The sequence below is a fragment of the Sminthopsis crassicaudata genome, chromosome 4 (assembly GCF_048593235.1).
Source record: "Sminthopsis crassicaudata isolate SCR6 chromosome 4, ASM4859323v1, whole genome shotgun sequence".
NCBI classification, from domain to species: Eukaryota; Metazoa; Chordata; class Mammalia; order Dasyuromorphia; family Dasyuridae; genus Sminthopsis; species Sminthopsis crassicaudata.
In genome coordinates, this window is record NC_133620.1 from 23,119,424 (window position 1) to 23,263,602 (window position 144,179).

Here is a 144,179-nt window from a genome sequence, read left to right on the forward strand (position 1 = left end):
CAGGACCAGGAGATCATTGTATACTTCAACAAAAATGCTGTATGATGATAAATTCTGATGGACGTGGCTCTCTTTAACATTGAAAGGATCCAAACCAGTTCCATTTGTTTAATACTGAAGAGAATCAGCTGCACCGAGAGAGAGAACTATGGGAAATGAGTGTAGATCACAACATAGCATTTCCATTCTTTCTGTTATTGTTTGATTGCATTTTTGTTTTCCTTCTCAGGTTTTTTTTTTTTTTTTTTTTTTTTACCTTCTTCCTAGATCCTATTTCTCTTGGGCAGCAAGATAACTACATAAATATATATATATGTATATACACATATACATATATATATTTATATAAATATACAGTACATATATTGTATTTAACATGTATTTTAACGTATTTAACATATACTGGACTACTTGCCATCTAGGGGAGAGGATGGGGGGAAAGAGGGGAAAATGGGAACAGAAGGTTTTATAAGAGTCAGTATTGAAAAATTACCCATGTATATGTGTTGTAAATAAAAAGTTATAATAATAAAAAATAGCTTATTATTTTAAAATACATGCAAAACTAGTTTTCAGCATGTCTTTTCATATAAAGCTTTTTATTTTTAAATATGCATATTTTCAACATTCACACTTGCAAAACCTTGTGTTCCAAATTTTCTTTTTCCCTTATTCCCTTCCCTTAGACATCAAATAATCCAATGTATGCTAAACATATGGAATCCATCTATACATATTCCCACATTTATCATACTGCACAAGAAAAATCAGATCAAAAAGGGAAAAATGCTAATCATCATTTTTTTTTGCAGAACAGTAATATTCTATTATTTTCATATACTGTAATTTATTCAGTCATTCACTAATTAATGGATATCCACTTACTTTCCAGTTCCTTTCCACTACAAAAAGGGCTGCCACAAACGTTTTTGCACATATGGGTCCTTTTCCCTATTTTATGGATCAAATGGTTTACACACTTTTGAAGCTCTTTGGACATAGGTAGCTTCTCTGTTAACAGCAACAACTGGCACCAAATGGATTCTGCAACTTATTTCATTTGCTTGTGCAAAGTCTGATGGTTCTTCTGGCCTTTTGAGGTTCACAAGGTCATAATCTGACTAATTCCATGAATATTTCATAACCTAAAATTGAGGAAGAACAAAAACAAACCAAATCCATTTACCAAGTGCTCATGGAAACATGATAACAGTGGGAAAATGGAGTTTTTTGCTGTTCCCCTCTGAGAAACTTATAATAGTGTTACCTTACTCACAGCTAGGGAAGAAAAGAGAGTGAAAAGTTTTCTGGCTCAGCACCTCTTAAGGAACCAATTCTTTCCCCTCTCCTGGCAAATTAGGAGGCTTTTCATCCCCACATAGAACCAATTACTCATTGCCTCCCAAAGTTCATGGACTGGAACTGGGCAGGGAATATCTGTGTGTGTTCTGTAGGATCCATCGGGAAGGCTGTTACATCCTGCAGCCTTGACTTCATTGTGTGACCAGAGCAGGTGATAACAATAAGTTTAGGAGGAGGGGTAGAGGAGACCTATGGGAAGATGGCTGGCTGGATGGGATGTCAGATATAATGTGGAATAAGCCTCTTCTCTCCTCAGAACCATCGAGGACTTGCTAATTAATTTATAGAATAAGGGAATGGGCCCACAAAGAGGGAAACCTTCTGGGTCAGATAGGGCCTGTACGGTTCTTTGGATATTTATTAGGAAAGACCATGGAGGTAGTAAATGGGAAGTGATGCTTCAGCCATACCTTATATAGGACAATAGAGAGACAAGCGGGGAAGAGGGAGCAGGGACAGAGAATGAGGTGGTAGAGGAAGGCAGGCAACTGGGGAAGAAAATGGGGAGGAAGTGCAGACGGGAGCTGGGTACGCTCGGCTTGGACCTCCAGGGGAGGGAAGAGTGCTGGAGGTGGGCAGAAGGAGGGGGGCTCTTATTTTTGGAGGGAAAAGGAAATTCTTCAAAGCGCCACAGGGATGCTGGGAAGATGGCGGAGTAGGTCTCTCCAGATCCCCCCACAAATAGAACAGATTTGTGCCTCAGGGAGGACGTGGGCGGTGAAAATCACAGAAGACTGGGGCAGATACAGCCCAGGTTCTAGGCTGGGGACTAACCAGTCTGAAGTGGAAACCAGGCCAGCTCCATAGAAACACCCGGGGGAGGGGGAACCCTGGGGCGCTGGGGCCTCCGCAAGAACTGCAGAGACTTTCACCTCAGGGGTCTGAGTCCGGGAACACTGAGGGAATCCCGACTAACTGGGAATACCGGGCCCAACCCTGCTGCCAAGATGCTGCCCTGGGCGAGAAGGAGCCAGCACACTGGGAGGGCACAGCCAGCGGGCACTTGCTGGAGCAGGGAGCTCTTGGTTTGGGGTTCCTAGGATCAGAGATGCTTATGATGAGGTTTAGAATGAAATTAGGGTTAATTGAGGTCTAGTGGCAGGTTTGGGGTACAGGGAGTCAAATAGAGCTCCCCTGCAACCCCTTTGGATTCAGCACAAGGATACAGAGTTAAATGAGTTCTAGTGGCTGCACAAGAGTCCCTTGTAAAGGAATTTACATACCTGAAAACCTAGATTGATAAAAGAGGTTTATTATGGAGTTTGGAAGTAAAGTTAAAATCTAGTTAGTAAAAGGTGACGGTAGAGATAAGAGGGCACCTGAAATAGGATCCAGTGGACAGAGATTCTTGGCACCCAGGCCATGTTAGGAACCTCTGCAAAGAGAGAGCTCCAGTTTGGCTCTTTTATAGCTAAAGGGGCTTGTGGGTGATGTCCCAAGTTGGCTCAGATCCTGTGGGGCTGGACAGGCCCAGATCGCCTATTGGAATTCAAAAGGATGCTTTTGACAGGATTTGTGAATCAAAGGTCCTAGCTTCTTGAATTGATAATGCATGTGCTAGGAGGGGCTGGGAATCAGAAAGGAATAAATCAATCTGAAAGGACTAGTTTCTTAAAGGGACCACAACCCACATCACTTACACTAATATTATTATTATTAAAAAAATGAACTAGCCAAGAAGAAAGAACCCCATCAATGACACATATTATGGGAACAAAAAAGAATGAGGTGCATCTTCAGAGGAGGACACCGAAGTAAAAAAAGCTTCTACCCCAAAGAGTAAAATGAAATGGCTCCTTGCCCAGAAAGAATTCATAGAATTTAAAAAAGAATTTAAAAATAAAATAGGAGACACTGAGGAAAAACTAAAAAAATAAAAACCATCCAAGAAAAATGATTATGAAAAAAAGGAAAGGAGATATAGAATCTCAAAGGCAAAAATAACTTTGAAAATTAGAATTGGGCAAGGGAAAGTCAGTGAAGCTATGAAAGATCAAAAAATCACAAAACAGATTATAAAGAATGAAAAAATAGAACAGAATGTGAAATATCTTGTAAGAAAAACAACAGATCTGAAAGAAAAAAAAACAAACCGATTTGGAGAACAGATCAAGCAGAGAAACTATAAAAATAATTGAACTGCCTGAAAACTGCGACCAAAAAAAGAACCTTGACACAATAATGCATAAAATGATCCAAGAAAATTGTCCTAGAGTGATAGGATATGAAGGAAAAGTAGAAATAGAAAAAAATCCTCAATGAGATCCCATGTGGAATACACATTGGAACATTATTGCCAAATTATGAAACCCTCAGTTCAAACAGAAAAATGTTCAAAAAACAAGAAAAAAAAAAAACCCCAAACAATTCAAATATGCTGGAGCTACAACTAGAATTGTGCAGGACTTATCAGCAGCCACAATAAAAGACTATAGGTCCTGGAATCATCATAATTGGCAATCAAAAGAATTAGGGCTATTGCCAAAAAATCATATCCAGCAAAATTATCTATAATACTGAATGAAAAAAAAAAAAGGACATTTAGCACACTTGCAGATTTTCAGGACTTTCTATCAACTAAACCTGAACTTAATAGAAAATTTAACATAAAAGAGCCAATATCAAATAAAAATATATTTCCAGGAACTCAACATGGACAAATTGTTTATGGGTTTTTGTTTTTTTTTTTTTATGTTGTTGTTTTTTTAACATGGGAAATGAATACCATATGTTTAAGATCAACAATAGGGCAACTCAAAAGAAAGATTGGGACAGAGTTCTAGGTAAAAATAGTATTTCTGTCATATACACAAGGTGCAGAGAAAGAATAGACACAGAGGTATTAGAGGGGGGAGGAGAGCTCATTGTCCTGAAAACCTATTCACATCAGGAATGGGCTAAAGAGGCAATACTACATATATACATGAAGGGTACAGCACGCTCCAAAATCTGTTTAAAAAAAAAAAAAGGAGGGCTGGGCAAACTAGGAAGCAAAGGGTGTGGGGAAAAAGACAAGGGAGGGATCCATGGATGGAGGAAGGTTAAGTAATAGCAAGGAAGTTGAGAGCAGAATTAGGGCAGAGTAGGGATAGGAAAGATGCGTGAGCACGTGCGCGCGCACTTGTGTGTGTGTGTGTGTATGTGGATGTATTTGTCTACACATGTATACATAAATATATCTTTTTTTAAACTATAGCTTGCTTGAACTGGGGGAAGGGATGGAAAGGGGAAAAAAGAATAAAGTAAAAAAGGTGAGCAGCAGAAATAAAGAACATTTTACAAGGAAGTAAAGAAAAGATGAATACTCATGAATGTAATTTCTTCTACTACCATATATACTTTCTTGATCTGGTAATTTATTGTTACATATTTTGAATTCTCCCTGATGTTCTGCTAGTCACATGACAATGTTCTCAATTGTTTCATTTTTTTCCTAGTATATTTATTTTTAATCCACATTACTTTATGAATCATGTTGGGAGAGAAAAATCAGAGCAAAAGAGAAAAACCACAGGAGAGAAAAAAACAAAAACAAAAACAGAAAAAAAGAAGTAAACACAGCATGTGTTGATTTACATTCAGTCTCCTTAGTCCTTTTTCTGAATACAGATGGCATTTTGTGTCAAAGTCTATTGGGATTGCTTTGGAGTTTTTCATTTTGTTTTGTATTCATTTTCCCTTTTTTCTTATTCTGTTTTAAAAAATAAATTAACCCCCCCCCCCCAAAGGAACTGCCTTGTGATTAGTTTATTTACATAGCCACAAAATCTCAAAGTTAACAACACCTGGTATTCTGTTGGATGTCTGGAGCTTTTATGAAGGTTACAGATCAGGGCAGTTAACAGGGCTTCCCTTGAGTTAACATATAATCCCCAGCTGTGGTTTTTTAGTTAATTTACGAGAGTTTACAGAGAACCATTTTGTTCCCTTAATCTATAGAACAGTCTGTAAGTGACTTCTAGGTTCTCCTTTGCTATCTTATTTCCTTCTATTGTTACTTTATTTGCTGTACAACTAGAAGGGGTGGAGATGGTCAAGCAGACCAGAACAAGATACAATTTTAACACAGTCCCATAGGGAACTAGTTGAGTTTCCACAACTCACCCATCAAAATTTGAAAATTAGAATTCGGCAAGGGGAAGAAAGTGAAGCTCTATGAAAGACCAAGAAATAACAAAACAAATTGTAAAGAATGAAAAAAACAAAAAAAAAACCAACAGGATGTGTTCAGTCCAAAGGAATAAATCCTCTTAGAAGAGAAGTTGTAATGTATTGGTCAACCTGCCATCTGGGGGAGGGGGTGAGGGGAAGGAGGGGAAAAGTTGGAACAAAAGGTTTTGCAATTGTCAGTGCTGAAAAATTACCCACGCATGTATCTTGTAAATAAAAAGATATAATAAAAAAAAGAAGAGAAGTTGTAACTCTCAGGATTTCCCCGCTAACTCAGAGAAAACTTAAATACATATTCTTTTAAAATAAATATTAACCAAAGAAATGAATGTTAATGATGAAATGAATGGCAATGGCATACACCCTTGGAGAAAATGCTTTCTTGAAATTACCTCCTCTCCTTTTCAATTTAATGTAGATCATGAACAAAGAGGACACCATCTCTTCATTTGGTTAAGAAAAAAATATTCCTATTATTGGTGTGAACACCCATAAACCCCCTCAAAATGGACTAGCTAATGGTTGTGCTAAAGGTGAAGGAGAAAGCCTAGATCTCTACTGCTAAGTATCTGAGGAGCTTTCACCCGGCAGAGACACTAAGTTTACTCTGGCTAGAGAGTCCAGAACTCAAAGTAATGGGTGGAGTTTACCAAGAGGCAAGATTAGGCTTGATATCAAGAAATTCCTTCTTACCTTGGGAGCGATTCAGAGATGGAACCCACCCTCGGCCTTGGGAGGTTCCCCCTCTTTGGAGCCTCAAAACAAGCTCCATAATCACTCATGGGATTCGTTGTAGCGGAAATCCTTTGCCCCTCAGGAGTTGGGCTAGAGTTCCTGGCCAGCTTAAAATCCTTTGATTCCTATTGGTCCCACTGTATGTTTTCCTTAAAGATAAGGTCACTTGGATAGTAATAAATAAATAAATGAAAACAAAGTGATTGTAAAAAAAAAAAAAAAAAAAAAATTAAGTTCCTACGGAAAAAAATAACAACATTAGTTACAGGTCACACTCAGGTCCAGGAACATGCTATATTTGGAGGGAAAGTGCAACCAGGATGCAGATGGCAGATGTAGTGGGCATTGTGCTCTCGACCTGAAGGAAAAACCAAGATCAGAATCCTTGTCCTCTTGGGGCTGCAATCCGATACTTGCAGTAAGAAAGGTCTGTCTCATTCTTGGAAGGCTGAAATGTTGGGTCATGATAATAAATCTAGGTTGAGTTGGGAAGCCCTTTCACATCCAGGATCTCATTTGGGCCTCGTGGAACTGTTGTTGGGCAGGGTTTAGAGTCCTTATTTCAAAGAGTTGAGCTCAAGATCAGGACTAGGGTCCCTTAATATATCAGCCCACCTTTGGTTTAATCAAGGAACGAGGTCTTGTTTATTTGGAGTCACCATCAGGTGAAATCTCTCAACCTTGATCTCTCAACTCCACGTTGGTAGGATTGAAATACTCACATGCATTCCAAGTAGGAGCAGGGAGTGCTGAGCTTTCTCTCCCTGCCCGGGCAGTACTTGGATTTGTACTTTCCCCTAAATGGCTCTTAAAGTAGCCCCAGGTAACTAGAATCCCCAGGAGGAATTGGATTGGACTGAGAACTGGGGAGGGTCTCCAACAGTCTCTTGATCCTTTAGGTCAAGAAAATTGTTGTGAAGATAAAATAACCAGATTTGTAAAGTGTTTTGCAAATCTTAAATTGGCTTGTAAATACTGGCCATCAGGTGAAAGATGTTATCACCTCACAAGAAGCCAACCTGTACTACTGTGGAACTGGAGAAACCTAACAAGGTACAAGGGGAAGTGCTGTTTCTTATAGTCCCGGGTGTCTGGGTTGGAGAGGCCAAGGCTAGTGGAAACTAGTATTTATAAGGGAAAACTCTAAACAGAGCTGCTTATCTTAAACAATTATCTTTTGGTTTTGTATCATTTTAATTTCCTTCTCCTGTCCTAGACGGCTATTCCTAGTTTTTTTGGGGGGGGAAATGTAAGAAATTGCTGCACACCGTGGATGAAGATTCCATCACCTAAAAGAGTAGGAAGAGAACTGGGCTTTGTGCTAAAAAAATACGTGGACAAAGATAAGACTTGGATATCGTTGGAGAGAAAATGCTGTGTATGGGTTGGAACAATCTGAACTCATTGCCCACAATATAACGCGGAGCCTTGTTTATGAGGGAATAGGTTAATGTTTTAAGAGGAAACAAAAGATATTTTGCTTGTTAAAAACTAGAGAAACATTAAGAGAGAAGAAAGATGATTTATTTCCCGGAGAGATCTCACCAAACTGAGACTTCCAGAGAGCTTTGGAAGCATGAGGCAGGTCAACTCACTCACAATAACTGACGAGAGGGTAAAATTAAGAAAAATGAGACTCGTACTAGAAGATTGAGGGATGGTGGGAAAGGGATTACTGGGTGGCTGGGAGAAATTTGGGAAGCGCTGATTTTTTTAAAGTAAAAGGTGAATTCCAAGAGTCAGAAAGGCTTTCACTTACAGCAGCTGCTCAGGGGCAGAGAAGGGGGCAGGAGGAAGCCGCAGGAGAGGGATCTGTGGGTAGTGTATTGCTCTTCAGCATCAAGCTAAGAGATGGAGAAAGGGAGCCGCTTCTCCCGAGGATCCCTTTCCCTCCGCTGCCAGGTCTGTTTGAGAAAGCAGGCTGGTCCCTGGCTGAGGGAGGAATCCTGGTCAGCGGCTTAAATGGCACACTGTCCGTGCTCTAGAGGCTGCAGCTGTCGCCTTCCGAGGACTGCCATTCACTCCGAAGCCCTGTGGAGAGGGTCAGGAAGCTGAAGGAGCCTGTAAATGCAGTTGGAGGAGGGAGGAGAGGATTTTCCCCGGGAAAGGGGCTCCCTGGGTCCAGGTGTACATGGCAGCCCGCAGTCCAGAGTCGTCATTTCTTCCTTCTGACCCGGTTCCCATAAGAGCGCGCCCCCTCACCCAGGAGTAGTGAAGATCCGCGGCTTTACACAGGAGATTGCATCGCGAGAGAGCGCTGAGAAGGGGAGGGGGGCCTCTAATGGATTCTTGCTCTCCGAGAGATTGGAATGGAAGGTTTGATTCCCCGAAATCTCCTGATTTCTAGGAAACAGAAAATCGGGCCTTCAGGCTTCATCAAGCAGACAGTGGTCCAGCTAATAGACTAAATACCGATAAATGTCACCGGCTCAGTAAACATGGCTAGAGCTGGCCAAGGCTCAAGTAAACATGGGCCTGCACCCGTACAGGTCATAGGGGAAACACAGAAATAGTGAAGTTAATTCAGAAAAAGGATTCACACAGTCCTGCAAGTCCCACCTTCTCCGGCTCTCTTCCACACAACCACATTTATTACTATTGCTGGGAGAAAGTGAGTTTCTATGATTACTGTGACATATTTTGATTATTCATTAATCGACATTTAACATTTTACTGTCTGATTTTTCTTTTGCCTTATCAAGTCAGTGGTGACATGTGCCATCTCTGGGTACTGTCCGCGGCTGATTGCACAGACAGAAGGTGGGGGCCGCCCCAGGGCTCCGGGCTGATCCTTCGGAAGCTGGCTGGGGAGCACAGCCGCCGGCGCCCTCACTCTGTCATTGCTTGCTTTTTATTCTTTTTCACTTTTCCCTTTTTGATCTGCAAGAGGACTGTACCAGTGTGGATGCAGATATTAGACATGGAGAACTCCTCGCCATCTAGAGGAGAGGTGGGGGGAAGGAGGGGAAAACTGGAACAAGGGGATTCAATGTAGGAAATGTCGAAAAATTATCCGCGCACATGGTAGATTTAAACATTAGAGAGAAGCCCCGCCCTGGGGTGCATTTCTGGGGACTGAATCTGAAGGCGCGGCAGCGCCCGGGGGCGGGGGGCTCTCGCGCCGGCTCCGCCGGGGCAGCCGCTCGGTGCTTCCCTGCCGGGTGGGCGGGGCCGCGCGTGCACGAGTCGCTGCCTCGGGCCCCTCGGGTCTCGCTCCCTCACAGGGCCGCCGCGGCCTCTCCTGGCTCCGGGGCCGCGGGAACCCCCCCACCCCGCCCCGCTGAGCGGCTCCGACCTGTCCGGTCCGCCGGGGCACTGTCTCCCCCGAGCTCCCGGGCAGCGCGGCTGCCTCCCCCGCCGGGCGGAAGGGACCGGACGGACGCCGCGCCCGCAGGCAAGGACGCTTCCCGAGGGCGGGCTCTCGGTCTTCCCGTCGGAGAAATGGAAATAACGAGTTCCTCCCCAGCTGTCCCGAGGAGAGGCCGCCCGCTGCGGGGCTCCGCCCTCGGACGGACGCTCCGCCCTGGCCGAGTCTTCTCCCCTGGCACCGAATTTTCACTCCCTTCGCGCCCTGCGCCGCCTCCCAGGCTCGGCCCTTGTGGCCCGCGCTCTCTCCTCACTCGGCGGTCTTATTGATCCTCCCTGAGACTGCCCCGGCTCCCTGCGTCCAGCCCTGACCTCTCAAACCGGGGTCTCTGCTCAGTCCTTCCCCTCCTCCGAGCTCCGCTTGGACTGGGCAGCCGTTCCTAGTGGTTCCCAAGCCTCCTCTGCTCCCGCATCCCACGCTGACTTTGCTCATTTTTACCTCCCCCCCACCCCGTGTCCTGTCCTCTCCACCAGCCGGGACTGCAGCTACCCCTCCCCCCAGCTGGCTGTCACAACCCTCCCCCCCCACTTCGGTGCCTCCTGCTGGCAGCGGGATGAAATGGAAAATCCGGCTGGTTTTTAAAACCCGACTTCTCCACGATGCCCCCTGACAAAAGGCCCGAGCCTTCGGGTTCCCTCCCCTCCCCCACGCCAGCGTCGCTCGCGGGTTCAGTCGCAGATGGTGAAACGAGTACTTGAGGTAGGGGACCTCCGCCACCTGCTGGCCATCTGAGGGAAGTGCAGGCAGGGCCCTGGGCGGAGGCGGCCCTGAGAATTCCCCCAGAGCCCACCTGGCCCCCCCCCCCCCCCCCCCAGCCAGAATCCCTCGCGTGGTGTTACAGAAATCTTCAGAACAGTGTCGAGTTCTAGAGCCGGGAGGAACCTCAGAGATCCTGCAGGTCAAGCATCGCTGTATATTCTATTACATATACAATTATATATAATACCGGGCCTCTTTTAGCAGCCTGGCATTAGAACCCAAGTGTGTAAGAGGACAGGAACAAATAACGATGAATGTTGGAGGGGATGTGGGAAAACTGGGACACTGATGCATTGGTGGTGGAGTTGTGAAAGAATCCAGCCATTCTGGAGAGCAATCTGGAATTATGCCCAAAAAGTTATCAAACTGTGCATACCCTTTGACCCAGCATTGCTGCTATTGGGCTTATATCCCAAAGAGATACTAAAGAAGGGAAAGGGACCTGTATGTGCCAAAATGTTTGTGGCAGCCCTTTTTGTAGTGGCTAGAAACTGGAAGATGAATGGATGTCCATCAATTGGAGAATGGTTGGGTAAATTATGGTATATGAAGGTTATGGAATATTATTGCTCTGTAAGAAATGACCAGCAGGAGGAATACAGAGAGGCCTGGAGAGACTTACATGAACTGATGCTGAGGGAAATGAGCAGAACCAGAAGATCTCTGTACACTTCAACAACAATACTGTATGAGGATGTATTCTGATGGAAGTGGAAATCTTCAACATAGAGAAGAGCTAATCCAATTCCAATTGATCAATGATGGACAGAAACAACTACACCCAGAGAAGGAACACTGGGAAGTGAATGTAAACTGTTAGCACTACTGTCTATCTGCCCAGGTTACTTACACCTTCAGAATCTAATACTTAACGTGCAACAAGAAAATGGGATTTACACACATATATTGTATCTAGGTTATACTGTACACATTAAATCTGTATGGGATTGCCTGTCATCTAGGGGAGGGAGTAGAGAGAGGGAGGGGAAAATCTGGAAAAATGAATACAAGGGATAATGTTATAAAAAAATTACTCATGCATATGTACTGTCAAAAAAAATTATAATTTTAAAAATTATTAAAAAAAAAAAAAAAAAAGAACCCAAGTGTGCAAACATAGATGAACGAAAAAGCATTTATTAAGTGCTGACTGTATACAAAGCAGGGTGCCCGGCACCGGTCCCTGCTCTCCTGAAGCTCATGTTCTAATGTGGGAAACCACACAGGCTTCAGGTGCAAGTCAGAAGGGAAGGCCCCATAAAAGGCCATGGGGAAGCAGGCGGTATTTGCACTTGGACAATACCAAGGACCCAGAGAATTGTTTTTTTTTTTTTTCAGGGCTTCTGAGGGTGCAGGGTAGGGGATGCGGCCCCCCAGAAGGGACTGCTGGCTCTTGTGTACTCAGGAGTGGCTTCCCTGGATGATGGTGGGAAGCAGGGTCATTCCCAGGATTCTCGGATCCCCAGGCATCAAGGAAGCTTATCAAGTTTGTGGCCGACACAGAGTAACTGGGGATAGCTGGCATGTTGAATGGTGCAATCCAGATGCCTCGCAAATTTGTGACAGGTTAAAATGTAGAGCCAATGTTGTAGATTAAATTAAATTGGAGGGGGCTGTTAGGGGGTGCAGTGGGTAGAGCAGCATCCCTGAAGTCAGGAGGACCTGCCCTCAGACACTTAACACTTCCTGGACTCTGGACAAGTCACTTAACCCCAATTTGCCTCAGAGGAAAAAAAATAAGATTAAGTTGGATTAAAAGTAAAAAGTTTTATATGGCTTCAAAAATGAATTTCCTAATTATGAGAAGAGGAAAGGTATGACTAACTCCGTAAGGAGGATCTGGGTGGTGGGCAAATGGCAAACTCAAAATGAATTAAAAACATGAAGTGGGCAGTCAAAAAAGCAAATTCAATTTTAGGCAGCACTGATCGCTGTGCAATCACTGATCATGGAGAGCTCAAGAGCAGAAGCGTGACTGTCCCGTTGTCAACCAAGCATTTCACTGGGCACTGGGGATAAGACAAGATGAACCAGTTCGTGCCTTGGCAGAAGCTGTGTTTACTTAGGGCGGACACGGCCAGACCGCTGGGACAGAGTAGTTCAGTGGGGAGCACACACACACAAGGGAAATGGACCCGCTGGACAGAATCCAGAGGCTCGGAACATGAACTCATGGCAGAAATGAATCAATGGAAAGATCAAGGGAGCCAACCCCGGAAACTCTCAGGAGAGACTCACCAACTATGTTCTAGAATCTGAAGGGCTGTCTCCTTAAAAGGGGATTAAACTTATTGGGACGATCCCAGGGGAGAATCAGGAACCGCAAGGGGATTTTATTTATTTATTCTGATATTGGGAACTTTCTGAGCAAAGTTGTCCAGAAACAAAATGGGTGCAAGAAAAGTATCCAGTGACTCTTGCACTAACGGGGCCGCTCCCTGGACGTACTGCAGAGGGGCTCTCTCTTAGATCCAAGGGGACTGTCTTTGATTCTGTCTTTGAGGCCAAAGGAGCAAGGAGAGGGTCTCCTCTTCACAAGGACAAGATCGACTTCATCCCCAAGAGCAGAACAAAAGATGGGAAACCAAAAAAATCTGGCACGGAGTAGAAGGGACCAGGAGAGGAGTGTCCCTGCATTTCTCAGCTGAGAGAGCAGGGAGAGGGTCCTATTGGGCCTAATAATTGAGGGAAGGGTCTGAACAGCTGGTAGGGGGCTGGGATAGAAAGGAGGGAAGAATGGGACTCCCATCTACAATAGGAGATGGAAATGGGTTTCTGTAGCTGACTCTACAGCTTGAGCCACTGAAGGCAGCAGAGTAGGGGACAGTGTGTAAGTCAGGAATGAAACCAGGGAAAAGAAACAGGCATTTAGAAAAAGGTAATTGTCCGTCAATAAATACTTATTGAGGCCTACTATGTGCTAAGTGCTTGACAATTTCATTCTCACAATCTTGGGATGTAGGTCCTGTTATTATGCCCATTTTATAGCTGAGGAAACTGAGGCAAATGGAAGTTGTGACTGGCCCAGGGTCACACAGCTAGTGTCCAGGATCAGAATCTGTGGAGGAGAGGACTTACCAAACTTTGTACACACAAGAGACAGGAAAGACTGGGGGTCTACGAGGGAAGACACTGACATTAAGAGGGACTGGGAAAAGCTTCCTTTAGAATGGAGGACCTTAGTTGGGGGTTAAATGAAAACGGGAAAGCCAGCTGAAGAAATGGAGGATAGAAAATGGGGAGCCTCCCTCGCCCCAATCCTGAGATCGGCAGGGAGGCCTAGTGTTTAGGATAATGGCAGTTGGGTAATTTTGAATGAGGAGGAAATGGAGGGTTTGACCAGCTCCTCGTGAAGCTGGGGTCAATGGAGAGGAGGAAACCAAAACCAGCGTCCTCGGACACATCTCCAACAGCCATAGAACATGAGGACACCAGAGCTCTCCTAATGGTAGAGAGGGGCTGAGGGGACTTCTGTCTGGCCGCTCTCTGGGGGCACAGTGTGGTCACCTTCAGGCCAGGAGGAGATGGCCGTCCGACCACCATCATGGCGCCAGCTGGTCTCTGTGTAACCTTACTCATTTCTTTGTTAAAAGTCAAGTTTCTAAGATGACAGGAAAAATTAATGATGAATGTTGGAGGGGATGAGGGAAAACTGGGACACTGATGCATTGTTGGTGGAGTTGTGAAAGAATCCAGCCATTCTGGAGAGCAATCTGGAATTATGCCCCAAAAGTTATCAAACTGTGCATACCCTTTGACCCAGCCATACTACTACTGGGCTTATACCCCAAGGAACTACTAAAGAAGGGAAAGGGACCTGTATGTGCCAAAATGTTTGTGGCAGCCCTTTTCATAGTGGCTAGAAACTGGAAGATGAATGGATGTCCATCAGTTGGAGAATGTTGGGTAAATTATGGTATATGAAGGTTATGGAATATTATTGCTCTGTAAGAAATGACCAACAGGAGGAATACAGAGAGGCTTGGAGAGACTTACATCAACTGATGCTGAGTGAAATGAGCAGAACCAGAAGATCTCTGTACACTTCAACAATGATACTGTATGAGGATGTATTCTGATGGAAGTGGATATCTTCAACATAGAGAAGAGCTAACCCAATTCCAATTGATCAATGATGGACAGAATCAGCTACACCTGGAGAAGGAACACTGGGAAATGAGTGTAAACTGTATGCATTCTTGTTTTTCTTCCCAGGTTATTTTTACTTTTCTGAATCCAATTCTCCCTGTGCAACAAGAGAACTGTTCGGTTCTGCACACATATATTGTATCTAGGATATACTATAACATATTTAATATGTGTGGGAATGCCTGCCATCTAGGGGAGGGGGTGGAGGGAAGGAAGGGAAAAGTTGGAAGAGAAGTGAGTGCAAGGGATAGTGTTGTAAAAAATTACCCAGGCATATGTTCTGTCAATAAAAAGTTACTATAATAAAAAAAAAAATTGAAACAAATAAACAAAAAAAGTCAAGTTTCTATTGGTGAAGAGGAGGGAGAAAGTAACAGAAGATCAACACATCTGTAAAGCTTTTGAATCAAAAAGTCCTCACGTCCCTAAGGATGAGGGCAGGAGGGGAGAAGACTGCCATCAACCTGGCTGATGCCGGCGGGTGGCGGCACCAAGGATCTGGATGGAGCAGTCCGGGTCTGGGGGAGTAGATGACTGTGGTCACTGAGGTATGGGAGCAAGGTGAGGTCTGGGGATGGAAGAAGGGAGTGAGGCAGGCCCGAGGTATTGGGGTGCTTGGGCCAGCCCCAGAGAGGTTGGCAAGGGGGCAATGGGATACCCATTTATTAAGCACCCTGTATAGAACCCTATTGGGGAAGACAGTTTGCAATGTCTTCATGGTCCTCCCGTCCTCTAAGGGGCAAGGGATGGCACTGGAAGGAGAGGCTAAGAAGAGGGCAGCAAATTGTCCCAGATCCCAAGGGAGTTTCCTGTGAACAAGTGGTACGGTGTAGGAGAGAAGAAAAAGCCCAAATGGACCGTCCAGAACCGTGTGATCTTGGGCTTGCCTGCTCTGGGCCTGTTTCCTCCCCTACAAAGCAGGGAGGCTCACCCCTATGGTTTTTACCTGAAGTAATTACTCCCACAACCATCATTTAACCAGGTTTCAAAGGAAATTTCAATCATCAAAGACCACAAGACACCTGTTACACAAAATTTATAACATTTATTTAGGCCAAAACCCAAACCCTCCTTTGTTCTCCACAACCCCCTCCCCCACACCCATGCACACAAGTAACGGACTGGTTGGAAATGCGGCACAGTGCAGGCCCCCTATCCCCGCTTATCAGACCCCGGCGGGAACAGTGGGCCACGTAACAGAGAACCTTTGGGGGGAAAAGGTACCGACAGCATGATTTCTGATGGATTTGGAGCCAAGCAGGGCCGGAAACCAAAGCAAAAGGAAAACGGATGATGAAATCGGAGAGCCCGGGCCCCGCACGCCTGGAAACGTGGGAGGCAGCTCGGAGCCACATCCCGGCCAATGGGCACACCTGCCTCTCTATGCTTCTGAAGTCTCCACCTTGCAATCACTTTACTGATTTCCTGGCTAATCTGAATGTCCCCCCAAAGGAGCTGAAGTAGAATTCTGCAATCACCCCTCCCAGTCACCCTGCCACCTCCGGCTGGGGTGCTGAGACCTTGGCAGCCCCTCAGGCAAAAGTGGCCCATCTGGAACCTTAGCCCCCGGAGGATACGGGCAGCACCTGTGCTTTACTGACCACAAAATACCGCGATCAGCATCAAGGCCACTCAATGAACGCTCTCCCTCTGATTCAGACACAGCACACACATCACCCTCCGAAGGCGGGGCCTGCTCCACTCCCCCAGGAGACAACCCAAAGTCCGGCCCAGAAGCCCAAACATTCAGCACTACACACTCTGCTCCCTGACACCACAGTCTGCCCAGTGACACCCAAGAGACTGCGAGCGGGGACGCAGACATTCGTAAGCCTGAGCAGGAGGCAGGGGAGGCTGGGCCCGGAGCCGAGTCCGAAGCCGGGCCCCCTCACCAGCGGCCGAGAGACGGCGCAGGCTCCAGCCGGAGCCATTGTGGGCCCGAGGCCTTGACGTAGCCAAGGCTGACCGGTGCTATTAGCCTCAAGCCAAAAGCCGCAAAACATCCATCAAAGCTCTCCAGCTTCTCTGGTGGCTCTGTTCAAACTGGGAAGGGAAAGGAGGAAGAGAGAAGCGAGGAGCCACATCCACAGGGGGCACCGGGCATGGAAGTAGGCTTTCCCCACAGCCACATCCATGGAAAATGGGGCCCGTGAAGCCCCACTGCGTGTCTGAGGGGGGTCTCGGTCAGGAGCAGGAAGGGAAGAGCCTAGATTGCAATGCCATTGTCACAGCAAGTCAACCATCCCCCAGTCTGTGGACGAAGACTGCCCTGTGACGCCTCCTTGTCCCTTTCCTCAGCACATGATAGGAGCTTTCAGGGGCTGTACTCCTGAAACACCTCAAGGGAAAAAATCAGGACGGGCTAAAAACCATCTTGCAATGGGTTAGCCTAGGTCGTAAAGACACGGGCCCCAGACCATCCCTTAACAGCAGCAATTTTCCTCAAGTCCACTCTCTGGGGATCCCTGCAAACTCCTCACATGATCACGGCCTGCCATTATCTGGGCATCCACACCCCACGGGGACAATGGGTGAGTTGGTAACTGGCCCGCTAGGACCACTTTGAGCCACAAGTCCTACATTCTTAAATTAAGAAACTCCAAACACCCACAAATAACAAGCCAATTCCCACAGATAGGAACCACCGACAGCTTGGCCGGAGAAGCCAAAAGAAGCCTTTTCAACACCTTCCAGTTCTTGCTCATTGCACAAACCCAGGGTGCTATCATGTAGTGTCAGTCGGTCAAAGACCAGTGGGGAAAGCGAGAGGACACTAATGGTCCTGGACAACTTTCAGGCCTGACCAGGTATGGCTCTCGTACCTGTCCCGGTGCGCACTCACCTCTGGGAAGAGGCTCCTCTTCCTCGCAGAACGCTTGCAGACTGGGGAGTGCATTCACCCCCGCCTACTTCACTTACGCTTGATGAAGTACCCCTGACCATAGGAGAGGTAACTGTCACCTGCTGGTGCTCTACTATTCAAAGGTGCAAGGTCTGGGCCCGCCCCACGGGGCCGGCCGGTCACTCCCGTCCCCATTTACATCCATCACAGCACAGCTGCCTCTGGTGCCTCCCTGCGCCATCACCCCTCGGGAAGAAAGGCACTAGCATTTTAAAAACAACCCTGGCTGGGGAGCTCCTCCTCCACTGGTTCTGCCCGTGGCTGATGGGGGCGAGAGGGCGGGGTTAAAGTTAAATTAAACTTTAAAAATTCAAGTTAAAAGAAACAGCTGCCTGGTTCCCACCGGAGGGCTCATCTGGCCCGTACCGAAACAGCTGGAAAAAACCCTTTCCATCTTCCAGCCATTTTTACTGATTTTGGGAAGCGGCTCCTTCCCCTAAGCCTGACCTTTCCCCGGGAGCAGCACAAAAGCTGTCATCCTGTATGGGGCACAACAGAGGGGGAAGCCAATTTCTCCCAGCCCTCTGCCCCCCCCCCAGATGTTCAGGCTGCAGGATGGCAGCTTCAGGGCTGGGAACAACTGTCCCTGATCTCCAGTTGGGCTCTGTCAGCCAAATGGAAGTTTTTTCCTGCCAATGTGTCACATAGTTAGTGATGATTTAAAAGCAAGTTAAAAGAACCACACCCAGAAGGGAAAAGTGAAATTAAATTCAGTTTTATATGAATGTGACATCAGGTTCCCCCCCCCCTAAAAAAAAAAGAGAATCTACTAAGTCCCCTGGAAGTGGATTTCACCTGCGACAAAGGGCCAAGTCCACAAGACTTCCTTACCCTCCGGGACTCGAAGAAATCCATTCCCCAGGAAGTGACTGATTTTCTTCCTTTTAACCGAGCTCCATTTTCATTCTGACCAAGCAGATTCCAAAATTAAAGTCGAATTATTCTCAGTCGTGTGAAATGAGACCAAACAAAGATGTTAACTGCATGCTAGTAAGATAGTCACGTTAAAAAGAAGACATCTTTAGGACCTGTGCAGCCTTACAAAGGCCCCCTCCCTGACGGGAACACATCCGTCCAGTATTGTTTCCAACATGGGTCGCTGCAGGGAAATGGCGGTCCTGTTACAAAGCAAAGGCGGACGCCATCTTTCTCCCCGATTGGGACTCTGCCCCACCGGGAACAGCAGCCCCTGAAGAGGTGGCTGGCTCTCGGCAGGGCCCAGCTCCCTTCCGGCTGTCACTCCCTCCTCTGGCAGTGAGACCGGCACGGGGCGCCAGCGTGAGAAAAGGGAGGACCAAGGGCTTCGTGCCGCAGTCCCCATCGCTGCCAGCGCTTCTCCCGGCAGGCGGCAGAGCATGGGGCGCCGCCACGGGCTCCCTGGACAGAGACAGACATGAAACGGAGGAGAAATGAGGGGTGACCCCCCGGAGCCCACAGACCGAGCCACACCTCCATGGCGGCGACCAACAAGTGAGGGGGATCTTGGGACATTTCACAAGAAACAAGTCAGAAGGATCTGAGGAGGGAAGGGGAGGGGGGTACCAAGAACTTTTACAAGAAAACGGCCGAGCAGCCGAGGGAGAGCGCACGTGCTTGGGGCCGTGTGCCCGCCCCTCTTCTGCCTCTCCCCCACAGCCGGGCCGCCTGCCCCTTCTCTGGCGGCGCGGACACGGATGTGCGGCCTGCTGCCACTCCCCCGAAGGGCACCCGCAGGCTGAAGCTGGGCCGGGCAGAACAAGCCAACGCATGTGGTGCCGAGCCCCAGCCGCTCCCCTGAACGTGGACCGGTCTCTGCAGCGGGCTCGCGGCCCGGAGTTTCTCACGATGATGCACAATCTCACAAGCACAGGTATATTCACACACCAAAAGAATTATGTGGAAAGGTCTCCGAGAGGCGTCTGGGAGGCTGCGAGGGCCCTTCTCCTTGTGCCTCTCGTTTCTGCAAAAATCACAATGGGGATCAGAGACTTGCTTGAATGGGCACCACTGTCCACGTCCACTAATAAATAACCCTACGGCGTGAAGTCCCAAGGCTCCTCGCTTCAGCGGGCCTGCTGACCAAAGCCCAGAGGAGGAGCCCAGCCACAGAGCCGGGGCCGGCCGGGGCCCCACGAGCTGTGGCTCCTAATGGAGCTTGGCCTGGGACTGCTTCTTCCCCGGTGGGGGCCGCCCGTGACGGACAATATGTTTTTCCAAGCTATCCAGGATGGCGATGGCGATCTGCTGGACATGGGGGTCAGTCTGGTCCTGCTCCTTGATGTTGTACAGATGCTGCAGCCCGCCTTCCTCGATGAGCATGCTGCAGTAACGGGCAGCTGGAAGAGCAGAAGAGCAGGCCTTAGGCCTCCCACCCTGGAGCTGCTGCCCGCCACCTGCGCCGCCCCTCCCATGCCCATTGAGGGAGCCCCGGCCACGGATGCCACTGTGACCCCAGCTCTTCGGACCCCCTTTTACAGGCTCAGCAACACCAAGGGACTTGCTAGGGCTAGAGGTTAAATCTGAACCCAGAGCTCCTTGGCTCTAGGTCATGGGCAACCAGGCAAGCACAGTCCCCCTGATGCCCCCAGGCAATGCCTGCTTGGTGTCAGGTGCCAGGCACACACAAAAACGTAAAACGGGCCACACTCCTGAGGCAGAGGATGGAGCATCAGCCCCGGAGTCACAAGTCACTCAAGCCTGACTGCCCGCCCTGACCTCTCCCACTCCCTAAAAAGTTCATACAGGAAGGGGAGGGGAGAACCCATACACATAAGTTATAGCCTCTCCTCCCGCCTCCAAGGAATAGCTCATAGGCCACCTTCACCCAGGAGACCTTCCCCTGACCAGCCCCTTTATAATTCACCGTGGCATTAATGAAGCACCTGTTCCGCGCTGGGCCCCGTGCCAGGTAGGGCCGGTACGTACACAAGTCAAAAGGAGAGACAAGATCTCGTGTCTGAACCGTTTATCTCTCATCCCTCACAGCGCTGAGCGCGGCTCATACAGACAATGGGCTTTTACCAAAGTCTGTCCGACAATGCTGAATGTCACATGGAACCCTGTCCCAATGGCACAAGCAGGGACAAGAGACAGAGACTGTGAGGGAGCCACTGACTACTTAGAGCAAGCACCTCCCCAGCAACTGAGAGTGGGCCCGGGAGGGCCTGAGCTGCCTTAGGAGATGAGAACAGCAGAAGGAAATCTAGGAATCGAGAGAAGGAGGAACTGTGGATGGAGAAGACAACTACCATAATGTATTTAAAGGGCTGCAATACAGAAATGGACTTGTTTTCCTCCTGACTCAGAAAGCGAGAAGCGGGAGTAATGAATGAGAGGTACAAAAGGACAAATTTAGCTCAAAGTAAATAAAAGCTTCTTAACAATGAGAGCTCTTGCAGTGTGGGATGGGTGGCTCGCCCTCCTCAGAGCCCTTCCAACAAAGGCCGGAGGGTCATTCTTTGGTGGTTTACAAAGGGGACAACAATTTTGCAGGTAAGAGTCAGACCAGATGGTCAGCAAGGACTCTCCCCATTCTGCTAGCCTATGATGTGAGATGCATGTGGGGTTGTACTCCAGAAAAGACCCCAACGAAAGCCTCATGACCAGGGTTACCCTGCGGAGGGGAATGGCCCTCTGGCCAGCAAGCCAGGGAGGAAGCCCCAGCAGAGAGACGAGCTTACAAGGGCAGAACCACATCCACTAAGGCAAACACGCCTTTTTTCCAAGCTAACAGAAATAGGTTGGTGATCAAACAAAGGGAAGACCGATTCTGCCACCCACTGCCATCATTTCTTTCCCGGTACATACGGTTCTTGCTGCAGACGTGCTGCATGGCCCACACCGCCCACAGCTGCACGCCAGGGGTCGTAAAGCAGCCAAGCAATGGGAAAAACGGATTGAAAGACCTGAAAGTTAACAAGAAGAGAGGTCACCATTTTCCAGGACGGGTCTTCTAAATGTAGGCATTCTATTTTAAGTTGAGGGGAACAGTGGGGAGAGAGGGATCAGAGGGAGAGCTCAGAAACAGAAAAAAGGGACAAAACCAAGGGAGAAAAAAAAAAACAAATGTAAGTGAGAGGAAGAGAAAGTTGAAGTTTCAGGTTTTTAGTGTTCCAAGATTTATAAAAGGCTTCTTTTCGATATACCTGCTGTCTGAGAGAAAGGCCACTAAGTGCACTGCAAATATGACATAATGAACATCCATGATGGATGAAGATACTTCTAATTTGTTAATGCTCAAACAAAAATAATTTCTTTTGAGTTCTGACTCTTGCTTCTGGTTGAATTTGTGCTTATTTAAAACATTCTGTTCATTCAAACTCCTTGGAAAACCACTCTGGGCCTTGGAATCCAAGTTACCTGGGACCTGACCAGATTAGTTTGTCCTTTCAAGGGCCAAGACCCAAAAAGAACATGATTTTTTTTTTATGAAGAGAGATCATGCCAGAGGCTGGGCCCCTTGTTTTCTACTAATGCTAACAGACCAGTGGGAAGTAACATGTCAGCAAGCTATCACCTTTAAAATGCCCCATAACCTTTAACCCAGTGCTCCCCACAATAAAGTCCTCACACACCCCAAAGTCTTGATAGATTTTTTGTGGTAGAAAAAATCCCACAGTTCTACACTATGTGGAACCAAAATAGATGGACTGGAATAGGACAAATTCAGAGAAAGAAGCAGAATTTTTAAAATGTAAACAATGAATATAATAGAAATGGAAAGAAGAGCAACCCCAAAACACATGTTGCAAAATGATCCAGAATCTGACTCTGAGAAGATTTTGCCCCCATTTCTCTGCAGAGGTAGGGAACACTACAACATTGTCTGGTTGGTTTTTACTGATTTTTAAAATCTTTCCTTCCTCCAATTTATTTTTTTTTTAGGTGCTGAGGCAATTTGAGTTAAGTGACTTGCCCAGGGTCACACAGCCAGGAAGTGTGAAGTGTCTGAGGCCAGATTTGAACGTAGGTCCTCCTGACTCAGGGCTGGTGCTCTATCCACTGCGCCCCCTAGCTGCCTCCCTTTGTCATAGAGAAGATTTAAGGGGAAATTTAAGTGACATTAAAAACAAAAGATAAATATGAAATATATTCTTAAAAAACCCCAAGAAGCTAGCTTTTTTGTGGCCAATAAGGTTAGTCAGCTAAAGCAGGAGGACAAGGGCAGATGGGGACAGGGACTTTACACTAAGGCTTTGGGACATAGCCACAAACTCCTAGGCCTTTTTTATATCCATAGAATCTACAGAATTATTTCTTTGCAACAACTGTGTGAAGCAAATATGCTAGTGTTGCTAACCCCATTTTATAGATGAGGAAACTAAGGCTCCTAAAAGAAAAGTAATCTAAGTGTCCCGACTCCAATCCAATGTGACTTCTTGAGCAGCACACCTAGCTGCCTAGTTTGCTCCTTCCATTTCCCAAATTGTCCAGACTGTAAACCCACAAAGGGCTCGTAGGGAATAATCACAGGTCGTTCATCTCCTCTAGGAAGCACCTTTGGCGTCCAGGGGCAGGGCTGTGATTAAGCTTAAGAGTTTCTGCAATTTGAGTGATTGTGGATAACCACATAGAGAACCAGGCCACGTGGCCGGCACCTTACAAAATGGCACTGGCTGGGCTGGGAAGCCTCTGAGTGTGGCTTATGGGTCCGTGGCCTAAGGGCAGGGGAAGCTCCCAATGCCGGAGACCAATCACAAACACGAGCTGCTACCTTGTGACTGATCAGCACGACCTTACTACCCAGACAGACATGCTTCATCTGGTATCCTCCAAGCTTCCATCTCCTCTAAGCTAAAGGGATGGTGACGGGAATGCAGAGAGCAGAACACATTTAAACGGAGTTATTTTTCTTTCAAAGTAGGAAGGGAAATCAGGGGGTGAAAAACGGTCCACTTTTGGCAAAAATGGCCCTGTCCCAACTAGTTAAGCAATAGCTTTCTGCTCCAGAGGCTGGATCACCTTATTACAGATTTTTTAACAAAGTATTATTTTTGTTTTCAGATTCAAGCTCTTCCCATCCTTCCACTCTTTTCCCTCCAATAGAAAAATCTAGGACCGCCCTACTTCTCCACCATCTCCATATTCCTCTCCTCCGAGGACTATCCTTGAGTTAGATGGGGGAGTCTTTGTTCCCCTGAATCAGACTCAGATAGACCGGGCTGTGGGGGTCTCTGAAGCTCACTGAGCCCAGTGCTGACAAAAAGTACCTCCTTGATAAACACTATTTGATCACAGGCAAATCCGTCTGCTTCTCTGAGACTTAGTTTCCCCATAGAAAGCAGCACCTACCCATAGAGTGGTTGTGAGGGTCCAAGGCCATGACCTTTCCCTTCTGGACCCTCCCTCCCAGACCTTCCTCTGGTCACCCCTTCCAGGGTTGCCGGTTATAGACAGGTGCCTGACTTCAACCTCCCAAGTCCTCTGGGGCTCATGGCACCGGACGCCCAGTAAATACTTCACGGGCATGTCAGTTACCTGTACGCCACCATCTCGCAGTCCGGTGTCGGCCATTTCAAAATGGCTGAATGCTGTAAGACACAAAGACAGAGCACACCTGAGCATGCCAGTGACTGCCGCAGGGCAGAGAGGTTCAGAGCGGGCACTGGCTGCTGCCCAGTGTGCCATGGCACCTACCAGGTCATCGAGGAGGGCGTTCCTCTGTGTGCGGCTCAGTGTCCAGGCCTGTTCCCCTCGGGATATCAGGTGAGCGATGATTCCCGCTGCAAAGTAGCTGACTTCCACCTCCACGCTGTGCAGGAGTTTGCTGATGTGGTCTATGAAGTCCTTCCACATCAGCTCAGAGTGCAACTCTTTGACTTCTGCAATGTTGTTCTGGAGGGAAGCGAGGCACAAGAAAACTCTTGATGAGTAAGGATATACTGGGTTTTAACCAAATCGCTAGAGAACTTGGGTTTTCCTCAGTCCAAACATTAGCATCCTTTCTGACCCCTCTCCTGCTTTTTAGGGGGCCTCTGTTGGTCAGTTCTGGTCTTCAGGACCCCGTGGACCTTGGCAAAGACACAGGAGCAGTCTGCCATTTGCCCCTCCAGTGGATGAAGACTTGCCCAGAGTGTGTGTCTGAGGCTGGATTGGAAGTGGGTCCAACCACTGCACCCCCTTGCCTCCCCGGGAAACTCTGCTGTGGGGTGCTTTCTGCTGACCCCCCACTTCTCAGTCTCCTTTACTGGGTTCCTAATTAAGCCATGCCCACTGAAGTGGAGCGATCCCCAAGGCTCTTCCCGAGCTCTCGCTTCTCCCTGCAGCTCCCACGGCTCCGGCGCTCATGGAGAGAGAGTGCCCACACCCAGGAATCTGATCACAAACTGTCCCTTCACACTGGGTGTTCTGCTGGCATCTCACAAAATTCATCATCTCCCTCCACTGAGCCCCCACATCCCTTGTGGCCACTCGTCTTCGGGGCTCTCAGGTTTTATCATTAGCATAGTGCCCCACTCTAGCCAGCCAAGCAGCCATCAGATATTGTTTATTCCTTGGACACTTGCCCCTCTCTCTCTGTACAAAGCTACCACATTAATTCTAGGCCCTTCACCTCTCACCTCAGCCTCCTGGTCCCTCTCCTCGACAATCCATTCCTTCTCCATAACAGTGCCCCACATCCTAATTCAATCTCTGCCTCTTGTCTCCCCCTTTTCAGCCAAGTAAAGCTCCTCTCAAACCCTGAAAGCTCTTCCCACTCTGCTCCTGCCTTTCCTTTCTCACTGCACTGGACAGTCACTAGTCACCTTCCATCTTGTTTACTTCCTATCCTTTAGGCAAGGTTCCACCTCCACAGCTTCAAGGATAGAATGCCTTTCCTGCTCACCTCTGCCTCTTCAAATCCCAATTCAAGACTCAGGTTAAACATCCTCTTCTGCAGGAAGCCTTTCCTACCCGTCTTGCTACACTACACGCTCCCCAAAGTTCCCTTCTTCTTATTCTACAGGTAACCTCCATGCCCCCACTGAGATGCATGCTGTCTCCCTCCCTGGAATATGAGCTCCCAGGGGCAGGGGGCTGCGTTTGCTTTTCCTTTGTTTCTCCAGGCTCAGGGAAAGCCTGTTGATTGTGTGGTAGGCAATCTGTGAGGCTGGGCATGTGAAGCTGAAAAAGATAATACACGCCCTCAAGTGACAGTATAGGAAGCGAAGAGGCACATGACATTTTTATGTCAATAATTTTATTTTTTCAGTGAACAAAAATCTTATTTTCTCTCTGTCCTACTCTCCTCTCATTGGAAAACAAAATAACACCCAAGTAAGAGAATGCACAGTCAACCAAAACACATTTCCACACTGGCAAGTCCAAAGCATCTTAGTTCCACTTGTACCTGAATTCATCACCTCTCAGTCAGAAGGTACTATGGAAGCATTTTCATCATGGGTTCTCTCAATCGCAATTGGTCATTGTGTTGAACAGAGCTCTTAAGTCTTTCGTTTTGCTTTTGTGTCAATTTTGCCAAGCAGAGGGGCATGAAGCGGCATCCCAGAGTTGCTTTAATTTACATTTCTTTAATTATTAGTGATAGTGGAGCATTTTTTCATATGGTGGGGCAACTGACATGTATGGAGGTGAGAAAAATAAAGAGCAGATTGTAAACAGAGAAATTCAAATGAGGTGCTCCAGAAAGATTTAAGGCCCTCTATCACTAACTACATTGTACTTAACACGCAAGTTTATTCTGCATATACTTACATATATGTACATGTTTCCTCTGATAAATAATAGCAGAAGCTGACATTTTTGTTTGTTTGCTAGTGCTTTGCTTCAAGCAGACAATGAAGAAATGTTTGTTGACTAACTGATTGATGGAAAGATCACAATTAGCTGAAGTAATGAGGGAAGGCTTCTCTTAGGAGGCAGCACCTGAACAGGTTCCTGAAGGAAGAAAAAGATTATTTCCTTGTTCAGGGTCAATGGGCTTTTGTTCCCTGCTTCTAGCCAAATGTTCACCTTATTGCCCCAAGTTCTTTACCTTCTTGGATGCCTAAATAATGGAAGGAGCTCGAATTTACAAAATACTTTGTAAAACAAAAACATTCAGGAGAGTTCCTATGATGGAGTCCACTATTAGCACTAGCATTTTATAGATCTGGGCCTGACCTTGGCCGTGACTATAGCTACACCACGTTGGACTGGCTTCCTCAGTACAGTAGGACAAAAAGTTTGTCCAAATTGACAAGCTACTGCTGTAAAAGAACTTAATGAATTCTGTGAAGATCCTCAGAGGGACCCGGCAGTTGGAGGGGATAGTTACTGACTCCTCCACAAGACGTGCTGACTCCATAAAGTTGAAAGAACAATGAGAAGACCAGTATCCGAGAAGCTGCTAACCATCTCTAAGAGGGAAAAAACCCCTTTTCACAGGGAACACAACGCCAAGATGATGGCACAGAAGCCTGAAAAGATCTTTTTACTGAGGAAATTCTTCTGTCCATTTTAAGGCTCTACTCTATCCAAATCACTGCCAAAACAAGTGTCAAACAAAGGGCATAGAAGTATAGTCCTCATTAATGGGATGATGAACTTGATAAACATATTGCTATACTGAGAAAAAAAAAAAAACTGATACTAGAACTACACATTTTACTAAATGGAGAGAGAATACAGTGAAACGATATTGTTTCAGGTCTCATGGAACAAAAGATTAGGAAATTTATCCAAGAGATGAAGATAAACAGGTTTCAATGGCCAAGGAACATACTTAATTTAAACTTCATTAAAAATATATAGGTTGCCCAATTAAATACAAAATCAAAAATTTTGAAAATCAAAGAAGAGATTAAAGAAATTGAAAATTTTAATAAATAATAAATAAAAAACTAATAAAGTTGAGTTGGTTTTATGAAAGAATAAAACCAATAAAATAGATAAACCTTCAGTTAATTTGATTAGAAAAAGACAAGAAGTTATCAGTAACAAAAAAAAAATATTTAAACCCAATACTATATAAAATATTTGGAAAAATAGGTGAAGAAATCCTACCGAATTCCTTTTATGGTGCTGATGCCTAAATCATGGAAGAGCCAAAACAGAGAAAGAAATTTATAGACCAATTTCCCTAATGAAAATTGATACAAAAATCTTAAATAAAATATTAGAAAAGAGATTACAGTAATTTATCACTAGATAATACACTAGGATACGAGGAATGCAAGGCTCTCCAACACAAGGAAAACTATCAGCAACATCGATTATGTCAAAAACTAACAGAAATCAAATAATTATTTCAATAGATGGAGAAAAAGCATTTGACAAAATACAACACCTATTCCTAATTAAAATACGAGCATAGGAATAAATGGAATTATCCTGAAAATGAGAAGTAGCATGTATCTAAAACCATTAGCAAGCATTATATGTAATGGGAATAAGCAAGAAACATTGCCAATAAATTCAGGGGTGAAACAAGGATGCCCATTATCGCCACTATCATTCAATAGTGTACTAGAAGTGTTAGCTTTAACAATAAGAGAGGGAAAAGAAATTGAAGGAATTAAAGTAGGCAATGAGGAAACAAAACTATCACTCTTTGGATGATATTTTGACATATTCACAGAATCCTATTGATTCTGATAATTGATACAATTAACAATTTTAGCAAAGTGGCAGGATAAAAAATAAAGCCACATAAATTGATGGCATTTCTTTGCCAACAAAGCACAGCAACAAGAGATAAAAAGACGAATACTATTTAAAATAACTGTAGACAACATAAAATATTTGGGAGTCTACCTGTTAAGACAAACCCAGAAACTATATGAACACAATCACAAAATAAATAAATAAATAAATAAATGATCAAATAAATAAATAAATAAATAAAATCAGATCTAAACAACTGGAATAATACCAATTGCTCATGGGTGGGCTAAGCTAATGTAATAAAAATGACAATTCTACCTAAATTAATATATTTATTCAGGGCTATACTAATCAAACTGGCAAAAAATCACTTTATAGAGCTAGAAAAAATAATAACAAAAGACCAAGAATATCAAGGGAATTGATGGAAAAAAATATACAAAGGAAGGTAGCTTAGCTGTACCAGACCTACAATTATAAAGTAGTAGTTATCAAAAACATTTGGTAGTGGCTCACTTTCATCCTTTCCTTTCCTTTCCCTTTCCTTTTCTTTTTCCCTTTCAATTTCCCTTTTCCCTTTCCTTTCCCCTCTCTCCCTTCCTTTCTTCTCTTTTTAAAAAGCTTTTTACTTTTAAAACATAATGCATGAATAATTTTTAACATTCACCTCCACAAAACCCTGTGTTCCAAATGTGTTCCCTTCTTTCCCTTCACCCCCCCACATGGCAAGTAATCCCATACATGCTAAACAAGCGCAATTCTTCTACATGTATTTCCACAACTATCGTGCTGCACAAGAAAAATCAGATCAAAAAGGAAAATAAATGAGATAGGGGCAGTCACTTAGTCCTGACATATGTAGATATGTTATAATGAAGGTTAGATATAGAAAAAAAATATTCAAAGTAATAAAATGTGGTTTCATGAAGAATATATGTTAAGTTTTTATAAACTCAGTGCTAAATTATGTGAAACAAATGACTGCACCAAAAGGGCACAATTACATTTTTATAAAGATATAAAAAGGTAAGGTAAAAGGTTAGGGCCCGTTAGTCATTGCCATTATATTCATCCTCATTCCCACCTGCATCACGCCATCAGTGTGGGTAATTTTAGATCATATTCATTCATCCCATCTACCTACCCATCCATCCATCATCCACTCATTCATAACTTCCCTGTTCTGTGAGATTTTTGTTCCCTCCCTATGCAAAAGGAGCCAGCCTGTACTCTGTGCACTCCCACTTGATTTGGTCCCTATGACAACTTGAAATTTAATTTCCTGATCATCCAGCTCTACAATAAAAGTGCTGGGGAAGGTAGAAAGCTCATTTAAGACAGCCCCTCTAGCATTTGTCATTTTCCTTACCTCCAGGGAGCTCACGGTCTAGGCAAGGACATTAGTCACTAGCAACTAAAACATATACCAGGGTGTAAGCCGATCAGAACAAAACAAAATGTTAGGTAAAGTTCATTGTGATTTAAGCCCAGAGTGAAGAGGGAGATGGGGCTGCCCTCCATGCTGTGAGGGCCCTAAATACCAATGCAAACTCTACTTAGTGACAAGGGAGTTACATCCAATTTGGGGGTAGATGGGAGTTCTCTGAATGACTGGATCTGACATAAAGAAAGTGAATAAAGAACCGACAGGGAGAGTGGGGGTGGCAGCCCACTGAGCAGATTATGCTGCACGTGAGCACAAAGAAGGATTCAGAAGGAAGGGTATGAAGGGATGATCCAAAGGGTCTGACCACTGACGGTTAAAGGGAGGAAAAGAAAAGGAAGGATCAGAGATATCACCAGGATTTCAAATGTGGGAGCCTGAACAAGTTTAGTAGCAAACAAACCTTAAAAGACACTTTAATAGGGAACCACCCCTCTTTCTTGATGTTTGTCAAGTTTCCATTCACAATGGCTTTCCTACCGGGTCACCACTGAACCAGTGGGAGCTACAGCACTCACTGAAGAGAAGGTTGGGGTTCCCCTCCACACATTAAAGGGTTGAATTTAATTCAGTCAGGTCTTCTCCCATCACTAAGCCATACTCAGGCTTGTGGACAACCTGGATGCCCTAGCTATCGTGACTGCCTTCCAAAGCTGCAAGATGAAAGGATCAAGGCTGGCCCAAAGAAGGGATGTAAGAATGTACTTTTCCTCACTTCTTTGTAGAGGTGGGGGATTACAGGTCGTGTTTTGCACTCAGAGTCAGAATTTTATAAGGGGGAGATGTCTCTGACAGGGGGAAGGAGATGATCCTACTGAGGAGTGTAGGTGCTAAAAAGACAAAAGAAGTAATATGCTATTTTACAAGATAAAGAAGTGGTCATTGGGGCCCTTCCTTTGAGCACACTAGATGACAAAGGGGGAGAGGAACATGCATCACACCTTACCAAAAGGCCAAGGACCTTCTGCTGAATGGAGGACTCTGTCGGGAAGGACTGTTGAGAGAGAAAGAGAGAGCACGGTCAGCCACTCCTCCTCTGCCAGCAGATGGCACAAAGACTCAACAGCCCAGCTGGGCTCACCTCCAGCACCCGCATGAAGAGCTCGAGTCCTTGGTTCTCTATGAAGTGCTTGCAAGTGGTTGGGGACTCATCCGTGAGGTTCCAAAGGGCGCTCAGGGTGAACTTGAGGGTCGTGTCCACAGAGTTCTGGCTGGTTTTCTGCTTCACTATCTGGAGAAGTTGCTGGAAGGAAAAGAGGGGAGTTAAGTCCAAAGGCCCCTGGAAGTCCACGAGTCCTCACAAACTTAAAGCAGCCGGATGGTTTGGTCAGGAGTGCCTTAGGTTCAGAGCCAGGAAGACCTGAGCCCCAGCCTCTCAGTGTCCCCTAATGAGAGAGCTTCGAGGCTGTTTCCCAGCAATCTGTGCTTACTCTTCATTTTGGAAATTGGCTGGAAAGAACCAAGAAGCAGCTAGGTAAGTGTCTGGAATAGCAAAGGGCCTGGACTGTGCTCTCTGAGGCAGGCTGGGGGGACGGGATGGCTTTCCTGACGGCTCTGAGGGGCAGATCAGATTTATGCTGCTCGATCTCAGAAGGCCAAGTGAGCAGCAAAAGGCAGATTTTGGGTTGGTGGAAGGAAAACGCCCTCATCTAGAGCTACTACAAGTAAAACAGGTTGCCTTAACAGAGTGGAAGGAAAACTTTACTCTGCACTTCTGGCAGAAGCAGATGCCCGTCAGAAATAAAATGATTCATTAAATTCTAAGCATTTCTGTTTAGAGAGAGAAATCCAAAGGGACAGCAACCCATTTTGCTTTTGAAAATCTTTCTGATCCAGATCACTGTGTACCAAATTTCACAATCAAAATTAAAATTTGTGTAACCATTTTTGTGTCAGCATCCAGAACAACAGTAACTAACCTGGAAAATCCTTTCCCTAAAGCTATTCAACTGAATTAATTCTGACGGGGATGGAGTTTCCAACCCCACTCACAAGAGAGGAGTGATACTGGAGGGCCCAGATCCAGAGGATTTTAAAGGAGGTCCCTTAGAGGTCATAGGGCAAACCTCTCGTTTCACAAATGGGGTTCCTGTGGTCCCGAGGCGAAGGGACTGATCTAAGTGGCAGATGCAGGATCCGCACTCAGGGCTCAGAGTGGGAGTTACCCTTTCTTAGATTACTTACTGGTCTATGAAAGAATGAGGTAGTTTCTCTCCCAGTATTCACAAGGAACATTGGATTTGCTCTGACTTTTCCAAGACTCATTTAGGGAGGGCTTACCTTCTGTAAGGAGCCCAGGGGATATGGAGATAAAACAGCTCTGACACTCGAGGTCATAACAAAACAACACTGGGCAAATCAGGCGTGAGCAAAAATGAGTGTGCTAGGATGTGGACGGGGGTATGGGCAAGGAGCGATCAAGAGGAAAGGGGATGTGGTGGCATGGAGCGAGGGGCAGAGTCGGGGCAGCGCTCCTGCAGCTGGCTGGGCTCCTTGGGCTGTCCGGGACTGGCCTGATCAGCCCTGGTGGGGCAGGGGTGACTCTTCTGGCAGCAGTGTGAAGGAGGCACCAGAGGGGAGAACAGTAGGGATGTCAAAGTGAGAGGGTCTAAGGGCTGATGAGGGAGCACAGCACCAACCTACCCTGACAATGAAGAGCTCGGCTCCTAGCTGGGCAGTCTGTTCTGTTGAAAGCTGCAAAGAAACAATCTCAGGTAAATGTCAAGAATTCTCGTCAGGAGCCCAGGACCACTGGATGAATGGGACAATCCCTGGAATACCCCGACTTGCGGCCCATTCCCAATAGAATGCTGCCGTAGGGGGGACTTGACCCAGTGAAGAGGCCATTCCACCAGTCTGGCTTTGGGGGAGAGCCCGAGCCCACCAGCCAGTGACCAGCCTGGCTCGGCAGGTACCTTTGCAGCGAGGATGGAGATGATCGCTACGGCCATTCTCTGCATGTTCTGGTCTTCGTGGTTGCAGAGCCACTGCATGACAAGCTTGGCAGCTTCGAATCTGCAAGGAGACAGGGGGTTACCACAGATGACCCCCAAATCTGCAGCTAGCAAGATGGGGGATTTCCTGCCAACCAGAGGGCCTGAATTCAAGTCTTGTCTCCACTACCTCAGGTATATGGGATTGTGGGTAAGTCACTTTACTTCTCAAGGCCTTGATTTCCTCCTCTGTTAAATGGGGCTAGTATACCAGCCCCATCTGCCACCCCACGCTAATGAGATCATGGATAGGAGAGTCCTTGGAAAGCTGGATAGGCGACACCAGCGCATGGAATTATGAAAAACCAAGGAGTGACTGAGAGGTGGGTAAAAGGGAATCTCTGTGTCACCCATGGTCCAGAATGCTGAGGGAAGAGCTCTGGTCAATACCCTGACTCTGGTGACTTTGGAAACAATTGCTTCACTTCTCAAAGGCAGTAAAATGAGGACATTTCCTGTGTCACTGGCCTGACAGGACTGCTACAGACTTTCAGTTGCACAGCCAGACACCTGGGCCTAGTTACTCCTATTAAACACTTGATCTGTAGCAATTTATGCTCACCTTTTCAGCTACAGTGGCCTCTGAGGACAGACTGTGACACAGCTGAGGGCAGAGCCACGGTTTTGGAATCAGAATGCTCCCAAAGGGGTTTTTTATCTCTGAGATAATGGAGGATGCGCTCTGCCTCCCTATCTCCCCCCACAGCCCAGATCGTGATACATTCACTGTACAGAACCAACGACCGCCTCTGGGCACAAACCCAGTGCTGCCCCAGGCCCTGGGCCGACACTTACTGCCAGGATCACACTTGCCTGTTAAATGGAACATCCTGAAGGATCCGGTCACTGCATAGTGAAAGAAGGCAATTTTTCTGAAGCTGTCAAGCCAAAGGGAAAAAAAATCTGCATAAAATAACTTTTAAAAATGATTTACAACAAACATGTCCCAAGGAGGTCACCCTTCTCTAGGAAGTCTTCCCAACACATTTTTATCCCTTCCCAAACCTTCTTTCCTCTCACCTGTTTGGTATAAAAGCCCTTGAGCCCTGCCTTGTGGGTCTGACCTGAGGAATCAATGCTCTTATTCCTGATTGCCCAGAGAAGCTAATTTATATACACCCATCAACCAGCATTAACTAAGTCCACTTGGAGGAACAATATATGGCAGATGAGTAAAGACAGAGTAAGACCAAATAAGTGAAGGGCAGGGCGGGCTCCTGGAGGAGGGCTGATTCTTGAATGAAATCAAGGCTCCAAAGAGATAGAGGGAGTATTTTCTGGGCACAAGATCAGGGATGTCACACACGGAGCATTATGAGAAGGCCAATGTGAGAGATTGGGAGGGGGGGGCAGTGTCCAATGGGTATGGAAAGGTAGAAAGGAGTCTATAGTTGTTGGGAAGCATGGGAAGCTGTAGGACTTTACTGAGCAAGCTGGCTCACTTTGGAGGTGGAGCTGTGGTATCTGTGACCGCCCGAGGGAAGGGTAGGAGGGCCTGAAGTCTGGCAGTAGCCGGATGAGCCAAGAGCAGGGCGGGAAACTGTAAGACTAAGCAATCAAGGAGGAGCACAGGTACATTCTGCCCTGGCAGAGACAGCCCGGCCCTCCAGGCCCTGCCCTCTCTTCCCAGTCTCGTCTTGTACAGTTCCCCTGCTACTCTGACAGGTGCCAGGCACTGAATGCCCCCAAGGGCAGGAACCCCCACTAGGGTACGAGCCTAGAGCATGGGAGGTAAGAAGGAAGTTTGGGGGCAGGAGACTCTATGGGAAAGATGGGAACTGCTGAGCTTAAGATGGGGGCAGGAATGGTGATTTGAAAATCATTAACAAGAAGATGGTGATTCAACCCAATTCTGAGAACTGATGAGGTCCCCAAGTGCTATAGAGGGAGGGAGAGGAAGGATGGTGAAAGTCTGGAAACTGTGCTAGACACCGAGTCCCGGCTGCGGGAGAAATGAGGGAAAGTGGAAAAGCTCCCGGGGGTACCCCCAAAGCAGGAGCTGCCTGCCTTTCAGCTAAGGGAGCTTGGGGGTCCTGCCGAACTGATAAGGCGCCTCTCAAAAGGGAGGGGATCCTGCAGTATAGGCCTGCCCCCAGGCTTGGAAGGCAATCTGACTTCCAAGGGAGCCCAAGAGAGTGTGCTCTGAGAGACCCCGAAGGATGTGGGTCATAGAGTGGATCTGTGCAATGCTTTCTGTCTCCCTCACCTGAGAGCTCAGACAGGTGGCAGAAAGGGGCAAAAGGGAGGGAAGATTTCATAGACAAAGCAAGGCATATCCTTACAACAGAGCAGTGAGTGTCCAGTTCTGTCTGTGTGCCTCAAACATGGTCATTTAGGGAGTGGGTAAGCCACAAAATGTCATCTTATAGGAGACTAGCATTCAGCAAGCTGAAAAAAAGGTGCTTCCTGGCTTCAGTAATTTCTTGGAGGGAAATTTCTTGCTCAAAGGAGAGAAGTAGCACAAGCCAGAAAACGAGCCAACTAATCTTCAGGATCATCCACAAAGAGGTGTGGGGATCCAGCAGGAGCAGCAGAGAATGTAGAGTTCCTACTGGAATATTCACAAAGATGTGCTGGAACCCTCGCTCTGCTATTTATGACCTGAATGACCTTGCTGTTGCAGGGCCTGGAGCTTAGTAGGTGCCTAATCAATGCTGGTCTGCTGGAAGAGCTTGGAGAAGTCATTTATCCTATTTGGGCTTTAAAGAAAATGGGGATGGAATGGGCGCCTTGGCAATCAGCAGGATAAGCACTTCAGGGGATACTTCCTGCCCCGTAGTAAAGGTGTGGCTAGAGCCAGTCTGTCATGTTGGTCACTCTGATGGCACAAAGGCACAAAGTCCTAGGAGGAAGGTGAAGCTCGAGGTCCCAAAGGAAAGCCACGGTGACATCTGACTCCCTATGCTGATTAGAGCAGAAAGTCAGGTCTGGGGAAAGGAAGGGCCACCAGGAGGGCTGTGCCTGAGCTGACTCTGGGGAGTCTGGCTAAAATATACAAATGACAGACAGGGTTTTTTTAAGGGAGAATTAATACCATCTAAAAAAATCCAGTGAAAGCCCACAGGCTCGGAGTCTTGCAAATATAATCAATAATTTTTTTTTTTTTAGTTTTCAAAAGCTTTTTATTTTCCAAATACATAAAGATAGCTTTCAACATTTATTTTCGTAAGACTGTGTTTCTGAATTTTTTCTCTCCCTCTTAACTCACCCGTCCCCAAGACAGTAAGCAATCTAATATAAGTTAAATGTGTGCAACTTAAGAATACTTGGTGAGAGGCTTGGTGAGGAAGGCCATGTAGTAGAAAAACAGTGGACTTAAGTTGAGGAGATATCTAGGATCAAATCGCATCTCCCAGATTTCTGGGCTGTGTGATTAAAGGCAGGTAACTTAACCTTTCTGAACTCATTTCCTAATTAAAAAAAAAAATCAAGTTGAAATTATGTGGGTACCTCAACAGTTCTGATGTGCAGAATAGCAAGTACAAAAGAAGAGGAAGGAGAGGCCTATAACTACGAGATCGTATAGTCCATGGCCATACTTCCACACAAAGGCCCAAAGGATGGCAAGAGGATAAACACTAATGACCCCAATGGAAGGGTGGGTTTGGTGGGACTGGTGGCTGGCACTTGTCTCCCAAAGGTAAAAGATTCATTCAGAATAGACAGAGAGAACAAAAGAGTAAAAAAATGGAATAGGGAGAAGAGAAAAGTTCTATGCTTGGGCTGAAACCACTTCGAATTCAAAAAGAAGACAATGCTTTAATTTGGCAAGGATTCAGCGCCCATTATGTGCCAGATGCTGGGGAAGAGGGATCAGCTACTAGTCTTCTAGTTTTACTGGCACAGAAAACTCCCAGGTAAACCTCCCTCTCAATGTGGGCCAGCACCATCGCTGTCTCTTTTCATCTTGTCAAGGGCACTGAGTGGCTAAGTGACTTGTCCAGAATCCCAGAGCCCGTGGGTATCAGAGGGAGACCTCAGAACACTACCCCTCTGGCTTACTGGACACTGCATCACATGGTAGACTGGAAGTATCTATAGTTGCCATCGGCCACCCGCCCCAAAGCCCAGGCTGCATGTGGGGCCTATGCCATTTACCTGCTGGTGATTAGGAAAGTGCTCCATGGCTTTGAGCAGCAGGTGAGTCACGTCGGCCAGGAGTCGCACAGGCATCCCCACGGCTAAGTCCTGCTTGGTCAAGTTAAACACACACGCACTCGCTGCCAGCTGGACTGGCAAGTTCATGGGGTGGTTCCTCATTCCGATGACCACCAGCTGAAATAAAGAAGCCCTCCTTGGAATTCAGGCCTGTTGGGAACAGTGGCCTCCAGAGCATCAGGGAAGGCACCAGCTGTGACTGCTTCAATCCATCCCCTCAGGTTGACTGGGTGCTGGGTCTGATCCCAGAGGCCCTTTCAACACTCCCACTGACCATTCAAGGAAGCTGCTGCTGCTAAAAAGATCAGTCTTAAGGTCTAAGGTTGGAGGTTTAATCCACCAGCTCATTCCAGATCCCCTTCCCATATCTTGAGCAATACAGAAGTGGACCTGGAGGCAGAAGGCCAAGGTGAGGTCCTGGCCTTGCCTTTCTCATCTAGAAAATGGTCATGAGATGAAGTCATCTCCCCTGGCACTTTAACTTTACCTTCAATATCTCGGGCTTTGTTTTTTCCATGACATGGGTCAGGCTGAAGAGGTGAAAGAGGGCTTCCCGGACAAAGAAGGCCCTCTCACTGTATCGTTTCAATGCTTCCGAAATCTGAGTCTCGTTGGCTTCTCCAGAGACCTGTAAAACAAGGTCATTTTTGTTTAAAAAACAAAACTATGCCAGGCTAGAACATCACGCACCCATTACAGGAAATTCCCAACCCACACTCATTCAATGCCCGGTCTCTTGAAGGTATACAGCCCTCTCCTAACTGGCCCCGTGTCTGGAAACTGCTCCACAATCTCCAAGACCACAAGGTTTTCTAACTCATAAAACTGTCCACGTTGACACATCTACGGAGATGAATGAAAGACACAGAGAAAAGTAAGCAGAAACAGAACAACAGTTTACACAATGAACAAAATGCTGGGAAAACAACTCTGCTTTGTGACTAGTCATGGAAGGTTGGGCACATCATGTTCCTTCTCTGTTCCTCAGCTTGCTCATCTGTAAGAAGAAAAGGCGGGAAAATGTGACTGCTGTTGGGCCTTCTAGGTACAACTTCCTGGAAGAACTGGGATCCTAGCAGCTGCTCAAAGATCAGAAGGAGGAGAGCAGGGCCAGATGAGGTGAGGAAAGGCTCGAAAAAAATGAGAACTTGTATGAAATAATGCCGAATAAAACAAGCAGAACCAAGAGGACATTGTACAGTAACAGCAATCTTGCTCGAAAGAGGGTTCTAAAAGTAACTGTGAATGGCTAAACTATTTTGAGTAATATAAGTAAATCAACTACTAAGCACCTATGAAGGAAGGTGCTTTCTATCTCCAGAGATAAAACTGATACATGGAAGTTGGTATTGTATGGTTTCATAAATACATTAAAATCAAATGTTGGTCTCTTGTAATGCAGGTTTGGAAGGGACAGAGGCAACTTAGACCTCAAAATGTAACAAATAAATGAAAAACTGAGTAAACCGCTCTGGCAGGACTAGGGCTGAGAAAGAGTCCATGTAAATTTTCCCATATATCCTTCCTTTTCTCTTGTTCCAGAGAGCCATCTTATATTATAAAGAATTTTTTTTAAGAAAAAGGGGAAAAGAAAAATAATAAGCACAACTGTTAAATACATTGAAAAAAGCCTGAAAATCTAGGCAGTGTCGCATGCTGTGGAGAATGCGGGGGGCCGACTTGTTCTTTGTAACTTGCAACATTCACTTAAGCTCATTTTGTGCTTGCTGCTCTCTCCATTCTGTGTTCTCACCACCATTTTCTGCTATTCTCTTGGTTCTTCACATTCTATTAGTCCACATAAGCCTTTCCAGGACTCTTTATTACATTCCTTGATTTCTACAGCTCAGAGATTCTCCATTAGCTCAGTCAGCACACCTTGTTCATCCATTCCTCAGCAATGAGCATCTGCTTTTGTTACCAGTTCTTTACTATCACAAAAGTGCTGCCATAAATATTTGGGTTAATATGGGGCTTTTTTTTTTTTTTGTTATAAGGGAAGGGGAGCATTATGAGGAGCATTTTAACAGTGTTTTTTATTTTATTTTATTTTTCTTTTTTAAAAATTAATTTTATAATTATAATATTTTTTTTGAAAGTACATATGCATAGGTAATTTTTTTTTAACAACATTATCCCTTGTACTCCCTTCTGTTCTGAATTTTTCCCCTCCTTCCCTCCACCCCCTCCCCTAGATGGCAGGCATTCCCATACATATTAAATATCTTATAGTATATCCTAGGTACAATATATATGTGCAGAACTGAATTTTGTTGTTGTTACTGCAAAGGAAGAATTGGATTCAGAAGGTAAAAATAACCTGGGGAGAAAAACAAAAATAATGCTAACAGTTTACACTCATTTCCCAGTGTTCCTTTTCTGGATGTAGCTGATTCTGTCCATCATTGATCAATTGGAATTGGATTAGCTCTTCTCTATGTTGAAGATATCCACTTCCATCAGAATACATCTTCATACAGTATTGTTGTTGAAGTGTATGATGATCTCCTGGTTCTGCTCGTTTCACTCAGGATCAGTTCATGTAAGTCTCTCCAGGTTTTTCTGAAATCATCCTGCTAGTTATTTCTTACAGAACAATAATATTCCATAACATTCATATGCCATAATTTATCCAGCCATTCTCCAATTGATGGGCATCCATTCAACTTCCAGTTTCTAGCCACTACAAAAAGAGCTGCCACAAACATTTTGGAACATACAGGTCCCTTTCCTTCTTTAGTATTTCCTTGGGATATAAGCCCGGTAGTGGATCAAAGGGTATGCACAGTTTGATAACTTTTTGGGCATAATTCCAGATTGCTCTCCAGAATGGCTGGATTCTTTCACAACTCCACCAGCAATGTATCAGTGTCCCAGTTTTTCCACATCCCCTCCAACATTCATCATTATCTTTTCCTGTCATCTTAGCCAATCTGACAGGTGTGTAGTGGTATCTCAGAGTTGTCTTAATTTGCATTTCTCTGATCAATAGTGATTTGGAATACTTTCATATGAGTGGAAATAGTTTCAATTTCATCATCTGAAAATTGTCTGTTCATATCCTTTGATCATTTATCAACTGGAGAATGGCTTGATTTCTTATAAATTAGAGTCAATTCTCTGTTTATTTTGGAGATGAGGCCTTTATCAGAACCTTTAACTATAAAAATGTTTTCCCAATTTGTTACTTCCCTTCTAATCTTATTTGCATTAGTTTTGTTTGTACAAAAGCTTCTTAATTTGGTGTAATCAAAATTTTCTATTTTGTGATCAATAATGATCTCTAGTTCTCCTCTGATCATAAATTCCTTCCTCCTTCACAGGTCTGAGAGGTAGACTATTCTCTATTCCTCTAATCTATTTATTATCTCACTCTTTATGCCTAAATCATGGACCCATTTTGATCTCATCTTAGTATGTGGTGTTAAATGTGGGTCCATGCCTACTTTCTGCCATACTAATTTCCAGTTTTCCCAGCAGTTTTTGTCAAATAATGAATTCTTATCCCAAAAGTTGAGATCTTTGGGTTTGTCAAACACTAGATTGCTATTTTTATTCACTATCTTGCCCTGTGAACCTAACCTATTCCACTGACCAACTAGTCTATTTCTTAGTCAATACCAAATGGTTTTGGTGACTGCTGCTTTATAATATAGTTCTAGATCAGGTACAGCTGGGTCACCTTCATTTGATTTTTTTTTTCATTATTTCCCTTGGAATTCTCTATCTTTTGTTCTTCCATATGAATTTTGTTGTTTTTTTTCCTAGGTCATTAAAATAGTTTCTTGGGAGTCTGAATGGTATAGCACTAAATAAATAGATTAGTTTAGGGATTATTGTCATCTTGATTATATTCCCTCAGCCTATCCAAGAGCACTTAATGTCTTTCTAATTATTCAAATCTGACTTTATTTTTGTGGTAAGTGTTTTGTAATTTTGCTCATATAAATCCTGACTTTCCTTTGGTATATATATTCCCAAATATTTTATACTATCGACCGTTATTTTGAATGGAATTTCTCTTTGTATCTCTTGCTGTTGGATTGTGTTAATAATGTATAAAAATGCAGAGGATTTATGTGTTTAAAAATTTATTTATTTTTAATATATATTGTTTTATGAATTATGTTGGAAAAGAAAAATTAGAGCAAATGGGAAAAACCATGGAAGAGATTAAAAAAACTAAACAAAACAGAAAAAAGGCTCACTTTACATTCAGCCTCCTTAGTTCTTTTTCTGCATGCAAATGGTGTTTTCTGTCCAAAGTCTTCTGGGATTGTTTTGGATCACCGTATCACTGAGAAGAACCAAGCCTTTCCACAGCTGATCACTACACATTCTTGCTGTTATTGTGTATAGTGTATTCCTGGTTCTGCTTGCTTTGCTTAGTATCAGTTCATGTCAATTTTCCCAAGTGAGGCCTTTCTTCCTAGCCGATGTTGTCGGATGTTCTTAGGACATATGCCTCCCAGTGGGTCCCTGGGCCCAAGGGCAGAGACTTTATCTGCATAACTCTATACTGTTTTCCAAAATGTTCAAACCGATAGACAGCTCCAGAAGCAACTCCTCCAACATTTAACTGGTTCCAACTTTGGTCATCACTGCCAATCTCCAGCGTGCTGGGTAAAGCATCTGCTGTTTCAAAACTATTGTTTTGACTTTGCATTTGTTATTAGCCGTGAGGTGGAAACCTCTTTCACGTACTTGTTAGCGGTCCGCAATTTTTTGAGAATCATTTGTTCCTGTTTTTTGACCAATTTATCTTTTGGTCTCATCCATCTGTTACTTGAATGTGTGTGTGTGTGTGTGTGTGTGTGTGTGTGTGTGTGTGTGTGTGTGTATGTGTGTGTGTATGTGTGTGTGTGTGAAATGAGCTCCATCTTAAAAGAGGAATGACTTTGGGAGGTTGGGGTAAGGAAGAAGTGCATTCCAGGCCTAAGGGATCATCAGAGGAAGCACCTGCTCTGGAGAAGGTGGAGGATGTGGGATCAAGAGCCCATGTAGAGGGAAGGGTCACCCTTGTCAGAGAGTGGGATGTGAAGTCACAGGCTTTCAGATAAAGAAGGAGCCCTGCTTTCTCAGTGAAGTCAAAGGCAAGGCCCACAGATGAGAGAGAAGGGGTGTGGGAAACTTTTGGGGAGAAGAGGTGGGGATAGTGAGAAAGGGAATCCATCAGGGATGGACAGCATGGCTGTGGAGCGCCCTGCAGCTGTTGGGTAACATAAATGGCGACCCATCCACTCAGTGGGGATACAGGACTGAAAAGCAGGGGAAAGAGGGCAGAGCTAAAACTGGCAATTGCTTGGGGTTAAGATTGGAGAGAGGAAGTCCGAGATCAGAGCAGGGTAAGGGCTGAAAAAGGGCTGAGGGATGGAGGGTTATCGGGATGAGACGGGGGAAGGGATAGAGGGGGAAGCTATAGGAAAGTTAATGTCTGGGACTGGGCTGCAGCCCTGTGGAAGAGAGCATCAGAGAAGTGGTCAAACTGCCAGCCAGGTGGCACTGGGGAGAATTACCCGGAGGCAGACCATCTACAGAGGAGGAGGAAGAATAGAAATTACCCCAGTGGGAGAGACCAGAGCTTGAGTGCTAAATGCAGGACGTGTGGGGCAGAGAAGGGCCATGGTGGCCACAAGAAGAGCACGGCAGTTAGGGGGAGGCCTTCTGAGAGAGCTCAGGCGGGCGGCCTTGCAGGCCCAGTGCAGCTGGGGCCACGGTATGTCCAGAACAAAGTACTAACCTCTGGGGAAGTTTGGGGGTGACCAGGAGTGCTACTCTCAGAGCCAGAAGAGGGATAGGGAAGGAAGGCTCCAAGGCCCCAAAGGCCTGTCCTTCTTGGCTGACCTCATGGTGCCTCATGGCCAAAGCGCCCTGCCCGTGGCAGAGAGGGATCAAATTCTGGTTCTGAATCTTACTCACTGCATGACATGGAGTCCTCCTGTCCCTTCTCAGGCTCTCAGTTTTCTTTCTGTAAAATGGGCATTTGGGTCAGCTTCATGACAGGGAACAGACCCAGAGTACCAAGGCCCTGAGAGATGGTCTCCCTGAGAGATGGTCTCGCTCACCCTTCCTGAAGGCTCTGTAACTTCCCAGTGCCATACAAAGCCTGTTTGTGTTATCATTGCTACTATTATCCATGGACTGGCCCAATGGACACCAGAGAGCTCTGCTGGTTCTGATAAAGCTCCCAGTGAGACAGTCAGTCAGTCAGGTAAATGATGAGGCAAGCAGCCAAAAAAAAATCTCTGGCCTGGAAGGGATTTCTGCCGCACCAAGTCTGGCCTGAACCAGAAAGTAAACCTCATCACTGTGACCCCAACAGTCTGTGATGCCGACAAAGAAAGCGCCCTGACAATGACGCAAGGGGAGGGGAAGGGCTTATCAGGGAGGCTCTCACAGAACTCTGTCAACTGGGGGACATGATGACAGTGAGAGCTTTCTCTTGAAAAAGGCCATTTCCCTATTTCTAGCCATATGAAAAGATGCTCCAAGTCATTATTAATCAGAGAAATGCAAATTAAGACAACTCTGCGATATCACTACACTCCTGTCAGATTGGCTAGAATGACAGGGAAAGATAATGGGGAATGTTGGAGGGGATGTGAGAAAACAGGGACACTGATACATTGTTGGTAGAACTGTCAATACATCCAGCCATTCTGGAGAGCGATTTGGAACTGTGCTCAAAAAGTTATCAAACTGTGCATACCCTTTGATCCAGCATTGCTGCTACTGGGCTTCTATCCCAAAGAGATTTTAAAGAAGGGAAAGGGACCTGTATGTGAAAGAATATTTGTGGCAGCCCTTTTTGTAGTGGCCAGAAACTGGAAACTGAGTGGATGCCCATCAATTGGAGAATGGCTGGATAAATTATGATACATGAATATTATGGAATATTATTGTTCTGTAAGAAGTGACCAGTAGGAGGATTTCAGAAAGGCCTGGAGAGATTTACATGAAGTGATGATGAGTGAAATGAGCAGAACTAAGAGATCATTATATACTTCAACAATAATACTATATGATGACCAATTCTGATGAACCTGACCCTCTTCAACAATGAGATGAACCAAATCAGTTCCAATAGAGCAGTAATGAACTGAACCAGCTACACCCAGTGAAAGAACTCTGGGAGTTGACTATGAACCACTACCTAGAATTCCCAATCCCTCTATTTTTGTCCGCCTACATCTTTTATTTCCTTCACAGGCTAACTGTACACTATTTCAAAGTCCGATTCTTTTTGTACAGCAAAATAACTGTTTGAACATGTATACATATATTTAACTTATACTTTAACATATTTAACATGTATGAGTCAACCTGCTATCTGGGGGAGGAAGTGGAGGGAAGGAGGGGAAAAGAAAAGTTGGAACAAAAGGTTTGGCAATTGTCAGTGCTAAAAAATTACCCATGAATATATCTGGTAAATAAAAAGAAAAAAAGAAAAAAAAGGAAGGTCATTTCTCCCAGTCACCCTGGGAAGCAGATTTAAGAATCTGGCCTTTCCCATTGAAGGTACCACCATGCCTCCCCATGGCACAGAAATGAGCTAGGCTCTGGCGGGCTGCATCTCAGGCAGTCTCTGCCAAGTTTGCAAGGTTCCAAGCATAGGACGGCGACTAGTGACTGTCCTGGGGCCCATAAAGTCTGGAGACAGAACCAGGAAAGGAGCCACCAGCAGACAAGGATGGGTTTTGGCCAGCACAATTCATACAATTATCTCCTAAGGGGTAGGGAGATTGTGATCTAGTCTGGTAGAAGGGAAACCCCCACTGAGGAAATCCTCTGAAAGACAGAACTCCCTTTCCTTGTTTTGTTCAACAAGCCAATAAGCAGTGGGAAGGAGGCTGGGCTTAGATGTGAGTGCCCATTGCTGACTGGTGGCCCCGACTGCGCAGGGTCTCAGATTTGCTTGATCCTGAATGTCTATCTAAAACAAAGGTGAATGAATGAAATGGGATTTGTTACTGAATGACTGCTAGCACTAATCTTGGATCACAGCTGGCGCTGCTTATATTTTAAAAAGCAACAGGCCTTATTTCCAAAGAGCATCTATTAATAGGGGAAGCCAATACATACAGGGAAGTAGGCAGCTGTGAGGAAGTCTGAGGTCTCGGCTAGCCAGCAGAGAGTGGGATAAATGGACCGGTCTACTTAACTGGGTTTGGCCTAACAGAAGCTCTAGGGCCTGGATCCTGAAACCCTGGTGTGGACATCCAGTTCTCCGGTCAGGAACGGAGGGTTCTAATCCAAGTAGGAAAGGCAGGTGAGCAGTGTTCAGGCTTTCCTCTCTCAAAGCCTTTTCCAATGCTCCATCCATCCATCCTGCTCTCTTTCTGCAGCTCACTGACCCTTCCCTCTCCCAGCTGGTCTCTAAATGTGAATCTCACCCTTCCTGAAGAACTCTGTAACTTCCAGGTGTACTCCTGCAGTTCTCAACTGCTTCCTTTCTTCTTGCTCCCCAAATGAGAAATAGAAACATGACATCATTCCGAAATATCCTGGTACTCTACCTGAAGATACAAGCTTCCATTTCCTATTCATCTGTGACAGGCAATCTCACTTCCATCACATCAAGATGTCAAAGGCCTTAAAAGACATATAGGAAAACACAGACCACAAAGATCTCTAGGGAAGCCATTATCTATTAGTTCTAGAAGGTTTATGAATTTCCTCTACAAAATACAGATTCACATGCAAAAATGGAGGAACTCTTCCTGACTGCCATGTCACATATTCAGTCAATTACACTGCCTACATGTATCACAGACTGATTAAAACGCTTTTCTGGTTCCTCAAACTACCCCAAGGCCTCAGGACTCCATTAGTCTAATTCCTTTCCATGGTCATGGGTTACTCCATCTATTTTCATGGTCCCATGACCAATCTCCCAGCAATAAAGACCCCAACAATGAACTAGAATGGCTTCTGGAAGACAATCACTTTCTGGCTTCCTTACACCCCTTACATCTCCCTGCTTGGAAGAGCTCTGAAGGCACAACTTTGGGGATCGCAGGATCACCTCCATATCATATCAGGGAGGCATTGGTGGAAGTCTTTGAAATATAAACAACACAATTCAATCTATTATTAATTTTGGTTATTATGATGCTAAATTACAAGTTTAAGTGCATTTAGTTTTGCAGACAATTTAGGAGAAGTCTATGTACCCAGGGAGTGTATAATATTAAGAAAAAACATTTTGAACAAGAATATCTACTGTTTCTTTTCTTTATCAGAGGACTCTCTTTGGAGTCTCGCTATTCAATGACAGCATCACTTTTCTTTTGGCTCACAGGACCACTGATCAGACATTCTGGAATGGTTCCTAAACAGAGAATCTGGGGAGGGGAAGCCCATTCCAGAAGAATCAAAAATGTTAAGAACTGGAATGTGAACATTTGGGGAACTGAACTTGACAATATGGAAACCTGAAATGGGTGAAACCAGTATTGATATGAGTGAGGATTCTAGGGGGTTCCTTGGTTGTTTTAGGAAAAGAAACCAGTGGGAGAAGGGAATGTAAAAGTCCCAATTCTAGCACAAAGAACTTACGTAAAACAAATTGTAACAACAACCAAGAAGTGAAAACTGCTTTTTTTGTGTGTTAAAATTATTCAAAAAAAATTTTTTTTGTATGACTAAGAAATGAATCATCAGAAAAAGAAATTTGAGATAATACATCCTTGGGGCAGCTAGGTGGCGCAGTGGATAGAGCACCAGCCTTGAATTCGGGAGGACCTGAGTTCAAATGTGGTCTCAGATACTTAACACTTCCTAGCTGTGTGACCCTGGGCAAGTCACTTAACCCCAGCCTCAGGAAAAAAAAAAAAAGAGAGAGAGATAATACATCCTTAAAAACACAAGAATTCAAAGCATGGGACAGATGGCTTTCTTCTTGGAGCCAAAGATCTTACCTTGTTTACTTTTTTCTATACCAGCCTTAATACATGTTATATAAAAAAAAAAAAAAAAAGAGAGAGATAATACATCCTTAAAAACACAAGAATTCAAAGCATGGGACAGATGGCTTTCTTCTTGGAGCCAAAGATCTTACCTTGTTTACTTTTTTCTATACCAGCCTTAATACATGTTATATAAAGTAGGTGCTTATTTAATGTCTGATGGGAAAAAAAACTGAGAAAGAATGCTATAAAATTACATTGACCAACCATGCTTCCTTACCTTCTTTGCCAAGGTGAAGGATTATGGGTATAGACAGGATGCACTAAAAATCACTTATTTCCAGAGGTATGAAATATGTGCTAGTAGTAAACATTGCAGTTTTCTTGATCTGGGATCAAGATTTTCAACTATGGGGCAGCTAGGTGGCGCAGTGGATAGAGCACCAGCCTTGAATTCAGGAGGACCTGAGTTCAAATCTAGTCTCAGACACTTAACACTTCCTGGCTGTGTGACCCTGGGCAAGTCACTTAACCCCAGCCTCAGGGGGGGGGGGAAAAAAAAAAAAAAAGATTTTCAACTATGAACAGTTTTGATCCAATGCTTTTCACGAAAGGATGATGGAAAACATGCTTTTCAGCTTTAGAAGGTCACTTTTAAATAATACTGGGTTCTGTGGGTTCAAACAGGAATCACTCAAATTCTAATATCTTCATTTTATGGATGAGATGCAGATCAATGAAGTGATTTGCCCAACGTCATCCGAAGTAGCAGAACTGATCACTCAGTCATCAACATGCCTAAAACCTTGGCCCTTCTGAATCTGAGCACTTGTTTACTGATCTGTATCATTTATTTTTCAATATTTACTAGATTACATAAGGTCATATGTGAAGCACTAGAGAGTAACATTTTATTTTCCCCACGAGATCATCAGCTCTTCAAAGGCAAGAATTTAATCTTATAGGAAAATATCCCAAGATCATTAAAAAGAGCTCTGGACTTGGAGCCAGGGAGGAACTGAATTCAAATCCTGCTTCCAGTGCTTATCAGTCTGTAACCATAAGCAACTTATTTGACTCTTCTATACATATCTCACTTTCTTTGTCTAAAAAATGGGCACACACTACTTATATTACTTACATTGGTGAGTTGTTGTGAAGATCAAATGAGAATCTAAGAAGTGCTTTAGAAGCTTTAAAGCTCTCTATAAATGCTAGATATTAGTATTTTAATTCTTTTGTATCCTCACAAGTACTCAATAAACTAAAAAGTGTTTTCCTGGCTCCTTCCAAAAAATGGGATTTATAAATGGTTTGTGGCAGAAAGGCTGGTCATAGCTGCCAAACCTTGTGGTATACAGTAGAAGGAACACTGGCTCTGTAACCATAAGTCTCATTCAAGGTTGGCTTTGTTATGCACTAGGATCACAACACGGATCTGGAAGGGCTTTATAGAGCAGGTGGGCAAATCCCCAGACTGAAATTCAAAATGCCGAAAGAGCTTTCAAAGTCATGGAGCAGCAAGGCATTAACCGCAGGGTCTCTGCTAGCAATTCAGTGCAAATCTTCCTGCTACATCAGGAAGCTGATTGCCCATATCACATGGAACAAGAGGAAATATTCTGACCAGAGGAAACCTATAAGCGTCCCTCTGTGGGCATGATGAGGCTCTGGTGTCAGCAGCAACCACAAAGCCTCTCCAGCCCTCAGGTCAGGGCTCTCTCCACACGCCATGGCTGGGCCATATCTGCTGGCAGAGACAATCCATGCCATAGGCTACTTTCACAATCTGCTTCCCTGGCCACTACTCCCCTAAATGGAGTGGTTTCCCCTATGGATATGTAAGCTTGAGGAACTTCTACTTTTGTGCTGCCCTCCCTGGCACTGAGCAGAGGGCCTGACACATTTCCTGGCGCTTCAGTTTCCTTAACTGTTAAAGGAGACAATAATTTCTGTAATATCTTCCTTGTAGGGTTTTGAAGAAAGCAGACTAAAAATGAAAATAACATATGATCTGAATATTACTTCCAAGGCTAGCCCCTCATCTTCTCAGAACTGGCACTTCTACCACTATGGTACTAGGACTTTTGTAAAGCGGAAAGACTTTTGTAAAATGTGCTAACCTTCAAATGACCTTCACCGGTAAGGAACTCCGAGTAGCCGGCGTCAGTGGCCAACAAGCCTACGAACTGCATGGTAGGCCGCTGCTGGATGAAGGCTTCCACGGCTTTGTCGGTCACATGCTTCCTCCCGGAAATGTCCAGAGACACGAGGTTGGGCAGAATATCCTTCTGCTCCAGAAGGCGGAGAGCTATGTCAGAGGTGAACTGCTTATCATCCGAAATGTCCAGGTGGTTCAGGTGCTTGAGCTCTCTGATCACGTCCAGGATCTGGGTGGTGGTCATCTTCAAGCACTTTAGGTGGTGCATGGTCAGGGATTTGAGCCTGTCTTTACAGGTGAGCAGCGCCGTGATGTCCGTCACGGACGTGTTGGAGATGTCCAGGCTCTCCAGCCTCGGCAGGGAGGCCACGTCAGCCAAGTCCTCGTTGTAGAAGAGGACGTTGGTAATGCTCAGAGCCCGAAGGCCGGACAGCTGGCTGAAGCACCGTTCGTAAGGATCTTCCAGGGAAAGAGTGAGCGAGTTCAGCACCAGGCACTGCAGATTCTGCTGAATCCATTTGTTACTGCCCAGCCCACTGATGATGTCCGTGATGGTGATGTCAGCATTCACACCCGTGGCATCAAGTTCGACCAGCTTATGGTGGCAAAAGGCTTTCCGAAAAGCCACAGCGGAGATCTTGGCCTTGCGGATGCACGCTCGCTTCAAGCGCATTTGGTTGCCTCGGAAAATTCCCACGGTTCCATCATTTAGCAGGCCTAGGAAAAAAGAAAAGTGTTCAGAAGATTTCATCCTACTTCAGAAGGCAAACTCTCCGGGTAATTATTAAGTCACAGACTTAACAAAAACACACTTAAGGATCCACAGGTTAAAAATAGGGGCTTGGAGATGCATGTAAAAAACTAAAATTCCTCAGGAATCACGCAAAAGATTACTCCAGAAGTTGCTTAGAAATTGGTAAACATGCCTGGAATTAAATTAAGAGGAGGCCACATGCAGCTCTTTTCGTAGTGGCTAGAAACTAGAAGATGAATGGATGTCCATCAATTGGAGAATGGTTGGGTAAATTATGGTATATGAAGATTATGGAATATTATTGCTCTGTAAGAAATAACCAACAGGATGAAATACAGAGAGGCCTGGAGAGACTTACATCAACTGATGCTGAGTGAAACGAGCAGAACCAGAAGATCACTGTACACTTCAATACTGTATGAGGATGTATTCTGATGGAAGTGGATATCTTCAACATAAAGAAGATCCAACTCACTTCCAGTTGATCAATGATGGACAGAAACAACTACACCCAGAGAAGGAACACTGGGAATTGAATGTAATTCAATGTAAAAATTGAATGCACTATTGTCTATCTACCTAGGTTACTTACACCTTCGGAATCCAATACTTAACGTGCAACAAGAAAATTGGATTTACACACATATATTGTATTTAGGTTATACTGTAGCACATTTGATATGTATGGGATTGCCTGTCATCTAGGGGAGGGAGTAGAGGGAGGGAGGGGATAATTTGGAAAAATGAATACAAGGGATAATGTTATAAATTACTCATTCATATATACTGTCGAAAAAAATTTATAATTAAAAAAAAAAAAAAAAAAAAGGAGGCCACATGTGCGGCTATCTGACACTTATGGAGAAGCGGAAACACCAGGGAAAGAGAAATCATTAGAAGTTATCGATATTAGGAGACACCAAGAAGGGGAAAGGAGGAGGGGTATATCACGTAAATGCCAACCACTCCCTCCTTGCTCCTAGTCTCCACCCACTGACACTGTGCTCATGAGACCCAGATCAAATAGGACCGAATCCCAGGTCTTTCATTTATTAGCAGCCTGACTTGGGCCATCAGTTTATCTTGCAATTTATCCACTTCCTCATCTAGAAAATGGGCACAATAATATTTGCACTGCCCATCCCACCACTGGGTTACTTTGTAAACTGTGATTCAGTCATTTCCAGTCATGTCTAACTCTCGATAATGTCATTTGGGATGTGATTTGCCATTTCCTTCTCCATCCACTTTACAGATGAGGAAACTGAGGCAAACAGGGTTAAGTGGCTTTCCCAGGGCCACACTAAGTGTTTGAGGCCATATTTGAATTCAGGAAGATGAGTCTTCCTGGCTCTGGGACTGGCACTCTATCCACTGCACCATCTAGCTGTACCTTGCAAACTCTATGGCATCCTAGAAATATGACCTACTGCAATACATATAAATAACAGTAACAGGAAGCCTTTACACAGCACTTTCTATGAGTAAAGCACCGTGGCTAAGTTTTTTACAAACATTATCTGACTCTGATCCTCACAACAACCCTGGGAGGCAGGTACTGTTACCCCCAATTTACCACTGAGCAGTTAAGTGACTTGAGCAGGGTCACACAGTCATGAGGGATCTGAGACTCAGGTCTTCCTGACCCCAGCCCAGATATATTGGCATATTGGTTCACCTCACACAGCCTGGCCCACATACCTGCCATGGGCCTCCTCTTCCTCCCTCTCTGCCTCCCAAATTAGCATGCTGTTTCTCATCTCCAAAGAATGTAAGCTCCTTGGAAGAGATCGTTTTTTATTTTTGTCTTTACATCCTGAGTACAGTCCCTTGCCAAAGTAGATGCTGAGTGCTCAATAAGAAACTGCTAAATGGAACTTCTGAATCTTGCTGTCCAATACATTCCCCTGCCTTCCCTAGCCTTATGTTATCAGTAGATTTCACAATCATGCTACCTCCACCTTAATACTGAATAACACAGAATGAGACCCAGTGCTTAGAGGACCTCCTTCCAAGATGACATCAACTCATTAAAATCACTCTAGGGCCACAGTCATCCAATGAGTTCTGAATTCGTTTTTCAGCCCAATTTTTTCCATTAAAGAGACAAAAGACTCGGTCAGATGCTTGTAAAATATAAGACTATGTATGTCTACTGCATACCAATCCAGTTACACCGTCAAAAGAAGAAATGAAATTTGTCTGACATGACCTATTGCTTTAAAAAATTTTTTCAATAGTATTTTCTTTATTCAAATATATGCAAAGATATTTTTTTTCTCCAAAGATAGTTTTTAACATTCATTTTTTTGGGGAGGGGGAGTAATTATCAATTTATATATTTTTGGTAATAGCTCCCCATTTCCAAAATACATGCAAAAAAAGCCCTCAACATTCATCCCTGAAAAACTTCAAATCTCCTTCTTTTTCTTCTTCCTACTCCCCTCCCCCAGACAGCAAGCAATCCAATATGTTAACATTCATTGTTGCAAGACTTTGTGTTCCACATTTTTCTCCCCCCCCCCCCTTCCCTTTCCTCTCCCCTCCCTAAGACAACAAGTAATCTGATATAGGTTAAATATAACATGACCCATGTCTTCTTGATGAAGCCCTAATGGCCTTTATTGATCACTGCTCCCTTCCTTAGGGCTCACAAACAGTCCCTTCTGCACAAGAGCTTCTCTAATGCCTCACGTCTGATGTGGCGTTAACTGTAGAATCTTAAGGGCAGAACCAGCAAAGTGTCACCTCCGGCAGGAGCCATCAGACTTATGAAGCTTTGAGTACTCAAAAGAAGGTCCAATTCTACCTCGTAGTTCCCCCCTCTAGAAGTTACAGGAAAACAAGAAGCAAGAGCTGGCCAGGACCAGAAGGGTCAGTCTGGCCTAGGCCCATGCCCTTCATACCACTGAGTTCCCCAAACCAATCTCTGAAATGGAGTTTAAATTTTTTCCTTTTCCTTTTACTAACAATTGGAGGATCTGGGTTTTTCCTGGGGCAGCAATGGCATTCCCAGCTGCCACTATTTCTCCAAGATTGCTGACTGCAGCTTGACAAGGCCATCCACCAGTTCTTTCAAAATGTCAGCATGTGTTCTGTCTCGGCTCGGAGACCAACTTGCTGGGAGCAGTTAGACATTAGATCTAACTTAGGACTTAGAAGTGATTTGGGGGAAAGTCTGACTTCATAGTTTTAGTTTTAAAGATCAAAAGCAGGAGTTGGTTTTCTTCTAATCGTGTTCATTTTCCTCCTACTTTCCAAACATGGTATTTTGCACCAGACTTTTAGACATATTTCAAACCATGTGCAATGAAGAAGTTATTCCTGTCAAGGGAGCGGTAGTCAAACCAAAATTGGCAAGAGCCCTAGTCAATTTATGACTCAAATCACAAACTCTTGAGCTACAAAGCCGATTTGGGTCTTAACAGCTATGCAGTACAACCCAAACATGAACAGGAATTGTTCAAGAACAATTCACTCAGCCTCCCTCCTGAAGACCTCCAAGGAAGATGCCATTCCACTTGGGGGCTGCTCTCATTGTAAACAAGTTTCTCCTTACACATCAAGCAGAAATTGGCTTTCTAATTAATCCCAATTCTCACCTCTAAAGCCATATAGACAAAAATCCTTCACCCAAAAGCCAGCCCTTCACATTCCATACCCACCCCATTTTCTCTTCTCCAGAGTGAGCATCCCAAAGTCTCCACCCAACACTTATCTGACATGATGGTCAAGGTTTCTCCCCTCCCCAAGGCATGCGCCAATCTGTCAGCATCCTTCTAGTATCCAAACTGAATCCAGTATTATTATGGCCAGATAACACCCCAGACTATGCAGAAAGTGCTAGAAATGGCTCTTACTATGGGAATTCTTGAGCCCCCCGGATCACAGGCTCATAAGCTTAAAGGAAGGGGTCCCTCAGAAGATGTCTAGTCTAACCCCCCCCCCCCCCATACTTTACAGATGAGGAAACAGACATATGGAGGTTGTCCTGCCCAGAGCCACAGGTAGTAATGGACAGAAACAACCCAAGCCTCCTGACTCAAAATCTTACGCCCTTTCTATGCCACCATACTCACCGCCTTCTCCAATATTCCACCCAAACACACCAGTAGCTCTGACTGTGAGCCACAGAATTTCCCTGTGGCAACTTTAACTAGGAGCTGTGTGGGTGCGTTCGCCGCTTGTCTTACCGTGAAAAGCCATCGTCTGGAGAAGCCGATCGGCCACTTCTTGGGGGAACATGCCCGGTTCCTGCAGACACAGAGTTCCATCTTGTCTTTCCGAACAGAACTTCTCTAAGTGAGTGGTCAGGAAATTCAAGCAAATATCCAGTAAGGAAAAAGGAGATGCTTCCTCCTGTATATTCCATGAAAAACAAAAAATACAAACAAACAAGCAAAAATCAGCATCTGCATATATGTACAGTCCCACCTACACACATTCTGGGTAACTAAAGGAGAATGGAATCCAAGTAAAATAACCAAGACTGAACACTAACTTCCATTCATAACACAAGAAGGAGTAGTTGGAAATTTTAATTTCAAGAGAATCTTAACTTAGAAGAGCTGGAAGGGGGGGGTCTTAGAAATCACAGTTAGTGAAAAAGAACCTTAGAGAGAACCTAGTGTCATTTCAAAAACTGTTTTCAGCAAACCCTGATGCTCAACGACAGCAAAATGTTCCTTCTAAAAGATTCAGCATAACATGATGGTAATCTCAGACAATCCTGATACGAAAATAAGTTTACATTTTATTCTATTCTGCCCCATCTTTGTTCTATTCCATGCTTCCCAACATTCTGCACCAAGTTTTATGGGTCCCAGTTCTAAACATTTTATATTCAAATTCAACTAAGGGATGCTGAGTCCAGTCCCCTCATAGTTCATAATGGGGAGGGCCAGCGCTCTGTCTGTGGCCAAAGAGCCATCAGGACAGATCTAGGAAGCTCATCTCCATGCTCTCTGTTTCCATGGCATCTATGCTGGCTCTCTTCAATAAGATCAGCTCAGAACTGCTGACCCAACTTCAGACACACACGAGCTCTTGACTTGTCTCCCCATTGTTCGGTTTGACTTGAGATCCTAATAGTTTCCATTTCTGCAGCACTTTCAGGTAAAACAAAATGTTTCCCAATGAAGAAAGGTAACAGCATTGGTACCCAGCTTTGGTAGGAGAGGAGAGGCCCTTAGAGACAGGCTGAGGCTTCTTCCTGGAATGGAAGAGTCCTTGGACTCTTCCAGGCCAAGCCAGAAGCTCCCAGCTTTAGCTAGTCCCACTAAAGGCTTAAGGATGGGCTGTTTTAGCCGGAGGTTCCCAAGGACCAAACTGCCAACATTCCTCACCAGCCCAGTCACAGAAAGAAGAAATTTCTCAATCCCAGGAAGACAACCTATTAAAGTACAGCAGAATAATAATCTGAAGTCATGGACCCTGGAGGTACTGAAGCAAAATATTCTATTGTGGAGGAAAGGAAGACTCAGAAAAAGGAAGTGGCAAGCAGGCCTCCTGCCCCTCCTCAATCCAAGGCTCTTCAGCTAAACCATGAGGCCATGCTCCTGTCAGATGGCAAACCTAGGGGGACAGGGGGACAGACCAAGGTTTTGGTCAACCTTGGTAGCACTGTTAGTTGGCAGGCTCTGATTTAAATGACCCTACTTAGGAAAACAAAATTCTCCCCCCGCCAAGTCTCTGAAGCCAGGGGATCTCATCCCCAATTGTCAGTGCTCTTTCCCTACTCAAATGGCCATTGAAAGGCTTACCAATGTGTGTACCCATCTTCTAATGAAATGCATGGAAAACTAAAAATTTTTCAATAACAAATCCTTCCTAAGCCATGCACTGCCTCCTACACACCTGATTAATGAACTTTCACAGACATTTATCAATTCTTTTTTCTTTCTCCCCAACTATGCAGTAAATTCAGGTTTTATATTTACAAATATAAGCTTTGAGGTTGCAATTGTCTTTGTACCTATCTCCCTATAGTGCCAAAACTATAGTACCTTGCAAGAGGAAGCATTCAATAAGTATTGATTACATTTGAGTTTAAAACTTTTAAAATCTCCTAAAATGCACATTATCTGATTCCCAGTAAATGTTTCTTCTCCTTAAAATCACATCATGGAAAAAATAATAATAAAATAAAATCACACTGTGGAACTTTGCACCCACTTTGCATTTACTTCTCTGTGCTGATCCATATTATATTCCCTGAGTAGACTAACAAATCCTTGAGATAGGGAACTGCTTTGTCTTTGTATTTCTAGTCCTTGGCACACAGTTAGCACTTAATAAATGTTTGTGAAACTAAATTTTTCCTACATGACAATGCCTGACCAGTCTTGATCCTAGAAGACAGATGCCAAAACACACTTGTTCCTCTGGGTAAAGAGATGGAGGATTATGGGTACAGAATGCTTTACACACTGCCAAAAGACGTTTGGGTTCTGCTGAATCATTTTCTTTTCTTATATATGATAGTTCTGGTGGGGGAAGGTCTACCTTAGGGAAATGACTACCAAAAAACAAAACAAAACACCAAACACTATTAATAAAACTTTAAAAAACTAAATAAGCCATATATATATATATATATATATATATATGTATATATATATATTTATATAAACCCACTCTCAATAAAACTTCTAAAAACTAAATAAGCCACATATATATGTGTGTGTGTGTATGTATGTATTGCCTCTCATGTTTTCAAGACCTTTCAATAAATAAAGGAACTCCTATAGAACAGAATCTGATCTTTTATGTGGAATATAACATTTGACCTCCATAGGACAGGTATTCAAATAGTTCTGCTTGGCCCCAGGACAGAACAAGGGTGGAAGAAGAATTGCTTCCTAGCAATCAGAATTTTCCAAAAAGGGAGAGAGTGTAAGAGAGGGAAGGGGGATGGAAAAGAGAGAGAGAAGGAAAAGGAAGAATAGAGATAGAAATAGAGTCAGCCCTTCTTTAAACAAAAGCTGGATGTTGTACTTCCTTCACCTTTGTCTGGGAACAGTTTTTTATTTTTTAAAATAGTGTCTTATTTTTTCAATTCCAGGCAAAGATAGTTTTCAACATTCATCTTGGCAAAGCCTTGTGTTCCAAATTTTTCTCCCTCTCCCTTCCCAAGACAGCAAGCTATCCTATATAGGTTAAACATTTGCAATTCTTCTAAACATATTTCCATATTTGTCATGCTGTGCAAAAAAATCAGATCAAGAGAAAATACAAGGAACAAAAAAACCTAGCAAATGTTCAACAACAAAAAAGTGAACATACTATGCTTTGATCCACATTCAGTATCCATAATTCTCTTTTTGCAGATGACATTTTTGGAACTGCCCTGAATTACCTCATTGTTGAAAAGAGCCATGTCCAAGGGAGTGAGGGGAAGGAAGGGGAAATTTGGAACACAAGTTTTTGGGAGGATCAATGTTTAAAAATTATCCATACATATGTTTTGAAAATAAAAAACTTTCATTAAAAAAAAAAGAGCCACGTCCATCAGAATTGATCATCACATAGTCTTGCTGTTACTGTGTATAATGTTCTCATGATTCTGCTCACTCCATTCAGCATCTGTTCATATAAATCTCCATCTTCTAGTAATTTAGATTACATCAGACTATGCTCTGGCCCAGGGTATTCTCTATTCTTGTACTTTGTACACAAAAACAAAGCACCTATGGAAGAATAAAGCTGAAAAAGCTTCCCTTGTCTTGTCCCTTTCACTGTAGGATTATTACAAAGTTCAAAGGCTAATGGTCTGTAGAATGAACAAATAAGCTTTTCTTCAATTACTAAGCCTTCAGCCAACCTAAGATGCAGATGTTTTCCCCCCGACTGAAGGCATTAAATACTTTTTCTGGATGTGTGCTCCTTGAAATGTCATTTGTTTTACATATTAACCCAGGAGAGTTGGAAACTGATCATGATATTGCAAAGGCCTGAACAGAAGTCTATTCCCAACTCGGACCGCTGTCCCATGACAATCATTTATCTATCTAGACATACATTAGAATGTATTTGTTACCTAAGTGCCATATTCCAAAAAATTTACTATGGTTTGCTATAAAAATTTCTTTTAAAATCAGTTCACAGAATTCTTCCTATGTTTCTCTGAATTGTTTACATTTTTTTGATAGTACTATTCTATCATTCCTTTCATGTTCTATATTTGATATACTCGATGGATGGGCACCTGCACTGTTTACAATTCTGGCTATGAATATTTTGCCTTTTATGGGGCTTTTTTTCCCACTAACTATATTTTTTTTTTTTTTTTTGAAGATTTTTTTTTTTTTTTTTTTAATTTTTTATTTTATTTTATAATTATAACATTTTTTGACAGTACATATGCATGGGTAATTTTTTACAACATTATCCCTTGCACTTACTTCTATTCAGATTTTTTCCCTTCCTCCCCCAACCCCCTCCCCCTGATGGCAAGCAGTCTTATATATGTTAAATATATTACAGTATAATTTAGATACAATATATGTGTGTAGAACCGAATTTTTTGTTGCACAGGAAGAATTGGATTCAGAAGGTAAAAATAACAGTTTACATTCATTTCCCAGTCCTTTTCTGGATGTAGCTGGTTCTGTCCATCATTAATCAATTGGAATTGGATTAGCTCTTCTCTATGTTGAAGAAATCCACTTCCATCAGCATACATCCTCGTACAGTATCATTGTTGAAGTGTATAATGATCTTCTGGTTCTGCTCGTTTCACTCAGCATCAGTTGATGTAAGTCTCTCCAAGCCTCTCTGTATTTCTCCTGTTGGTCATTTCTTATAGAACAGTAATATTCCATAACATTCATATACCATAGTTTACCCAACCATTCTCCAATTGATGGACATCCATTCATCTTCCAGCTTCTAGCCACTATGAAAAGGGCTGCCACAAACATTTTGGCACATACAGGACCCTTTCCCTTCTCTAGTAGTTCCTTGGGGTATAAGCCCAGTAGTAGTATGGCTGGGTCAAAGGGTATGCACATTTTGATAACTTTTTGGGCATAATTCCAGATTGCTCTCCAGAATGGTTGGATTCTTTCACAACTCCACCAACAATGCATCAGTGTCCCAGTTTTCCCACAGCCCCTCCAACATTCATCGTTATTTGTTCCTGTCATTTTAGCCAATCTGACAGGTGTGTAATGATACCTCAGAGTTGTCTTAATTTGCATTTCTCTGATCAATAGTGATTTGGAACACTCTTTCATATGAGTGGAAATAGTTTTAATTTCATCATCTGAAAATTGTCTGTTCATATCCTTTGACCATTTATCAATTGGAGAATGGCTTGATTTCTTATAAATTAAAGTCAATTCTCTGTATATTTTGGAGATGAGGCCTTTATCAGAACCTTTAACTGTAAAAATTTTTTCCCAATTTGTTACTTCCCTTCTAATCTTGTTTGCATTAGTTTTGTTTGTGCAGAAACTTTTTAATTTGGTGTAATCAAAATGTTCTATTTTGTGATCAATAATGGTCTCTAGTTCTCCCTTGGACACAAACTCCTTCCTCCTCCACAAGTCTGAGAGGTAAACCATCCCATGTTCCTCCAATTTATTTATGATTTCGTTCTTTATGCCTAAATCTTGGACCCATTTTGATCTAATCTTAGTATGTGGTGTTAAATGTGGGTCCATGCCTAGTTTCTGCCATACTAATTTCCAGTTTTCCCAGCAGTTTTTGTCAAATAATGAATTCTTATCCCAAAATTGGGGATCTTTGGGTTTGTCAAAGATTAGATTGCTATTTTTATTCACTATCTTGTCCTGTGAACCTAACCTATGCCACTGATCAACTAGTCTATTTCTTAGCCAATACCAAATGGTTTTGGTGACTGTTGCTTTATAATATAGCTTTAAATCAGGTACACTTAGACCACCTTCCTCTGACTTTTTTTTCATTAGTTCCCTTGCAATTCTCGACCTTTTATTCTTCCATATGAATTTTGTTGTTATTTTTTCTAGGTCATTAAAATAGTTTCTTGGGAGTCTGATTGGTATAGCACTAAATAAATAGATTAGTTTGGGGAGTATTGTCATCTTTATTATATTCGCTCGGCCTATCCAAGAACATTGAATGTCTTTCCAATTATTTAAATCTGACTTTATTTTTGTGGCAAGTGTTTTGTAATTTTGCTCATATAATTCCTGACTCTCCTTTGGTAGATATATTCCCAAATATTTGATACTATCGACTGTTATTTTGAATGGAATTTCTCTTTGTATCTCTTGCTGTTGGATTGTGTTGGTAATGTATAAAAATCCTGAGGATTTATGTGGATTTATTTTGTATCCTGCGACTTTGCTAAAATTCTGAATTATTTCTAATAGCTTTTTAGCAGAGTCTTTTGGGTTCTCTAAGTATACCATCATGTCATCTGCAAAAAGTGACAATTTGATTTCTTCATTTCCTACTCTAATTCCTTGGATCTCTTTCTCGGCTCTTATTGCCAAGGCTAGAGTTTCTAGTACTATATTGAATAGTAATGGTGATAGTGGGCAACCTTGTTTCACTCCTGATCTTACAGGGAAAGGTTCTAGTTTATCACCATTACATATGATGTTTACTGAAGGTTTTAAATATATGCTCCTTATTATTTTAAGGAATAGTCCATTTATTCCTATACTCTCAAGCGTTTTTAGTAGGAATGGATGTTGGATTTTATCAAATGCCTTTTCTGCATCTATTGAGATGATCATATGGTTTTTATTAATTTGATTATTAATATGGTCAATTATACTAATAGTTTTCCTAATATTAAACCATCCCTGCATTCCTGGTATAAATCCCACTTGGTCATAGTGTATTATCCTGGGGATGATTTTCTGAAGTCTATTTGCTAATATCTTATTTAAGATTTTAGCATCAATATTCATTAAGGAAATTGGTCTATAGTTTTCTTTCTCAGTTTTCGATCTACCTGGTTTAGGTATCAGTACCATGTCTGTGTCATAGAAGGAATTTGGTAGGACTCCTTCAATCCCTATTTTTTCAAATAGTTTACATAGCATTGGAGTTAGTTGTTCTTTAAATGTTTGGTAGAATTCACCTGTAAATCCATCTGGTCCTGGGGACTTTTTCTTAGGAAGTTGGTTAATAGCTTGGTCTATTTCTTTTTCTGAGATGGGACTATTTAGACTACTTACTTCTTCCTCTGTTAATCTGGGCAAGCTATATTTTTGAAGGTATTCTTCCATTTCATTTAAGTTATCGAATTTATCGGCATAAAGTTGAGCAAAGTAGCTCCTAACTATTGTTCTAATTTCCTCTTCATTAGTGGTGAGTTCACCCTTTTCATTTTCAAGACTATCAATTTGCTTTTTCTCTTTCCTTTTTTTAATCAGGTTTACTAAGGGTTTGTCTATTTTGTTGGTTTTTTCATAAAACCAACTCTTAGTTTTATTAATTAATTCAATAGTTTTTTTACTTTCAATTTTATTAATCTCACCTTTTATTTTTTGAATTTCAAGTTTTGTGTTTGTCTGGGGGTTTTTAATTTGTTCCTTTTCTAGCAATTTTAGTTGTAAACCCAATTCGTTGGCCCTCTCTTTCTCTATTTTATGCAGGTAGGCCTGTAGAGATATAAAACTTCCCCTAATTACTGCTTTGGCTGTATCCCACACATTTTGGTATGATGTCTCATTATTGTCATTTTCTTGGGTGAAGTTATTAATTATGTCTATGATTTGCTGTTTTACCCAATCATTCTTTAGTATAAGATTATTTAGTTTCCAATTATTTTTTGGTCTATTTTCCCCTGGCTTTTTATTAAATGTTATTTTGATTGCATTATGGTCTGAAAAGGATGCATTTACTATTTCTGCCTTACTGCATTTGATTTTGAGGTTTTTATGCCCTAGTATATGATCAATTTTTGTATAGGTTCCATGAACTGCTGAGAAGAAAGTATATTCCTTTCTGTCTCCATTTAGCTTTCGCCAAAGATCTATCATATCAAACTTTTCTAGTATTCTATTTACCTCTTTGACTTCTTTCTTATTTATTTTGTGGTTTGATTTATCTAATTCTGAGAGTGCAAGGTTGAGATCTCCCGCTATTATAGTTTTGCTATCTATTTCCTCTTGCAGCTCTCTTAATTTCTCTTTTAAGAATTTAGATGCTGCACCACTTGGTGCATACATGTTTAATATTGATACTGCTTCACTATTGATGCTTCCCTTTAGCAGGATATAATGCCCTTCCTTATCTCTTTTAATTAGATCAATTTTTGTTTTTGCTTGATCTGAGATGAGGATGGCTACTCCTGCTTTTTTGGTTTTGCCTGAAGCATAATAGATTCTGCTCCACCCTTTTACTTTTAGTTTGAATGTCTCATCCTGTTTCAGGTGTGTTTCCTGTAAACAACATATAGTAGGATTCTGACTTTTAATCCAGTCTGCTAACTGCTTCCTCTTTATGAGGCAGTTTGCCCCATTCACATTTATGATTAGAAGGACTAATTCTATATTGCTTGCCATCCTATTAACCCCTGCTTATGCTTTTCCCCTTTCCTTCCCTTTTACCCTCCTATCCAGTATTAAACTGGTAAACACCACTTGCTTTTTACAGCCCTCCCTTTTTAGAATCCCTCCCCCACCTTAAAGATCCTCCCCTTATTTTACCCCTTTTCCTCGAAATTACTGTATTCCCTTCCCCTTAGCTTACTCCTTCCCTTTCACTTTTCAATGAAGTGGAAGAAGTTTCACCATAAATCGAATATGTCTATTGATACACGCTATGTTCATCTCCCTCCTTTCTTTCTCTCAGATATAATAGGTTACCTTTGCCTCTTCATGAGATGTAGTACCACCACTTTGTACTTTTTTATGATATAATCTCCTTTCCACCTCTATTTTCTAAGACAAATTGTACATATGTTCTTTACATATTTTTTTGACAAAAGTATAGTTCTCAAGATTTCTTTTTACCTTTTTTAGAAGTCTCTTGAGTTCTGTATTTGAAGATCAAACCTCTTATGTAGGTCTGGTTTTTTCATCAAAAATAGATGGAATTCATTTATTTCGTTAAATGTCCATCTTCTTCCCTGGAAAACGATGCTCATTCTTGCTGGGTAAGTTATTCTTGGCTGCATACCAAGTTCCTTAGCCTTTCGGAATATCATGTTCCAGGCCCTGCGTTCTTTTAATGTGGACGCTGCTAGATCCTGTGTTATCCTTATTGTGGATCCTCCATATCTGAATTGTTTTTTTCTAGCAGCTTCCAATATCTTTTCCTTTGTCTGATGGTTCTTGAACTTGGCCACTATATTTCTTGGCGTTTTGATTTTAGGGTCCCTTTCAGTAGGTGATCGATGAATTTTCTCAATGTCTATTTTACCCTCTGTTTCCAAAACGTCTGGGCAGTTCTCTTTGATAATTTCCTCGAAAATGGTGTCCAAGCTCTTTTTTTCCTCCCATTTTTCAGGGAGTCCGATTATTCTCAAATTGTCTCTCCTGGATCTGTTTTCCAGGTCTGTTGTCTTTCTGGTAAGGTACTTGACAGTCTTTTCAATTGTTTCATTTCTCTGGTTTTGCTTGACTCCCTCTTGGTTTCTCCTTGAGTCATTCATTTCTACTTGTTCCAGTCTAATTTTCAATGATGTATTTTCTTCACTCACTTTTTTTATATCTCTTTGTAATTGTCCAATTGAGTTTTTATCTTCTATGGAATTTTTTTCCATTTTATCCATTTTATTTATTAGAGAGCTGATTTCTTTTTCCAGCTCACTAATCCTGTTTTCCTTGGAGTTGTTTACCTTTTCCAGCTCACTAATCCTGTTTTCCTTGGAGTTGTTTACCTTTTCCAGCTCACTAATCCTGTTTTCCTTGGAGTTGTTTACCTTTTCCAGCTCACTAATCTTGTTTCTCAATGATTTGATTTCTTTATCCATTCTGTCTTTGAATGCATGGGATGACTTCTCCAGGCTCTCTTGCCAAGCTTCCCTTTCCTTTTCCCATTTCTCTTCCAGCTCTCTTGTGAGAGCCTTTTTTATTTCCTCTATGAGGTTCTTTTGTATTGAGGAGCAGCTTATATCCCTCCCAGGGGATACATCTGGGGACATTCTGTTCCTAGTCTCCTCAGCATTTGAAGTCTGCTCCCTCTCCACACAGAAGCTGTCAATGGTTAGAGCCCTTTTGAATTTTTTATTCATTTTGTCAGAATCAAAGAAAACAAACTGACAAGAGAAGCAATTGGTCTGTTTTGCGGGGGATAGGGCTGGATGTTATTAATGGGCTTCCTCTACAGACTGGGGATAGGGCAGCAGAGAGCCACTAACAGAACAGCAATGACTGTACTGAGTCTGCGCTCTGAGGCTCCGAGAACGCACCGAGTCAGTCCAGGTGGGGGTTGGGGGTGGCCGGGCTCTGAGAGACGCTGGCTTTCTGGGGTTTTAATCTTCACCTCCGGTGTTTACACCCTCTCCGCGGCTCCTGGCTTGCTGCCAAGACGGAGCATCCACACTGGGGCAAAAGCCCTTTCGCAGAAACTGCAGAGATCACACCCCTCCCCCTCCGGTCTGAGCTGTGTGAGCTGCCTGTCTTGCTCTGGCTGTCTGCCCTCAGTCTGCGCCCAGTCTGATTGACCCTCCCCCGAACAAACACAGACCTTTTCTGGTGACTTTCAAGGATGTCTTCTCTTGGTGATAATTTGTGGATTTCTTTCTGGGTCAAGCATTAAGTCAGAGGCTTGTCATGAAGTAAGTTCTGAGAGAAAGCGAGGAGCTCAAGCAGCTGTCTGCCTCCACGCCGCCATCTTAGCCGGAAGTCCCCACTAACTATATTTTAATGGATGGTTTTAATGGATGGATGGCCAATAATTACAATGTGAGTGCCTACTTTTGCTCAAGACAAAATGTGAGCATCCTGAGGTGCCTTTATTTAAAAACGAATATCTGGCTTCATGAGGCTACAATTCTAAGGGCAGGGAGAAAAAAATAGAGCAGATAGACAAAGAAGGGACAAGGATTCTTGAGCTTAGACTTGACGAAAGACTAACAGAGTAAGGAAAGTGAGAGCATTCCTGATATGGTATAAAAGAAAGCCTGTGCATACAGATATGGGATGTAGAAGATTCATGTAGAACAATACATAGGCCAGTTTGGACTGAAAATTTGGACCAGGACAAGAAGGGAAAGAAAATCAAGAAGGAGAGAAAGAAGTCCAAGTTAGGAGTGAGCAAAAGTGAGAAAAAAAAGAAAAGAAAGGCTGGAATCCAATTACAGATTTCTTGAAAGTCAGGTGACATTTGGGTTAATTAGAAATCACAATGACAGGTTCAGAAACTCACTAATAGTGTTTTAGTCTTAAAAAAAAAGAAAGAACTCTAGGTTTCTGAATAGGGAGTTACTTGTACATTAGGATGATTATTTATGCAGCAGAAGATGGACTTTACAGAAGCAGAAAGACCAGTTAAAGACAGCTCAGACCATCGGATATGAAGTCAGACACCCTGCCCTTTACTTCCCATGGAATAAATCCCTAAGCCCTTTAAGATTTCAAGGAGAACAGAGTATATTAAATGAACTTATGATTTCCTTCAGAGATACTATGAAACAAGTAGATAATCACAACAGTCAAGCACCCAAAATAGAAGGGTAATCATATATATGGGCAAGACCTGGGGTGGGCAAGACTTAGCAACTGCCCGGATGGAGAGAGGGGCTATAAGTAAGAAAATAGAGCCAATCTAAAGTGATTCTGCCTAACTGGGAAAATGGATACCATCAATAGGAATAAGGAAGCCAGAAGAAGGGGAAAATTTAGACCAACATGACAAATTCCATTTTGGATGTACTGAATTTAAAGCATTAGGGAACACTGAGCAGAAATTGAGGCTCAGGGGAGAAGTGGAGGCTAGACATAGATTTGAGTCATAGGCATAGAGATAATCATGGAAATTGAGAAAGTAGCTTGAGAGAGGGCCAAGGACAGAGCCTTGGGGAACCAAAACTTAGCAAAACAGAACAGAATGATGAGAACCAACAGAGCAGAGACCCCAACCAGCCAGCTGCCAAGATTTGTCAACTCCACCTCTCCACAACTGCTTTCCAGCCGGCCCTCATCACCTCTGGCTCAAGTCTCCTCCCAATCCAGTGCATCTTCTACACGGCTGCCAAAATTATTTTCCTTCAATGTAGGTCTGACCATATCACTCCCTTGGTCAAGAAGCCGGCAATGGCTCCCCAAAATAGCAACTTCTCTATCTGGCATATGTTTGCATAATCTGGCTCTGCCTTTCCTTTTCAAACTGCCTTCAACTGGAGTCTAAAATCAGGAAGATTTAAGTTCAATTCTGACCTCAGATACATACTAGCTATGTGATCCCAGGCAGATCACTTAACTTAATGTCTGCCTCAGTTTCTTAACTGTAAAATGGGAACAATAGCACATACCTACTCCAGGGTTGTGAAAAATCAATGTGATAATTATTTTTTTTTAACAATGCTTTAACAATAAATGTCAAGTAAAAGCTTTTTTTTTTTTTTAATAAGATGGATGCTATACTTAATCAAAAACAGTTACATTCCCACAATTTGAAATGTTTTCATAATGTTTGCAACATAGCAGCAACATTTTGAACACTTTAATGCATAGAAATCCATCGACAATTACCAAGCTGTTATTCTTACTGACCTTTTCCTTCTCCACAAACACTTCTCAAAACTCATTGTCTTTGGAGACCCTTTCAAGCCACTAGCTAATGCCTCTTTCCCAAACTTTCCCCTTAGTCCTTGTGTATATCTCTATTCTATTATCCAGTCCCAATTAATTTAGCTGATGGGGAGGGTCATTTGGGACCTTACCGAGAGTTCATCTCATCCATCTTGTTCCTTTTACAGATGAGGAAACTGAGTCCCAAAGAGTCTTAAAAGACTTTGTCGGGAGCAGCTAGGTAGCGCAGTGGATAGAGCACCAGCCTTGAATTCAGGAGGACCTGAGTTCAAATCTTGTCTCAGACACTTAACACTTCCTAGCTGTGTGACCCTGGGCAAGTCACTTAACCCCAGCCTCAGGGGGGAAAAAAAAAGACAAGAACACACAGATTGCAAACAATGGAGTTGGGATTCAAATTCAAGTCTTTTCTTTCAAACCAATTCTCTTTACATATGTGATAATTATTTGTAAAGCGTTTAGCACAGTGCCTAGGCACATAGTAGGTACTACATAAGTGCTATTCCTTCCTCATTCTCTTCCTTTCTTGTATTTTCAGTCCCAACTGGCCTGTTTACTGTTCTATATGAATTTTCTACATCCCACATCTGTGCTTTTGCATAGACTTTCTTTTATACATCAGGAATGGTTTCACTTTTCTTACTTTAGTTAGTATTCCTTGCTTCCCTTCAAGTCTAAGCTCAAGAATCCTTTCCCTTCCTAATTCCCTCACTTGCTAGTGCTCCTCCAAAAAATTCAGTATAATTATTTTGTATGGCTCCTGTGTTTACAAACATGTGCACAAGCTGTCGTCAAGGCTATCTCGCACAATGATTAACTGAAAAAACAAGGAACCAAGCAGGAGAAAAACCAGAGAAATTGACATTTCAGAAGTGAAAGGAAGAGAGTAAAAATGAGAGAGATGATGTTGCTGAAAGTTCAAGGAGATAAGATTCTCAAAATCCTGACGTCAAGTCCAATGTCTCCTCTTTTACACTACTCACTATGAGGGGTTTCTTTTCTTTGAAAAGGCCAAAATTGGGGAGCCAAGATAGCAGGGAGAAGATAGGAAGTTGCCTGAGTTCCCCCCAATTTCCCTCAGAAACAACATTAAATCCAGCCTCTAAACAGATTCTGGAGCAACAGAACTTATAAAAAGTTAAGAGTTTTCTACCTTAAGATAGAAACTTAAAAGTTCTTCAGGTCTATTTTACTTTAATAAAAGGGGAATGCAGCCCAGCACAGATCAACAACTAAGACCACTGAATCCTGCCTCAGCAAGCCAGTGGCACAGCAAGCCAATGGTAGAACCTCCAGTCCCAGAAACCAGGAAATAACAAGCCAAACTACCCTAGGGCAGTGAGCAACTCACCAGCACCGGAGGTCCCAGGGCTGAAAGCCAGTGGCCAGGCCCCTGATCCTCAGCACACAAAACCTGGCATAGTGCTCCTGTGTAATTTGGGCAGAGCTCAAATGAAAAACCATGAAACAGACAAAAAAAAAAAAAAAAAAAAAAAAAAAAAGGTAAAAAAAAACACCATAGAAAGTTACTATGAAGACAAAAGGCTTACATGGAAATCTCAAAATTGGATATGAATTGGTCTCAAAATCAAAAAGCCTTTTTGGAAGAACTCAAAAAGAATTTTAAAGTCAAATAAGAGAGGTAAAAGAAAAACTAGGAAGAGAAATGAGATATTTGCAAGAAAGAATCAACAGCTTGGAAAAGGAAAAACAAAACTTGAAGAAAACAATTCCTTAAAAAATGGATTTGGCCAAATGGAAAAGGAGTTACAAAAGCTAACTGAAGAAAAATCATTCCTTAAAAATTAAAACTGGTCCAATAGACTTGGGGTAGAAAATATCATCCACACTCAGGGAGGACTATTGTCAGAATGTAGATTGGAGCATAGTATTTTCACCTTTTTAAATTTGCTTTTTCTTTCTCGTATTTTTTTCCTTTTTCGTTTGATTTTTCTTGCACAACATGACAAATGTGAAAATGTTTAAAAGGACTGCACATGTTTAATCTATATTGGATTACTTGCTGTCGTGGAGAGTTGGAGGATAAAGGAGGGAGGGAGAAAAATTTGGAACACAAAGTCCAAAAATGAATGTTGAAAACTATCTTTATATGTATTTGGAAAAATAAAATACTAATTAGAAATAAAATAAAGACAAAAAAAATTAGAATCAAACAAAGTAGAGGCTAATGTTAAGAATCTGTCAAAATTAAAAGAAGGAAATGCAAAAATTTTTATTGGAAAAACAACCAACCTGGAAAATAGATCCAGAAAGTTATAGGAGAAGGAAGGAAGGAAGGAAGGAAGGAAGGAAAGGAAGGAAGGAAGGAAGGAAGGAAAGGAAGGAAAGGAAGGAAAGGAAGGAAAGGAAGGAAAGGAAGGAAAGGAAGGAAAGGAAGGAAAGGAAGGAAAGGAAGGAAAGGAAGGAAAGGAAGGAAAGGAAGGAAAGGAAGGAAAGGAAGGAAAGGAAGGAAAGGAAGGAAAGGAAGGAAGGAAGGAAGGAAGGAAGGAAGGAAGGAAGGAAGGAAGGAAGGAAGGAAGGAAGGAAGGAAGGAAGGAAGGAAGGAAGGAAGGAAGGAAGGAAGGAAGGAAGGAAGGAAGGAAGGAAGGAAGGAAGGAAGGAAGGAAGGAAGGAAGGAAGGAAGGAAGGAAGGAAGGAAGGAAGGAAGGAAGGAAGGAAGGAAGGAAGGAAGGAAGGAAGGAAGGAAGGAAGGAAGGAAGGAAGGAAGGAAGGAAGGAAGGAAGGAAGGAAGGAAGGAAGGAAAGATAGCCCGTATAGCTTATTTCAAGAAATTATCAAAGAAAACTGCCTTGATATCCTAGAACTAGAGTAAAATAGTCATTGAAAGAATCCTCCAATTATTTCCTAAAAGAGATCCCAAAATGAAAACTCCATGGAATATTGCAGCCAAATTCCAGAATTATCAGATCAAGGGCAAAATTCTGCAAGCAGTGAAAAAGAAGCAATTCAAACATCCAAAGAGCCGGTCAGAATTACACAGGATTTAGCAGCTTCTACATCAAAGGAATAGAGGACCTGGGGAAGATGATAACTGCAATTCCTGAGAACTGTATCTTTATTAGGGCAGTTAGAAAAGGTGTTCAGAGTATGTGGGTATAAACTTTGAAATGACGATATAAAGGGGAAATTAAGAGGTGGAAAGAGGAAAATGAAGCAAATTACAACCCATGAAAAAACACAAGACCTATTACACAGGGAAAGAAGGGAGTTGGGGATGAGCATAGTTCAAACGTTATTCTCACTGGATTTTGCTGAGAGAATAACAAACATAGACATTTATCTTACCTAATAGAGAATGAAAGAAAAGAAGGGGAAAGAAGAAACGGATGGATAAAAGGAGAGAAGAAGTAGTGAAAGGGGGTGGGGGAGTTTGTGATAAAAGGGAGGGTAAATTAAGGAAGGTGGTGGTCAGAAGCAAAACTCTGGTTAGGAGGAACTGGGTGAAAAGAGAAAAGTGTAAACAGGGCAAAAAAATAGGATGGAAGAAGATACAATTGGTAAAATCATAACATGTTGAATAAGATGAATTCTCCCATAAAATGGAAGCAGATAAAATAGATTAAAAACCAGAAAAAACCAAATCTGTCTTCTTTCTTTGCTCTTTCCAGTCTCCTCCAGAAAACTGCCCCCCCCCTCTCAACTTCAGTGGAGATCTCCCTCTTTACTGATTCCTTCTTTGTTACCTTCACATGTGCCCTAGTCTCCTCATCTGAAAATAAGCCTTTACTTGCCTCTTCTGTATCTTCAAGCTACTGTCCTTTCACAGGAGGTCAAATATTTAATGGCTCCTCCTCAGCTGCCTCTGACAGATTTTCCACCTTGTTATGCCCATTAATGGGAAGTATCTATCTCACAACTCCAAGCCCTCTTCTCTTTACACTCTGAGAAAGAATATGTTCAAATATCATCTTTATGCAGAGGACTACCACACATACATGAAACAAGCATCCATCCAGTCTTATTCTCAACATCCTTTAGCCTCAAGCACAAAACAACTACTGGCCACAGATATATCTTGGAAGAATTTCAAACTCAAACTCATTCTCTTTCCCCCAAAATCCATCGTCCTCTTGTGTTCTTCCCTATTTGTCACCCAAGTTTGTGACCCAGTCTGATTCTCTCTCTACAACTTTCCCTCTTTCCACTCACCTGGGAGCCACCAATGTTCGATAATGATCATGGCAAGTGCTCTGCTCTCAGATCCTCTAGCTTTCTTTAAAACTCAGCTCAAACATCTCTTACATAAGATCCTTACTTGTCTCTAACATAAAACCTATTCTGATAAAATCATCTTGTGTATACTTATGTATGTACATAGTATCACAAGATTAAAGAATTAGAATCCAATCCTTTCATTTTATAACTGAGGACAGACCGTAAATTCATTGCACTCAAGGATTCTTATTTTTTTCTGTATCTCTGAGGCCTGAAAAGAAGTCACTTAATTTGGCAGTTAAGGTGATACAAATGATTAAAAAACTCCTGGAAACTTCAAATTCTTTGATAATCAAAAACATGCAAATTTATCTGTAAGGCCATAGACAAAAAGGCACACTGCTAGTGGTGCTATGAATTGGTGTAATCTTTTTGAAGAATAATGTGGCAAGATAAGGGAAAAGGAAGCATTTCTCTAACACCTACTATGTCTTAGGTATTGTATTAAGCTCTTGACAAATATTCTTTCATTTAATATACACTCAACTATAATGTTGCTCATATCCTTTGACCTAGTGATCCTGATATTAGGACTTAAAGGGACTTTAATTACTTAAAGGGAAAAAATAAGATATCACTGTACAAAACCACAGTGTTCTTAGCACTAGAAACAACTTCAGTTAGTCTCAGTAAAGCTGAATAAACAGTGAGTAGGCAGTGTAGATTACTTTTTGAACGGCTATGTGCCTAAACAGGTAGAACTCCATGTGGAGAGAGTTAGGTAATAATCTGGCCAACAACACAAGCTAGCTTTGTGACCCTGAGGCAAAATCCTTAAATTCTATAGGAGCCTCAAACTCCTCTAGCTATAAAAGAGGAAAAGTTTGTAGGGTGACTAGAGGGCAGAATGAAATAATGTGTATAAAACACTCAATAAATGAGCTATCCCTTTTTTTCTAAATTAATCTGAATAAGGAAAAATATAGGTCAACAGTTTGGCATAATGGTGGAGAAGGGACAGCAGGTAAGAATGGGAGGGAAGAATCTAAGCCCATTTATAGAAAAAGAGCCATTACATACTAAAAACTGAAGAGAAAGGGTGCGGGAAGAATGACTGATGGTGCAAATTTCTGAGGAATAGAAAGGGCCTTTGGAAATGTTGAGGTGGACAATCTAGTTTTGGCAAGGAAGAGGACATCGCCCGCCTCGTACCTCGGTATCTTCTGAGACTGAAGCAGCAGCAGCAGCATCACAGTTGTGTGCTAAGCACTAAGAAAGATAAGACATGTTTAGAAAGGATTTTCCACATGTGCTCTCATTTGTCCCTCACAACAATCCTTTGAGATAGAAAAGGATGAAAAAGGATTTAAGGGAGAAGACTAAACATCAGAGTAAAGTTGATGTGATGTCAACTGCTGACAGAAACTCAGAGGATAAGTTTGAGTCTAGAGATGGGATTTAGAAAAATGAGAAGTTGGGGAAAGCAGGAGAGTCAACCAGAGACTAATAAAGGATATGGAAAAATGAATACATTGGATCAGCCATCCAGCAGCAAAAAGGAGAACTCAAATGACCACTATCACAATAGGTACCATGAGGCTGACAGACTCCTGGATAATTTCTACAAAGGATCCATATTTTAAATAAACAGCATTTTATAGTTACCTATTTTGACTGCCAAATTATTTTAAGTCGAACATAATCCTAATTAATCAGTCTATCATTTTAAAAAGGAAAAGGAAAGGAAACAGAGTGAGCTGGGGGAGAATAATTAGAGGCCTGACCTGTGAGGAGCCCTTCACCTCCAACACAAGCCAAGACCTTCTGAGGGGCCTCAGTAAAGTTCTATCTCTAGGGGGGCCTTCTAGCTCTGACAACCTGTGAATCTTGCCCTTTAATGGGTCCCATAAATGGTCAGTGGTCAGACAGCATTTCTAAGAGCATTCTCCTACTTCTCACCCATAGCCTAAGTCAATTTCCCCAGCTATAAAATGGGCAAAAGACCACTTGTACTATGCAATTTGTAAACCTGAGAATAGTACAAAAAAGTGAATTATAATTTCTGCTTAACTTTTATCTCCCCTAAAAGAATATAAATGTAAAGTATTATACTTGGAAACAGGGAGAAAAAAAATTCAATATAAGATGGGTATGCAACGATCAGATATCAATTTGTCTGAAGATGACCTAGGGGGTCTTACTAAATTACAATTTCAAGATGAATCAAGAGGGCAATGTGACAGTCAAAAAATCTGATGGACTGTTTATATTAAGGACATAACTTCTAGGAAGAACATAATGATAGTCCCTGTAATCAGACTCCATGCAGATTATTGTGTTCAAGTCTGGACGTTCCATTTTCACAAAGACCTCAACAAACCAGAAAATGTCCATTTGGAGAGCAATCAAGCTAATAAAGGGCCTTATGTTTGTTAGATGAGGAGCAACTTAACATTTAAGTAAGGTAACCCAGGAAGACGGGTGGAGTTGGGGGGCGGGGCTGGAGATAAGATGAGTGTTATCTTCAAGTAGGGATTCTCAGGTGGGAAAGAGATTCAATTTGTTGGATGTGGCCAAAAAAGGCAGGAGCAGGAGTGATGGGGTGATTCATTCAGATTTTGACTGGAAATCGGGAGAGTTGCCCAAGTGTTATGGAGGGCCTGCCTCAGGAGATGATGGTTTCCCTATTTGGAAATATTCAAAGCAGAGCCTCAATGAGTACTTGGCAGGTAGCTTATATCGGGGATTCCTTTGGTATAGGATAGCCACTGAGGTCCCTTCCAAAACTCCATTTCTGGTTTTCCGTGATGCTTTGCAAGGTATTCAATCTTTGTCCAGCACAGGCCCTTGCATAAGGGAGGTGTTCTCCAGAAGTCCTTCCACAGACTACTAGTTTGCTAGTCTAATAAGTCTTTCAATGGCCTTTCCCTTCTTCCACAAATAATCTTAAACTCTGTCCCCCAAACTAAGCTATGCTTATTTTTCAGTCACTCCTGGTCCCTCCCCTGTGTTTTATCTCTCTTTAATTGTCTCTTAAGGGTAGCTTCACCATGTCCTCAGTCTGGGTCACTTCTCCAAGGAACGAGGCGGGGCAGAGAAGCTGTCAGGGATGTGGTAAAAGCAATTTATATTTCAGGTAAGGGATGTACCAAATGAGCTTAATAACGGAAGCATTTTATCAAATGTTAAGTATTAATATATGTGAACTCTTATTGTAAAAGGGAACCTGGGAGATGAAGATGCCAACTGGAGATGTTGCTCAGTTATGATAATCTTTTCCTGCTAAGGATCTACTTAAGTTTTCACTGGAAATAATTACTCTCTCATATTTTATAAGGAAACTGAGATTTAGAGGCAGGGATTCCTAAAGGAGGTTGGGGGGAGGGGTTGTGCGCAGCAGCAAGCCACTTAAGGAGAAACAGTAATAGTAGTCGTTATAGTAATAGCTTACCTTTCCATAACTCTGTAAAGTATACACAGTATTTGGCAACAATCCTGAGGCAAGTGGTATTATCTCTATTTTACAGATGATTACAGCTCAGGCCCAGATGGGGTAGAAACAGAGCTTAGGGTTTCCCTAGAGCAGCCTCCCTCAATCCTGATTTCAAATAGTTTTCTTTCCATTATACGCCTGATCTTTTCCCTTCTTTCAAAGAAACATTTTCCCAGCATCTAAAACCTGGTCTTCTCAGTCTCTATAAATCATGAGACACTAAGCTTTGGAAACCACCTTATGAGTCCATCTACTTTAACCCTTTCATTCCACAGATGGGGGAAATGACTCGCCCAATTCCACACAGCTTCACTGGAGTCCAGGCCCCACCATAATTGTTAAACATCAGAGTGTCTCGGAGGAAATCTCACAGGTAAGTAGCATGTAACACATTAAGCATTTATAACATGCATGTCAATGTATGTCTAGAGCCATTCAACTGGAAGCTCCTTGAGAACGGGGCCTTGTCTTTCACAGTTCTGATGCCCCAGAGCGTACACAGTACCTGGACACAGTAGGCATGTTAAAAGTGTTTGCTGACTATATTACTTTCACATGAGCCCTGTGCCTCAGAGGTCATTTCGATGCTTCATGCCAAAAACATTGCTATTTCTGGCTCAGAGGGGAAGACACTTTTTGCCACAGAGCACTGGGGACATTATGTGATTCCAGTTGCTGTGTAGCTCAAGCTAGATCGCTGCCAACAGCCAGGTGCACGAATCCAGGGAAAAGGACATTTCTAGGGAGACCTCAGACACAGCCTTGATACCCTCACTCAGATCATCCTGCAGGAACACCCCTGGGAAAAGCTCTGGAGATAAAAATGTACCCTCCTCCCCTTGTCTGTGTGAAGGTGACCTGCACTGTGTGGGTGAGAGCACTGGGGGGGAAGGAGGGAGGAATTGGATTCCCAATCTGGCCAGAATACTTAGTGGCTGTGTCTCAGGATCTCAGATTCTTCTTCTGTAAATGGGGACGGATGATATTCCCACTAACTCACAGGGATATTGTGAAGAATGACTTGTAACCCTTCCGATGCTACAGAACAGAAAGCTAGGAATAGGGAGATTAGATTACTAGGGTATTAAAAGAGGCAGCTTGAGGCTTGTTTCAGAAAGGCGTGGAGAGACTTCCATAAACTGATGCTGAATAAAAGGAGCAGAACCGAGAGAACATTGTTCATAGCAACAAGAAGACTGTGTGACGATCAACTCTGATAAATGTTGTTCTTTTCAACATTGAGATGATTTGAGGCAATTCCAATGGTCTTGTAATGGAAAGAGCCATCTTCATCCAAAGAGAGAATTGTAGGGACTGAGGGTGGATCACAACATAATATTTTCACCTTTGTTGTTGTTGGTTTGCTGAGTTTTTTTTTTTTTTCCTTTCTCATTCTCCCCTCCCCCTTTTGATCTGATTTTTCTTGTATAATTTTTCTTATACATGTGGAAATATGTCTAGAAGAATTGCACATATATAACCTATATTGGATTACTTGATGTCTAGGGAAGGGGGCAAGTGGGAAATGTGGAGGGAGAAAAATTTGGAACACAGAGTGGATGTTGAAAATTATCTTTGCAAGTATTTGGGGAAAAAAAAAATATATATATATTTAAATGAAGTTAACTCTATACTAAAAAAAAAAAGGGGGGGGCGGGGAGGGAGGGTTAGTAACTTGGAGTCTGGAATACTTGGATTCAGACCTCATCTGTCCCATTTGATCCATCTGATTCTGGGTAAATCTTTTATCCCTTTGGCAACCCAGGTATCTCTTAAATTGACCAAATGATGTTTTGCTATGATTTGATAGAAGGGTCCTCCTCCCAAGCTCCCTACCCCAACAAAATCACAGATAGACTATTTCTATTTTTTTTTTTAAAGGCTGGGCCAGATGGGATAAAGAACCCCCCAAGTTTCACCACATGGGGTTAGAAAACAGGGTTACCAAGATAGAAGCTGACTGACTACCGTGTTCAAGGAGATGCCAAGTGACAATTTTTGCTAGGAAAAAAAAAGACCTCCTTAGGGACAAAGATCTTCCATACAGAGGAAAGGAGGCTTTGGTTTCAAGTGAAAGCATTGTGAAGAATTCTGAGGCCCTCTGCACTTCTAAAGCCATTAATCCTAATGGACATTACATCTTTTAAAACCTGCCAAGGATCGAGTTCATTTTCTCTCTGGAAGCTGCTTTGTGACCTGTGTATATTTATAGTGCCTACACTCTCAAAGCAGGCAGGCTCTCAAATGTTAGAATCTACAAGGGTTGGAAAACCTAGGCTACTCATTTTAATTAATTATCCAGAAAAGAGTTGGTTTGTGGATAAGCCGATATTTTTATTATTTGTAAAAAATAAGTTGCTTATGAGCAATATGATGATACATCAGACCTAAAGAATAACTGAGTCCATCTCTTCTACTGCTCTAATTTATCTCTACTTAGAAAGAGGCAGCTTGATATTTATCAAGTGCTCAGTCTATATATAAGCTCTAAAGTCTAGACCTTTGACCCTTTTATTATATATTTCAAAGGTCAAGTAGAAAAAAAACCACCTTCTCTTTTAATCTGAGAATTGAGACCTCAGTTTGGTGGGGTGAAAAGGGATAGGTGTTGTCTTCTCCCTTACAATGATCCTAGCCAAGTCACTTTCAAGGCTCTGGTTTATTCCTTAGTAAAATGAGGCCCCCCGACTGGGCCCTCAGATGCCTGCTAAAGATCCTCAGGAGAAGCCCCAGAACTGCAGGCCTAGCCATTGCCAGACTCATCTATTACTAGCATTACATAGAACAGGCTTTTTAGACAGTGGCAGGAACATTCGCCAAACCCCAGGAACCTCTGTTCTCCTTTCTGGAAATCCACGTGTGTACTGAAAAAGTTTATTGGTTCAAATAAGTCACATCTGAAAACAAGAATAAGGATAAATGATCAGTTTTTAAGGTCCTTGTTTGAAAAACCTTCCTGGATATCCAACAGTTTGGTTGTAAGGAGAGGTCTCTCACAAAACCCAATTTATCACAGAAGGCCCAAATTCCTCAAATTAGATCAATCAACATAAATGCTAACATTTATTTAGCCACTTAAAGGTTGCAAAATTACTTTACATTATTTTTTTGGATCTTTGCAATAATCCTCTTTGTTGGAGGTATTATTATACCCAGTTCACAGGTAGGAAATTGTGGCTGAGAGGTTAAGTGACTTACCCAGCATCTCTGAGCAAATGTCTGAGGCAGACATTTTGAACTCTTCTCTTTTGACTCAAAGTCCAGCTCCCCATCCTCTATGCCACGTGGCTACCTTTCCCTACCAATCAGCCAACATTGTCTTTAATCAACTCCAATGACTAGGAGACTGGTCGTAGACATCTGACTCATTACAGTCTCTCTGTACCAAGATTTCCTAAAACCTTCTGTGTCATGGACACTCTGATAGAGCATAGAATCATGTTTTTAAATGCATAACATAAAATTATTACCAGGAGCAATTAGATGGTACCCTGGAATCAAGAGGATCTGAGTTCAAATACAGGCTTAGATACTTGACACTTAACTAGCTGTGTGATCTTGGATAAGCTACTTAACCCAGATTGCCTTGCCAAAAAAGAAAGAAAAGCAATTCTATTGAAATACATTTACCAAAAAAACCAAACAAAGCCCACAAATTCGTGGTCCCAGTTTAAGAGCTCCTGCTTCACAAGTAGTTACCAAAAATTACTGATGATTAGAATTAAATATAAACAATTTAGCTAATAATTGGTAGTTTGAGTCTTGTTGTTGAAAACTCACTGGCTAGGCTTGTTGGATCTTTGAGTTCACCCAGTTTATACTTTTGCAGTTTAAAAGCACTAGCTTTTAAAGAAACAATGATTTAGTTACCCCAGAGAGAAGCCAACTCCAGATCAGTCATTACAATATTTGAGAATGCAGAGTAACAGAAATGCAGAAACAGAAAGTTAGGCCTTTCTTGTAATGGACTCTTTTGTTTGTGGTTTGTTTTTGCTAAGGCAACTGGAGTTAAGTGACTTGCTCAGGATCACATAACTAGGAAATATTAAGTGTCTGGACTCACATTTGAACTCAGGTCCTCCTGACTTTCAAGGCTGGTGCTCTATTCAGTGCACCACCTAGCTGCTCCGTAATGGACCCTTTACAGATGAAAAATCCGAAGGGGAAATGTTTTGTCTAAAGTCAGGCAATTAGTGTGTCACCTGGGGTCTATGCTTTTTCAATCTATTCTCTTAACCAGATAAATCTATGCTATAAGCACATATTTGTTATGTAATAAAATTAGTTAAAATACTTGAGACACTTTATTGCCTATTAAAGCTTGCTTTTAGGTCTCCGGGGTGACCCCAAACTCTCACAGCCATTAGGAAATTTTAAATTTATTCCAATTAGTCAAGGTTCATTTTGTTTTAAATGCAGTCAAATAAAAAATAACGATAAAGCATCTTTGATTATTGCTCATACTAACATTCACATTCTAGATGAAAGAAACGAACACTTCTAATTTTGCTGGTACCTTTACTGGGAATTTAAATATGTCAGTCACACAGATAATTTTTGCTGATTGTTTCTAAAAGATTGCCACCTCCCCCATGATGACTGATAAAATTTGCTCTCCTGAGTGATTAGCACACAAAATGGAAAGCAGCAAGCCCTAAGAATGAAAGGCTAAAAAAGAAACAGGATGGGGCAATCTGGGCAGAGTGTTCCCAAACCCATCTGGAGGAAACAACAGAGGCACACAGAGAATGTTTCTACTTTCAGCCTATGCCTTTTGCTTATTGTGCTTTTCTTGCTCAAAGCATAGTCCATAACTGAGCCTACTTGAGAATCAGCCTGGGGGAGGAATGGAAAAGAAGAGAAGGAGGAAGAAGGAGAGTGGAGGTGGAGTGTGAAAGAAAGGAAGGAGTCAGGGAAGAAAGGAGGAAGAGGTCTCATTTAGAGCTCACAGCCCCTGGATCCAAATCTTTGCTTAGAAGCCAACAACAGACTCTACAATAGAGGGCAAGTCATATCACCTCTCCCTCCCCATGTCCATTGCATCATTAATAAAAAGAGACTCCCTGTCCTCCGTACCTCAAAGGGAAGCCCAGAGGTCCAAATGAGATTATAAAACACTGTAGAAATGTAAATAGATATTATTACTCAATTTCCACTTCTCAGCCCATCAAGCCTATGTTAACTCGAGTTATGGCCTTTTCGAGAGACAAAGATTGCCCAAAGTCAAAGCTCAGCTTCCTCTGGCCTCTCTATGGACCCCAGAGGATTCAATTAAGTAATCTCCAAGGTCCGTTCTGGCTCTGAAAAAAAAAAAGCCTATGATTTAGAACTGGCCATTATTTCATCATGTATTAAAGCATCTATCTGTGTATGGATCTTAGCAGATTATAAGACCTTTGAGGGCAGGAGCTAGGTCATTCTTATTAAGATAAGTACTAACCACAAGCACACTATTAGAAATCGTGTTTAAAATTTGCTGCTGAATTATTAGAAAGTCAAAACAAGCTGGTCCCCATGAAGGAAATGGGGATGAGAAATTTTGCTACTTAAACTTAAGAATACAGTTAGTTATAAGTGTCAGGTTATTTGTCCTGATCAAGCCCAAGTTATTCATGTGATATAATCAAATGATCAGCTGAACTAGGAAATGTCAGTCACACTTCAAAGAGCTGAGGAAGAATGGCAGCCCCAAGGGGAGGGCACAAAAACCAAGCTGTCATCCATCACTTGGTAGAAGGAAATACAATTAGTTGGCATTTTTTGTTAGGCTAAGAGTTGTACTGATCTAGATTTTGGAGTCTTAATATCTAAGTTTCAGCAACAACAAACATTTATTGAGCAACTGTGGGCCCTGTCACAGAAACGAAGGCATTGGGGTAAGTGTAGTATCTTGCTACTGCCAAATTTCAATTGTCCAAGAACTAATAAAATAAGTGTTGAAAAGTGCTACACAAATGGTAAAGGGTAATAAATTATTTATTAATTCCATAAGCATATACAAGTAATATTAATAGTACCTGACATTTTGGTGCCACCCAGTTTCCAAAGCTCTTTCACATGCATTCTTTCCTCGAGTCTCACAGGAATCCTGGGCAAAAGACTTGTCCAAGATTTTAGAGCAGGATGGGATCTTGGTACTTATCTGGTCTAAAGCTATTTTAGAGATGAAAAAACTGAGGTCTCTACAGGGGCAAAGTGACTTGTCCAAAAACAAAGAGTCAATCAGTGGCAAAGATTCACTCTTAGGCCTTCTGACTCTTAGTCCACTGCTTTCTAGAACCCTTTATGTACTAGGTTCTGAGACAGCGAAAGATGTAAAATCTACAAACAAGAGTAGTAAAACTACTCATTTTAAGCTAATAGTTTCAACTTTATCCCCCATTAGCCTTAACTAAACCAGAAAATGAGGGAGCTATTATTTTGTCTGGGTGAAAGTTGCTTGCAAGCCATTTTTAAATCTCAACCTTAGAGAGACATTATCTGAGGTTCAAAGATCTGAACAAACATCACAAATGGGACTTGAATCTAGGGCTGTCTGGCTCAAATCCAGCACTCAATCTGCTCCATCAAGCTCTTGACTAAGTGCTTAATCTTTAAAAGGAAATTAATAATAGCTGACATTTCTAGATACTATTTTAAGGTTTACAAAGTAAAATACAACATTAATATTCTATTTGAAGAAAAACTCAATCAATAAATCTATTGCATTTCATCTTCTCTGCCCACTCTAAGGTAAATAGCAACTCAATGACCAAGGCTCATGAGGAAAAATTTTTATTCCTGGATTTTCCACCATCTAGATATCATAATTAGTCCCCTGAAAGATCAGGAATTGATCATGTCTGCTATATCAGCACTGAACGACTTACAACGGGGCTTTTAAAGTAACAGTAGCTTGCTGCAAGAACTTCATAAACCTCCTCAAAATACAATCTTCTACCACTATCAAAAGTGGTCCATCAGCTATGGAGGGCAGCTAGGTGGCTTAGTGACTACAGAATTGGGTCTGGGGTCAGGAAGAATCATCTTTCTGGATCCAAATCTAGCCTTATATGCTTAATGGCTGTGTGACTTATGGGCAAGTCACTTCATCCTGTTTGCCTTAGTTTCCTCATTTGTAAAATGAGCAGAAGGAAACAGCAAGCCACTCCAATATCTTTGCCAAGAAAACCCCAAATGAGGTCATAGAAAGACACAGGAGAAAATGACAACAACAACAATTGGCCACAGAAGTGAGCACACAAGTGGGGTTCTTTTCAATTACACGACTTCAGTTCCCTAAAGATTAGATTTGAAAAGTTCAGAAGCAAATAGATTAGAGTTGGGTGAGATTCTCAGAGGCTCTCTCCCAAATTAGGTAGCAATTAATCAAAAGCTGCTCCAGCTGGGACTGGCGGTGACAGCTCGCCGACTCTGGGTCATGAATCTGCTGTTTGGCAATAGTACAATTTCCAAATTCTGGCCCCAAGTAAAATAGCTGATAGGAAAGCAGGTTTCATGGACACTCAAATAATTCATTTTAAGGTAATAAATGGGGCCAGTGAAAAGCCAGACATAAGAATATTACTGGCACTTTAGGTTGGAAGGGAACCTCAGAGTCACATGACATACTTTCATTTAGGGGCAGTGCACAGAAATTGACTTGACTCTGGTCACAAGTATGGGCAGAACTTAAGATGGTAATTCTGTCTGTAACTGCAGGACACATTGTCCTTCCACTCTATGGGAAGATACTGTCTTCCTTTGGTCACTAGCTGCTCACTGAACACCTTAAAGGTATTAGGCAAGATCCACGACCGGAAGAACCTGCCATTGTTCCCTTCTAAATGTTTCCTACCCTCTGCTTCTGTTAATAGAAACACTGGGCACTGATGTTCTATTCTGTTTCAAAGGATACAATATAAGGATCAAAGAATGTCTCTAGGAAAAAATTCAGTAAACACCTTACAATGTAATTCGCTTAAGACAGTTTGTTATTTCTTTGACAAGAAGCTGACATCCATCTCCAATTTCCATTCTATTTAAGGCTGTCTTAAGAAGCTTGGAGAATGCCTATACTTTATACCTGCTTCACACCCCAGTTCTTTTTACAGAAATGCCAACTCCATGACAGCAAGGTTTGTTTCATCATCCCCTTCCCAGAGGAGGCACATAGTAGGTGCTTAATAAATACTTGCCTGATCAAATGAATAATTACAAAGGCCATGCAATTGGGGAAGCTTATAAAGGAAAGAGATATAAACTACAGTCCAAAAACACCCCCCATTTCCTAAAGCCAGAGCACTCGGCTGGAAGGGACCTTAGGAACCCCTGAATCCAATCCTCCCATCCCTTTTTACAGATGACCCCAACCTCAGGCACAGTTAGTGTGTGGTCAGGATAATCTTGCTCCTCCACCATTAGATTGGAGACAAGGTTGGAATTCCACATGAACCTCCCAGGAGAACACGATTAACAAGTTAGTTTTGCCTAAGATGTTTCTGTCCAAATGGGGAAGGGATTTTGGCTAGCTCTAGTCTGCCTCAAACAGCCTGTGGGTGACAATCCACTAGGCAAAGAAGCACTTATTTAGGGCTATTCCCAAGCTAAGGTGTCGATGCGTTCTAAAATAGGGCTGGGCACCTTGCAAATGTCAAGCAACCTCTGACTTAAGTTAAACAGGGTAACTAGAATAATTAACCCATGAACAGGTTTCTAGCATAAGCAGACCTGGGAGAACTTCACAAATACAGTTGCAACAGAAACCTATTCTTTCTTCCCAAATGTCCTCAAGATTCTTACTCTGAACTCTGGCCTGACCATCTTTCTTCTTTCCAACTTGACCAGTGCAAGAGCCGGCAGTGACACCTCCCAGCTCCGACTTTTCCGTACTTTGTGAGGCTTTGCCCTTCCGAACACTCCCCCACACACCAGTTCCCAGTTGTCCCCTCTAATGCTCTGGACACCGATGGATTTCTGAACTAAACAAAAACTATGTCCTAAAAGCAAACAGTTAGTTCTAAGGGAATAAAGGTAAAGCTGAAATTGACCTCTTCTTGTAAACAGGCTGTTTTTAGGGTCCCCAAGGAGGCCGTCTCCACACTAAATAATGCTCAGAAAGAATCCAAAAGCTTCTGGAAGGTGACTGAGGGCAGCCCAGACAACAAGCTTTAAAGGGAGGCCTTTGAATCCAGGTCTGTCTGGCTCACGTCCAGCAAGACCCCCTCCTGAGCCGGACCATTCCCATGCTGCCCCATGAAACCGGGCACAGGCTTCTCTGCTGCGACCTCGAACGTGTAAAAGAGAAAGGTGCTTTCCACTAACAAGGTCCCCCATGGAGGTGCTACCTCAGGCCGGCGTAAAGCCGGGTGACCACCGCCTCAGTGACCTCCCTTAGTTTCCTTATTTGTAAATGGGACCAGGGAGTCAGTCTAAGATGGCCTCTGAGATCCTAGGAAATTGAAGTGGGGGAGGGGGCTGGGATGGAGAACCCAGAAGAAAAAAAGGAAATGGAGAAGGGGGAGGGGGAGTCAAAGTGGCCTAAAGACTGGGAGTCGGGCCGTCCTGCGGCCCCCTCCTCACCTTCCCTTCTCTGAATGCCCCCCTCTCTCCCAAGGCTCTTCCGGATTTTCCCCAGGTAGCCCGTAGTGTCCTCCCCTCTTCGGCACGCGCTTAAGGGACCCCGGCCCGGGTAGACGGAACCTTAAAGCCGACGGGTGCGACCCCAGCATTTTACAGAAGAGGGAGCCGAGGCCCAGACAGGCGCCGGGTCTAGTCCAAGGTCATCGGGGTGTGCGGGGAGGGGCAGGGCCGAGGTGGAACCAGCCCCTTTCCAGAGCCCTCCCAGGTCTCCCCGTACACCTGATGCCGCCGCTTTTTGTCCTTGGACGCCCCCCGCCCCGGGCGTCCGGCTCCAGCCCAGCCTCGGAAAGACGTTCCAGAGACGCGGGCAGCCCGGGGGGAGAGCACGGAGAGGGGGTGCAGCGGAGAAGAGGGGGAGCCCGGGGAAAGCATGCGGCAGGTGGGGGCGAGAGGGGGCAAGGAGCGGCAGGAGGGGGAGAAGGGGCAAACCAAGGAGAAGGGCGGAGGCCGGGGGAGAGGGGGATGTCTAAGAGGAGGGGGCAACGAGGGCGATGGGGGAGGGGGGGAACGGGACATGGGGGGGCACTAGGCAGGGGGAGGGGGAATTACGGGGAAGGGGACTTCTTCGAGGGAGAGAGGGACATCTCCCGGGAAAGGGGCGGGAGGGGGCACAAGGGGCCTGGCGGGAGCAGGACGAAGGAGGAAAACATGTTGGGGTTCGGCTAGCCCGGCCCGCCCGCCGGGTCCCCGCCGCTCCGCCCCCGCCGCCCCCCGCTTCGGCCCGAGCTCCTCACCATGGCTGCGCCGGCCTCGCCTCTCCCTGCGCCTCGCCCTTAAGTCCCACGCTGGCCCCGCGGGAGGCTCCGGGCGGCGGCGGCTCCGCGGGGAGGCGGCCCCGGCCCCGGCCCCGGCCCGGCCTCCTCAGCCTCCGGTGCTTCTGCAGCTTCGCCGGAACCTGGAAGTGAACCCACTGCCGCCGCCGCCGCCACTGCGCAGACTCCAGAGGGACAGTCCGCCCCAGCGCCGCCCTTAAAGGGGCCGCGCCCCCAGCTAAGCTGTCAATCACCTGGCCACGCTGAATTGGCGTCCACTATCCCTGACTACATCGACTCTTAGCGAGCCGGCCTCTCCTCCGGGGGTTTACGGTCTAAGGCGCCTGCGCCCTGCGAAGTCCCCGCCGGGATCTCCGCTCCCCCCCCCCACTCCTCAGCCCCCCAAGCGCGGCCGGCAGGAGCCCCAGATCTCTCCGTTCTCCCCCACACGCAGCCTAATTCCCAAGCGTTCCGCCCGGTCCCTGGTCTGCTGCCCCGCCCCCCCCTGCCGCGGCTCCCGGGGAAGCTCCGAGTCACGACGTCCGTCCCCCGGCTGCCCTTCCTGCTCAGCGGCTCATCCTCCGAGCCCTCCTGACTCAGGGGTTTCTCGTGGCTCCCCGCCTGCTTTAAGGGCTCCTGGGCCCCAGAAACTCTCTGGAGAAGAGGGACCCCAAGTCCCGCAAGGTTTTTTATTTGTGGGAGTTTTCCGCCGGGAGAGCTTCCAAGTCCTTTGGGGCTGTCAATCAAATAAATCGGAGCCAGGCCCGAGCCCCGATCCCCGAGGCTCCGTAGACTTCCTCTTACCGGCCGGGGTCAGGCCTTTAACCCTAACCACTGCACCACCCAGCAGGAGGGTCACCGCGCGTTCTCGGGAGGGAGCGCTCCGAATTTTTCAGCCGGAAGGAACATCGGCGCCCCGGGAAACGTAAAGGGCGCTCCACGAGCGCTAGCTGACCAGAGTGGATGAGCCGTCAGTCATTCGCTCGTTCCTGAAGACTGTCAGAGGAGAGCACTCGCTGGCCCAATGGTCCCGAGGCGGGCGGACTCCTGCATTCTCGGCCTGGTTGTGCCGCATCTGCTAAATCCCGCTCAGTTCTACGGTTCCACTGAGGAAAGGGAGAGCTGACCGCTGGGGCCGCCGGGTAGTTTGGTGCCCAGAGTGGGAGGGGGCCCTCGAGGTCAGGAACCCCGCATCCAGACGTTCACCAAGCGGTGTGGTCCTGTCCGAGTCATTTGACCCCTCTCTGCCTCATCTCTAAAGTGGGGAGATAATAACCTCCGGGGTGGCTGTGCGGGTCTAATGAGATAATGTGATTAAAAGCACTTTGCAATTCTTAAATTGCTATTGGAATGCAGCTGTTATTGTTGCTTGGAAGTTGTCCGGAAGAAGAAAGCAGCCGGGCGGATGTTCTGCTGGAAGGCCCAGAACGCACGTGGCGGCAGCTTTCGGTGAGCGTGGGGGACTCCAAGATTTCCACTCTGACGGCCCTTCCCAGCGCGAGGGTCTATGATCCCGGGTCCCTTAATGTGTATGTGTGGGGCTGGTATGGGGGAGTAGGAACGGAAACTCGACTTTCAGCACTTCAGTTCTATCCAGCACAGGGGAAATTTTCTCCACCTGGACATCCGCCATTCATCTGCCCCACGCCCTGCCGGGAGACTCGCTGACCCTTTGACACCACTCTGATGATGATGGCTAATGATTGATGAGGGTTGATTCAGGACCAGTTCCAAAACCCTGAGCTCAGTAGGACCAGGGAAGGGTAAGAATTTCATTTGTTGCCTCACATCAAGCCCATGACCAAAACAAACTGAAAGTCCCTGCCCTCCTCTTTCTCTTGGAAAGGGAAACTAGGGAAGAGGGGTATTGTAGTTCCTGAAAGATGATCTGGAGGTTTCAGTGGGCCACAACCTTTTAATTGAGCAGGGTGATGGGGCGGACAAAAGAACTCAAATATGATGTTGAGCTAATTATGAGAAGCCGGGAGGTAAAGAGGGAGATTCTAGGGAGGCTGTTGTACCCTATCCTGGTTAGAACTCAGCAAGGGTGTTATATTCAGTTCTGGATAATCAGTTCTGGGAAAAATATTAACAAGTTGGAAGGTTCTCCAAGTGTGAGACCAGGATGGAGAAGAACTCCAAGCCCAGCCAATGTTCTAGCCACCTCCAGGCTTAGCTGCCTCCAGCCCTAAGGGGGAGTGAAAAGCTGTGAAAAGCCGCTTAAGTCCTGGATCCAGTTTGAATGTTTCTTTCTGTGATATATATATATATATATAAATATATATATCACCTGTATCTTGTCAAAGCAGGTGTTTACTAATTGTGGGGTTGCTTTTCTGTACAGATTCCTATACCTTATGAATGGAGCTAATTAACAGGATAAGCATTTCCTTTGGTTTTGTTGGGTTTCTGCACAAAATAAGCCTTATAGAGAGGTGAGAGGTGGGTGGCAAAGTTTAAAGAGTCAGGAAGACATGAGTTCAAATGCCACAAGTCACTTCACCCTGTATGCCTCAGTTTTTTCATCTGTAAAATGAGCTGGAGAAGGAAATGGTCAACCGCTCCAGTGTCTGCCAAGAATATCCCAAATGGGGTCAAGAAAAGTCAGACATAAATGAAATGAGTAAACAGCAGCAATAGTAAAATCTAACTTAGTTGTGCCCAGATCTCTCCTCTCTCTGTCTCTCCCTCTCCCTCTCCCTTTTTTTCCTTCCCTGCTTCCCTTTCTTCCTCCCTCCTCCTCTTCCTCTCTCCCCCTCTCCCTCCCTCCCTTCTCTCTCTCTAACTCACTTTTCCTTTTCTTCTTTCTTTCTCTTTCCCCCTTTCCCTTTTTCTCTAGCTCCTCTTTTTTCTCTTGTCTCTTTTTTCTCTCCTCTCCTCCCCCTCCTCTCTTCATATCCTTTATATTTCAAGTTTAAAAGTCTATTGACTAGTGACTGTTTATTGAGGTTTTCTGTCAGGCAACATAATACATATGAAGATCATTTAATTAAACAAGAGGGCCAGTGAGCTCCCATTTTATTTTTACTGGAAAAGATGGACTTTAGGTTAATAGAGAAGCAAGGTTTGTTGGTAATGCAGAGCCAGATCACTGGGTTCGTAAATATATTAGAGTGCATATCTCTTTGGCTCTCTAAGGAAGAAAAATTAGAGCCAAATAGTTAGAAAATAGTGGGAAAGCAATTAATTGAATATTATGAAGCTATAGGTCCTGATTCAATTCCTGAGGAAACATTTCATATGCAATATAATACAATTAGCTTTAAAGAATCCCACAAGTTCTAAAACAGAACAAAAAAAATTAATTAACCTGATTACTCTGCTAAAATCTTTGAAAGGACTTTTAATGGTTGAGATAAATTTTGTCCTGTTTGGAGCAAAAAACTGATGTCTCTCAGAACCAGAATGAAAGGTAGAACTTAAATTATTGAATTAGCTACATTTTGTATATAATTATATACACTTTCTCTTTCTAAATAAAATGTAACTTCCTTGAAGACAAAGATTGTTTACTTTGTATCTCCCATGTCTTGAACACTGTTGGACAAAAGCCAGAACTTAATAAAAGCTTGTTGAATGAGTGGTGGAGGGGTAAGGATAAAACATGAATAAAACATGATAATTTGAGAAAGGAGAGAGAACATTAACAATTTGGAGCATCAGGAAAAAGATTGAAGAGGAGCTGAGCCTCAAAGGATATAGATTTTGAAAGGTGGAGCTAAGGAGAGAGTGTATTCCAGGCCCAGAAGATGAATCATACAAATGCATGGTGGCAAGATATGGCGTGTTGAGTTCAGGGAATACCAAATAATCCATTGTGACATAAGAATACAAAATAAAATGAGAAACATAGGCAGGAGTCAGATTATGGAAGGTCTTAAATGAAAGACTGATGAATTTGTATCTGAACCTCAAGATAATTGAGAATCACTAACATTTTTGAGAAGTGACACGGTTAGACGTGTGCCTTAGGAAAATTATTTTGGCAGCTGTGTGGAAGATTGATCGGAGAGATTAGAAACGAAGCAGAGAGACCAACTAGGAATCTGTGGCAATAGTCCAGAGTTATCTACCAAGCCTTGGCAATTTAATTGATATGGCAGTAAGGGAAAGAGTCAGGAATTATCTCAGGATTGAGCAATAAACTTGGGTGACTAAGAGATTGGTGATTCCCTTGACAGAAAAAAAAGAGGAAGTGGGAAAACTGGTGGCTTTAAAGAAGAAACGATAAGTTTCTATTTGAACATATTGGATTTGAAATGCCAGTGGGACGGCTAGATAGAAATGTGCCAATGAGCAATTAGAATTCAGGAAAGAGATTTAAGCTCACTTTGTAAATTTGGAAGTCATTTGTACTAAGATGCTCCTTGAACCTTTTGGAGCAATGAGTTGGACAAGGAAGACAATCTAGAAAGGGGATGCAAGAGAAGAGGACAGAGGTACAGAGATATGGTAGGTAGAAGATTGGGTCTGGAGTCAGAAAGATCTGAGTTCAAATCTTGCCTCAGATGCTTACTAGCTATTTTACCATGGGCAAAACACAAAATCTTCAACCTTAGTTTTCTCATCTGGAAAATGGGGTTGATAATAGCACCTACCTCAAATGAGAAAACATAAGTAAGTATTTTGCAAATGTTAAATGCTATATACATGCTATAAATATGATGATGATTAGATCCTGGAAAAGAACCTGAAAAGGCTTGCAAGAGAACCAGGACAGAAATCTCTAAGGACAAAAGGGAGGAGAGACTTGAAGTTTGTCAGAGCTGGGGAGCAGCTCCAAAAGCTGCCCACAGTCCAAGCAAGGTAAGGACTTGGAAACCAAGAAATAGCTGATGAGATTTAGCTATTGGGAGACTATGTAGAAGGCTCTATGCTGCAGGCTGCTGAGAATATAAGCAAAGGTGGCTGTTAAATTTTCAATATGGACTTCAATAACAATACTACATGATGATCAGTTCTGATGGACACAGCTTTCTTCAACAATGAGATGATTTAAATCAGTTCCAATTGATCTGTAATGAACAGAACCAGCTACACCCAGAGAAAGAACACTGGGAAATGAGTGTGGACCACAACATAACATTTCCACTCTTTCTGTTACTATTTGCTTGCATTTTTGTTTTTTTCTTTTCAGGTTATTTTTACCTTCTTTCTAAATCCAGTCTTTTCTGTGCAACAAGATAACTGTATAAATATGTATGCATATATTAGATTTAACATATTTAACATGTATGGGACTATCTGCCATCTAGGGGAGGGGGTGGGGGGAAGGAGGGGAAAAGTGGGAACAGAAGGTTTTCAAGGGTCAGTGTTGAAAAATTACCCATGCATATGTTTTGTATATAAAAAGCTTTAATTAAAAAATAAAATTAAAAAAATGTTCAGTATGGCCATTCATATCCCTTGAAATTGTTGCCATTTTTTAGATGTATCCAACTCTACATGATCCTGTGTACCACAGCACAGAAATGCTGTCCGTGGGCCTTTTGTGGCAAAGATACTGGAGTGTTTTGCCATTTTCTTCTCCAGTGGATCAAGGCAAACAGAAATTAAGTGATTTGTCCAGGATCACACAGCTACTAAATGTCTGAGACAGATTTGAACTCAGGTCTTCCTTACTCCAAGTCCAGTGCTTTATCCACTGAGGCATCTACCTCAGAAACTAGCAAATGCTGCAAATCAGAGCTTGATTGTTGAGAATGCCTAGATTTTAAAAAGTGATAGAGAAAATGTTAACAATATAATTAAACTTAAAAGTGTGTTCTATAAGTAGTTCCCTACATTCACTCCAGAACTGGTTGTTAAACATTTACCAGCACACCCTATGCAAAGTTTAATTAGTGATAAATCTTGGTTGACAGGAGCTTTTGAGAACAAAGATGATAAGTAGACTACTGTTTCAGAGGATTTATGAGTCCATTAAAATTGGTGTTCCCTCCATTAGTCTTCCCTCTGTGGTCTTCCCTCTAAAATCTCTCTCTCTCTCTCTCTCTCTCTCTCTCTCTCTCTCTCTCTCTCTCTCTCTCTCTCTCTCTCTCTCTCTCTCTCTGTCTCTCTGTCTCTCTCTGTCTCTCTGTCTCTGTCTCTCTCTCTCTCTCTCTCTCTCTCTCTCTCTCTCTCTCTCTCTGTTAGATCTAGATAGTTTAGAGATGGACAGTAGACCAGCACTAGACAGAAAACTGAATCAGATCCATTTAAATTGTCTTAGAAAGATTCTGAAGATCACTTGACAAGGTAAAATATCAGATATCGAGGTCCTTTCTCGAACTAAACTGCCAACCATTTAAACTCTACTGCAGAGAGCACAACTCCATTGGGCTGGCCAAATTGTACATGTGCCAAAAAAGACTATTTTATGGAGAGCTCACACAGGGCAATCACTCACAAGAGGGTCAAAAAGAGTGACACAAAGATACTCTCAAGGTCTCTCTTAAGAAATTTAGAATTTACCGTATGACACACCTGTCAGATTGGCTAAGATGACAGGAACAAATAATGATGAATGTTGGAGGGGATGTGGGAAAACTGCGACACTAATACATTGTTGGTGGAGTTGTGAAAGAATCCAACCATTCTGGAGAGCAATTTGGAACTATGCCCAAAAAGTTATCAAACTATATATACCCTTTGATCCAGCATTGCTGCTATTGGGCTTATATCCCAAGGAAATACTGAGGAGGGGAAAGGGACCTATATGTGCCAAAATGTTTGTGGCAGCTCTTTTCGTAGTGGCTAGAAATGGAAAATGAACGGATGTCCATCATTTGGAGAATGGTTGGGTAAATTATGGTATATAAAGGTTATGGAATATTATTGTTCTGTAAGAAATGACCAACTGGAGGAATACAGAGAGGCTTGGAGAGACTTACATCAACTGATGCTGAGTGAAATGAGCAGAACCAGAAGATCGCTGTACACTTCAATGCTGTATGAAGATGTATTCTGATGGAAGTGGATATCTTCAACATAAAGAAGATCCAACTCACTTCCAGTTGATCAATGATGAACAGAAACAACTACACCAGAGAAGGAACACTGGGAATTGAATGTAATTCAATGTAAAAATTGAATGCACTACTGTCTATCTACCCAGGTTACTTATACCTTCGGAATCTAATACTTAATGTGCAACAAGAAAATAGGATTTACACACATATATTGTATCTAGGTTATATTGTAACATGTAAAATGTATGGGATTGCCTGTCATCTAGGGGAGGGAGTAGAGGGAGGGAGGGGATAATTTGGAAAAATGAATACAAGGGATAATGTTATAAAAATTACTCATGCATATATAATGTCAAAAAAACTTATAAATAAAATTTAAAAAAAAATTACCGTATGAAACACTGCCCAGCCTGGCGTGTCCTCATCAGGAAAGATGTTGTGCTCTAGGAGCAAAGCAGAATTGAATTAGCCCCAAAGAAAGGCAAGATGAGCAAAATTAGAGAAGCTTCCCAGATGTTCATAGGGACTAGTTGTGTCTCACCTGTGGCAGAGCACTCCCAGCTCACAATGGTCTGATCAGCCACAGTTGGACACACTGTAACTCTAGCATAGTGATGCCATTTTGATCCTCTTCAAGAACGAAAGATAGCGACCAGCCAACAAAGATAGTTTAGAAAGAGAAAAGAGAAGCTATATATGTAGATGTGTGTGTATATATCTCCTCTCTCCCCTTTCTAAACTCATCTTCACCATAAATATGACCGGCGTGCATGGGGCTGCACTTGTGCAGAGGTTGTAGATTGTGGTGATGAAGAATTTAGGAAGGGAAGAGAAATACTCTTGAGAGAAGTGGATGGTATCAAACCCATCTTTCCCCCTTTGGGGGAGGCACTATGTTTGTGCCTTTCATTGTGTCTCAATACTTAACACAATGGCTGGCATAACAAGTGATTAATCAATGCTTGTTGAGTGACTGCCAGGGTTAAATTTATGACAAGCAAATTGTAGGTGGAGGGTATAATTTAGGGAGTATTGATCAGTGTCCTATTTCAGTTCTGACAAGTCCAGAATCCAGTGATCTTAGGTGAGCAATTGATCAACATGCATTTATTAAGCACCTACTTTGTTCCAAGCATTTTTAGGCATTGGGGAATATTTCTATAAGAACAAGAGTGAAAGGGGGAGAAGGGGAAACCAATGAGAAGTCTTGAGGGCAGAACTGAGATCCCAGTTGTCCTTAGAGAGACAGCTAAGAGATCTAGTATCCAGTCAGTACTTTGTGTGAATGAGAACACTTTCTCATTCTTTGCTATGGCAGACACTGTGATGTGTCTTTGATTGGCTAAAGGAAGAGACTTCTGCCTTTGGGACAGATTGGGCCAGATGTGACTGAATCTATAGCTTAGACCTATATTACATATACTATTTCCATCTTTATTATCTTAATCTGATTAAGAACTTTATATATTAATTACCTAGGCAGATGTGAATCAGTGAAACCCCAGATCTAAGGATATAGTGGCTAGGTAGTGGAGGGGGAGTTGTTGGACTGATTCATGTATGTACAATCCACACCCTATTATGGAAAAATATCGGGGACCAGAAGGCAGGGGGAGGGCCCATCCCCCCTCCTTTCCCCATCCCCCTCCTTTCCATCTCAAAGAGAGAGAGAGAGAGAGAGAGAGAGAGAGAGAGAGACGAGAGAGAGAGAGAGAGAGAGAGAGAGAGAGAAAGAGAGAGAGAGAGAGAGAGAGAGAGACAGAGAGAGAGAGAGACAGAGAGAGAGAGAGACAGAGAGAGAGAGAGACAGAGAGAGAGAGAGAGGGTAATCCCCAAGCATTTTGAACTTATAAAGGAAATATTCACTTCCACTTGATCAATGATGGACAGAAACAACTACACTCAGAGAAGGAACACTGGGAAGTGAATGTAAATTGTTAGCACTACTGTCTGTCTACCCAGGTTACTTATACCTTCGGAATCTAATACTTAATGTGCAACAAGAAAATGGGATTTACACACATATATTGTATCTAGGTTATATTGTAACACATGTAAAATGTATGGGATTGCCTGTCATGGGGGGGGGGGAGAGAGTAGAGGGAGGGAGGGGATAATGTGGAAAAATGAATACAAGAGATAATGTTATTTTAAAAAATTACTCATGCATATATACTGTCAAAAATTTATAATTATAAAATTTTAAAAAATTTAAAAAAATAAAGGAAATATTCAAAGATGTGAGCAAAACCCAGTAAGAGGAATGAAAGAGTGGAACCTAGTCCTGTCAAATTGGCAAGAGGGATTCTACTAAAGTTCAATTTGAGCTGGGGCTGTCAGGGAAGCTAAGAACAATAAAAATGAGAAAGAGAGAGAACGAATATGTGTGTGCATGTGTGATTTAGGTTAGGTATCAATGGAGGCACAGAATCTTCTCTTCAATTAGTCCAAATAAATAAACAAACAAACAAACAAACAAATAAATAAAACTAGGAGGGGTCTGGCCAAAGCAGAAATTGTTGCTATTTACATTCAATCAGAGTTAATCAGAACCCAAACAATGACTAAAAGAGTAACCAGTGTCTCAAGAAATGAATAGAGAGGAACAGGCAGTGACCATACTTGGGTGATTGTGGCTGTTTTAGCCAGGAGCTGAGACAAGATAAATCTCCCCTTTCTCACTAGACTATGGAGATAGAAAGCATCACTCATTTGAACTCCGCACCAACAGGACTATAGACTTCTCTCTTCATCACTCTTAGGACTCCAGGAAGTGTGGTTTTACATAATGGCATCTACCCCACTTCATTCCTCCCTTTTTTATTCTCCTCAAAGTCACATAGGTAGAGCAAAAACTTGCTCAAGATTAAAAATCATCCATTTCCCATCCCCTGGCCTCAACCTTGGACTCATCTGGATTTTTGTCTCTTAGAAAAGCTGTCTTCTAGTCCTTTCCCATTAGCTCTCAGGCCCTTCCTTCTTCAGTCCATTTTTATTAAGCATCTGTACTGTGTGGGGTTTGGTACTTATTTGAATGAAGGAATGATGAATTTTTTTGAGCATTTACTATGTTCAAAGCACTGTGCTAAGAGCTGGGGAGACAAATAGAAAGTCAGACAGTCCTTGCTGTCAAAGAGCTCACATTCTGATGGGGAAACCACCCAGAGGGAAGATTTCAGCTGTAAAACAGATGGGAAGGTTCCATAGTCCTCAGGGAGAAGGGGCCATGCAGTTATTAATTATTCTTCTTTGATATCTTTTCTTTTTTTTGTTTCTTGTATTTACTTTATTTAGTAAAGAATATTGCTACTATTGCTATATATATATATGTAACTATAATTAATTATTGCTATTAATAAAAATTAATTTTGGATAAAAAAACAAGATGTTCTGTACAAAGAGCATAATAGGGAAAAACCAACTATTTCCAAATCATCACATTGGAAAGACCCATGTACATTGTTATAAGAATCTAATTAACAAAAAATAAGAATAATCTAACCCAATTCAGCATGATATGGATTTAAAACAAACATGGCATGTTTCTGATGGTCCCTAGAACACTGAAAATTTAGGCATCCTAGTAACTTTCATGTGGGAATGTTGGAAGTAGTAGAGAGCAAGTTAGAAACTGCCTCTGAATGTACCAATGGGGAAAAGTATAAGTGATCCTGGATGATAGTTTGAATGTCTGTGGAATCTATAATGTTGTTGTTCAGTAGGACTAGAAGAGGTATATTGGGAGATATTCAGGACCTGAGGATGGAAATTGTCAAAAACCACATTGTGTGGAGTAGCTGTGATCAAAAGAAGGAAAAGGCAGGAAAGGGTTTTAAGGAAGGCAGGTCGGAGCATTGAGGTGCCTGAGATTCCAAAGGACACATCTTGGAACACCTTAAAAATGAGTGTGTGTGATTTCAAGGTGTTTTCTGAGAATATAAATGATTGGTTCTGATCACGTACTATCATTTCCATTCATAAAATAGTGATTTCTGTTGTCAAACCATTTGACAGAGCTAAATTTGGTGTCGAGAACTTTCTGAGTCTTTAGGAGCTGAAGCTGCAGTTTCTAGAGGAGAAGTCAGTCCCCAGGCTGCATCTCTACTGGGGCTGCTTCCCAGAAGGATGGCAAAGAATTCTGGTCTGGAAGTTTGGCCATTCCCAAGGCCCCTGGGGTTACAGCTTGGGGGACAGGATGGTCAAGTGGTAGAAGTGATTTGACTTGCCTGGTACCTGCTGCCTCTTATCTCTCCTTCAGGATAAGCCCCATGGGTGGTGGTTGGTGGAGGTGGTTGGTTCCTTCTCTATAGAAATAAGTTCTGCAGATCATGACTGGGCCAGGACCTGCAATCTGCTCCATTCCCAAGGCTTCTGTACCTATATGTCTGTTGGTGGAAGTATAAGGGATGTTCAAGAACTAGTAAGTCTGCTGTAAAGGGTTGCTGAGTCTATTCAGGACTGCTTTCCACTTCTGGTATCTACCTCTCCTACTCTCACTTGTGGTTCCAACCAGAAAGACCATCATTTCAGATGGGCTGAATCAGGCTAAAGGTAACCTCAAACCTTTTGGCTAGTTAGTGGGATGTCTAATCCAAGCATACACAAACTTCTCCCAGCAGAATGGGTGGGAGAGAACAATCTCTTTCTTTCTTTCTTTCTTTCTTTTCATTTTTTTTAAATTAAAGCTTTTTATTTTCAAAACATATGGATGGATAATTTTTCAACATTGCCCCTTGCATAGCCTTGTGTTCCAAATTTTCTCCTCCTTTCCTCCATCTCCTCCCCTAAATGGCAAGTAATCCAATATATATTATACATGTTAAAATATATGTTAAATCCAATATATATATATATATATATATAAAAACATATTTATACAATTCTCTTGCTGCATAAGAAAAATCAGACCAAAAAGGAAAGAAAATGAGTAAGAAAACAAAATGCAAGAGAATAAGAAAAAGAGTGAAAATACCATGTTGTGATCAACATTCAGTTCCTACACTTTTCTCTGTGGATGCAGATGGCTCTCTTCATCACAAGATTATTGGAACTGGCCTCAATCATCTCATTGTTGGAAAGGGCCATGTCCATCAGAAGAGAGCAATCTGTTTCAATGGGCCCGGGAGGTGGCTGAAGCTGATGCTGTGCTGTCAGACACAGAAGATGCCAAGGTCATCCATTGCATCTCAGGCCATTGCTAGTTATCTTGACTTTTATTTTACTGCTGAACTTCATTGACTCTGGAAGACAGAGCGAGGCTGATGATTTTGGGCAACTCTGCCTCACTTCAGTTCCATTCTTGAGCAAGTCAAGACACTATTCCACGGGTCCTCTCAGAAAATGAAGGATGAATAAACAAGGACAATATCCTCTTGGAGGCAGAGAATCAGCAGTTGTTGCTGTTGGGGATGAGGAGAATGGGCCCTCTTCCTCCATCATTATTTATCTGATCCCACCTTGTGTCCTCCTACCCCTAGTTGAATGTGAACTCCCTGAGAAATGGTAATGTTTTGTTTTTCTTTCTCTCCCCATCACCAAGTACAGTGCTTGGCCCCTACCCAGCACTTAAAAAATGCTAAATTAAAATTAAACGAGACAGTCTTTTTCCTTGTAGAGCTTGTTGACCAGAAGGAGAAGAGGAGGAAATGTGTTGTGTGGATACAGAAAAGCAAGATATTTCCTCCTTATGGCTCCACTTGGATTTTGTGACTGAGCTGGCTTTTTCCATGTGTCTGACTGCACTTCCTCAGTCTCAGCTCACCAACCCCCCCCCCCATCCCTTGTGTAAACATATAGGCTTCTGTTTCTTTGTGGTTTCCCTTGAGGATCTCATTATTTCCCAAGAGTGCAATTATTATCTCTACAAAGATGATTCTTAGGTTCTAAAATGAATGTATTTTCCCCTAAAACCTCTCCTTTGGGATAGCTAGGTGGTACGATGGTTAGAGCACTAATCTTGAAGTCAGAAGGACATCAAACACTTGAGGCTCACTAGTGGGTATGACCCTGGGCAGTCACTTAACCCTGTTTGCCCCACAAACAAACAAAACAACAAACACAAACATCTCAGCAATCCCTCCACTCTTTCTCTTCCTTGTTTTTGCCAAAGGAATCACCAGGCTCTGTGCTAATTGCTGAAGATACAAAAAGGGAAAAAAGACAGTTCCTGCCCTCAATAATTTTATAATTATAACCTTATATAATCTAATGGAGGAGATGACATGCAAATAAATATATCCAAAACAAAACTATATACAGGATAACTAGTAAATAATTAATAGAGAGAAGGTGCTGGTAGTAAGAGGGAAGGCTTCCTGAAGAAGATGATTTTAGTTGGGACTTAAGGGAAGCCAGGGAAGTCATTAATTGGAGGAGAGAATAATATTCCACAAATTGGGCACCCAGAGAAAACACCCAGAGCAGAGAGATGGAGTATCTTGTTTGTGGAATAGTCAGGAGGTCGGGGTCACTTGAATGAGGAAAACATTTTGAAGAATTGTTGTGCCACAGTTCGTTTAGTGCTCTGCCTCAGTTTCCCTAAATTGTTCTGCCTCAATCTCCCTGGTTGCAACCCCCCTTCCTGACCATTAGGACTGAGATAATTAGGGCTGTGGAGATCTGGCCACTCTGGCATTCCAAAAGAGTCATAAAACTCCAGATGTCCTATCTCAGATACCTAATTGGCACCCTCTACCTCTATCTCTCTAGATTTTCTGTCTCTAGTTTGACTATCCCCTTCACTCCTAAGTTATCAGAATTTATGGTCCTACTCTCAACCTGTCAGAACCAAAGTGATGGTCCATTCCTGGAAATTCCCATGATCACCAGTTTTTGGATTCTACCCCTTGTCTTTGTCTCCCCTGAAAACTTGGAACCATATATAAATTGTTGGAATCTCACATTTGATGCTGGATTCTTTGAAATAAAAATCCAAATTCAGCCCTGAAGACAAACTGGATTCTGCTCTGCCTCCAGACTATCTCTCCCTCTCAGAAACCCAAATAAAATATTAACAACTCTAATCTCTATCTTGCCTCTGTTTCTCCAGCATTACAGAATAAAATATAAGAAGACTAGAAAGGGAGAAAAGGGCTAGATTATAAATGGCTCTGAATACCAAGCAAAGTATTTTGTATTTATTTCTGGAAGTAATAGGGAGTCACTGGGATTTATTGGATAGAGCTTTGAGCTTTGTGAAAATTACTGATGGTTGACGAGAAGATGTACTGGAGGACAGAGACTTGAGGCAAGCAGACCCACTTATTATGATAGTCCAGGTGAGAGGTGATTAGAGGAGAGAAGGGATGTGTTCTGGAGCTAGTTCAAAGGTTAAACTAACAGATCTTGCCAACAGCTTGAATGTGGGAGGGAGAGATAGAGAGGAGTCACTTCTAGATTGTGAGCCTTGGGGACTAGGATGTTGTTTTTATCAGAATAGGGGAGGGAGGAGGGGATGCTTTAGGGAGAAACATGAGTTCTGTTTTGGACATACTGCAAACAAACAAAACTACTACAAAAACCCTGGGCCACCCAGGAAATAGCTACTGGATATTCAGCATTTTTAGAGATAACAGAAAGGCTGTTGAAGATTGGAGATTTGAGGTCAGTAGAGATTGGAGCTCGAGGGATAGATTTAAGAATCATTAGCATAGAGATGATAAGATCACCAAGTGGTCCTACTTTTTCAAAGAAGAAGATATCAGAGAGGTATGACATGCAAAGGAATTGGATGTGAGAGAGGGTTACTTTTCCCTCCAGAGTCATGAGTCCAATGGCCAGAAGGAGATCCCAAAAATGAGAAATGGCCTGAATTCGGAGGAAGGCTTTGCCTTTTTTAGATTAAGTTTGATGAGGCAACACTCATTCAGTGGTTAAGGTTAGTGAACCAATATAAAAGGAGAAGATGGCCCAAGACAGAACCTTGAGGAACAGCTGTGGTTAGAGGGTGTGATCTGGAAGAGGAGCCAGCTAAGAAGTCTCAGGAGAAATCAGATAAGGAGGAAAACTAGGAAAGTTTTCCTTCCTTTTGTTTCTTGTATTCTTCTGCTAGATTGTAAGCTTCTTGAGGGCAGGGACTACCTTTTTCTTATATGTATGCCAGTACTTAGCATACTTCCTGGCAAATAGCAGAAACTTAATGTTTAGGGCAGCTAGATGGCACCATACTGCAAAAGTGCCAGGTCTGGAGTAAAATTGACTTACCTTCCTGAATTCAAATCTGCCCTCAGTTAATTGAGTTAATTCCATTTATCTCAGTTTCCTCATCTGTACAAAGAATTGGAGAAAAAAATGGCAAATCACTCCATTATCTTTGCTGTGAAAATTCCAAATTCATGAAGTTGCACAGGGCTAAACAGCAATAAATAAAAGCTTACTTATTAGTAACCCTAATTAGCTCTTTTTATTTATTTATTTATTTATAATTTTTTTGACATTATATATGCATGAGTAATTTTTTTTATAACATTATCCCTTATATTCATTTTTCCAAATTATCCCCTCCCTCCTTCTACTCCCTCCCCTTGATGACAGGCAATCTCATATATTTTATATGTGTGTAAATCCCATTTTCTTGTTGCACATTAAGTATTCGATTCTGAAGGTATAAGTAACCTGGGTAGATAGACAGTAGTGCTAACAGTTTACATTCAATTCCCACTGTTCCTTCTCTGGGTATAGTTATTTCTGTCCATCATTGATCAACTGGAAGTGAGTTGGATCTTCTTTATCAAAGATTTCCACTTCCATCAGAATACATCCCCATACAGTATTGTTGTTGAAGTGTATAGTGATCTTCTGGTTCTATTCATTTCACTCAGCATCAGTTGATGTAAGTCTCTCCAAGCCTCTCTGTATTCCTCCTGCTGGTCATTTCTTACAGAACAATAATATTCCATAACCTTCATATATCATAATTTACCCAACCATTCTCCAATTGATGGACATCCGTTCATTTTCCATTTCTAGCCACTACGAAAAGAGCTGCCACAAACATTTTGGCACATACAGGTCCCTTTCCGCTCCTCAGTATTTCTTTGGGATATAAGCCCAATAGCAGCAATAGCAGCATTTACACTTTGGAAAAACAGCAAATGTTATTTATAAATCTGGGCTTGATTTGTTGCTTTGTTGATTGTCTAAAAATAAAAAGAGAAAATGTTCATTGTACACATTAAATTTAAAAGTGTTACATGTATTTTTGCGGGGAGAGCTAGTTTGGAACAACATTTACCTATATAACTCCTATTCATACCTGAGATGTTTCAGTTATTTTAGCAAATAATTTTCTTTGATTGGGGGTTCTCCAGCTCATTTGACAGATGGGGAAACTAAGGCAAACAGGGCTTAAATGACTTGCTCAGGGTCACATGGCTAGTAAGCATCTGAGTCTGGATTTCAATTCAGAAGACGAGTCTTTATGCACCTAAGTACAAATACAGTCAAAGTGGCTAATAGAATGATCCATTCATCTGAAAAGGGATTCACTGTTAGGTATCTCTTCTTCTTTGTTACTCCCTCCTTATATTCTGCAAATTTTCTCATTTAGATATTATCCAATCCCTTCCTCACGGAGCTCCCATTTTAAGAGGAAGTTGGAACGCAAATGCGGATAATTATAGAACACAGTATTATATAATATGTGCATCGGAGAGGTCCAAATCAACTGCTCTGTGAGAGACACCTATGAGGGGATATGTGGTTATTGGTCCAAGGTGATCAGGGAAGCTTCCTGGAGGAGTCAGGACCTGGAGGGGCAGGTAAGATTTTGAAACCCCAATTTGGAAAGAAGAGCATCCCTTTGCAATTATTCTCAGGTTATTATTGCATGTCTTTATAGTAAGAAGTCAAAATCTTCCCAAATACAAGAGTACTGGTATTTGCCTATTCCCCTGTCCCCTAGAGTGCCTCAGTACAGCTCACTGCCCACAGGGGACCCTGAACTGACTGACTTTGTGCATCTCTGTCCATTATCATCATCTCTAGATGCCTTAGCTAGGGGTCATCTCAGCACAAATTGGGAAGCCAGAGGGACCAGCCAAGCTCTAAGGTCAGGGACAGACACAGGGCTCGTGTTTCATGCTATATGATCTCAGCTCTGGGCAAAGACTTTGTGGTTGCTGAAGCAGCTAATGGGATCTCAGACTCCATGTGTACAAATCTCATGTCCTTAGTGGACAAGTCTCCCTCTCCGCCCCCCCCCCCCCATGGAGATTGGGCTCCATCTGGACCATAAAGCTCAGTCCTGGGAGCTACATGTTCCTAGGGACAAACTGAGGTATAGTCAGAGGAAAGCAGCCAGGAGTCAGGAGCTTTTGTCACCCAAGGCTCAGCATGGTGGAGTCAAAGACAGCACTGACTTTGAATCCCAACTTTGATGTTTATTTACAGGGTGACTGAAGAAGTCACTGAAGCTTTTTGAACTTATTGTCCTCCTCTGTAAAGTGGGTGGAAGAGGTCCCCTGACTGCTACCCTGGGAAATTGCCTGCTTTGAGGCTGAAAATTACTCACTGTGTTCTGAGTTCCCATTCACTAAATCTCTTCTTTGGATCAGCCAGAATCTAACATGTGACCTCATACTGAAGTGAAGCTAAGAATGATTTACTTTATGATTTCTAATGGCTTACTTAGTATGGGGCTAAGCATAAATCAACAACTAATGTGTGAGACAGAGCAAATGGAACCCTTACCTTTAGTTGCACCCTCCCACAATCCTATGGTGGAAGAGAGGGTGGGCCTGGGATTGTCCTTTCTTGACGTGCCATTTTTAGGATCTGCCTTTATTTTGAGAGTGGGCAGTCATGTCTAATATCTACATTTTGCCTTCTCTTACCCCAATTCTCCTGCAAGGACAATCAGAAGACAAACAGAGTTAAACCCTGTGTTGGACCTCTGAAGCCAATAACAGATGAGCAGATTGAAAGTCTCTTTTTTCTCCTGTGGAATATAACAAACTGCCCCAAGGCCAGTGGCTGACCAGTTGTCAACCCAATGTGACTATGAGGTTTCTGTGTTCTATAAATACCAATAGGAAATGGCTCCTTTTCAGAAGTCTGTCTGCCCTAGAAAGATACACTTGCCTAAGTGCCAGCTGATGCTTTTCTCTGCCTTGACCATGTACAGAATGAAGTCTTTTCTGACTTGTCTAAGATGTAATCAGGTTCATTTTCTTAGTTCCACAGCTCTGAGATGGATCCAGTTAGGGAGCTAAACTGGAGCTTCTCCCAATCCAGGGAGGTGGAATAGGATTTTCCATAGCTAACCTGGAAAGTTCCTCTATCCTGGTATATGGGCCAATTGTAGCTTTTGTCATTGGCTGGACAAGTCTTCTGGAGTTTTGCTTCTTCAGCATTAGAAGGCTAAAGAGTTGACTGATGCAGGAAATCCTCAGGGCTCATATTAGTACAAATAGGAGAAACCTCAGTGGGACTGTTCCTGGTTTTTGTATTAGACTTCAACACCAGCAATAGCTGCAGCACAAATGAGAAAATATAAAAGTAATAAAACATCAATATATAAATGAATAAAAACCCATTAGCAACTGCTTACTTGTGGCAGTCCCTGTGCTATATGCAAATAACAGAAGCAAGCTAGGCCCTGTTTTTAGAGTACTTAAGTTCTAATAAGGAAAGACACTAACTATGGGATATAGTGGTCAGAAGTTAGAAATCCCAAGGAGTGCAGTCATAGGCCAATTAATTGACTCACTTTTTCTGAAACAATGGTAGTGCTTCCTTTTTAATTTATTTTTAATAAACATTGCTTTATGAATCATGTTAGAGGAGAAAAATCAGAACAAAAGGGGAAGATATGGGAGAGAAAAAAAGACAGAAAAAAGAAGTGAACATAGAGTGTGTTGATTTACATTCAGTCTCCTTAGTTCTTTCTCTGAATGCAGATGGAATTTTCTGCCCAAAGTCTATTGGGATTATTTTGGATCACTGAACCACTGAGAAGAATAGAATCTTTCATAGATCTCACATTCTTGCTGTTATTGTGTATAATGCATTCCTGGTTCTGCTTGTTTCGCTTAATGTCAGTTCATATCAATCTTTCCAGACCTTCCTAAAATCAGCTTGATCATCATTTTAAATAGAACAATAATATTCCATTACCTTTATATACCACAATTTGTTCTGCCATTCCCAACTGATGGGCATTCACTCCTTTTCCTACCACAAAAAGAGCTGCTACAGACATTTTTGCTCTTGTGGGGCCTTTTCCCTCCCTTACTATTTCCTTGGGATACAGACCCAGGAATGGCACTACTGGGTCAAAGGGTATGCACAGTTTGCTCTTCAGAATGGTTGGGTCAGTTCACAACTCCAATGGCAGTGTTTCCCTTATACCCACATTTGTATCTGTTTTCTTCCCCATTAGAATGTAAACCTCTTGAGGGCAAAGCCTATTTTTGCTTTCTTTGTATCCTTAGCTCTTGGGGTAGGACTTGGCACAGAATGAAGCTGAATGAATGTTTGTGGACATTGTAGTGCTAATATGATTACTTTTCCCAAAGGTGCAAAGGTAAGATTTGAACTAGGTGGCTGAGAAGGAAGATGCATGATTGCAACTGAGGTTACACTCAGCCAATCAACAAGTATTTATTTAAAGTACCTACTATGTGCCAGGCACTCTGCTGCTGCTGCTGGAGATACAAAGGCAAAAATAGGACAGTACTTGCCCACCAGGAGCTTCTATTTTATTGGAGGAGACAACATGTACATGTATTGCTATCTTTATGTGGTCAATTGATCAATTAATCATTCAACAAATATTTATTAAGTGCATAATGTACAGGGCTTTGAAGAAGAATGTTCTTAATATCTAGAGTTATCTGACAATGGAGAGTATGGTTTGGGAGGTTTGGGACATTTCTTTGTTGGGGGAGAAATTTAAGAAGGGGACATGAATGAGTCCCTGGCAGAGAGGACAAAGGTGTCAAACAAGTGACCCACAAAACTCCCAGATTAGAATGTAATTTGGAAATATTTAACAAAATAAATAAAACACAATTTGTGTTGTTCAGTCATTTGAATTTTTTTTTCTTTCTTGGGGGCAAAGTGGATTGCCATTTCCTTCTCCAGCTCATTTGACAGATGAAGAAATTGAGGCAAAAAGATTAAATGACTTGCCCAGGATCACATTGCCAGTAAGTGTCTGAGTCTGGATTTGAATTCAGATCCTGCTGACTTCAGGACTGGCTCTCCATCTGCTGTACCACTAGCTGCCTTCCAAAAACCACAGTATAACATAGATAATATTAATATGGGGTTTTCTAAGTCAATATGCTGCTACAAGATCTTTTTCTATCTCAATTTAACATCATTGCTCTAAAGTCTTTGGCATTCAGAAATTTTAGATGTCTATAAGGCAGAAAAGGGAAGAAGGTAAGAACAGGGTTAAGGAAAGTGGAGAGGAATAGGGAGAGCAGATCTAGGTATTTCAGCAGAAGTCTTGGATAATGTATTCCACAAAGAGATCCCCTGCAACTTTTAAAAGATTATTATTCTGTTTCAGGAAATATAGAGAGGGAAGTTAGGCTGTTTATTGTTAACTATATGAGTTAATAAACATGACTTCCTTAAAAAATAAATGCAAAAAAAAATGCCACCACTTCCCCCTCCTTAACAATTTAATAAGGAAAAGCAATTTGCTGAATAAGCCCAAAGAACAGATGGCTAGTTCCTGGATAGAGGAGATCTTAGGGTTTGAATTTCTCCAGAGACTATTGATACAAGGGATATTTAGCATATTTCTCAAAGTCCTCAGCATAAGAGCAAAAGAGGCTGATGGAGCTTATCTAGAAAGTCCAGCAATATCACTACTAGACTTGTATCCTAAAGAGATCATAAAAAAGAGAGAGGGACCCACCTGTACAAAAATATTTATGGTAGCTCTCTTTTGTGGTGGCAAAGAATCAGAAATCAAGGGGATGCTGAACAAATTACGGATTACTATTGTGATGGAACACTATTGTGCTAAAAGTAATGATGAGCAGAATGTTTTCAGAAAAACCTGGAGAGACTTATATGAACTGATGTAAAATGGGTTGGTTTTGTTTGTGCAAAACCTTTTTAATTTAGTGTAATCAAAAGTATCCATTTTGCATTTCATAATGTTCTTAGCTCTTCTTTGGTCATAAATTCCTCTCTTCTCCACAGATATGAGAGGGAAATTATCCCTTGATCTCATAATTTGCAATTTTATCCAAAATCCATGAGGGTTTTCCCCTCCCTGATTTATTTATTTATTTTTTGGCTAGTTGAAAGAGAAGATTCTTTCCCTTGATTTCTTCCTAACCTAAATCACAGAATGGGTGTGACCTCAATCAAAACTGAGAACTGTTGAAGACTTTAGCTTAAAAAGGCCAAATTCACCCCCAACCAAAAATTAAACTTGAAATACAAAAATTAAAAGGAGAAATCAATAATATTGAAAGTAAAAAAACTATTGAATTAATAAATAAAACCAAGAGTTGGTTTTATGAAAAAGCCAATAAAATAGATAAACCTTTGGTAAATCTGATCAGAAAAAAGAAAGAGGAAAATCAAATTGTTAGTCTTACAAATGAAAAGGGGGATCTTTCCACCAATGAAGAGGAAATTAGAGAAATAATAAGGAGTTACTTTGCCCAACTTTATGCCAATAAATTTGATAACTTAAGTGAAATGGATGACTTCCCCCAAAAATATAGGCTTCCTAGATTAATAGAGGAGGAAATAAATTGCTTAAATAGTCCCATTTCAGAAAAAGAAATAGAACAAGCTATTAATCAACTCCCCAGGAAAAAATCCCCTGGACCAGATGGATTTACATGTGAATTCTACCAAACAGTTAAAGAACAATTAGCCCCAAAGCTATATAAACTATTTGAAAAAATAGGGAATGAAGGAGTCCTACCAAACTCCTTTTATGACACAGACATGGTACTGATACCTAAACCAGGTCGATCGAAAACTGAGAAAGAAAATTATAGACCAATTTCCTTAATGAATATTGATGCTAAAATCTTAAATAAGATATTAGCAAAAAGACTTCAGAAAATCACCCCCAGGATAATACACTATGATCAAGTAGGATTCATACCAGGAATGCAGGGCTGGTTTAATATTAGGAAAACTATTAGTATAATTGACCATATTAATAATCAAATTAATAAGAACCATATGATCATCTCAATAGATGCAGAAAAAGCATTTGACAAAATCCAACATCCATTCCTACTAAAAACTCTTGAGAGTATAGGAATAAATGGACTATTCCTTAGAATAATCAGGAGCATATATTTAAGACCTTCAGTAAGCATAATATGCAATAGAAATAAACTGCAACCTTTCCCAGTAAGATCAGGAGTGAAATAAGGTTGCCCACTATCACCATTACTATTCAATATAGTACTAGAAATGCTAGCCTCGGCAATAAGAGCTGAGAAAGAGATTCAAGGAATTAGAGTAGGAAATGAGGAAATCAAACTATCACTCTTTACAGATGACATGATGGTATACTTAGAGAACCCCAAAGACTCTGCTAAAAAGCTATTAGAAATAATTCAGAATTTTAGCAAAGTGGCAGGATACAAAATAAATCCACATAAACCCTCGGCATTTTTATATATCACTAACAAAATGCAACAGCAAGAGATACAAAGAGAAATTCCATTCCAAACAAATGTTGAGAGTATAAAGTATTTGGGAATCCATCTACCAAAGAATAGTCAGGAATTATATGAGAAAAATTACAAAACACTTGCCACAAAAATAAAGTCAGATTTAAATAATTGGAAAGACATTCAGTGCTCTTGGATAGGCCGAGCGAATATAATAAAGATGACAATACTCCCCAAACTAATCTATTTATTTAGTGCTATACCAATCAGACTCCCAAGAAACTATTTTAATGACCTAGAAAAAATAACAACAAAATTCATATGGAAGAATAAAAGGTCGAGAATTGCAAGGGAACTAATGAAAAAAAAGTCAGATGAAGGTGGTCTAGCTGTACCTGATCTAAAGCTATATTATATAGCAGCAGTCACCAAAACCATTTGGTATTGGCTAAGAAATAGACCAGTCGATCAGTGGAACAGATTAGGTACAAAGGACAAAAAAGGGTACATCTATAGCAATCTAGTCTTTGACAAACCCAAAGATACCAACATTAGGGACGAAAATTCATTATTCGGAAGAAACTGTTGGGAAAACTGGAAATTAGTATGGCAGAAATTAGATATGGACCCACACTTAACACCATATACCAAGATAAGATCAAAACGGGTCCATGATTTAGGCATAAAAAATGAGATCATAAATAGATTAGAGGAACAGAGGATAATCTACCTCTCAGACCTGTGGAGGAGGAAGGAATTTATGACCAGAGGAGAACTAGAGATCATTATTGATCACAAAATAGAAGATTTTGATTACATCAAACTAAAAAGTTTCTGTACAAACAATACTAATGCAAACAAGATTAGAAGGGAAGTAACAAATTGGGAAAATATTTTTAAAAGGAAAGGTTCTGACAAAGGTCTCATTTCCAAAATATATAGAGAACTGACCCTAATTTATAAGAAACCAAACCATTCTCCAATTGATAAATGGTCAAGGGATATGAACAGACAATTCTCAGATGATGAAATTGAAACTATTTCCACTCATATGAAAGAGTGTTCCAAATCACTACTGATCAGAGAAATGCAAATTAAGACAACTCTGAGATACCACTATATACCTGTCAGATTGGCTAAGATGACAGGAACAAATAATGATGAATGTTGGAGGGGATGTGGGAAAACTGGGACACTGATACATTGTTGGTGGAGTTGTGAAAGAATCCAGCCATTCTGGAGAGCAATCTGGAATTATGCCCAAAAAGTTATCAAACTGTGCATACCCTTTGACCCAGCATTGCTGTTATTGGGATTATATCCCAAAGAAATACTAAAGAGTGGAAAGGGACCTGTATGTGCCAAAATGTTTGTGGCAGCCCTTTTTGTAGTGGCTAGAAACTGGAAGATGAATGGATGTCCATCAGTTGGAGAATGGTTGGGTAAATTATGGTATATGAAGATTATGGAATATTATTGCTCTATAAGAAATGACCAGCAGGAGAAATACAGAGAGGCTTGGAGAGACTTACATCAACTGTTGCTGAGTGAAATGAGCAGAACCAGAAGATCACTATACACTTCAACAATAATACTGTATGAGGATGTATGCTGATGGAAGTGGATTTCTTCAACATAAAGAAGATCCAACTCACTTCCAGCTGATCAATGATGGACAGAAATAACTACACCCAGAGAAGGAACACTGGGAAGCGAATGTAAATTGTTAGCACTACTGTCTATCTACCCAGGTTACTTATACCTTCGGAAGCTAATAATTAATGTGCAACAAGAAAATGGTATTTACACACATATATTGTATCTAGGTTATATTGTAACACATGTAAAATGTATGGGATTACCTGCCATCGGGGAGAGGGAGTGGAGGGAGGGAGGGGATAATTTGGAAAAATGAATAAAAAAAAAAAAAAAAAGGCCAAATTCTCCCATCACCTCTAGTCATGATCTATATCTGGCTTATGGACTCAGATGGCTCTGGAGGGGAAAGTGAGGCAGATGACCTTGCATAGCCCTCCTTCACTTAAATGTAATTCACTTGTGTGTCATGGCATCCTCTCCCTGATGTTCCTCTTCCGGAACCAAGAGTGAGGGGTGTAGAAGATCCTTACCCAGAATGACTACTCAGAGATCACTTAGTAAAAAAGCAGAAAAATTGTTTATTGAAAACCTCCGGAGGATGAGCCTTCCCATCATGAGCTAAGAAAGAGAAAGCTCATGGTAGGAGGGCTAAAGTAGTAGTAAAGATACACAGCTTTTATATAAGAGATTACATCACAAGGAAGAGAGCATTGAGAAGAGGAGGGGATAAAGAAGATTAAAAAATCAGCAAGACTGATCAATATATTTTTAAAAGTCTGAAAATGTGTGCAACATGTCATACTTGTGGAGCTCTAGCCTCTGCTTAACAGAGGAGGTGGGGTCCTCTCTGTCCTGAAACCATGAAACCATGTTTTTGTTTTTGTTTTTGTTTTTGGTAAGGCTGCAAGGATTAGTTGTGACTTTTGATGGTCTCTCTTTCCACTAAGGTGATATATTCATTATGAGTGTTGTTTATTGGTTCTGTTGACTTCCCTCTGCATTATGTAGCTCTTTCTATCTTTGTCTGAATTTGTCACATTTGCCATTTCTCAATTATATTGTATTTCATTCATGGACAACAATTTGTCCCATCATTCCTCAATTGATGGCATTTACTTGATTTCCTGGGTTTTTTGATGACCACAAGAACTGCTGCTAGGGATATTTTGGTGTCTATGGGAGAAGACTTCCCTTCTCAAGGTGCAATTGAACCAACAAATATATCTACTCCATTTGCCCCTCCTGATCTTGTGCCCCAAATGAGGGGATTTCTTCACTTTGAGAAGAAATAAGGAGAAGATAGAATCTAAAAGAGTACAACGAATGCCGCGAAGTTCAAGCTGCCAACTGAGTTGGTAAAGTGTACAGAGCCAGCTCAGGTCAAGATTAATTTGAGAGGAGATGTCATGATTTAGGGAACCATTGCTTGAGATCTAATGTTTGCTTTTTCATCTCATATTCAGTTTCAATTAAATGCTTTTGCTAACACTTCATTGTTTGCTTAGATATCAGTTATTACAAAAGAATTGAGCAGTAAGGAATAAATCAATCAGCAGGTATATATTTGTAAAGGAAGGGAACAAGCATTTATTATGTGTCAGGCATTGCCCTAAGAGCATTTTGCCAATATTATCTCATTTGGTCCTTTCAACAACCCTGGGAGGGAGATGCTATTATTATTCCCCTTTTACAAATGAGAAAACTGAGGCAAACAGAGATCCAGTGACTTGCTCAGGACTAAGAAAAGAGTCTCCTCCACCCCAAGGGAAATATGCATGCATAGCTAGGTTAATAAAGAAGCAAGGTTTGTTGGTAACTTGGAAGCAGATTGCTGGACTCTTAAATATATTAGAGTACACATCTCCTTAGCTCTCTAAGAAAGAAAAACTAGAGCCAAATATGTGGGAACTAGTGGAAAAGCAGCTAATTGAATATTATGAAGCTATGGGTCCTGATTCAATTTCTGAAGAAACATTCCCTATGTACAATATAATACAATTGGCTTTAAGGAATCCCACAAGTTCTAAAAAAAGGAAAAGTTCTAAGGAGAACAGAAAGACAAGGAAGTATGAGGAGAAAGAGGAGGAGGGGAATGGTACTGACAAAGCAGCTGAAAAGCATGGAGAATTGGATAAGAACAGTGCTGATGAACTTATGGGGTGTGGTGCTTCTCATTTTCACAGCTCAGTTACACCATACTGAGCCAGCTGAAGAACATTACCTTATTATATCACATTAAGTATCACACTAAGGATGTTTAGAGAATCATTATCTCATCAATCATATTGAGTATACCTTTCCAGAGTTCCTAGCTCTCTACACTCAGGGTTGCACAGGTAGTAAGTGTCTGAGAATGATGGAACTTCTTGAATCTAGATCCAGCACATTTGCTATGTGTCAAACAATGTGCTATGTCCTTGGTATAGAAGTATATTTCCAACATTTTAACCACTTTTCCCCTGGCCCTTTATTGAATATAACTTTTATTGTATTGTAATCTGAAAAGGATGCACTTACAATTTTTGGCTTTCTGCATTTGATTGTGAGGTTTTTATGCCTTAATACATGGTCAATTTTTACGCAGATGCCATGTACCACTGAGAAAAAGGTACATTACTTTCTATCCCCATTCCCCATTCACTTTTTTTCCAGAGATCTATCATATCTAAATTTTCTAAGATTCTATTAACTTCCCCAATTTTTTCTTGTTTATTTTGTGGTTAGATTTATTTAATTCTGAGAGGGGGATATTGAGGTCACTGACTAGTTTTGATATCCATTTTTTCTTGAAACTGGCTTAACTTCTCTAAGAATTTGGATGCTATACCACTTGCTTGAGCCATATATGTTTAGTAACAATCCCACTTCTTTGTTATGGTACCCTTTAAAAGTAGGTGGTTTCTTTCTTTATCTCTTTTAATTAAATCTATTTTTGCTTTTGCTTTGTCTGAGATCTGAATTGCTACCCCTGCTTTTTTAGTTTCAGCTAAAACAAAATATTTCTGTTCCGGCCTTCTACCCTTACTCTGTGTCTAGCTCTATTTCAGATGTGTTTCTTGTAAACAATAAATTATAGGATTCTGGTTTTTAACCCACTCTATCCACTTTGGGACAATTCATCCCCTTCATAATCACAGTTATGATTACCAGCTGTGTATTTCCTTCCATACTATTTTCTCCCTTGTATATACTTTGTTCTCTCTTTCCATCCTGTACCTCTTTAGTAGTGTTGTTTCTGACCACTCCCTTTCCTAACCTGTCCTCCCTTCTATCACCCCTCCTCCCTTCTTTTAGCCTTTTTTCCTTGTGTTTCAGCCCTCTCTTCTACCCAGCCCCTCCCTTTTCTTTCCCCTTCTCCCTCCTACTTACCTAAAGGTTAAGATAAATTTCTATACCCAACTTAGTGGACATGTTATTCCCTCTTTGAGTCAAAACTGATGAAATCAAATTTCAAACATTATCAAACTCATCCCCATTCCCTTCTTTCCCTCCATTTTAATAGGTCTTTTGTGTCTTTTCATGTGATCTAATTTTTCCATTTTACTTCCCTTTCTTCTTCTCCCAGTATAATCCTTTTCCACCCCTTAATGCAGGGGTCCTCAAACTACGGCCAGTGGACCAGATTCGGCTCACTGGGTTAGGGGAAATGGGCTGAAGGACAGAGACACGGTGTGAGCTTTTGTTTTTACTATAGTCCAGCCCTCCAACAGTCTGAGGGACAGTGAACTGGCCCCTATTTAAAAAGTTTGAGAACCACTGCCTATGTCTTTTTCTTTAATATCATCACATCAAGGTCAATTTATATCTATACCTCTCTAACTGCCCTAATAAAAGATACAGTTCTCAAGAGTTTCAAGCGTTATTTTCTCATGTAGGGATATAAACTATTTAACCTTTAAATTACATGTATGTGGGTATATAGATGTATATTTCCCCTTTTCCTGTTTACCTTTTTAAGCTTCTCCTGAGTCCTGGCTTTGTGGATCAAATTTTCTGTTTAGTTCTTGTCTTTTCTATAGAAATGATTGAAAATCCCCTACTCCATTGAAAATCCACCTCCATCCGTGAAAGATGATGCTTAGTCTTGTTAAGTAGTTGATTCTTGGTTGTAATTCAAGGTCATTTGCCTTCCAGAATATGGTATTCCAAGTCCTCCAATCCTTTATTGTCAATGCAGCCAAATCCTGGGTATCCTGATTGTGCTTTTTTTTTTTTTTTTTTTTTTTTATTCTCTTCTGGCTGCTTGTAGTATTTATTCCTTGAGATTATACTTCTGGATTTTGAAACGAGTTTTCCTTGTGGGATCTTTTTCTAGAGATGATAGATTCTTTCAATGACAATTTTGCCCTCTGGTTCTAGTATATCAGGGCAATTTTCCTTAATGATCTCTTGAAGAATACTATCCAGGCTCTTTTTTGGGGGGTTCTCTCTGCTAGATCTATTTTCCAGGTCAGTTGTTTTTTCATTGAGATATTTTACATTTTCTTCCAGTTTTTCATTCTTTTCAATTTCTTTGACTGATTCTTGATATCTCATAGTGTCATTAGCTTACATTTGTCTAGTTCCAGTTTTTAATGTATGATTTTCTTCAGTTGGCCTTCATATCTCTCTTTTTAAAAAATTGATTAAGTCTACTTTTAAAGGTGGCATTTTCTTCAATGAATTTTTTTCTTTTGCATTTGATCAATTGTAGCTTTTAAGGAATTGTTTTTTTCAGTCAATTTTTGTCCTTCTTTTTCCAAGTTATTGACTCTTTCTTGCATACATCTCATTTCTTTTCCCATTTTTTCTTCTTCTTATTTGCCCTTACAATTCTTTATGAGCTCTTCCAAGAAGGCTCTTTGGACTTGAGACCAATTTATATTCCCAGGATAGAAGTATAAAAGATAAATGAAATAACCATTACTCAAAAAGAGCTTACATTCAAATGGAAAAGAGAAATACATAAACACATATGTAGAATAAATATAAAGTGAATAATACCAGTAAATACAAAGTGGTTAATACAAGGGAATTAGGGAGGGCAAACACTAGTAGGAGATGTGAGGATCAGGAATGACTTCATTGAGAGATAGTGCTTGAGTTGTGTCTTACTGGAAGGTAGGGACTCTGTGAGACTTCCAACTTGTGACTCCCAAGGTCAGACCAACATGCTTGTGAAGGAAAAGGGGCTCTAAAAGGCAGATGTAGGGGTTGTCTCCCAGGGCACAGTTAGTGCTAAGGCCTGGGAATAGATAGAAGATAGAATATTGTGTGTAAGAAACAGAAAGAAGGTCAGTTGGACTGGTCACAGGGTATTGGAGGAGTGATGGCTAAGGAGCCTGGAAAGAGAGATGTGGGTGGCAGACATACACTGAGACTTTTTGGGACACCCCATATAAGGGGTTGTTGCCTCCTCCCTTGATTCATTTTGTTCCTTTTGAATGAATTTCATTTTAATTACTTTTTAAAAAAAATTATTTTACTTATTTTTGTTATATTTTGAGTTCTGAGTTATCTCCTTTCCCTTCCAATGATTCATTTTTTATAGTTTTAAAATGATAAACAATAATTATCCACAAAAGCAATATACAAAGAATGAAGAAGCATTGTTTATGAAACTGTGACTTTTTAAAAAAATATATTGATATCTTTCTGTTTTCTTTCTGAAATTAAGTTCTAAATATAGGTGTGTACATATACATACATTTATATTTATGTGTTGCATAAACATACATACACATGTAGAAAAGAATACATATGCACACATGTATTTCTGTATATTAACACATGCACATAAATGTGTGTATGTACGTGTAGAAACATATGTATATGAAAATACACACACACACACACACACACACACACACACACACACATATATATATATATATATATATATATATATATATATATATATATATATATAGTGTGTATATATATCTTCCTTTCCCTATCCATCCCTTTTAACAAAGAATAGAAAGAAAACAAACAAAAAATGCATCTTGGCAAAATTAATCAATACATGAATGTAATCTGAGAGCATAGACGATATTTTACATCTATAGTCTCTCAACTCTCCAAAGGGAAGGGAGCTACATTTTTTCATCTCATGTCCAAGAGCCAAGAAACTAGATAGTTCAGTGTATAATGTGCTATCCTGGTGTTAGAGAGACCTGAGTTCAAATCCAACCTCAGACACTTATTAGCTGTATGATCCTAGATAGATCACTTGACCTCTGGAGCCTGCCTCAGTTTTTCTATTCCAAAAAATGGGGATGATTATAATAGCACCTACCTTCTGGTTGTTGTAAGGACCAAGTGGGGCAAAATTAAAGCACTTAGTGCCATGCTTGACATTTAGTAGGTACTATGTAATGCGATAGAGAAGAAACTGACAAACCACTCTTTGCTCTGGTACCTTTGCCAAGAAACCCCCAAATGGGGAGTCTGAGAAACCCTGAATCGCCACAAATACATTGTGAGCTGTCACTGTTATTAATTACACAGTGTTCCGGCCTGTCTGGTCTCTCTGTGCACATCTTTGCAGTCAGTATGTATCTGGGGAGGACTGAAGTGAAGCTTGCCAGAGGGAGGTGCTCCCGCACCCTCCCAGAAATGCCCAGGGAGCCCCAGGAACAATTGTGACCAAGGCCAGGAAGAAGAAGCTTCCCTTTAAAGATGGACAGATGCTTGTCAGTGGCTTTTCTGGGGTTATGTCATCACAAAGCAGGGTGCTGGACAGTAGCACTGGCATTGAGCACACTGTCTTGGCAGGTGATAAACTTGGGTAGGGAGGGATCAGACCCCACTTGGTGAGTGGGGGGTGTCTACAGGTGACAATGGTGGGATGGGAAGAGGAGAACCATTGGAACAATAGGGTCCCTGAAGGCAGCACTGTGGAGAGCGTGGCCAGACACGGAAGACCTCCCAGGGCATCCTGGGCCAGTGCTTTTCCTTTTTGTTTTGTCCCTAGCCTTGGATGACTTTGGAAGAGAGAGTGGGGCTGATGATTTTGTGCAGCTCTGCCTTGCTAAAGTCCAGTCCATCCAATGATGACATCATTGGTTATCTTTGAAAACAAAGCCTGAGCCCCTCAGTGCTGAGTCACTTCCTTCACTAGAGCGGCCTGGAATTGCCATTGTCATCTCCATTGCCTGAGGACCCAGGACCTCTACACCTCTTAGACTCACCAATAATTGCTTCCAAGTTTCTCAAGGTTGCTATTATGTCATAAAGATTTGTTGACTAGTATAGGATCAGGTAAAGAAACGAAAAAAAGAGGCACCCAGAGGCCCACATTCAAACTCACTTTGTTGAGCTCACCTCTAGGTATTGTGTGTCCAGGAGCTGCCCTGTCGACCTCCCTCTACCTCTACCCCATGGTTAGAGAAGGAAAGAGAATTATAATATGATCTGAAGCTGGAAGAGAAAAGGGCAACTGAGGATAACTTACTTCCTATTAAAAATACATAGAATCAGCTATTCTGGCTCAGTGGATAAAAAAAGCTTGCCTTTTTTTTTTTTTTTAATCTCAAAATTCAAGCCCTTCATTGCTGAGTCACATATGTCCCTAAAGGCCCTCAAAATTTCCAAGAGAGTTGGTTCTAGCCCACAATCCCTGGTGTGTAACTTCCAATTCAGCCTCTACCACACTTATATTGTTTTCCTGGTTCTACTTTTTTTGTCTGTATCAGTTCATAAAGTTGTCTCACAATTCTCTGATCTGATCATTTTTTTTTTTTACTGTGGTTAATATTGCCTCTACTGTACAGGTATCGCTCCACTGAATGTACAGTTTCAGCTCCACTGAATGCTTGATTTCTGCCATACATGATTTCCCTAAGTGTATTATATCTGCCAATCACTGTCAGGTACCACTCAATGATCATGTAGTTGTGGAGAGACTTTCTATTTGCAGCTTTTGACTTTCCCTAGAGTCCTTAGCTGGAACACTAGCTGTTCCCCAGGGGAAGAGTGGGCTCTGTCATGCTCTATTAAAGTTGGAGGCTTTCCATGTTTGTTCCAGAGCAACAGTCCTTACTTAATGCATGTTACTATGTATCTAGAGGAAAAAATTCAGCTTTTTTTCTTTAGAAACAGTCAGTCATTTTTTCCTTTCAGATTCTTGGCTACAACAGGTTTTTCATATCCCTCCATCAGGAGATTCCTTGCCCAGGGAGCCAAGGTTCAGCTAAATAGTCACCCCAACTAGTGCTTTTGGGCTTAAATCTTTCTTTGAAGTCTTTATTTCCTGGTCACCAAGGCTCAGGTTCATTTCAACAGTATTCCTCTCTAGCTCTCTGTCTCTAGCAACTAGACCAGAGGTTTCAAACATAGCAGCTCACAACTTTCTCAAGTGTAGCCAAATCAGATTAAAACACAATTGGGAAATAGTTAACAAAATAAGTAAAAGTACAATGAAATATGTTGTTGTCTAAGTCAAGATCAGGCTCATAGGTATCCTTAGGTATAATTAGTAGCCCAGGGTCTATCTGAATTTGACGGTCTCTATGCTAGAGGCTGGACTCTCAGTACATTAAAAAATGGTAGAATTCATGGGTTCTGGGGACCCACAGTTTCTCTCTCTCTCTCTTTTTTTTTTTTTTTTTTTTTTTTTTTTTTTTGAGACTGGGGTTAAGTGACTTGCCTGGGGTCACACAGCTAGGAAGTATTAAGTGTCTGAGGCCACATTTGAACTCCGGTCCTCCTGAATTCAAGGCTGGTGCTCTATCCACTGCGCCACCTAGCTGCCCCCAACCCACAGTTTCTCAATTCCAAATCCCTTTGCCTTCCCATTTGGATGAAGTGAGAGATGAAATAGGTAGGCTATGGAGACAAAGCAAAGCCAGGGGGTAGAGTCAACAGTATATTTTCCTGTCCTGTCTGCTTTTTTCAGGTATTGTCAGTCAGCAAAACCCTTCTTTGAACTTCCTTATTCCTAGAACTGGACATCATGGGTGATGGAGGGAGTACAGAAGCACCCGCCCTTCCTTTGCTCTCCTTGTTGGATGCAGCCTCAGATCCCATTCCCTGCTTCAGCAGCCACAAAGTCTTAACTCAGACCTAGATCATTTAGCAGGAAACATGAGCCCTGTGTCTGTCCCTGACCTTAGAGCTTGGCTGGGTCCTCTGGCTTCCCAATTTGTGCTGGGATGACCCTGGTCAGGGCATGTAGGGATGATGGGAACAGATGTTTTCACTGTCCCACAAAGATGTCGCAATTCCCTGATCCAGTGGCTCCTGTCTACAGAATATAAAGGTTTTTCAGGGAAGGGCAGGAAGGAGGGCATAAAAATTAAAAAGAGGGCCTAGTTTCTGACTTTAAGGAGGTTATGAATTTTAAACAACCAGTTAACAGGGAGCATTTGAGAGTGCTTTAAAGTGGGTGAAGCACGTTACAAATATCATCTCATTTAATCTTTACAACAACCTTAGGAGATAGGTGTAGTTATTATTCTCATTTTACAGCTGAGAAAATTGAGTCACACAGAAGTAAAGTCACTTGTCTAGGGTCACAGCTAGTAAATATTTGAGGCTGGATTTGAACTTGGGCCTTTTGTTGAATGATTTCCAAAGCTCCTCCTAGCCCTGACATCCCCTGTTCTAAAACCCTCCTAGCTCTAACATCCCCTGTTCTAAAACCCTCCCAGTTCTGACATCCCCCATTCTAGGTTCCCTCCCAGCCCTGACATCCCCTGTTCTAAGACCCTCCTAACCCTTACAATTCTTGTTCTAAGACCCTCTCAGCTAACATTCTCTGTTCTAAGAGCCATCCCAGCTCTAGCCTGCTACAGCTTATGATCCTAAATTAAGGTTTTTTTTGTTTTTTGTTTTTTTTTTTTTACTTAGATGGTGTGAGCAGGCTTGCTTTTGCTAGTTTCCACACTGAATACTGACAGCAGGCACCTAGAGAAGGGCCCTTCTATTCCCACTGTAGAAAGGAAAGCTTTGGAATGGGCTGCTTTCCATAAGAGTAGCCACTGTGTTCCAGGAGGGCTTTAATCAGGGCCTGGAGAAGCATTTGTCTGGGGGGTAGGTCTTGGTTGAACGGGATGACCTTCAAGGATCTTGGTATCTGTGAATCATCCAAGGAGCCACTTCAGGTGCTGCCTTCTTGGACTGCTCTGTTCAGCCCTCAGCTATTTCTGCTTCTGTGCTGTTATTGTTGCTCTTTATAAGGCAAGTTTCCTGCTGGCACTTTGCTGATTCATCTCTTGCCCCAGAGTGACTACAGAAGGAACTGAAATGACTCCTCACAGTCATCATTCCTTTCACTGGGAAGGGGATCAATATGTCAAATTAGAATGATCCCATCCTGTGGAGTAGATAAGTCTGAGAGAGCAATGGGGCTCCTCCATGGTACAGATACGTGAGTCAAGAACCACAGATGGATTGTTGTCCATGATCACAGGACTAGTAAAGTATTAGGCTGGGTCTGAAACCAAGTCTGACTCCCGGGTCTGGTGGTATAGTGGATGGAGCCCTTGGCTTGGGAAGAAAACCTGACCTCGGCTATGGCCCAAGATACCTGCTAGCTGTCATGGATCTGGGCGACTGACTGAGCCTGGACAAGCCACTTAATTTTTATCAGTTTCCTCATCTGTGAAATGGGAAAATAATTGTGTTTTCCCAAATGCTTTGCAGATCTTAAAGTGGGATTTCAGTAGTCGCTGTTATTAGGAAGCCACATTACCTTTCCAAACTGATAAGACGAAATCACTTTGTTTTCAGTAGACATTTTCAGAGGCTGAGTGGAGAAACCCTGTGGCTAAGGCTGAGCACCCAGGCTCCCTGGAGAAGTATATGTATCCTGGGCTTGGGGTAGGAGGCGTGCTTGGTGCGAGAGCTGCTCATCCACAAGCTATGTGTCCACATAATGTACCCACTTCTCACCTGGGACTCTAGCTGCACAAGGGTCACAGCTTGGGAAACCTCAGCAGAGGGGCTAACCCAGATGGAGGCTCCCTGACATGTCTCAATTCTGTTCAGTGTGCCGACTGAGGCATATTTTTTCCCCTTTCCTTCAGAACATGGGTAATTGGAAATCTGTTTTGCATGATTATACAAACAGTTTTTACTTTATATAAGGGAATCAACCTGTAGATCTCTAACTAAAGGGTTTTTTATTTTTTACAATAATGCAAATTTGCCCACTGAGGCAGGGAAGAGAGGGAAGGAGGCAGGTAGGAAGTGGGATACAAGAGGGAGGCAGTGGGTGTACTTGGGCAGACACATTGGGCCAGGCTAGACACAGACAGGAGAGGACGGGTGGTACACAGGGGCAAGGCCAGACACGGGCTACCTGAGCAGGTACAGAGAGCGGCAGACAGGCAGGGCCAGACATGGAAACCAAAGGTGTCCTCTCTCCAGGATCTCTCCTAGCATCCATTCTGCTTCACTTGGAGGGTTGAGGTTTTTATTTATTTAAGCATTTTGTTTGCTTTTTGGTGATGTGGGGGTGGGGGAGAATGGAAGAGCCCAGGACTGAATTGCAGACAGGAGGAGAGAGAGAACACCCAGATGTTGTGACACAGGAGCCAGCTGACAGTGGCTGTTGGAGACCCAACCCAGACACTGAGAGGCCGTTGTGTTCTCTGACCTCTCTCCTCTTCCCTTTGCCTCCAATTTATCTCGTTCCCAGTCCTCAACACCTGTGTCAGCAAAGACTGCCCTGGAGCTCCTTCAGATGCTATGATCCACAGCTGTGGAGGCTCTCAGAGAACTGACCTGTCCCTTAACACCCAGAACCATATAGTAAAGTTCTAGGTGCTTAGAATGTAGAATTCTTTCAGAATTCTTGACTTAGAGTTGAATTTGCAATGAGAATTTATATAAAAAGAGCTGGTTACATATTTGCAATGGATTTTGTGTTTCTTGACTTCTCAATGGCTGGGGTTAGGAAGAGAATCTGGAACTGAACTTTTAAAACAATTGCATAATAAAAATATAAAGTCAATTAATATACACATACCAATGTCATCATGTGCATATGTATGTGAGTGTGTGTGTGTGTGTGTGTGAGTGTGTGTGTCTGTAGCCACATGATAGCTGGGTGGTGAACCAGATGGGGTGATGAAACAGATTTAAACAGTCCTGAAATGATCTGCAGCAAGAAGAAAAGAGGAGAGAGCTCCAGGGATGGAGCTTTTTAAAGATCCATTGCATCAGTGACCAGTAAGGGGGTATTTCCTCAAATGAAAGGTCCCTCTGGGTTGTGGTTGGCAGGAAGCAGCCAGAGAATTGAGATAAGGAGAAGGTCCATATTCAGAACCCAAGAGGATGGTCAGGGTGGGAGTCTAAGCTTTCAGTAGGAATGAAAGCAGGAGTGTAAGTGACATGGTCTGAGCAGGAAGAAGCCTTGAATGTTTTCTCCCTGGGGAGGAGGCATCCCCTGGGAAGTCTGAAGGGGGCTGGTGACTTAGATTTGTGGGAGTGGAACCCAGAAATCCTCTGCATCCCAGCCTGGTCTCCCTCCATCTCCAGACAGCCTCCTTCCCTCTGCTCCACACTTCCCCTCCACCCCCAGAAATCAAAGGCTCCATAGGGCTACTTGTGCCAGGTCATCAATACTTAAAGGAGCTGGGATGGGGATAGGTGGCAGTAAATAGTAGCAACTGCCTTAAGAAGCCAGAGAAAAGACAGGTTGAACCAGACCAACTGTCAGCTCCTTGGCATTCCCCTCTGCCCTCCTGATTTAGCACTGTCCTAACATGTGCCAGGACTGGTTTTCCTTGGCATTCTCAAACCCTTGATTTGTGGTACTACAGTGCAAACCCAGCCTGGCTTTGCAGTTTATACTGGCTCTCTTCCCAGGAAGGATGTGGCCTCTGTGTCCCAGGCAGAAGAAACTGGGCTGGACAAGGCTCCTTGGCTTCCTTCTTGCCCAGAGGTCAAAACCTCTCTTACCTCCTCTGAACCTTAACCCTAAGCCATCCTCCTTTTCCCTGCCTCTGGACTGGTGCAGTCCTGGAAAGAACTTTCTAAGCCTCTGTAAGCCCTTCCTATGGACTAGGACCGCTAAGCTTGGGGATTCAAACATAAGTGTGGTATCCCACAGTCCTCAGCTTCAAGAAGAAAGCAAGATGTTCCAAGCCAATACTTTCTCCAGGTGCAAACACCTTCTTGATGAGAGACAGAAACATTCAGAGGTGCAGACTGGGGGGAACAACCCCCAGATTCCTCAGTTGAAGGAGCCCCCTTTTCCCTATCCTATGTCTAATGATGAGATAGGACTTCCCAGGTTTTATGGTGGTTTTTTAACCAGCTCTTTTTACTGTACCATTTCAGTAAATACCCATTTTAAATTAACTCTGGATAATAAATTGATAATTAAGGGAGCTGAAGATCAGTAGATCTAGAAAACCACCTCAAACCCTCAGGGATACCCCTAGAAACCTGAAGAAAGTCCTTTGCCTTCTGGGTTGGAAGAATGAGCCAAGAGGGACTGCTACATAAAGAAAAATATATAATTTTTTCCTTTTATGAGTCCTTTCTTCACCTCTAATTATATTTAAAGGCAGATCTTATTCTCAGTCTCCTTCTCTGATTACATCTTAAAACAGTGTTTTTTATTCTAATTCTCCACCCCAGATTACATTCTCCTTTTCCTTTCAAGTCTGAATCTCCCATCCCAGATTACATTTTCCTTTTACTATTTTTTATTTCCTTGTTTGGAGTCTTAGTTTCCATTTTCTTAGGTTTCAATATTATTTTTCTAATTTAACTTTTATTTCTCTAATTCAATTTCTGTAACGCTGTGGAAATTAAACCTCATCCAATTCTCACAGTGTCATATTCCAAATGGGACACTCTCCACCTATTTGAATGAGGTTCACCAAGTTCTCCTTTCTGGGCTTCCGTTTCTTCACCTATAAAATGATAGAATCATCTCTCAGGTTCCACTTAGCTCTAAAAGTAGGGTGATATGTATTGAGTCTTACAGGGCCTTGATTCCCTTGCTTGAGGATGGATTAAAGCAATTGGAGTGAAAGGTGGATTGGGGAGGGACATTACAGCTCGTGAAAGGAGAGACTGACCTTGTTCTGCCTGGCCCAGGGAGAAGAACCAGGAGCCATAATTCCCTTTCTGTCCCTTAACTAATATTTTCAGGATTTATCTCCTGCCTCATAGCTTATATCTGGAGATTCTTTGATCTGAAAGGCATCAAGCATTTATAAGTGTTGGGATTATAAATACAAGTAAAAAAGGACAGCCTCTGCCCTCAAGGAGCTTCCATTCTAATGAGGGCAAAGTATATATAAAGTGGAGGTGAAAAGGGAGGAGCAAGAAGGCCCAGTTTGGCAGTAGGAGAGTCAGAAGCTAGCTGGGAGAGGAAGGAATCCTAGCCAGCCCTGCAAAATGGACTCCTCTTCTTTCCCTTTCCCAAGGAACTCAGCCATGGGAGAAAGGAGCTGGTATGGTGGAGAGATGTTGAACAGCCCAGTTCATGGCAGCAAACACTGGAAGGACAGGAACACAGCTGGGTGAGGAAGAAGAGGGAAAAAGCCTTCAGAAAACATCTGGTCCTCTCACCTGGTGAGAAATAAATCTCTTCCATGAGGCACTGGCCCCAGGTCTAAGTACTTCTTGAATACTTCTAATGCCAGGGAGCTCACTACCTCCAAAAAGAACCCTCTCTTTGCTGGCCCAGCCTTTATTGTTAAAAGGCCTTTCTAATATTGAGTTAAAATATGTCTTCCCATGACATTCAGCCATTGCTCCTGGTTTGTCCTCTGGGGCCAAACAGAAGAAATCTGCTCCCTCTTTATGACAGACCTCTGAGTGTTTGAAGACAAACATAGCGGGATCTCAGATTCAGAGCTAGAAAGGATCTCAGAGGTACCGCCTCACACCTCTCAGATCGGCCAAGATGACAGGAAAAGATAATGGTAAATGTTGGACGGGATGTGGGACCCTAATACACTGTTGGTCAAGTTGTGGGCCGATTCAGCCATTCTGGAGAGCAATGTGGAGCTATGCTCAAAGAGCTATCAAACCGTGCCCCCTTTTTGATCCAGCAGTGCCTCCATGGGTCTGTATCCCAGAGACCAAAAAAGAGGGAAAAGGACCCACATGTGCAAAAAATGTTTGTGGCAGCTCTTTTTGTAGGGACAAGGAACTGGATCCTGAGCGGATGCCCGTCAGCTGGGGAATGGCTGAATAAGTAAGTCACGATCTATGAAAGTAATGGAATGTTATTGTTCTGTAAGAAAAGCCTGGAAAGACTGACATGAGCTGAAGCTGAGTGAAGTGAGCAGAACCAGGAGAACAACGGACACAGCAAAAAGATTATGTGACGATCAATGGTGATGGGCACGGGCCTTTTCAACAGTGAGGTGATTCAGGGCAATTCCAATAGACTTGGGATGGAAAATCACACCCACATAGACAACTGAGAAGACAGAATGTGGACCAAAGCATATATTTTAACCTTTTTTGTTTATTTTTTTCTTTCTTGTGGGTTTTTTCCTTTTTGGTCTGATTTTTCTTGCACCGCATGACACATATGAACACATGTTTAAAAGGATTGTACACATATATGAGATTGCTTGTTATCTTGGGGGTGGGGGAGGTAAGAGAGGGAGGGAGAAAAATTTAGAGCCCAAAGTTTTACAAAAATGGATATTAAATGTATTCAGAAAAAATATAATACTATAAAAAATTTAAGAAAGGATCTCAGAGGGCATCTGATCCAATCTCCTCATTTACAAAAGAGGAAACGGAACCCATTGAAGGTAAGTAAATTGCCAGAGTATCAGAGCTGGGGTCCAACTTCCCTCATTTTTATGTTAATTCGATTTGATTTATGCAATTTAGGAAATTTAAATTTTCTTCTTCAGGCTTTTTCCGATTCTTTACCTTAATTTTATTGTTTTCAGTAAAGACTTTATGATATTAAAATCATTTCAAAATTTTTTCAGTGCTACAAAAGGAGAATCCTCCCTTCCAAACATGGCTTTCCTAACTTCCTGTCGCCACCTTGTGTTCACACTGCATATCTCATGGATAGGATTTATTTGCTAAAGCTGCGAGTGCCGTGGCTTTAGTCCAGTATTCTCCAATAGTGCAGCTAAGCTGCGTGTATGTTTACTTTTTCCCGAGGCCGGGGTTCAGAGACTTGCCCAGGGCCCCAGCAGGAAGTGTTAGTGTCTGAGGCGGACTCGAACTCGGTCCTCCTGACTTCGGGGCTGCTGCACCGACGGGCCGCCCCCTGTGAGTGGTTTTTAAAACAAAGCCGCTCTGGTTGGTTAACAGGCACTGTAGATTTTCCCATCCTCGTTCTGCCAAAGTTTTGATTAAACTGAGGACTTCTACACCACGGAAAGGTTTGAAAAGCAGGTCTAGTCCAATCACGTGGATTCTGAGGGCGAGAGCAGGGACTGGCGCACACCTGGTTAGTGCGATCAGGGGTGTGCCTGACTCCTGCGTCAGCGGCCTTCCCATCAGTCACCGCAGCGGGGCGCCGCCGGCCCGATCCCTCCTCGGACTTGGGCCACCGGACAATTTGCTTACTTTTCCTAAGCCTCCGTTTCCCCTTCTGCCCACGGTCGTAGCGCATACAATGTAAGCGCTGGGCCTCCTCCGTCAGACAAACTTCTCCTTAGTTTCTAAAGGTCTTCCTTCCTCTCTAGCCCCGCCGGCCCCGAGGCACTGCCTGCCCGGCTCGGGCCTCCGGGCCCTTCCCCTTTCTCTGACACCGTCGGATTCCCAGGGAATCTTTTCTCCTCTCTGCGGCGACCTCCTCGTAGGCATCTACACGCATGAAACCCCAGGCAGAGCCGAGGAGGAAGAAGGGCAGGTGGAGCGGTACAGAAACCCCAGGGGAGTTATGGAGGATTCTGTTAAGCGGTAATGAGGCCGTGGCCGCTAGGTGGCCCCATAGCGCCACAGCGCCGTTCTGGGGAGACACATTCCCGAGTTCAAATCCAGCCTCAGGCACTTGGTGGCTGGCGAGTCACTTAACCTCTCTGTGCCTCGGTTTACTTACCTGTAAAAGGGGGATAAGAAGAACCCCGGCCTCCAGGGCTGGTGCGAGAAAACACAGAAGTGCGCCTGAGCAAATTCCCCGCACACAGTCTGGGGCAAGGTGGGTGTTTAATAAATGCTCGGCCTTTCCTTTTCCTCCCCTTCTTTCTGTTTCCTTTTCTGTTCCTCCTTTTTTTCCCATCTTCCCTTTCCCTCCTCTCCCCTCCCTTCCACTTCCTCCCCTTTTCCTTCCTTTCCTCTTTCCTTCCCCTTCTCTTCCCTCCTTTTTCCCCGCCCCCTTTCCGCGCGCGCAGCCTCAGTAGGATGCACGGCTTGAATCCGGATCACGTGTTCTCAGCGGCTCACGCTCTGACGAGCTAGCGCGGCGGCGCATGCGCGGAGCAGCGGCGGAGGTCATGGCGGGTCTGGTGGATTTTGAGGATGAGGAGCAGGTGGCCTCCTTCCTGGAGAACATGGAGGTGGAGTGTCACTACCAGTGTTACAAGGAGAAGAACCCCGACGGTGAGTGTGGTGCCATGGGAAGGCGGGGCGGGGCTCGGCCAGGGACGTCGGCCGGGGTTGTGGAGGGCAAACGAGAAGGGAGCGGGAGGAGAGGCCGGGCCTCCCTCCGCTTGCCCCAGGTTCCCTCCTCCCCCCGGCCTTCTTCTAACAGCCCTTTGCGTCTGCCTCCATCAGCCTCGCCCCTCCTGGCCTACTTCCACTCCTCCCCCTCCCGTGCTCCCCTCTCTCCCCTCCCTCGCCCTCGACTTTCCTCGGCACCCCCCCAGAAGCCGCGTCCTGCCCCCTGTCTCCCCTCCCTCTCTGCAGCCCCTTCCAAAGCGCTGACCCCAGCGTGACCCCTCCGGCTATCCCCGTAGCTCCTTATTCTCACGTGATTAAGTATTGTCAGGACCCCGAGCCTTGGTGCAGCGGTTTTTAGGCACCTGTTTGTGTGCTGGGCGCGGGGCTGACAGCGCGAGAGCTCACCGTCCCACGCAGGCCGGCTGAGAATACCTGTACGCATTCTGTACGCAAGGCCTCTCGCGGGCCGTAATTTGAGGACTCCGGACAAGCCTTGAGAGTTGACCTCTGGGCTCCAGGTTGTACAAGGTCGTCAGTGCCGCGCAGCTCTGTCCGTGCAGTAACCCCTGGGCCAGCCTGCTCCTCCGCAGGAAGAGGTCGCCCTCCTCACTGGGCCCTCACGCTGGGCGCTCCCTGACGCGGTCTTAGACAGAGTCCTTCCCCCCATCACTAGGACAGCCCCTGTCTACCTAGCCACGCTGAGCTGCCCCTCCCTGGTTTGTTTTAAATTTGCTTCTCTATGTACTCTCCTCTCCTCTAGATAAAGTGCTTCTTAAAGACTCAGTTTAAGATTATTTGTTTGCATTTCTAGTGCTGAACACAAGTACTTTAAAAGCACTTGCTGAGTAAGTGAATAAGAGGTTAAAATAATTCTTGGGGTAGTGTAAGCCCAGCTCTCACTCTCCCCCCTCCCCCACATGTAGGCCTTCCCTGTGGGGGTTACCCCCATCTGCTCCTGTCTCTCCCTTTCCCCCTCTTCAGTCTGACTCTTAAAATCCCTTACCTCAAGGCTCCATTCATGTGTGAATTGTTAGTGCTTTTGTGTAGAAGTTTTTACCCCACGACAATAAAAGCTTCTTGAAGAGTAGAGTCCTGGTTTTTTTTTTTGAGCTCCTATAGTTACTTGGATTTTCCTACATCTAGAAAAATTTCAGGTTTTTTTCAGTGTAGCTGCCAGCACCTGCCTCCCCGGGTGATGGGGGCCTCCAAGAAGATGGCAGGGGAGCTGCTGGGTCAGTCCCTCTCACAGCTCTTCCTACCTCAAAGGGGAAACCAAAGGAAACCCGAGGGGGGGGGCAGCCAGGCCCACCCAGGGCTAAGGCACCCCCTTCAGCCCTCCCCCCAAGGCTGAGGGCGCCCTTTGCTTTCTGCCCTAGGTTGTTTCAGGCTGGTAGACTTTCTAGAAGGGATCCAGAAGAACTTTGATGAAGCAGCCAAGGTGCTGAAGTTCACTTGTGAAGACTACCACCACAGCGACAGCTGCTACAAGCTGGGAGCCTACTATGCCACAGGGAAAGGTATGGCAGGGGTCATCCTGTTCTCCGCCCCCCAGATCCAGCCTGTCTCTCCTCTCACAGCCCAGGTCTCTCCGCTCTCCAGCTCATCCTCAGTGCTGCCAACAAAGGGACTTTATTAACCCTCAGAATTGATCATCCCTCCACAGCCCAGTGCCAGTGGCTCTATCCAGTAACTCCAGATCAGACCCTCTGATTGACCCGGCCCCCTCCTGCTCGCCATTTTGTCTCTCCTCAGCTGCCTCCCCACATACTCTGACTGCCCCCTGCTGCGGGTGGTTTCTCGGCTCGTTCTCTGGGTTTGGGGGCTCTCCTCACCTCCACCTGCCGACTCCCCGGCTTTCTTCAGGTCCCAGCTCGAGTCTCACCTCTCAGTGGCTCTAGATTCCGGTGCTTTCCCTCTGCTCCCTGTTTATCCAGATGAGGTATTTGTCCAGGTTTGTTTGCCGTTATCTCCCCCATTGATGTGAGCTGAGGACAGGGCTTGTCTCGCGCCTCTTTTTGCGTCCCCTGTGCTTAGCTTGCGTGGTACGCGGTGAATGCTTGATAAATGTTGCTCATTGTGTTCTTGCTGTGTATTTGCGTCTACTCAGCATCATTAGAAATCATTTACATTTATATTCATAAATATTTATGGCTTGGTAATCTATTGATATGATACAGCTCATTCAGCCACAAGTTTTTAGGCTGTTTGATTACTTCCTTAGTCCTGGCTCTGACACCCCCCTCCCCACCTGCTGGGGCCTCCACTACTTTGCTCCAATTTCAGATGAAGCCATCAGACTTGATGGCCTCCGAGTTCCTTTCACTTCCTAGATCAAGTGCTGTCTGATTTCTGCTCTCAGATTGGTTTCTGATCATTACATAATTTGGTGCCTTTTGAAACCTACTCCCATTTTGAACTTTATGATTCATGTTAGTGTGTTAAGCCCCTGTTTTTGCACCAGGACTTGTCTTGCTCCTTTTTTATTAGTTGGTAGAATGCTTTCCATTAAGGAAAACTTGGAGGACAGACACCTCAGGAGACTAGTGAGGTTATTAATTAAATTAGCAAATAATCAATAAATTGATCTCTTGGTAGCCAAAGACACAATCATGGAGATCTCTGAATGATTAAATACCTTTGGAGAAGACAGTACTCTTGACAGGTGAAATTAATGAACAATTAAGGATTTTGTCATCTCCTGCTGAGAATATTCTTGTTGATGAGCCTCAGCTGCCTCCATCTCCACCCAAGAGTCTTCAATCTCTTCAAGAAACTATTTTATGGATGCTCTTTTTTTTTTTTAACCCCTCTGTCATTCCCAGTGATCTAATCTCTCCTCCCAAAGAATCTTCCCTCAAAGCAAAGTTAAGCAAAACAAACCAATATATGGTGGTCTTTGAAAATGCCTGTTCCTTCATGCCTGCCTCTAGCCCACTGACAGCTTGCTTCAGATCAGCCTCCTGAAGTTACCATAGATCAGAGTTGACCAGAATTCTGGACTTGCATTATCTGTTCGCCTTAATCTTCTTGTTGGCTCTTGCTTCCTAGTTCACTCTTGTATCAGTTCACACATAATTTCCCATAATTCTCTGAGTTCTCAGCTTTTTTTACTTCCTTCTCTAGCACCCTTTCCCCACTTCCCCAGCTTCAGTCAGACTGTGATTACATATGACATAATTATTTTTCCAATCCTCATCTCGAGTTGTTATGATCCAGCCTTTTAGGAGAAAAATGCTTCATGGGCTAAAAACTAAACTCATTATGTAATTCTGTTTTCTTCTAGGGTTTTGCCTGCACATTTTTGTTCCAAGTATTAAAATTCTGATGGATTTCTTTTTTTCTTTTTTTGCCTATAGGAGGATTAACCCAAAACTTGAAAAATGCTTATAACTGTTTTTTAAAGGCTTGTGAGAAACCTGGGAAGAAGTCCATAAATGCGTGTCACAATGTCGGACTTCTGGACCAAGATGGGCGCATCAATGACAACAAGCCTGACCTGGTCCGAGCCCGAGACTACTACACAAGGGCCTGCGATGGCAATTATGCCCCCAGCTGCTTCAATCTCAGTGCCATGTACCTCCAGGGATCCCCTAACATCCCCAAGGACATGGGCCTGGCTTTGAAATTCTCTCTCAAAGCCTGCGACCTGGGCCACATCTGGGCCTGTGCCAATGCCAGCCGAATGTATAAACTGGGAGATGGGGTGGCGAAGGATGAAACCAAAGCCGAATCCCTCAAGAACAGGGCTAAGCAGTTGCACAAAGAGCAGCAGAAAAGCGTCCAGCCCTTGGCATTTGGGGTGTGAGGTGACGAGCCTGTGTCCTCCCTCCCCTTGGAGATGGATTCCTTTATTGGGATACACTTTTGGCGATGAAATGTGGGAGCAGAAGCGGTGTATTGGCCACTGGTATTACATGGTTTGTGTTGCCTGTGAAATAATTATTTTCTTTAAAATTGCCTACATCAGTATGTATGCCTGGGGGGGGGGAGGGGCCTGGGCTTCAACCAGTTCCCTCAAAGTGGATGGACTGGAGCGTCCCAGAGAGATGAGTCTTGGGGAATTATGGAGGCATCTCACATCACAGAGTGTGTGTTGGGGCAGGTGTGTGCATACGATGGGGTGTGTGTCTGTCCCCAAGTTCCTGGATTTGTATAGTTTCTTTTGGGAGAAATTTTGTGGGAACTTGGACACTCCTGAGATGCTCATGATTACCTAAGAGAGAGCCTTCTTTGTGGCCGTTCGTTTTCTGACGTCTGTCAGTTATTGCAGTTGTATCTGGTTTCACCTCTGAGAATTTGTGGGAAATGGTCTTGATATTCAGAAGTAATAATGCAGTATAAAGAGTTACCTATCATTGTTATGCAGATTTGGGAATAAGGACAAAAAAAGTGTCCTGGCCCACGTTTCTCTGGAGAGGCCACACTGGCTGACAATAAGTGAGACTGAAGTTCCAAATTGTCTTGTTTGCCTTAAATGTCCACACTCTTCATAATTGGGTGTGTAGAGAAATCCATGAAATGTTCTAAAAGCAAAAGATTGTAATGTTTGAATTGAGCCTTTCAAATTGTCTTGTGAATAAATTAATTTAATTTATTATTGATTGTTTATTTAATTAGATTGTAATTAGAAGTTAGGGAGATACAAATGTTTTTTCTGTTTTTCCAGTTAGTCCTTGCTTTAGCACTAGGGGGCAGTTGAGCACAGTGGTAATAAGATTCTCCCTGTTCCATCTGCCTTGCAATTGCCATACATGGAGGGGAGCTTTCTCTGATTGTCTAAAAGTTCATATGGCAAATTAGACCACTTGCATACTTTTATACGTATAATGAATTATTTTAAATTATTTTAAATTAGTTTATATTCAAATTTATAATCAACCAGTTGGTAGGTTCTGTCCTAGGAGCAGAGAAAAACTTAAAATCATTGCATTCAAAGCAGTGCAATATATGTTAAAAACTTTTGTATTATGAAAGTTAATTCAGAAGGCAAATTAATAAAAATCTTACTTTTCCTTTTTTAAAATCAGAGTTTTTTAAATTCACCTTTGTTTTGAACTCATTGTTTTCTAAATCTTTGAGGACTTTCTCCCTCCATTTAAACTGGGAAAGGAGTTAACACTGAATTACTTTCTTTTCTCTCTTGAGTAGCTCCTATTTGCCAATTTCTTCTCCTAAACTATCAAATTCTCATGTCCAACTCTTTCATCGACAGTCCATTGGTGACTAGGCCAATAAAACAAATTTTATAATTCATAAATCACAAAATAGGAAGTTAATAGTTAAAACCATAATGAAATAGAAAAATTCTTGGCTAAGTCCGTGTTATATCTCACTAGCTTTAATTTGGTGTAGGTGTTCAGGGGATAGTGTAGACAAAAAGCCTTTGCTTTTTTGTGGTGGGCAAGGGATAGCTTTCAGACTGGCAACAGGAAGAAAGATTTTTTTTTCCCTATCCTGTTCTGGTATTGTAAATTTATTTGATACTATCTAGTATTTTATTTAGCAATGAAAAAAAGGTGACATTTTATAATTATTTTAAATTTGTTTATATTCAGTTTTATAATCAACCAAATTCCATGTGATCCAAGAGGGCAGATCTAAGAACAATGAATGGGAGTTTTAGCAGGATTGAGATTTCAGGCCCTGTACAGGAAATTGCCTAATGTTTAGGGGTCTTGCCTGCTCAGAAGGGAGTAAACTCTTGTTGGATGCGTTCAAGTAGAAACTGAGGAGCCACCAAGGATGCTGCAGAGAAGATTCTTGCCTTGGGAGGGAGACGGGAGCAGAGGACTATAGAGATCCTTTTCAGATTCTGAGATCCAAACAATTCCCATTCATTACAAGTGGAATATTTCTTGATCCTTCCTAGCTTAAATTTTTTTTTTTTCTTTTATTGTCCTTTCCAACGTCTTGGAATATGTTCTTTCTTTGTTCAATGTGCTTGGTCACTGAGTCCCTGCTACCCCTCCACTGTAGGCCGGGAATTGGCCAGGTGAAGCAGGATGGCCTGAATTTGGTGAGTCTCCTTGCTTCCATTGGAGGGTGCCACAGTGCACAGATTATTTTCATTCTTGTTTAGTACCTGTTATGTTCAGACGAACAGGTTCCCCGGTTATTCCTCTTTGGAGAGCACTGTGACTCTTGCACCAAGACTAAGATTAAGCATTTTTAAAGTTCCTATTATTCAGGTTTTACACTGGAGTTACAAAGGCAAAAAAATACAAAGGTTCCTGCCCTGAAGGAGCTTAACCTAAAGAGGGAGAGACTCAGAATTAATACAGGGTAATCTGGAGGCAAGGACTGGAAAGCTTTAGCAGCTGGAAGAAATTGGGAAAAGCAACATATAGAAGGCAGCATTGGGGCATTGGGGCATAGAGGTGAGGAGGGGGTGCACTGGGCCAGGGATAGACAGTGCAAAGACTGGAGGGCTGTGTGGAAGGCAGCGTTGACCAATTTGGCAATGGGGTGTATGAGAAGGGGAGAAATGTGAAACAGCTGGAAAGGTGGGCTGGGGCCAGGTTATAAAGAGCTTTAAAAGCCAAATGGGAGTATCTTCTCAACTCCAAAGCAATAAAGAACCACTGGAACTTTGGTGATGTGGTCAGACTTTCTGTTTTGGGAGAATGGATTTGAGAGGAAAGATTGGAAGCAGGAAAACCAGTTAGGAGACTATTTCAGTAGGCCAGGTGAGAGCTGATGAGGATGGGATCAGAGGTGGTGGCTTTGAGTGGAGAGAAAGTCACAGGGAGGAAATGTGATGGTAGAAATGGCAAGGTTTGGAAGCTGTGAGGAAGAGTTGTATCCAGGGGCAAACTCTAGTAACGGAAAGGAGGGAGTGAAAGATGGGTGGGTTTGGAGCGAGAGTCCAAACACGAAAAACTCAGTGGAGGAGTAGGAGCCAACTTTGGTGTTAGGAAATCATGGCTTTGAGTCCCACCAATGACTCATTGGGCAAGTCATCAAGTCCATCCCCTCATTTTATGTAGGAGGAAACCAAGACACAGATGTTAAATGTCATGACAAGTTAGTGTCTGAGGCAAGATTTGAACTTGGATTTCCCTGACAAGTCTTGCTAAATGGCAATTCAGAAGCAATTCAGAAAGAATAGTGTCTAAAAGTGACCTGAATCATTTACCTAGGACAATCCAGCCCAGGCTCTTTATCCTTTACAGCTCTTGTTATGGTGAAGTAGCTCTATGGACTGTCCAATGAACAATAGGCATTTTTCTTCTGCTTGGTTTTTCTCGTGTGGATAGTCAGACTAGATAATTTTGAATGATTATGTTTTCTGTTCAGGAGGCTTTTTATTGTTCTGTGGCTTGGTGCAATCAATGCAGCATAATTCACAATCAGAAGAATCTTCGATGGTGGTAAACAGCTTTGGCCAACACGGTTCCCTATGTGACCAGAGACAAATTATTTAACTTCAGTGTCCAGAGGATGCTCCAAGACTAAAGTTACAGATGAATTTCTGATCTGTGTGCCTGCAGGGAGTTTTCACAATGGAAGCATTATTAACTGATACAATCACAGGTCTGGACCAAGAAAAATATTGTACTCTTGCCACATCTCCTACCTCTCAAATCTCATTGGTCAAAGTATTTGTTGTACAATATATAATTGTAAAGTTACTATGTATGTCTATAAATCCTTTTGTCCCTCTTTTTTCAGTATTCCTCAACCATGGGTTCCAAAAAAATAATAATAATTAGCATTTACTTAGCACTTTTTCGTTTGTGAGTGTTGTCCATATTATCTTATTTGATATTCTTTCTCCATCATCCCCATGTTGACCTTTTCACTGAAGATTATTAAAAAAAATAGTGATTTAATTTGGAGTGTTTTATTAAGTTCTTCATGGACTCCCTTTATCTTTTTTATCCCCTGCAATAGCTGTTAGCCCATAAGCTTTGGGATCATTTTTATTATGACTTTTGTGCAAAAACTTATAAGTATTGCCATTTGAAATGACCAAAGGTCTTTTGAAATGATGCTTTTTGTTGTCTCTGAACTCATGATAAAACTATCTCTACCAGCCAACTCCTTTCCTTGTTTCTCTGAGGAGAGCCCATGAGCATTTAGCACTTAGCACAGTACCTGGCACATAGTAAGGGTTTAATAAATGCTTGCTGATTGACTGGTTAATTTAAGAGGAAGAGATTAGCCATTCAACCTTGGATCTCCTGCCCTAAGTCTGAGCTGCTCTGATGGGTGAGAGACCATTATAGCTAGCTATAATAGCTAGCCTCAATGTACCCAATCATGTTTATTCCTTCCTCACCCCCATTTTCCTGCAACATGTAAAATCTCTCCTCCTCTTCCCATGGTTGTTCTTCATCTTCGAGGAGGACCAAAATGACATGACTCTATTAAAGCCAAATTATGGCTTGTCCAACTATGGCTGATCAGACCAATACAAGCTCGGATGTTCGGCCTCAGATCAGACACGGATGGATAGTCTTTATGAAAATCTGGAGGGAATTCTCTAACTTTGTGCATCTCACGTTTCCTATGGGCTAATTCAATTCTGTTTTGCTCATAGAACACAGCACCTTCTGAAGAGGGCAATTCATGCTGGATGGTCCTGTGCCATGTCAGGCAATTCTAAAGCGCTTAAGAGAGCTTGAAAGCATTCTTGTATTTTTTTCTTTTTTCTTTTTCCTGGCTACCATGTGAGCACTTGCCCTGTGAGTTGCTCATAAAGTAGTCTTTTTGGCAAGCATACACTGACATTTGAAGTAGTTTTAAAACAATACTGTCATGGCCAACAGAGAGATTTTAATGTCAATAATAGCCCATCTACTATGTCAGGACTTCTCAGACTAAAGCTCTCTTTCCTGGCTATGTGGTAGGTTATGTGGAAGAGGGATGCAGTTTGGACCTATGATTTCATTGCTATAGGGAATTCCCAAGTGAAGAAAGTCCCTCTTTAATCCCTAGGATTAAAAATGATTTATCCAGGTTCACAGTCAGTAGAGGAAAGATCTGATCATGGCTTCCTGGCTCTGTGGGCAGCTCTCTTCTTACCCACTGACTGCTCTATGCTGCCCGGTGGTTGTATTTGGTCATAATTATGATAATTCACATTTTTATAGTACCTTAAAGTTTACAGAAACACTTTGATATGATAATCCTGTGAAGCAAGCAATGCAAGAGTTGTCCCTTTTTTTGCAGATGAAGTAACTGAGCATAGAAGAGGTGTCTGGTGCAGTTTCCTGTGCCGCCTCTCAGTAGACAAAGATCCCATGTTTAAAGGACCTACAGGCTATGTTAATGATTACTGATTATTCTTAGCACCCACTGTTCTTTTTCTTTTATTTCTGAAACTGGAAAAGTGTATTCTGTTGATGCCTTTTGTCTTTATATCACAATCATTTCTGGAAACTCTCCATTTCCCTAATCTTGTAATGAAGGGAAACAATGACTTCTGTCCTTTTAAAACAATTTTCTTTTTGTGTTTTTGCCCATCACATTCCTTTCCAGTTAAACTCCCCCACTTTCAATTACTTATCCTCCCCCATAGCAGAGGAACAACAGATAAGGAAAATCAGCCGATACAGCAAGAGAAAAATAATGTCTGTGCCTGCTCCATTGAGCATCCATTGTCATCTGACTCCTGGAGTCAATATTGATCATTGCAATTATTCTGAACATAGCTGTCTTTCTGTGGTGATTTAATTTACAGCATGTTAGACATTGTAGTGACCATGAGCAAGTCACATAAGTCTCCCTGGGCCTCACTACTAAAATATCTCCCCATTTATAAAATGGGGAATTATAATTTTTATCACCTGTGCCTGGAAAGCACTTTGTAGTCATCAAATTCAAGAAAGCTCAGCTAACTTTACAGTAACTGACAAGTGGAGAAATGAAATGTTTTCCACATCTTGCTACATGGTGGTTGTCCTTTAACCATGGCCCATTTGGGACCAAGATGACATCACTATGGTAGGGTAAGATGCAGTGTGAACAACTGGCCAATCAGACTAATATTGGTTTGGAAGGTTCTACCACCGGTCGACCACAAAGAGTCTGGGTGAATGTTTTGTGTAGAGATGGCTCAAATATGCACCTCTCCCGTTACTTTTGAGCTAATTCAATTTGGTTTTGCTATGATGTGGCTATACCGTACTGGGCTGTCCTGTGCCAGTGTAGTGTCTCCCAAGGCTCACAATAGATTCCAAAGTTCTTTCTAGTGACCCTGAGAGTGATCTTGTATCACTTCTTCTGACCTCTGTGTGAGTACTTGTCTTGTATGACATAAAATAGTCTTTTAGGCAAGTGAACGATTATTCTTCAAATAATGTGGCCAAATCTTTGGGGTTGGTCTCTCTGCAATAGCGTTTCAATTCTTGACAGTTCACTTCTAGAAAGGACTTTATAGTGCAGCGGTCATCAAGATTGTTCGGTGCTGGCTAAGAAATAGAGTAGTCGATCAGTGGAATAGGTTAGGTTCACAGGACAAAATAGTCAATAACTATAGCAATCTAGTGTTGGACAAAGGCTCCAGCTTTTGGGATAAGAACTCAGTATTTGACAAAAACTGCTGGGAAGATTGGAAACTAAAGTGGCAGAAACTAGGTACTGACCCACATCTACACTGTATACCAAGATAAAGTTGAAATGGGTTCATGATTTAGACATAAAAAGTGATATAAGCAAATTAGAAGAACATAGGATAGTTTACCTCTCAGATCTGTGGAGAAGGAAGGAATTTGTGACCAAAGAAGAAAAGGAACTCATTTTTGAACACCAAATAGATAACTTTGATTATATTAAGTTAAAAAGGTTTTGTACAAACAAAACTAATGCAGATAAGCTTAGAAGGGAAGCAATAAATTGGGAAAACATTTTTACATTTAAGGGTTCTGATAAAGGCCTCATTTCTAAAATCTAGAGAGAATTGATTCAAATTTATAAGAATTCAAGCCATTCTCCAATTGATAAATAGTCAAAGGACATGAACAGAAAATTTTCAGATGAAGAAATTAAAACCATTTCTAGTCATATGGAAAGTTCTCTAAATCACTATTGATCAGAGAAATGCAAATTTAGACAACTCTTGAGATATTACTACACACTTTTCAGATTGGCTAAGATGGCAGGAAAAGATAATGACACACGTTGGAGGGGATGTGGGAAAACTGGGACACTAATACATTGTTGGTGGGATTGTGAATGGATCTAGCTGTTCTGGAGAGCAATTTGGAATTATGCTAAAATATGTGTATATCCTTTGACCCAGCAGTGTTTCTACTGGACCTATATCCCAAAAAGATCTTAAAGGAGGGAAAGAGACTCACATGGACAAAAATGTTTGTGGCAGCCCTTTTTGTAGTGGCAAGAAATTGGAAACTGGGTGGATGCCCATCGGTTGGAGAATAGTTGAATAAGTTATGGTATATAAATGTTATGGAATATTGTTGTTCTATAAAAAATGATCATCAGGATGATTTTAGAGAGACCTGGAGAGACCTACATAAATTGATGTTAAGTGAAATGAGCAGAACCAGGAGATAGTGTATACAGCAACCACAATAGTATTCAACAATTCTGATGGATATGACTCTTTCCAACAATGAGATGATTCAAGCCAGTTCCAATGATCTTGTGATGAAGAGAGCCATCTGCACCCCGAGAGAGGACTATGGGAACTGAGTGTGGTTCACAACATGGTATTTTCACTCTTTTTTATCATTGTTTGCTTGCATTTTATTTTTTTCCTCATTTTTTTCCTTTTTGATCTGATTTTTCTTGTGCAGCAAGATAATTATATAAATATGTATGCACACATTGGGTTTAACATATATTTTAATATGTATAATATATATTGGATTACTTGCCATCTAGGGGAGGGGTGAGGAGAAGGAGGAAAAAATTTGGAGCACAAGGTTTTGCAAGGGTCAATGTTGCAAAATTATCTATGCATATGTTTTGAAAATAAAAAGCTTTAACAAAAAAAGGACTTTAGTGTGTGGTACCTGTCTTGCCAGGTGATCTTTAGAATCTTCCCAAGACAATTCAAAAGGAAGTGATTCAATTCCTAGCATGGTCCTGGGCAGTCCAGGTTTCACAGGCATACAGGTCAGGACAATGTTTCTGTAGAATTTCGGTTTGGTAGTCAGTCTAATACCCCTTCTTTCCTATACTTTCAGAGCCTCCTAATACTGCACTGGCTTTGGCAACGTGGGCTTCAACATCATCATTTATGTGTATATCCCTGGAAAGTATACTGCCAAGGTAAGTGGATGTATTCACAGCATTCGTAATTTCTCTACTTGCTGTAATTAACGGTTCTACATAGGGATGGTGTGGTCTTGGCTGGTGGAAAACCTATGTTTTTCTTGGTGTTTACTGTCAGGCCAAAATTAGTACAAATGGAGGTGAATCCCTTGAATTTAGAGGCTTCATTGAGTACACAGTCATCTGCAGACAAAAAGTTGTACATCAACTCTCCTTCCACTTTAGTCTTGGCTTGTAGCCTTTTCAAGTTAAATAATTTACCACCAATTCATCCTACTTAAGTGTCTAATTATATTGCTGAAAACATTATGCTAAAAAGCATAGAAACAGGTATTGTTCCTTCCACAGAATCCATGTAAGCATGCTGTTGTGAACTGGCCCATATTACTTGTGAACTTCTCTGGGCAACCAAATTTTTTTTATGATCTTCCACAGGCCCTCGTAAATAATAGTATGAAAAGCTTTGGTCAGACTGACAGACGTTGTGTATAAGACTTATGTTATGCTTCTGCTATTTCTCTTGGAGTTGTTGAACAGCAAAAAACATATTGATTGTTCCTCAACTCTTTGTGAAACTGTAGTGGCTCTCTGGTCAAAGACCATCCTCCAGGTGAAGGATCAGCCTATTAAGGATGACTCTGGCAAAAATTGGTAGCTGACAAAGACTAAGGTGATTGTCACAGGACAGCCTATTAACTTTTCCTGTAATGTTCTCTCTAAAATGTAATGTTCTTTGTTGAGGTTTTCTTGGAGTCTTTGGAGGCAGCCTTTTCAGTTCAGTAATCACCACAAGTACAACCAAGGGTTAAAGTCCAGATCCTTTATTATCTCCTTCAAAGTCTTGTCTCTTTTCCTGGGGCCCTGTTACCTTTCTTTGAGGCCTAACTCTCTCCTTGGTCCGAGAGCTTGAGCTCCTGCTTCCTTCTCTGGCTTCTGAATTTCCCTGAATTCCAAGGGTTTGTGCTTCAGCCTCCAGCCACCACAAAGGTGAAAGATGGAATAAATCTGTCTCAGCCTTCCAGAGTTTCTAGTGCACTTGTCCTTTCTGGCCCTGAAAGCTTCTAGCTTATATGCTGAGTACACTGAGTACAAATCAATCATTATATCACTAGGAAACCATTATTTGTTGTAGGATTAAATCAATGCTAAACTAGATTTAACCTTTGTCTCCTCAATTCCACTTAGTACCTTATTTCAAGTTCTCAAGTAGGATTAAATCAATTATATTGAACCATGCTAAATTAGAAAACTATTGTCTCTATCAATTCCACTGACTTGTTAGAATCCTTTGTTTCAAGTTGAAGTTCTGACTCATAACAATTTCCTTTATGGAGATGAACAATAGAGGAATCCTTGATCTCTTGGGGATTAACTGCCTCTTGCTTTGTAATAGCATATTTTTTTTTATCATTTTTTTATTTAATTTTAATTTTATTTTATAATTATAACTTTTTTTTTTTTTTTACAGTACATATGCATGGGTAATTTTTTACAACATTATCCCTTGCATTTACTTCTGTTCAGATTTTTTCCCTTCCTCCCCCAACCCCCTCCCCCAGATGGCAGGCAGTCTTACACATGTTAAATATATGTAATAGCATATTTCAATCAGTTTTTGTATGAGCAGTGGTCGCCCTACCTTATAAATTTCTACAGGAATAAAATCAGCATGGGGTGCTTTGCCACACAAGAAGGACCTAATGATATCCAAAATCTCTTTTTTAATTGGAAATTCAGCTAGAAAGGGATTGAGTTCAATCTGAGGTAGATGGTCAGTGGCTTTAGCATTGGTTGATGATGATCCGTTGAGAACACTATGGACGTGCTCAGTCCACTTCTCAAGGATTGTGTCCTTATCACTAATCAATGAGGCTCCATCAGCACTGAGTAGTTGAGTTTTGGCCTATAAATAGAATTCAGGGCATCTTAAAAGAGCTTTGGATTGTTGCTATCATTGTAAAATTGGATTTCATTTGGTTTCTTATTGAGCCAAGAATCCTGCATCTCTTTAAGGTCCTCTTGCACTTTTTTGGGAACTAAATGCTGCCTTTCTAGAGGTGGATGAATTATCCTGCTGGTATACTCTACGTAGTTCTTGTTTTTCATTTAGCAGCTTCTGAATTCTCCCATCATTTTCATCAAACCAATCTTGATGTTTGTGAGTATTCTGGCCGAGATGAGTAAATGCAGTGCTGTCCCCCAGACCTCTGAAAGCTACCCACTCCTTTTCTGCTCCACTGCTGCCAACTGTGTGTTGACTCAACTTTCCCTCCATTTATCAATGAACTGTTCAAGCTTTGAGAAATGTTTTAATTTGTTGACATTCTGTAGTCATCTGGGGGCCGCAACTTTTGTTGAAGATGAATGTTTAGCTTGGGGAGGATAAGTCTATAATCAGTCCAGCACTCAGCACCACACATTGCTTTTATCACTCTCACTTCCTGTCTGTCTCTTCTCCTTACAATAATGTAATCTATTAAATGTCAACATCTGATGCATCCATGAAGTTTTATTGTGTTTAGATAAGTGGAATACAGCGTCAGTGAGGAGAAGGTCATCAGATGCACAAGTCTTCAATAGTAAATGTCTATTGCTCCTGCTGTTTCAGACTCCTTTCATCCAAGGATTCCCTGCTATGTCTGGTGGTCTGTGCCTACTCTGCAGTTAAAGTTACCCAAAATATAAACTTGTCCTCTTTTGATATGCTGATAACCAGGATCTCCAGGTTAATAATAAAATACAATTTTTCTTTGTCCTCTTCAGGGTTTGTTAGGTCAGGAGCATAAGCACTAATGATGGTGGAGGGGCACTTTCCTACAAGTGGCAATTGCATGGTCATGAATCTGTTGTTCATGCTTTTGGGAAGCACACACGTTTATTGAGTAGATTAATTTTGGTTGTGAAACATTCATATGTTTCACAGCACTCTCCTTCACTATGGCCATGCTAACTTTGGTAAGAGGGCCTTTTGTTAGCCTCGTTTCCCTCAGGGCTGCTATTTGGATGCAATCCCTGCTGAGTTCTCTTGCCACAAGGACAGCTGCTGAATCCCACTGCTGCTCCCGTCCTGTGGCACTTTTGTGTATGGATGCAGAGTTATGGCTATAATTCCTAATGTATCTGCACCATGCTGCCAGGAGACTTTAAGGTAGGAAAAAAAAAGTAAAATAATATGGGTGATGTCTCTGGAGTCACATATAAATTGGATTTAAGTAAGGCAAAGCTCTACTGTCTCTTCCAGGGTCATCAGAGTCCAGCGGCAAGACAAAAGTCAAGATGACTGCTAATGGCTGTGGATGCAGTGGATGAGCATGGTTTCTGGTGCTCCATAGCATCTTCTGCTGTTGGGACAAATTGTTCACATTCAGCTAGGAATATCTCCCATGCGTGGGGTGGATATCCCCTAACTCAGTGAATTTGAGACTGCTTGTGTGGTCCATCTGCCAAGAAAGTTTATCAGATTGTGGCCACTATGTATGCTACAGCTTCTTGGAATCACAGGTGAGAATTGGGTGGTAGGTAGACAACAAAGATGGATGAGCAGCCCTCACACCAGAAATCCTACTCTTTCCTGAATACCAGCAGACCTTATCCTTTCATGTATGTACATGTTGTCTGCCTCAACAGAAGGTAAAATCCTGGAGGGCAGGGCTATTTCACATTTGTCTCTGTACCCCCAGCACTCAGCATAATGTCAGAGATACAGTAGGTATTTTTTAAAAAGCTTATCAATTAATTGAGAACTTTGATGTTCCTGATAGTTGATTTAAAATAGTCTGATATTCTTCATCATAGAGAAGAGCTAATCCAATTCCAATTGATCAATGATGGACAGAATCAGCTATACCCAGAAAAGGAACACTGGGAAATGAATGTAAACTGTGAGCTTTTTTTTGTTTTGTTTTGTTTTTCTTCCCAGATTATTTTTACCTTCCGAATACAATTCTTCCTTTGCAACAACAACAACAACAAAATTCGGTTCTGCACATATATATTGTACCTAGGATATACTATAAGATATTTAATATGTATGGGAATGCCTGCCATCTAGGGGAGGGGGTGGAGAGAAGGAGGGGAAAAATTCGGAACAGAAGGGAGTACAAGGGATAATGTTATTTAAAAAAATTACCTATGCATATGTACTGTCAAAAAATGTTATAATTATAAAAATTAATTTAAAAAAATTAGTCTGATATTTTTGTTCTTACCTTTAAACTCTGAAAATGAGATTGTGGTCCCCTGCTCCAAAACACTTTATCTACTGCCTATTGAATAAAGTCCAGACTCCTAAACTAGATACTATTCTCCTCATTTTACAAATGAGAAACCATTTTATTGATGAGGTAGCTGGTAGGTAGTTCAGTGGATAGAGTACTAGAAGTCAGGAAGAGCTGATTCAAATTGGTTTCCTCAACTGTAAAATGGGGATCACAATTGTCTCTCCCTCCTACAGTAGTTGTGAGGACAAAATGAGATATATTTGTAAAATGCTTGGCAAACCTTAAGGCTTTGTTTAAACACTAGCTATAATCAAGCAGGGTGCCCATGGTCCTTGTAATGCCCTAGCCAAGGTTCTCTGTGATTCGATTACAACTCACCTTTTCAGCCTTATTACACAGCATTCTTGTTCATGTATTCTATATTACAGGCAATCTAGTCTCTTTGGGTGCTCTTTTTTTTCCCTCTCTATGCCTTTAACCATGAACCAAGCCCAGAACAAATGCTATCTTCTGCATGAAATCCTCCCTGATTCTTTTGATTGAATGTGTTCTTCCCCTTCTGAAAGACTTTATAGCATCTTCAAAACTCTTGTGATCAACTGTCTTGCATGGTAGTGATGTATGTATTCCTTATTCCTGACAATGACTGTTAGGTCCTTTACTACACTGCCTTGAAAATGGTAGAAAGACCCTACTGAGAAGAACCAAGTCTCTCTCTTTTTTTTAATTAAAGTTTTTTTATCTTCAAAACATGTGCATGGATAATTTTTCAACATTGACCTTTGCAAAACCTTGTGTTCCAAATTCCCCTCCCCTTCTCCTCACCTCCTCCCCTAGAAGGCAAGTAATCCAATATATGTTAAAAATCTGTTAAATCCAATATATGCATACATACTTATACAATTATTGTGCTGCACAAGAAAAATCAGATCAAAAAGGAAAAAAATGAGAAAGAAAATAAAATGCGAGGAAACAGCAACAAAAAGAGTGAGAATGTTATGTTGTAGTCCATACTCAGTCCCCACAGTCCTCTCTCTGGGTGGAGATGGCTCTCATCATCACAAGATCATTGGAACTGATCTGAATCATCTCATTGTTGAAGAGGGCCACGTCCATCAGAATTGATCCTTGTACAATCTTGCTGTTGCCATGTACAATGATCTCCTGGTTCTGCTCATTTCACGCAGCATTAGTTCATGTAAGTCTCTCCAGGCCTCTCTGAAATCATCCTGCTGATCATTTCTTACAGAACAATAATATTCCATAACATTCATATCCCATAACTTCTTCAGCCATTCTCCAACGGGTGGGCAGCCACTAGAACCAAGTCTTTCATAGCTGGTCACTGCATATTCTTGCTGCTATTGTGCACAATGTACTCCTCTTCTGCTTGTTTTGCTTAACATCTAACTGACTGATCTTGATGGGACCAAAACTTTATAGAAACTGAGCTAAGTTTTACGTCTGCTTCTCCGGAGATTGAGATGTTATGGAAAAGATTATATGCTAGTAGATAGAGCACCAGCCCTAGAATCAAGAGACATGAGTTCAAATCTGGCCTCAGACACTTATCAAGTGTGTGACCCTGAGGTTTGTCACTTCACTCCAACTGTCTCAAAAAACAAAACAAAAGGCTATATTTCTGAGGTATTGGGGGAAATGTTTTTATATTTGTTCTTTCTGTATCTTTGAAGTTAATATTGCTTTTAATTAGTGTTAAGTGATTAAGTGGTGCGAAGGTCTGGTCTAGCTCCTTTTGTCAGGATAAGCAAAAGTCCTTGCCCCACGTGTGGACGCCAATTGTAGCGAGCTGTCGTCTCTAGAAGCTGCCGGATCGCTCTCTGGGAAGAGATCTGCTGTGTCTAC

At 42.4% G+C, this 144,179-nt stretch overlaps 2 protein-coding genes and 1 long non-coding RNA gene across 4 annotated transcripts; 1 reads left to right on the forward strand and 2 right to left on the reverse strand.

Moving 5' to 3' along the window:
• Nucleotides 1-18,143: 18,143 nt before the first annotated feature.
• Nucleotides 18,144-84,288, reverse strand: LOC141541634 (protein zyg-11 homolog B). The gene is made up of 14 exons (XM_074265916.1): nucleotides 84,150-84,288; nucleotides 53,619-53,784; nucleotides 48,634-49,388; nucleotides 37,090-37,230; nucleotides 36,543-36,719; nucleotides 33,258-33,322; nucleotides 32,367-32,466; nucleotides 32,095-32,145; nucleotides 30,533-30,694; nucleotides 30,398-30,445; nucleotides 24,060-24,257; nucleotides 23,901-23,953; nucleotides 21,231-21,328; nucleotides 18,144-19,759 (listed from the first exon to the last, which is right to left on the reverse strand). The coding sequence occupies exons 1-14, from the start codon at nucleotides 84,150-84,152 to the stop codon at nucleotides 19,569-19,571; spliced, it is 2,208 nt and encodes a 735-aa protein (XP_074122017.1). The 5' UTR covers nucleotides 84,153-84,288; the 3' UTR covers nucleotides 18,144-19,568.
• A 37,721-nt stretch (nucleotides 84,289-122,009) lies between these two features.
• Nucleotides 122,010-125,552, reverse strand: LOC141541636 (uncharacterized). The gene is made up of 2 exons (XR_012481857.1): nucleotides 125,291-125,552; nucleotides 122,010-122,782 (listed from the first exon to the last, which is right to left on the reverse strand). It is a non-coding gene; the product is annotated as an uncharacterized LOC141541636 (long non-coding RNA).
• On the forward strand, nucleotides 125,494-142,127 carry COA7 (cytochrome c oxidase assembly factor 7). Of its 2 annotated transcripts, XR_012481856.1 has the most exons (5): nucleotides 125,494-125,790; nucleotides 127,227-127,367; nucleotides 129,207-129,767; nucleotides 138,006-138,090; nucleotides 141,335-142,127. XR_012481856.1 is itself a non-coding variant. In XM_074265917.1 (3 exons), the coding sequence occupies exons 1-3, from the start codon at nucleotides 125,661-125,663 to the stop codon at nucleotides 129,653-129,655; spliced, it is 720 nt and encodes a 239-aa protein (XP_074122018.1). In that variant the 5' UTR covers nucleotides 125,494-125,660; the 3' UTR covers nucleotides 129,656-130,444. The 2 variants fall into 2 exon arrangements, 1 of the variants encoding a protein (XP_074122018.1); XM_074265917.1 differs by lacking the exons at nucleotides 138,006-138,090; nucleotides 141,335-142,127 and having other exon boundaries at nucleotides 129,207-130,444.
• Nucleotides 142,128-144,179: the final 2,052 nt, after the last annotated feature.

Bases quoted from the DNA above. Each gene is read 5' to 3' on its own strand.
- LOC141541634 (XM_074265916.1), bottom strand. The intron at 37,231-48,633 runs GTTAGCACATTT...CTTGTTTTACAG, and splicing joins CCGGTGAAGGTCATTTGAAG to GTCTCTGGAGAAGCCAACGA. The intron at 30,446-30,532 runs GTGAGCCCAGCT...CTCTCTCAACAG, and splicing joins TCTTCATGCGGGTGCTGGAG to TCCTTCCCGACAGAGTCCTC.
- COA7 (XM_074265917.1), top strand. From the start codon at position 125,661: ATGCGCGGAGCAGCGGCGGAGGTCATGGCGGGTCTGGTGGATTTTGAG. The intron at 125,791-127,226 runs GTGAGTGTGGTG...TTTCTGCCCTAG, and splicing joins CAAGGAGAAGAACCCCGACG to GTTGTTTCAGGCTGGTAGAC. The intron at 127,368-129,206 runs GTATGGCAGGGG...TTTTGCCTATAG, and splicing joins CTACTATGCCACAGGGAAAG to GAGGATTAACCCAAAACTTG.